Genomic DNA, 144,179 nt, shown 5'->3' on the forward strand with positions numbered 1-144,179 from the left:
TCAATTGTGAGAAAGCAGAAGCTTGAGAATGTATGGACTTGGTGACGTGGCAGGAAACATTATGGAATGCAGTTAAATGAATGTTCCCAGCACAGAGGCTCCCTGTTTTGGGGTTTCTGCATAACACATCTCCTTGAATCAGACAGGGAGAAGCACCTCGTGGAAATTACCACCTTTGCTCTGAATGGACTTTCCTCTGCTTGGCTGTCTTGCACTAGACTGTGGAATGATGCTGATCTCAGATGGCATACATCTCAATAGATAGGAAGAGTATAACCCCGCCTCACCCCTTCTCAAATAACCACATATCAGTTCAGAATAAAACACAATGAAAGGGAATAAACAGGCTCACAGGAAATTGGTAAGATGACAAAAGATGCGCACACAGAGAGACTTTAAATCACGCCGCATGATCCATATCTTCGCCTGACTTCTGCTCTCATCTCTCAGGGAGAAGCCTGGATGCAACACCTGTTCTACCTGTTATTTCTCTAAGGAAATGAGATTTTTGAGGCATAATGGGCTATAAGAAAAGGATGTTTAAGCAAAACTACTTACAACTTTTCAAGTATGTCTAGCTTCTGCTATATAGATAAATGTGGAGGAAATACTAACCAATAAAGGAAAAACATCTTGAAATGAATTGGGGATAAGAGGACTCTCTCTCTTTTTTTTGATCTTCAAAAAGCTTTCTTTGGTTTGTTTATGGTTTGGGAGAAGTAGCCTTAAGAGGAATGAGGCTTCGATTTCTGGAGATGGGAAGAGTGGTTGAACAGATGATTGAGTTTGTATGTTTGTTTTACTGACATCAGTTTGTTTAGTAACTATTGCTATGGTGACATAAACATAAAATTATTCATGAAAGCTTCTATCATGTTTTGCTTCTCAGAAGCCTTCCATGATTCTTTAGTACCAACAGGAAAAATCCTTGAATTTGGATCCCACCACAATTATGTACCAATTTCCTTTTTTGGTTTTGGTCATCTAGACCTATGCCATGAAAATGTTCCATTTTAGCTTAAGGACTCATGTCCAGGGAGGCCTGATGTGTTGTAGTCCATGGGGTTGCAAAGAGTTGGACTTGACATGACTTAGTGATTGAACAACAACAGTTCATGTCTTGCACTAATAATTAAGAGCACTTTTTGTCAAATCTCAGCTCCCCATATAATAGCAACTTCACCATCTTGGATAAGTTCCTCTGCCTCCTGACCATCCATCCCTTCCTCTGGAAACTGAGAATGATAGTAAGGTGGATCTCATAAAGTCATTGTAAGGAATGCATGCAGATTACCAATAGGCCCAGTCTGTCCAGGGAGAAGGCAATGGCAACCCACTCCAGTACTCTTGCCTGGAAAATCCCATGGACTGAGGACCCTGGTAGGCTGCAGTCCATGGGATCGCTAGGAGTCGGACATGACTGAGCGACTTCACTTTCACTTTCCACTTTCATGCATTGGAGAAGGAAATGGCAACCCACTCCTGTGTTCTTGCCTAGAGAATCCCGGGGACAGGGGAGCCTGGTGGGTTGCCGTCTATGCGGTCGCACAGAGTCGGACACGACTGCAGCGACTTAGCAGCAGCAGCAGCAGTCCAGGTCTAAGAGGCATCCTAGTATGCAGGACTCAGGGCTCAGACAGGAAAGAAAAATGCCCCCCACCCCACTAGGATGAGTTGGTCATTTTATACAATGCATTGCATGTGAAACCTTTAGCACCACGTTTGGCACTTAATAAATGTGATGCTAGTGTTAGGTAGGTAGAATAGGGAAAAGGAGTCCAAAATGGCGGTGGCTAAACGACAAGGAAGGTCAAAGGAAGGTCCGAGGACCAGAGTGAAGACTTCAGGCAGAACAAACTGCACTCCTGGCTAAGCCCAATTTGCATAGGGCAGGCCCAGGTGGAGGAAAAGACGTATAAAAGGAGGAGCCAAAGTGCTCTCTCACTCTCTCTCTCCTGCATGCATGGGCTCTATCGCTCTCTCTCTCCCCTGCCCCCCACCCCCCGCCACGTGCATGCGCGAGCTCTCTCTCTCCTCTCTCTCTCTCACTCTCTCTCTCCAACCCTCCCCCCCACCCCACTCTCACTCTCTCTCTCCTCTCTCTCTCTCCCCGCACACTCCTCCACTCTCTTCAAGTCTTTAGGTTGGCATGTCCTCACATTTCGAGGATGGATTCTCCTGCTATCTTCTAAATAAAATAGAGCTGTAACACTGATTTGCCTAAGAGCTATAACACGGTTTGTCCAAGACCCAAGAGCTGTGACGCGCCAAGGGCTTTGATGTCCGTTGCTCCAATTTTTGTTGTGACAAGACAAAGAACCAAGGAACATACACTCCGGTGAGACTAGCAATCATTATTTATATTTACTTCTTCTTTTCTAGGGCTTCCCTTGCGGCTCAGTTGGTAAAGTATCCTCCTGCAATACAGGAAACCCTGGTTCGATCCCTGGGTTAGGAAGATCCCCTGGAGAAGGGAAAGGCTACCCACTCCACAATTCTGCCCTGGAGAATTCCATGGACGGTATGGTCCATGGGGTTGCAAAGAGTCAGATATGACAGAGACTCACTTTCACTTCTAAACATGCCTATATTCCTACTCTCCAAGCCTTTGTCTTATTGACTAAAAAAAGATGTAAAACTTGAGAGTTGTGAGTTAAGTTTTATTTGGGGCAAAATGAGGACTGCAGCCCAGGAGGCAACATCTCAGATAGCTCTCAGAGACTGCTCCAAAGTGGCAGTGGGGGAAAGATAATATATAAGGTTTTGGTGAAGGGGGAGTTCAATACCATGAAGCACTCATTTTACAAAAGGCTTTTTGTTAGTCATGAGGATCTGATATCACCATGAAGGAATTCAGTGCTTCTCTAGATATGAGGAGATGCAAGGATTGAGATCATAAAATCTGTTCCTAGAAACATCGAACTATCTAAAGACCTGTCCCACCAGATTCCCTGGAGCACAAAGAGCCTCACTCCACCCTGAACTCCCTCGGGGGTTGTTGAAGTTCAACAGCTATGGCAGCATGGGGTTCAGAGGCAGATGGCGAATGCCTTTGTTGTTCAGTCATTGGCAATGTTCTTGGTAAGTGTCAATTTGTAGTTGACAGTCCCCTCCTTCCCCCTATAGTCCCATTGTCCTCCACTGGAATCTCTTATTCCCCCTCCTTTTGCTTGTCTAAGTCTTATTCATCTCATTCCCTGATCAGACTGGATACTAGTGAGGGTGGGGCTTGTGTTTCAGACTTGTGTCTCCTGCAGCACTTGGCCGAGTGCCTGTCACCTGGTCGAGGGGTGACTGATACATGTTTGTTGGTTTATTAATTAATGTCCACTTTTCACCTTGGGAAAGAATTTACATAGGTAACTCTATCAAATGATCAGAAAACATACTTTTCCTGCAGGTATTTGTTGCCTAAGAAATAAACTCATGCCATGGTGGCAAGATCTCAAGTCAAAGTATAAAGTACTAAAAATTATACTTGCTGTATAACAATTGTTGTTGAGTTGTTTGAATATTTCCTCAAGGATCACACTTAAAAGGGGCAGGGCGTATCATTCAGAGGAATCAGACTTTCTCTTTAGTTCTTTGTAAAATAGCTCAAGGAGTTTTTGTTGGCATTGCCAGAAGAAATTCTGACACTGCAGGGTCATTCTTTTGTACTCACTGGAATGTTTTAGAATGTTCTTTTTGGAAGAGCTTGTATTTCACTATTTCCTTTGTGTAAATATAACACTTAATTATAAACACAAAGAAACTATTCTCTGAGAACCAAATTGCTTATTAAAAGATTTGAAATGGACTTGAGTTTCGAAAGGAAACAGAAGAAATTGAAGACATGTATCTTTAAACAGTAATTACACAGTTGAAAATCATATACTGGACATAATTTTGCAGATTCAATTTACTTGTCATTAGAGGAAAGATCGAAGCTTAATCTTATAAATTTAAAAGTGTCTGGATGTATTTTTTTTTTCAAAACTTGACTTAAAATGTGATACTTCAAATTGGGGAGTTGTGTTCCTTATTCCATAGCTCAACTGGCAGCTCTTTGGAGAGAGAAGCCCACTTTTATGGTGGCAGTCTCAGAAAAGTTTAAGAGCAAACAATCCTTTTATTTTACTTTTGTCTTGCCATCCATCACAATTGGATCCCTGTGGAATGCCGATTATTCAATTTTCAGAATCATGCTTATTATATTTTTCATCTCATTCCAGAGTTCATTGAATCTGAGACCCAGCCATAATATGCAGAAGCAATTGCTATTGTTTTCTCCCATTAATACAAGCATATGTTATTTTCCTCTGTTCCAATTCTTAAAATAAAATTTGCATTAATAAGATCTCCAAAACTGAATCCAGAATGACTGACAGGGTCTGAATCTGATTTACAGGGCTGATAATTCTTATCAGGTCAGGCTTAGGGGAAGAAGGGTTTAAGGTCATCATGGTCTTTGTCCCTTTAGGGCAAAACAACCAGGTCAAACAGCCTTGCAAGGATGCTTTAATACCAAATCTTTCCTCAAAGGAGGCAGGTAGCCACAGGCTCCCTGGTCCCAGAAATCTTGATTACAGAATCTGTAGTAATCATCAGCCACAGAAGATCTAAATACCAGGGCCTTCTATGATCTGGAAACTCTCCCATCTCCTAGGCCATTCCCATCTCCGTCCGGCCACATACACTTGCATGCATGCTCTATTTCAAGATAAAGAGGTAAAGCAAAGCAAATCAAACAAAAAAACAAAAACAAAAAAAAACCAAGAAAACCCCACATAATAAACAAATTTTTGGTACGCTGAATTAAACACATTTTGTGTAACTGACACATTTTTCAATAACATATGGCAGGACTGAGTATTCGACTGATAGCAAAAAGGTATTACAGATTAGTGGTTAAGAATATAGGCTTTAGCACCATTTACAAGAGCCAGGATAATGGAAGCAACCTAGCTGTCAATCTGTAGACAGATGAATGCATAAAGGAGTTGTGGTACATATACACAATGGAATATTAGTCATAAAAAAGAATGAATTTGAGTTGATTATAGTGAGATGGATGATCCTAGAGCCTGTTATACAGAGTGCAGTAAATCAGAAAAAGAAAAATAAGTATCACATATTAACATATATATATGAAATCCAGAAAACAGTACTGATGAACCTATTTGCAGGGCAGGAATAGAGACACAGACAGAGAAAACAGACTGGACACAGTGGGGGAAGGAGAGGGTGGGACGAATTGAGAGAGCCGCGCTGACATTTATGTCACATATACACATATATGCTACTGACACTTATACACTACCCTGTGTAAAATTAGACAGCTAGTGAGAAGCTTTATATAAAACAGGGAGCTCAGCTGGGTGCTCTGTGATGACCTAGAGATAGGGGTTATGGGAAGGAGGCTCAAGAGAGAAGGGAAATATGCACACTTATAGCTGATTCACATTGCTGTACAGCAGAAACTAACACCATGTAAAGCAATTACCCTTCAATAAAAATTTTTTGAAAGAGAATATGGGCTTTACAATTGGACAAACCTGGTTTTTAGACCAGGGCCTGCCACTAATTAGGTCAGTGGTCTCATGAACTAAGAAGACGTAGTCTCTGCATTTAAAGATTGAAGCTCATTGCACATTTCTGCCATTGCTTTTTAAAAAATCATTATTTTAAAAAGAATTTATAGCTTTTCAAAATTATTTCTTAAAATGGTAACTAATTACCTTTAACGAACTCTATGCAACTATTATTTTCATTTTTGCCTCCTCTTTCAATTTGTATTCATCTACATTGTCATACTGATATGGTTGCAATCACAATTCCCATATTATTTTCTCACTTTATACTTTAGTTTAAACATCTTCCATGTATCCAAATCTTTCTAATTATCATTTCAATGAATGAATTACTTTCATCATGGTTCATACACCATAATTTACTTAACAATTTCCAGAGTGCTGCACATAGACATTGCTTCCAATTTTTTGCTTGCTGGTATTGATAATGCTGTTAATTAACATGCTTATGCATACTGCTTTTTTCCCCCTCTAATGAGTTATTGACTCTTACGGGAGGAAAAGGAGCCATCATATGTTTTGAAACTGACTGCTGGAGTCCATGAAACAATATTTACATCCTTTGAAATATGGCTATGTGTAAGCTGCAGAGTTCTCTCTGGTTTCCAGCTAGAAAGGAAGACTTGGGACCCAGTTCTTATCTGCTGTCCCTTTTGGAGAGACCTGTGAAAACTGTCCAGTGGCACTTGCTGTTCAGTTGCTAAGTCATGCCCGACTCTTCATGACTCCATGAACTGCAGCACCAGGCTTCCTTATCCTTCACTATCTCCCACAGTTTGCTCAAAATGTCCATTGAGTCGGTGATGCCATCCGACCATCTCATCCTCAGTGCACAGTGGCACTTGGGCAAGCCCATATATTAGCGTTCCTCTTTATTTTCTTTTAAACATTGTTACAGGAGTTTGAGGGCAAAGTAGCTAGCTTTTATATAATTAAGTCCTTATAATGCCAGATTCTGGAGGCAAGATAGAGTGACCCCCCCTTTCCCACATCAATCCTTTACAAGCCAGTGTTTTCCTATAATAGTGCTGCTTAAATAACCACCCATTCAATTTAAAACTCAATTGCAAACCAGAGAGCGCCATTTCTGTTTAAATGCAGAACATCAGGCAGCAAATAGGACACCAAATCAGAAAGGACTATGAACAACTTCAACCGCATTTAGAAACATCATTTTTAACACTGTGGCAAGTGTTGCCAATTTCAGGCCCAGGGTAGATAAGTCCTTAAAGTCTGTATTGTTTTAAACTAAACTTCATAAAGGGTTCAATGGTTTTCATCTTTTACGGGAAATGAGAGTTATTACAAATGCAAAAAAATTCAATTTAAATTAAATTTCAGCCACACCTGCAATAATGCTTTAAAAGGGAAGATGGAGTCTGATGCTATTTACCAAAGACATCACCAGGCTTGGGCAACTGAGCAAGTACAGCCTGAAAATGTCTCACGAAACACAATTTAGGTCATTTTTATTCATTGTGCTATGCAGAGTCACAGACTTCAGAAAAACACACTAATAAAACATCATACTCTGCTTAATGGTCTCCCCTCATTCGGCACCATAATGATAAATGAAATGCCATTAGCATAAGGCAAGTCCATTTCTTGTAGTCTGTGGAGCCCAGGACTGTGACAGAATTGGAATGCAGAGAATTGATTGTTCACAGTTCAAAGAAAAAATGTACTGTGTTTCCTAACTCCATGCCGAAGCCTACACTGAAGTCCAAGCTCTGAGAAGGCTCGTGATCCCCAGGCTGTGAACACGGAGCGCTCAGACTGAGGTACGTGGACTGGAATGTTGCTTCAGAAGATTTTTTTCAAAAGTAGCATTTGAGAAAGACCAGAAAAGCAGAAAGCTGGATGCTTCCAATAGCCTCTCCCTTGCTCTGCAAGGATCCCTTATTCAGTTATTCTAAAAACATCTTCAGTTACGTTCCATTCTTACCATGGGCCATGTACTCTGCTGAGCCCTGGCAATACAGATAGATAAAAGATAGACAAGATTCTGCTCTCCTGGAGCTTACATCCTAATGAGAAAGACATTAGGATAAACAAGTTTAAAATGACACTTTTAAAATACTTTTCACTGCCTGGAATTATTTAGCAAGATAAGGGAGAGCGACTTCACTTTGACTTTTCACTTTCATGCATTGGAGAAGGAAATGGCAACCCACTCCAGTGTTCTTGCCTGGAGAATCCCAGGGATGGGGGAGCCTGGTGGGCTGCCGTCTATGGGGTCGCACAGAGTCGGACACAACTGAAGCAACTTAGCAGCAGCAGGTTTATTAGATTTACCAAATAAAAATATAGGATACCAGTCAAATTTGAATTTCAGATAAACAGAAAATTTTTTTCAGTAAAAGTTTATCCCAAATATTGCATGGGATATACTTGCACTAAAAATGATTCATTATCTATCTGAAATTTTAATTTAACTAAGCATCTTATATTTTATCTGGTAACCCACAGAGTGGGTAGTGAGTGAGTGCAACATGAAATAGGATTGTCTGGGAAAGTCTGTCTTCCAAGACCTTTTCAAGTTGGGAGCGACTTGCATTTTAAATGTCTGTGTGATAATAACAAATAACAAACCAGATATAGAACTTGCTTGTGTCAGGCACTGCTCTAGGTATTTACATATTATTACCTTAGCTAATTTTCACACCACCATTTAACAGATAAGAAAACTGAGGAACAGACAGGGTAACCAACTCACCCAAAATCACTTTAGTAAGTCCACCATTGAGAGCATGTCTTTCTTTCTTTTTGTGACAATTTAGCTATAATGCTATTGTCTCTGAAAAATTTTTTAGTATAGTTGATTATAGTATTATGTAAGTTTCCGGTATGCAACATAGTGATTCATGATTTTTAAACTCTATATATACTCATTATAAAGTATTGGCTATAGTGCCTATGCTGTGCAATAATACATCCTTATAACTTGTTTATTTTATACATAATAGATTGCACTTTATCTGCTACCACCAACCTTTCCTCCCCTTGCCCCTGTCCCCACTGGTAACCATTAGTTTGTGAATCTGATTCCTTTCTGCTATATTCACTAGTTTGTTTTATCTTTTAGGTTCCACATATAAGTTATGTCACACAGTATTTGTCTTTCTCTCCCTGACTTATTTCACTAAGCCTAATAGCCTTAAAGTTCATATATAGGTCATTCATATATATGTCATATGTCCATTCATCTGTTGCTGGGCGCTTCTATATATTGGCTATTGTAAATAATGCTCCTATGAACATGGGGTGTGTGGATCTTTAAAAAATTAGTGTTTTCTTTTTCTGTGGCTATATACCCAGGAGTAGTATTGCTATATCTTTTGAGTGTTTTATTTTTAGTTTTTTGAAGAACCTCCATACTGTTTTCCACAGTGGTTGTACCAATTTACATTCCCACCAACAGAAGTCGCCCTTTCTTTCACATTCTCACTGACAATTGTGATCTTTTTGATGATGGCCATCCTGACAAATATAAGATATTATGTGGTTTTGATTTGCATATCTCTGATTTTTTTTTTTTTTTTTTTTGAGTATGTAATCACTCAGTCATATATGACTGTTGGTGATTTTTTGGACTGTAGCCCTTCAAGCTCCTCTGTCCATGGGACCTTTCAGGCAAGAATACTGGAGCAGGTTGCCATTTTCCTCTTCCAGGGCATCTTTCAGACCCAGGGGTTGAGCCCACATCTCCTGTGTCTCCTGCATTGCTGGCAGATTCTTTACAGGCTGAGCCATCAGGGAAGCCCTACTCTCTGATGATTAGTGATGTCAAACTTTTTCATATACTTGTAGGTCATTTGTAAGTCTTCATCACAAAAATGTCTGTGCAGGTCTTCTGCCCATTTTTTAATCTGGTGTTTGTTTTTTGGATGTTGAGTTGTATGAGCTGTTTATGTATTTTTGATATTTATCAGTCATATCATTTGTGAATATTTTTTCCCTTCAGTAAGTAGTCTTTTTGCTTTGTCAATCATTTCCTTGGTTGTGCAAGAGCTTTCAGTTTAATTAGGTCCCTCTTGCTTATTTTTGCTTTTGTTTCTTTTTTGCCTTAGAAGGCAGATCCAAAAAAATAATGCTACAATTCATGTCAAGGAGTGTTCTGCCTATCTTTTCTTTTAAGGTATTTATGTTTTCTGGGCTTATATTTAGGCCTTTAATCCATTTTGAATTTATTTTTATATAGGGTATTAGAAAACATTTTAGGAATTAACCTGCCTAATGAGGTATAATACCTATACTTGGAAAACTATAAGACACTGATGAAAGAAACCAAAGATGACACAAAGAGATGGAAAGATATACTGTACTCTTGCACTGGAAGAATTCATACTGTTAAAATAACCATATTACCCAAGGCATATTACAGATTCAATGCAATCTCTATCATAATACCAATGTTATTTTTCACAGAAGTAGAACAAATAATTTCAAAATTATATGGAAATACGTGTATGCATAAGGCTTTCCATATGGCACTAGTGGTAAAAATCTGCCTGCAATACAGGGACATAGGAGATTCTGGTTTGATCCCTGGATCAGGAAGATCCCCTGGAGGAGGGCATGGCAACACACTCCAGTGTTCTTGCCTGGAGAAGCCCATGGACAGGGGAGCCTGGTGGCCTACAGTCCATAGCATCGTAAAGAATTGAACATTGTGTCACTTCAGTCATGTTTGACTCTTTCCAACCCAATGGACAGTATCCCATCAGGCTCCTCTGTCCATGGGATTCTCCAGGCAAGAATACTGGCATGGGTTGCCATGCCTTCCTCCTGGTGAATCTTCCTTACCCAGGGATTGAACATACAACTCCTGCTTTGCAGGTGGATTCTTTACCACTGAGTCTTCAGGGAAGCCTGTGTAGAAAAACAAATGACTCCAAATAGGCCAAACAATCTTGAGGGAAAAAATAGAGCTGGAAGTATCAGACTCCCTAACTTCAGACTACCCTTCAAAGCTACAGTAAGCAAAGCTATGATACCAGCAAAAAGCAGACATGCAGATCAATGGAACAAAATAGAAAGCCTAGAAATAGAGTAACACATTTATCATCAATTAATCTGTGACAAAGGAGGCAAGAATATACAATGGATAAAAAGACAGTCTCTTTAATCAGCGGTGCTGGGAAAAACTAGACAGCTACATGTAAAAGAATGAAATTGGAAGCATTTAATTTTACTGATATCATGGAGGTTTCTCAAGACACTCTGTCATTCTGGCCAGCTGAGGAAGAGACTGTCTTCTCCCCTATCAATATACTCTTCCAACTCCTGCTGCTGACATATATGGGGTTATTTAACAAACTAATGCATTTTTATTTAAAGTCACTTTCATACACATTTTTCTTGGAACGCCATCTAAATCCTATGAATTAAATGTTATCATTTTCTTCATTTTACAGATGAAGAAGCTAAGGCTTGGAGAAGTTAAGTCACATACATGATCGTGATCCCGTGCTAGTATAATAGGCAACAGAACAAACTCTTGACCACAGATCTGTAAGATCATCCTCCTAGCATCAAGCCTGCATCTAGTAGGTACTCAATAAATACATGTTGAATTGCATTGAATATAGTGTACTTGTGGTGTAAACACCTAATAATTAGCTTTTTCTATTGTAATGTAAGTGCCTGATATCAAGCCTTTGATTGCTAAGCAACCACTCAAAGACATCCATCTGGAAAAAATATATTTGCATCTATACAACTAAATAAAAAGCCAAGCTGCCCCATCTCTGAAGTTCCCCTTTTAGAGACCTACATAAGTGACCTTTTGACCACCTGCTTTTCCCTTCCTGTGCTTCAATTCCCACTCTCACATTTTAAATTCACCAACAGAGTGAACACACAAAATCCTAGGCACCCCACCTTTGACTTCAATAAAAGTAGGACCACAGGTCCACACCTTTTCTCTCTCTACCTACAACCTCCCTGTGTGGCCCTGGGCATGTCATGTACCCTCCAGGCCTAGAAAACCTTATCTTTTCAAAGTTTCCCAATGGTTGTTGCTGAGCTGTATCTTACAATCATAATAAGATCCACAAAGGCTGGTCTAGCCACAATGCTGGCTCTGGCTGGAGAAGGGTCTTTAGGGGCTCCCTCAAGTAGTATGGAGCCCTGGTGAGCACCCACAGGCATTTCTAGCTGATTGCATCACTTATCAATAGGCTGTTACTGTTGTTCAATTGCTAAGTCGTGTCTGACTCTTTGCAACTCCATGAGCTGCAGCACACCAGGCTCCTTTGTCCCCCTCCACTATCTCCCAGAGTTTGATCAAGTTCATGCCATCGAGTTGGTGATGCTACCTAACCATCTCATCCTCTGCCTCCCTCTTCTTTTGCCTTCAATCTTTCCCAACATCAAGTTCTTTTCCAATGAGTCGTCTTTTTGCATCAGGATGAGACTGACATAAAAGAGTGCTTTAACAGCCCTTCACTGGGTGTTTTCTTTGCAGAGAAGCTGGTGTTGGCCCCGTGAAGACCAGTTGCTCAAATGACTTCACAAACTCAGGTGCAGGTGGTCCAGAGGGCTGCATGCCCAGACCTCCCACAGAGGTTTAAACATGTTAGTCAGGGCAGAAGTGTTACTGTTACTAGTTTTATAACTATATGAATAATGTAAGCCCTTGCCCTTTCTCAACCAAATCACTTGAGGACTGTGAAGTATAATGCCAAGAAAATCACCCAGATGCGAGCCTGGATTTATATCCATCATTAGCCCAGCTCCTAAGGCGATGAGATGTGTGATGATGGTGGTCTTCTCCCGTTTGCCTCCACAGACGTCAGCCTTGGTCTCACGTGGGATGGGTTAGCCTTTTGGTCATTGAGAAAAATGCACCTGATTTGTGTGGCCTTTCTGGGTAGACGCGTTTTTTCCTTTTGCAGAAGAGCCATTTTCATTGCTTCCATACTGGATTGATTTCTGGCCTCTGTGATTTCAGCAGCCCAAGGAGGTCTTCTCCCCTGAGGAACAGTACTGTAATTATCCAGATTCCAGATGAATGAAGAGGCTGAGGGACGTTTGTAGAACGGGTGGGGCAGAAGGTAAGGCCCAGGGCCTTTAGAGGATGAGTGATAGAAAGTCATGAACAGTGAGATGGTGTTGAAAATCCAAAGTCCCCATCTTTGCCGGCTCCCCCTCTGCCTACCTGTTCTCTGCATCCTATGGGTTGAATTGCAATGTGTGGTATACTTTAAGAATCACAATAACAATTGGTTTCTCTTGCACAGATCCTGTTCTATCAACCACAAAAGCTCTGGGGTGAGCAGGGTTGGGGTGCTGAGCCCACAACCACATGAGATGAAGATTCCGAAGGACAGGACCTTTCAGCAAGCAAACCGCAGACAAGGCTCAAAGGTAAGTACTCGAACTCCCGGTTCAGTGCTATTCATTTCTACGTCGAAAAGGTGAGTATGGTTTGTATACATGTGCCGATTGTCTCAAGTCACACACTCAGTCTGCACTACAGAGACACCGGGCACTCCTCACAGGCATGTTCATCTCCCCTTCAGGAGTTCTCTGTGCAAAGGGCACCAGGCTCTCACCCCAAATCAGGCCCCCGTTTCTAGCTCCTAGCCCCACTCATGGACTTTGAAGCTGTTTTGGTGCCTCCATTCCAGACAGTTTGGTCAACCAGCCCTGGGTGGCAATCTTCGCTGAATCTTTCTTGGAGAGAAATTCCCCACCCATGTTCTAATCTATAGTGCATCAGACACCACTTTTCTGCAGGGATGGTGGACAGAAATGCCAGATGCTTGATGAGCGATGGGCATCTCTTATAAAAGATAAAGGATGATGGCTGGATCTGCTTTGAATAAGTGTTTCCTATTGATTTAGAAGAGGCTTCTGAGGTGGCTCAGTGGTAAAGAATCCAACTGCCAGTGCAGGAGATGCAGGTTGGATCCCTGGCTCGGGAAGATCCCCTGGAGGAGGAAGTGGGAACCCACTCCAGTATTCTCACCTGGAGAAACCCACGGGCAGAGAAGCCTGGCAGGCTGCAGTCCATGGGGTTGCAAAGTGTTGGACACGCTCAGCGACTAAGCACGCGTAAGTGTTAGTTTAGAAAAGCAGCAGTGAAGGGGGGACTTCCCTGGTGGTCCAGGGGCTGAGACTCTGCACTCCTAATGCAAGATCCAGGGTTCAATCCCTAGTCAGGGAACTAGATCCCACATGCTGCAACTGAGCTCATATGCTGCGACTAAAGATCTCACATGCCGCAACGAAGATCGAGATCCCACGTGCTGCAACAAAGACCCGGCACAGCCTAAATAAATAAATAAATACTTTTTAAAAAAAGGAAAAGGAAATAAAAAAGCAGCAGGGGCTGAAAATGCAAATATTTGGGGTGTGATCAATAAACCTCTGAAGAAAAAAGGAGGCTAAGGCTTGAGGTCATATCCAGGCATTTATCACAAACATGCAATGTCAAGTAAGACTGCATTAACTGCTGAGGGCAGAGGGAGGGAAAAAGCAATGAATCATGACTATGAGGGTAGAAAAAGCATTCGCTTTAGAGTAGCAGAGTCTAAGGTTTGAGTTGAGGCTCTGTGGCACATTGGCTATCATTCAAGTCACTTGAAAAAAACAATCCGGAAGAACTGATGTTGAAGCTGATGCTCCAAAACTTTGGTTGCCTGATGTGAAGAGCTGACTCATTGGAAAAGACCCTGATGCTGGGAAAGATTGAGGGCAGGAGGAGAAGGAGGTGACAGAGGGTGAGATGGTAGGATGGCATCACCGATTCAGTGAACATGAGTTTGAGCAAACTCTGGGAGATAATGAAGGCAAGCCTGGTGTGCTGCAGTCCATGGGGTCACAGAGGGTCAGAAACGACTGAGCAACTGAACAGCAACAACAACAAGTCACCTGACCTTTCTTGGTTTATTCTTGTTTTACAGATAATTGTTATGAATCACTCAACAAATACATTGAGCGTCCATAACGTGCCAAACTCTGCTCCAAGAAGTGAAATACAGAGAAGATACCTCCTTCAGAGAGCTTCTATTCTAGGCAGGAGAGACAGACTAAAGAAACACAGGAAATTATCAGACATTGATGGGATACTAAAGTTAAAAAGCTGATGTGATAGAGAACGGCTGAGAGGAGCTTGGGTTATATTGGTCAAGAAAGGCTTTTCTGAAGAGCTGACATTAAGAAAGCTTCTAGTCATGCTGAGAGCTATGGAGTAGGTGCTAGGCAGAGTCCACAGCTAATGCAAAAGCCCTGAAGCCCTGGGGCTTCAGAAGGGGGTGTGGGGCGGGGGGCGGCATAAGCAGGACGTTGGAACATGAGGTCAGAGCAAGGGGTTTGGACTAGATTCTAAATGTGAGGGGAGCTGTTGGAGTGTCTTGACTAGGAGAGTAACCTGATCTCATTTGTGTTTTTTAAAAGATCTCTTTGACCCCTGTGTGGACAACAGATCAGAAGAAGCAGAGAGCCTGGCTGGGAGGCGACTGCAAGGTGAGTTGGTTGTGATTGTGAAGACAGATGGACAGATCATGTTTTGAAGGTGAAGTCCCCAGGACATGCTGATGGATTGCGTGTGATGGCTGAAGGCAGAGAAATCAAAGATGGAATCTGAGGTTTCTTTTCAGTTTAAACAATCAACAGTTGACAATTTCATGTGTTGAGGAGGAACCAAAATAATGTATGTAAAAGCCGTCCTGAGAATGTGTGACATAGTGCCTCAGTTAATATGGACTGAGTGAGTGGGGTGAGTATTGGGGTAGGGAGGAGACTAGACAAACCTGAAAGGAAAAGGTACCCAGGTGCATGAAAATACATGGAGAGATGCTGCCTTCGGCTAGCTGAAGATGTCCACTTATTTCTGCAGCCTGGCTTGATTCCCTGCAGCACAGGACACTGGGCAAAATTCTATGGGGAATCAGGAGATGCCCTAATCAGTGAAAAGCAGGACAGGCAGGGGGATTTCTGGAGCTAAGGGTGCAGTGGAACATAGCTATGCACATAAATAATGTCAGGTGGAGGTTTTTCCAGTACAAAGCAGACATCTGCCCCTGTACGGCCAACTCCACACCCTTTTAGTGGGGACAGAAAAATGCTGAGTTCCAAATGGAAGAGAGCAGTCACGTGACTCTGGCTCATAGCTCTAGGTCCTTTTTTCATCTTTACCCTGCTTTGAGATGCAATAGAGCTGTCAGTGGGGGCAGATTAGAATCAGGGGCTGGACTCATCTGGAGAGACTGACTTTCCAGTCCCAGCTCAGCTCTGTGCTGGGCAAAAGTAGTAGATGTTTATGTCTTTTCTCACATTTAATCTTCACCACAACACTGTGAGATTGTTATTCCCATTTTATTAATAAATGCTCTAAGCCTCAGAGAGGTCAACTCATTTATCCAAGGTCACACAGCTTGAGTGCATGGTTTCTGCTCTCATGGAGTTTAGAGCAGATCATCCTGTCTCATTCCTTATTGAATCCCCACTGGCTTACACACAGCAGGGGCTCAGTGAACATTTGTTGATTGGATAAATAGTGGCCCCAAAGCTGGTGTTTAATCACAAAGCCACACTGTTCCCTTTGAAGTGTAGATCGAAAAACTGCCTTCACCCCAAGTTTCTCTCTGTGGTAATGAGATAAAATCTGCTCTCTAGAAATCCAGTGCACAAGTCTTAGGAAACTTTGGAAAGAGCCTACCTTGGGGCTCATTCTCACTGGCCCCACCAAGTGAGTCACTCTGGAGTGACGAGGTCTTATGAGAAAGGCAGGCTGGGCTCCCTAGTTCCCCGAACTCACCAGGGGATTGGCACCTACAGTCCTGGTGTTTGTATTTGGATTACATTTGATGGCACACTGAATTGGTGACTAATTACAGCATGCCCAAATAAGGTACTTTAATTATAGCTTCTTTAATTCCAAGGAGAGCTCCGCTTGGAAAACAGAGGGACAAATTGGATGCAGATCTGCTTGTTCTGATACCTAAGCATGGCTTGGAAAATGAATTACCAGGCAAGTCAGTGGTTCATTCCATTAGCTCTTCATAAGACATTGCTTCGTAACTGCCTGCTGGGGAAGCCTCCCAAGGGAGGGGCTTTGCAGTCTTCGCAGTCTGATTACCAGAGTTGGTGGCCTGGCCAACCCTGGGGACATACGTGGGTGTTCCAGGAGGCTGACTTCTGGCCTGGGTTCAGCCTCCTGTTTCTTCTCTCTGGGAACATTTACCCAGCTGTCATGGACATTTTAGGAGGACTTTGCTCAGTCAGCTTAAAAGGCGGACTCTGATGTCTTCTGTTGGAAATCATTTACTTATCTCCGTTACCTCTTGAACTGTATAAATCCAATTCAGAACTTTTTAAAAATTTATTTTCAAAATTTTTAATTGGAAGATAATTGCTTTACAATATTGCATTAGTTTCTGCCCACCACGAATTAGCCATAGGTATACATATGCAGAGAAAGCAATGGCACCCCACTCCAGTACTCTTGCCTGGAAAATCCCATGGATAGAGGAGCCTGGTAGGCTGCAGTCCATGGGGTCGCTAAGAGTTGGACACGACTGAGAGACTTCCCTTTCAGTTTTCATTTTCATGCATTGGAGAAGGAAATGGCAACCCACTGCAGTGTTCTTGCCTGGAGAATCCCAGGGACGGGGGAGCCTGGTGGGCTGCCGTCTATGGGGTCGCACAGAGTCGGACACGACTGAAGCGACTTAGCAGCAGCAGCAGCAGCAGCATACATATGTCTCCTCCCTCTTGAACCTCCCTCCCACCTTCCACCCCATCCCACCCCTCTAGGTTGTCACAGAGCTCTAGGTTTGAGCTTCCTGTATCATATGGCAAATTCCCACTGGTTATCTATTTTACATATGATAGTGTATATATGTAATGTTACTTTTTCAATTTGTCTCTCCCTTTCCTTCCCCCATTGTGTCTAAAAGTCTATTCTCTATGCTAGACTACAAATGCTGTAAGGAAAACTAGGTCAGTTTGATGGTTAAAGGTAAATGTTGGTAAGTATATTATTTAAATCACTTTTAATTCTTCCTACAAGATGAATTTGGAAAGGCCAATATTTTAGTCACTTCTTTTTTCTTTCTCCCACAGTAGCCTTAAGACCTAAAATCGGTTAATTTTAGATTTTCATTGAAGACAAAAAGTCATTCCATAGCCCCAGCTCCTTCTTGTCCCATGCTCTTTCCTCCAAAGCAGAATTATTTGGAGTTCTCTTGGGTCTTTTCTACCTGTCACTATGACTGTGATACCAATGATGAGAAAACCTTGGTATGTACCACGACTACAGTGTCAGACAGGTTCATGTAAGTGATCTCACTGACTCCTTATAGCCAGCTCTGAAAGGCACACAAGGCAGCTATTGATACTCTTCTATTGCAGCTGAGCTCAGAGAGGTGAAATCACAGCCATATCAACTAGTTTAAGACAGGGTTTGCAAGATCAGATGCCATCCCCAGATTTTTTTACTGCTATACCAGTCAACACCTTGGTTTGAAAACAGCGCGTTGTTTCGTAGCAGCCCACAGTGTGTGTGCCTCAAGCCAATATTCATAGAAGGCCTCCAGCTAATTCTTCGTGTTTAGATTAGGTTAGAAACCTAGGCCAATTTAAATGAACAAATATCTAAGTGCCTTATGTGTGTCTAGCCTGGCTATATGGTGGCATTCAGGGTTCAGAGAGTAGAATGCATATCACCTATGGATTTAGATTCTGGATGGACCTGACTCAAATCACAGCTCTTCTGGGGACTTTGAACAAGCTACTTAAACATTCAAAACCTTACTATTAAATGAGATAATGTAAAGTGGCCTGAACCTTGAAAGTGCTTAATTTATGGTAGCAATGTTTTATGTACATCATCTCTGTCATCCTTACAGCACTCTTTATGCGGTTAATACTATTCTCATCCCCACTTTATAGACTGATAAGCTGAATTGATTGGCCAATGGATATACCACTGCATTTTGCCTCCAAACACAGCTGGGGCTGTTGAGGCTTCTTGTGATTAAGACAGGGGCTGTCCTCCTGTGCTTTTTATAGGTGTACAACTCTGTGGCGTGATTTGGGCTAGAGAGAGGGATCTTCGACATTGAGACTCATTCCTGCCCAATTAAAGTATACTGGTTGGGAATAGAGGGTGAAGGAAAAGAGCAATATTTGCCACATTCACTTACTCCTATTTACCAAAAGCATGCTGATGCTGGTACAATTGGTCCGTCGTATCTGCAGGGTTCTGAATCCACGGATTCAATGAACCGTGGATTGGAAATATTAAAAAACAAAAGTCCAGAAAGTTCCAAAAAGCTGAACTTGAATTTACTGCACTTTGGCAACTATTTACATAGTATTTACATTATATTTACAATTATTTACATAGCATTTACATTGTATTAGGTATTATAAGTAATCAAGGGATAAAGTATATTGTAGGTTATATGCAAATGCTAGACTTTTTATATAAGAGACTTGAACATCAGCAGATTTTGGTGTCTGGGCTGGGTCCTGGGCCCTGTCTCCCATGGCTGTGGAGGGAAGACTGTATAATGATTAAAATACAGATTCACTTGAAAACAGGCCTGAATTCAGAGTTCCTTTTGTTGTTATGTGTTTTTCAAGTAATAGACTCTGAAACCCCAACTATCTCATGAGGGGATGGTTGAAAATTTTGACATTAAAACCTAAAAAAGGCTGAGAACCACTGCCCCAGGGCACTTCTTTTTCAGGTGAAGGATCTAGCCGGGGAGCTGTTACCTTCTGGGAGAATCACAGGGGCCTTTGAGAAGCTGAGGAAATATAGTTATTCTCTCCACACACAAAAAGGCTATATGCACACACCCACGCACAGCTTTGTATACGATTTCAGTAAATTCACAGATATCCTCTCTCCTCACATTCCCCAGGCCATTTCCAGATCAGGATTTGGACACAGGCATGTGGTTGACTCTGAGTTATCGCCTGCTTAACTTGTCTGAGGTGCAGCAACCTCTTCTATCAACCTGGGTAGAAGGAGGTGACCCCCGAGAAGATGTGCCTAGCTGCTCAGTGTGCACCAGCCCAGCACCAGGACAGCCAGACAGGAAAACAACCGAAGAACTAAGCCAAGGGGAGTGAGACGCCCATGCCCAAATGAGCTCCCAGGCCCTGAGTAAGTGCCATTTAACTGCTCATTTTATAGGCTTTTTCATTACCCTCAATAACACACACTTTGTGGTGCCCTTGAGTGAGTGTGGGAAGGGCTATTGGAGCGACTTGTAAATGTTAATGGCTCCTCAGACCAGCTTGCCTCTGGCTAATTGCTGGTGGGGATGGATGAGCCAGCAGGTTCCCCACCCTCCTATTAGGACAGAGCTGAAGCTCCCAGCTGAAGCTGGGCTTTCAACCCTATGCGGTCTTGCCCATTTCCCCTCAGGCAGGGAGGCTGCCCACCCTGTTGCGTGGACCACACCTTGATTTAGAGCCTAAGAGGGCACTTTGCATGGGAGGATGGGGGATAGACTCACCCCCCACCCCCAGCCGTGAGCTCTGAGAGCTCTAATACCTTGCTAGAAAAACTGTGGTCTGTGAGTTAGCAGGGCTTCACTTGTGGCTCAGCTGATAAAGAATTGCCTGCAATGCAGGGGACCTGGCTTTGATTCCTGGGGGGTGCTTATTAAAAATGCAGAATCTTGGGTCCCCCTCCAGACTTAGAATTTGCATTTAAGAAGATCCCTGGGGTGATTCCTGTGTGCGGGAAAGCTTGGGAAGGGTGGAGAAGCAATGTTCTAATAATGGAAGTCCCCCACACGCTTGCCCGTGGAATTCAGAGAACTTCAAATGTCCCTTGGGGAAGATTTGACTCTAAAAATAATGCAGTAGGAATAATGAGGACCAACGCATTTCGCGTATTAATGCTTCGCTATCCACAAAGTGCTCGGGCGGAAGCAGGACAGAGTCTGTTACATGATTCTATTGCAGCTCCATCCTCCTTGCTAAAATCCATCCCACCTCTATTTTCCTGGATGACATCTGTTTTAAGAAGAAAACAGTTGTGGGTTTGAATCCCAGCTCTATCATTCACCAATTTCATAACCTTTTGTAAGCTCCTTATCCCGCTAAGTTTCCAGATTCTTATCTATAATGGGAATGATGATAACTATCTTCTTTCTCTTGGAACTATTGTTAGGATGAAATTGGATAATGCATATCAAGAAAATTAGAGATACCAAGGGAACATTTCATGCAAAGATGGGCTCGATAAAGGACAGAAATGGTATGGACCTAACAGAAGCAGAAGATATTAAGAAGAGGTGGCAAGAATACACAGAAGAACTGTGCAAAAAAAGAGCTTCATGACCCAGATAATCAGAATGGTGTGATTACTCACCTAGAGCCAGACATTCTGGAATGTGAAGTCAAGTGGGCCTTAGAAAGCATCACTACGAACAAAGCTAGTGGAGGTGATGGAATTCCAGCTGAGCTATTTCAAATCCTGAAAGATGATGCTGTGAAAGTGCTGCATTCAATATGCCAGCAAATTTGGAAAATGCAGCAGTGGCCACAGGACTGGAAAAGGTCAGTTTTCTTCCAATCCCAAAGAAAGACAATGCCAAAGAATGCTCAAACTACCACACAATTGCACTCATGTCACACGCTAGTAAAGTAATGCTCAAAATTCTCCAAGCCAGGCTTCAGCAATACGTGAACCGTGAACTTCCTGATGTTCAAGCTGGTTTTAAAGGCAGAGGAACCAGAGATCAAATTGCCAACATCTGCTGGATCATCGAAAAAGCAAGAGAGTTCCAGAAAAACATGTATTTCTGCTTTATTGACTATGCCAAACCTTTGACTGTGTGGATCACAATAAACTGTGGAAAATTCTGAAAGAGATGGGAATATCAGACCATCTGACCTGCCTCTTGAGAAACCTGTATGCAGGTCAGGAAGCAACAGTTAGAACTGGACATGGAACAACAGACTGGTTCCAAATAGGAAAAGGAGTACATCAAGGCTGTATATTGTCACCCTGCTTATTTAACTTCTATGCAGAGTATATAATGAGAAATACTGGGCTGGAAGAAGCACAAGCTGGAATCAGGATTGCCAGGAGAAATATCAATAACCTCAGATATGCAGATGACACCATCCTTATGGCAAAAAGTGAAGAGGAACTAAAAAGCCTCTTGATGAAACTGGAAGAGGAGAGTGAAAAAGTTGGCTTAAAGCTCAACATTCAGAAAACGAAGATCGTGGCATCTGGTCCCATCACTTCATGGGAAATAGATGGGGAAACAGTGTCAGACTTTATTTTTCTGGGCTTGAAAATCACTGCAGATGGTGACTGCAGCCGTGAAATTAAAAGATACTTACTCCTTGGAAGGAAAGTTATGACCAACCTAGATAGCATATTGAAAAGCAGAGACATTACTTTGCCAACAAAGATCTATCTAGTCAAGGCTATGGTTTTTCCAGTGGTCATGTAGGGATGTGAGAGCTGGACTATGAAGAAAGCTGAGTGCCGAAGAATTGATGCTTTTGAACTGTGGTGTTGGAGAAGACTCTTGAGAGTCCCTTGGACTGCAAGGAGATCCAACCAGTCCATTCTAAAGGAGATTAGTCCTGGGTGTTCATTGGAAGGACTGATGCTAAAGCTGAAACTCCAATACTTTGGCCACCTCATTCGAAGAGTTGACTCATTGGAAAAAACCCTGATGCTGGGAGGGATTGGGGACAGGAGGAGAAGGGGATGACAGAGAATGAGATGGCTGGATGGCGTTACTGACTCGATGGACGTGAGTCTGAGTGAACTCCAGGAGTTGGTGATGGACAGGGAGGCCTGGCGTGCTGCAATTCATGGGGTCGCAAAGAGTTGGACATGACTGAGCCACTGAACTGAACTGAACTGAACACTTAGCTCAACACCTGGCCTTGGGTGAATCCTTGATAAATGGCAGTTCCATGATTTTGTTTCTCTTGCTATTTTTTGTGTAAATTCTCACAAGACCAAACTCTGCAAGGGTGAAAGCTGAGGTTTTCTTCTAACTGCCCACCAGTTTCTTACCAGCAGTAGTAGATTTCTTAAAACAGAATGAAAGTTTGATCTTCACAACACCTAGGAAGGTAAGCCAAGCACTATTTTCCCCAGGATATGCCTTAATAATCACAAGAACTCTGAGAGCCAAGTTTTTTTTCTCCTAGCTTGTGGATGATGGAGACTGGGATGGAAGGAAATTTGCCCGCGGTCACACAGCTAGTTACCATCTTAGGCCACTTGTTCCCCTGAATTCTTTAAGGAAAGTGAAAGTCACTCAGTTGTGTCTGACTCTGCGACTCCATGAACTGTAACCCACCAGACTCCTCTCACAGACTGTATCCCGCCAGGCTCCTTGTCCATGGAATTCTCCAGCCAAGAATACTGGAGTGAGTTGCCATTTTTTTTCTCCAGGGGATCTTCCTGATCCAGGGATCAAATCCAGATCTCCCACATTGTGGGCAGATTCTATACTGGCTGAGCTACCAGGGAAACCCCAGTTCTTTAAGAAAAATAATTTATCATCAATCCATGTCCCACTTGCTACCTTGAAAACTTATCTGCATAGACTATTGTTTCCCAAATTCTAGTCTTTGACCCACTGCTTGCACCCATTTGAATACCACCCAGGCTATTTTCTATTTTACCACATCAACTCACTTTTTTACTTGAATGTATTTTAAAAATAAAACAATGGAAATCTAGCATTACTTTGACTATGTAGTCTGTGCAATTCTCCAGGGCAGAATACTGGAGTGGGTAGCCTTTCCCTTCTCCAGGGGATCTTCTCAACCCAGGGATCAAACTCAGGTCTCCCACATTGCAGGTGGATTCTTTACCAGCTGATCCATAAAGGAAGCCCAAGAATACTGAAGTGTGTAGCCTATCCCTTCTCCAGCAATCTTCCCGACTCAGGAATTGAACCAGGGTCTTCTGCATTGCAGGCAGATTCTTTACCAACTGACCTATCAGGTAAGCCTTTTCAATCATAGAAAATAACAATAATACATACAAGGCAAACAAAACAGGGTTCTTTAAATTCTAGGCAGATGCTGTTGCTCGCAGAAGACTGTGCCCAAGGGAGACCTTTGCTGTTTGCCTCCAAAGTGAGATTAACAAGTGATGGTTGGTGCCAGCATGTCCTCGACATCTGAGTCTGCTTTTTGACATAATTAGGAGGACTGGGAAACAAAGAACAAAGCCATGAAAGAGAAATGCACTTATAACCATGTGATTCAGTGCATTTTAATGCTCTCAGTGCATGAGTGAAGTCGCTCAGTCGTGTCCCACTCTTTGCGACCCCATGGACTGTAGCCTACTAGGCTCCTCTGTCCATGGGATTTTCCAGGCAATAGTACTGAAGTGGATTGCCATTTCCTTCTCCAGGGGATCTTCCCAACCCAGGGATCGAACCCTGGTCTCCCGCATTGTAGACAGACGCTTTACCGTCTGAGCCACCAGGGAAGTCCCTTAATGCTCTCAAGGTATCAGTAAATCATTTCATATGCCCCCAGGAGTTCCATTACCTGGGAACACCATTTTATTACATGTTATGCCATTAGATGCTATGGTTACTCAATAGCAAGGGACATCCAGATGGCTCGGTGGTAAAGAATTTGCTGCCAATACGGGGGATGCGGGTTTGATCCCTGGGTCAGGAAGATCCCCTGGAGGAGGAAATGACAACCCATTCCAGTATTCTTGCCTGAAAAATCCCATGGACAGAGGAGCCTGCTGGGCTACAGCCCATGGAGTTGCAAAGAGTCGGACACAACTGTGTGACGACAGAGACCCAACAGCATCTCTTGTTATCCAGTAGCATCCAATGGGATCTAGAGAGGAATGTCTTGATTCCCCAGTCAGTTAGTCTAGATACAAGTAAAGGACCATGGACTCTGGAGCAAACTGCCTGGTTTTGCATCCCTCGGACTTCCCTAGTACCTCAGATGGTATAGCATCTGCCTGCAATGCGGGAGACCCAGGTTCAATCCCTGGGTCGGGAAGTTCTCCTGGAGAAGGAAACAGCAACCCACTCCAGCATTCTTGCTTGGAGAATTCCACGGACAGAGGAGCTGGGTGGGGTAAAATCCACGGGGTCATAAGAGTTGAACGTGACTGAGTGACTGACACACAACCACCACTGACCTTGGGGATGTGACTTTACCACTTTAGCCACAGTTTTCTCATCATAAAAAAAAAGGACATTCAAAGTGTACCTTAAATAACTGTTGTGAGGATTAAATACGTCATGAAGCCCTTTCAACAGTACCTGGCCCTTAGTAAATGTCATGTAAGTAAACACTAGTTCCCCTGCAGCTACTTCTTCAGCCACGGCTGATGTTTGATGTACTGGGGCCAGAATGTAGCAAGCCAGTCCTTGCCCATGATTCATGTTATACTTCTTCACCTGTTTGAGGACTACTGTTCAGGTTTATTCCCCTCCTGAGTCCCCAGGCTAAACAGTCTCCAGTGCTGGAGTCTTCTGGAAAGGAAAGAACAATGGAGCTGGGAGGGAAGGACTTCAAAAGAAGGTGACATTTCTCTGGGGGGAGCTGGCATATGCAAGGCTTCTGCTATGTACCAAGCACTTGGACATGCCGGCTATGGGCTCCCTTCCAGAAACCTGTAGTTGGTGCTATTCTCCAGATAGTTCTTTGTCCCTGCCTTCCATGAACAAGGTAAGAAATTAGGTGTATCCATAAGAAATCAGGTGGAGCCATGTGAATGTGATTTTCTGTGGCCAATGAAATGTAAGTAGAAGTAATGAGTGTCAGAGCAGGAAGAAACTTTCAGAGCTAGTGAGTGAGTCACCATATCCCCCTTTTCCTGCTTCAACGATCTTGGGAGTTCTAGAGTAAGTATGACATGAGTGAGCTCCCAGCCAATACATGATGTAAAGTGTGGCAGAGGAAAAAAAACCAAACAAACAACTTTGTTGTTTTAAGTCATGACAATTTTAATACTCCAGCAAAACTTACCTTATCCTGATTGAGACAAATCTCTAGGTGCTGACACATAGAGCAAGAATTTTCTGTCCTTCAGTCCAAACTAGAGACTGAGTCCAGGTTTCAGTTGGCAGAGAGGGAAGGCATGCAGTACCTATAACCACACTGACTTTTTCCTCTGTCTCACTTCTCCCCTGATCAGGGTGTAATAAAGTAAGTGAGGAACTTGTGCTTAGAACCCTTCCTCAGCTGCCATCTCCTTGCAGAAACCTGAGAAACCATTTTCCCTCTGAGCATATTTCTTGCTAAACCTCTGATTCTTGCTGAATTTCAGGCAAAGAAAGAACCCCTTAATCATTATCTTAGGCTCCTGCTTGCCCTCTGAATCTCCTTTACCTCATCTCCTTATCCGGCTTGTGCCTGAAAAGTTTTAGAGACAAGAAATTTACCAGCCTCATCATTAGTGATAATCATAAATCTGGGCTATATGAGACTTCCTGTGTTATTGGACTGAGTGCTTGGCTTACCTGAAAGGTGACCTTTTAGGTCACCATTTTAAAGATCCTTATTTTGTTGACCATATAATTTATCATCCTAACCAGGAAATGTTAAGAGTGAAAGGGAGAAATAGTAACAATTATGCTGGACAATAGTTTTAAAAGCAACTCTTGGACAGACCAGGATGGATGGTCTCTCTTGGCTTCTATGATTCAGAAAATGGTGCACATTAAATTCCATGGGTAAGACTGGATCCTATCTTTGGTGACTAACCTTGACTTTTGGTCTACCCCTCTCCAAAACTGTTGACTATCAATCTCTTTGGAATAATCTCTAGTTCTCTAATCAACTCTCCTGTGAGAATTTTAGTCCCAGAGTCATTTCAGAGGGAAAGCATGTACATATGGCCATCATTTCCAGCAATTTCCCCCACAGGCACTTCATATTCCTAACTACTGTCTTGATCAGATGCATATTTAATGCCTTGTGATGGAGACACAGATGCAAACTGCTCAAGCCTTCCTGGAGCTTTCGAATGCTGCCAGGTCCCAGTACAGTTGCTGTGAGAACTACCGGACTGCCTGAAGCTACACTCTCCATGTCCCCATAAGACCCGGACTCTCAGGAAACTTACTCACAAGGTAATAGAGGGAGAGGCAGGGCTTATTAAGTTTCCTTCCGCAGGCTGTTTGATTGCAATTCTGCCCTGGGCATAGGCTCATTTGCATAGTTGATTTATAGCTTTCATTTGAATATTACAGTTACTTCACATAAACCATTACTTTGGTCTCTCTGGATTTTTATTTTAACAACCCACTCAGTACCACATGGAACTCATCGAGGCCAGGAGCCTCTGATATGAGAAAATTTACCTTCCTCTTTCCCCTGGAACAGAGGGATATGGAAGGTGGAGAATGAGCAACCCAATAAGTTTCAGAAAGGCTTGATTCCTGCTCCAGGGCAGTCTGACAGTGACACACAAGTCAAGCACATTCAGCTTCCAGAATCTTTGATAATTGTGGTTTGTTTTTTGCTGTTGCTTCTCTACGGGGTGCTTTCTCTAAAAGGTGCCTCTTCTCTTCTTTCCTTTGTTTCCAAAAAACTAGCTAAAATTTGCTGAATGCCTACTCTATGCTAAGCACTTAACTATTAATATTTAAGCAGATTACGGTAGTGCAAAAGGCAACCTTGTCCCAGCCCTCAGGGAGGTTATATTATTGTCAGACAAATTGATAGCAAGAAAGAATCACACATTTAATTCATTGTGCTAATGTGCTGTGTTCTAAGTGGCTTCAGTAATGTCCGGCTCAGTGTGACCCCATGAAGTGTAGCTCTCTAGGCTCCTCTGTCCCTGGGATTCTCCAGGCAAACATACCGGAGTGGGTTGCCATTTCCTCCTCCAGGGGATCTTCCCAACCCAGGGATAGAACCCCTTTCTCTTATGTCTCCTGCATTGGCAGGTGGGTTCTTTACCACTAGCGCCACTTGGGAAGCCCTTTATGCTAAACATCTACTTTTCTGACCATCAGAAATCAGAGCCTCAGGATATAGTGTGAACCATTTCGCTGTGCCATACAGCCTGTGGGACGTGCCCTGAGCCCTCCGCAGTGAAAGTGAGGAGTCTTAACCACTGGACCACCAGGGAATTCCCAGAGAGGTTTTGATATTACATCTCTTCTGTGCGGTGCACATGAAAGTTGTTGTTCTTTTTAACATAAGAAATTGTGCTTGGTTTCTCCCATGTCTGTTGTGTGACCCTGAGGATGAGATGGCTGGATGGCATCACTGACTCGATGGATGTGAGTCTGTGTGAACTCCGGGAGTTGGTGATGGACAGGGAGGCCTGGTGTGCTGCGATTCATGGGGTCGTAAAGAGTTGGACATGACTGAGTGACTGAACTGAACTGAACTTAGAACTTTGGAGAAATACCTCCTCAATAGGAGGCTATGCCCTCTTCAAATGTACTGGAGACCACAGTATCCTTTAGCTTTGTTGCTCAGTCTTTTAAATCTTCTAGTTTACATAGGTATGGAATTTTTACTGAAGATTTTGCTGAACATCTACTTTTTAGATGATTTAAAAAATGTGGTATGATGGCTATTTATATGACTTGTGACAGATCAATACTCTCACCAAGAATGGTGGGGAAAGTTGTATAATATTTTAAAATATAATCTATTTGAAAGCACTGGGGATATTCTAAGGTTATAAGAACTTGAGAGGTCAAGATGTAGGAATGTGAATCTGACATAGTTTTTCCCCTGAGGCACTTCCCTTTTTGTTTTTTTAAAGCTGGAGAGAGAGTGCTTTAGGGACACAGCGCAGTGCAGTTGAAAAGTGAAGTGGCACTTTCAACAATCTAACACTACAAAAGAGATTTTAAAAAATGAAGTTCAGGACCCTCTAAAGGTGAGGCATCATGCAAAGTACCCAAGGTCTTTAGGTAGGACTCTTCAAGAACTGCAAGATAAAAGTAGCACTTAATTAAAGCTAGACCAAGCCTTACAAAGTCTAAAACAGCCTTACAGAAGTGTTAATAAATTCCCCTCACTGGATTGAGGTTTTATGCCACCGCTCCAGTTACCTGCCAAGAGGAAAGGGTGAATATATTAGTAATTAGTGAACTGGAAGGAATTTTAATAGAAAGCATCCTTTCAGGCCATAGAAAAATAAAACATAGAGCATAAAAATGGAATAAGAGACATCAAGGGCATGGCATATAGTCTAACACTCATGTAACTCAAGGCACCAAAAGGCAGAAAGGAGGAAATGGGGGCAGAAGCCTTATTTAAAGAGAGAATGAAGGATAATTGATCAAAGTTGATGACAGACAGCAAGCCATAGTTTCAAGAATCTCTACTAACCCCAAGCAGGATAAAATTAAGTGAAACCACATGTTATAGATAAAAGACAGTGAAAAACCACTGAAGACTAAAGGAAACAGAAAATATTAAATGTGATCAGGAAAAAGTCACCGTTTAGGATCAACAAAGCATGACAGCAAATGTGTCTACTGAAACAATGAAAGTCCCCCCAAAACAGAATAATATTTTCATCTTGATCATTCTTCTGAAACATATTCTTCTGCTGTGTTATCTTTTTTCTAATTTATGTATTTTTATGTACATAGAAGGTTATTTATGTTTCTTGACCCTGGAGAACTGGCTCTCTGTGGGGGATGACCTATGTGTCCCAGCTGTACACTCCCCAGGAAGGTTCTGGTCTGCTTTTGTAGACTCAGTTCATTGGGCTGCCCAGATTGTAATTTCCTTCCTGCTGATGTAGGCCCCCTGGTTGGGAAGGCTGGTCTAGAGGCTTGTGTGGGCTTCCCGGTGGGAGTGACCAATACCACTCATTGGTGGGTGGAGCGGTGTCTTGGCTATCTGGTGAGCAGGGCCAGCCAGGTCAAGGGGCATTTCTAGAGGGCTATCTCAGAGAGTCTTTGGGCAAGCTGTCTGCTGCTGGGTGAGGCTGTATTCCTGTCTTGTTTGTTGTTTGGCCCAAGGTGTCCCAGCACTGGAGCCTCCTGGAAAGCTAAAGCTGATGACTATCACCCAGGACCTCTGCTGCCAGTGTCACTGTCCCCACAGTGAGCCACAGCCACCCTGCCTTCCAGAAGACGCTCCAAGACCAGCAGGTAGGTCTGGCCCAGGCTTTCCTGAGGTCAGTGCTTTTGCTGTGGGTCTCAGTGCACCCAAGACCTGGCATACACCCTCCAAGAGTAGAGTCTGTTTCCCCCAGTCCAGTGGAGCTCCTGTGCTCAAGCCCCATTGGCTTCAGAGCCACATGTTCTGGGGGTTCCTCTTCCTGATATCAGACCCTCCAGGTTGGGGAACCTGCTGTGAGGTTCAGAACTCTCTTGTGGGAGAACTTCTGTGATGTAATTGTTTTCCAGTATGTGGGTTGCCCACCTGGGGAGCATAAGGTTTGATTATATCCTGCGTGCATTCCTCTTACCATTTCATTGGGTTTCTTCTTTATGTCTTTGGATGTAGAATATATTTTTGGTAGGTTCTGGTCTTTTTATTGATGGTTGTTCGGCAATTAGTTGTACTTTTGGTGTGCTCACGAGGATTGAGCTCAATCCTTCTACTTTGCCATCTTGTCCCTATGGAGGAACCCGAGGTTAAGGTACGGGACAGGCAGAGTGCAGGTGAAACTGCCTAACTCAGGTTGGGACTTGAACTCACTGTCTTTTAATTGAAATCACACACCTGAATCCAGGACTTAATGAAGCTCAGGTTCTGTATGTCTTGTTGCAGAAAGAAGTCTGTAAGAAAAAAAGTAATGGGTAAGAAGTGGATTTATTTAGAGTGGTATACTCTCCAGAGACAGAATGCAGTCTGTCTCAAAAGACAAGAGGGCTTGGAGAGGAACACACTCCACAGACAGAGTGTGGGCTATCTCAAAATGTGAGAGTCCTCAAAATACAGGGCGGATAGTTTTTGTGGGCTGGGTAATTTCATAGGTTAATGAGGGGGAGGATTATTCCAACTACCTTGGGGAAGGGATGGGGATTTCCAGGAATTGGGCTACTGCCTGCTTCTTGGCCTTTTTTGGTTAGCCTTGAAGCTATCATGGCCCCTGTGAGTGTGTTGTTTAGCATGCTAATCTATTACAATGTGTGTATAATGAGGCTTGGACTTCCCAGGTGGTAAAGAACCTGCCTGCCAATACAGGAGATGCAAGAGAGGCAGGTTTGAGCCCTGGGTAAGGAAGATTCCCTGGAATAGGAAATGGAACCCCATTCCAGTATTTTTGCCTGGAAAATTCCATGGGCAGTGGAGTCTTGCGGGCTACAGTCCATGGAACCACAAAGAGTTAGACATGACTGAGCGACTGAGTACAGAGCATAATGAGGCTTAAATTAAGGTCTACTGGAAGATGAATCTTTCACCATTTTGAGCCTAATTCATTCTAACCCGTTATGTCATATCCTCAATGCTATGCCACTCTTTTAAAGGTTGTGCCCTCCCCCTTCTGTCCTGTTTCACAGGTAATCTGGATATCGCTTGATACTCTACAGACTGTTCTCAATGGATTGCCCTTCTTTGCTGGGCTGCAAAGCTTCCAGGATCTTGGCAGCTGGGAAATGAAAGGCAGAGGATGAGAGCAAGGGGCAGGAACAACACATGGGTGTGTGCCCATGGTGGGGGTAGTGGGGGAGCCTGCTTGAGGGACCTAGTGATGCTGGGCAGGCTAAATCTAAATTAAAGGTCAAAGTTCTTGCTCTACACAAAGGAGTAAGATACAGAGAGGAAGGCATAGAGAGAAACAAGCAGTTTATTAAAAGGCCAAAACTTCTCAAAGAATGCACTCAGAGAAGAGTGAGGATCTTTCTCAGTGAGACACATCCTTATGTGTTTTCTGAGCCCCTTTTTATTTCAATTCCTTGATTGGGTGGGGGTTTCTTAGATTAGGGGTAGAATATTCCTTAATTGGAAAGTGGAGGCAAGACTATGATTTCACCTGTTTATATCAGCCTTCTTTCTTGAGCATTGGGCTCCTGAAACCATAGTACATGTGCTCTAAAAGCCATTTTCCCTTCAGTTTTCCTCTCCTAGTCAAGTACCAGGTACGGAAGTTGTTCAGCAGGCATCCGCAGCCTGGTTGCTTCTACTGCCGTGCTCTGCCGTGCTCAGCAGTGCTATGCGGGGGTTTAATGGGTAGGGTTCCCCTTTTCAGGTGTCACAAAGTTTAACCAGAGTTTAATTTATGTTCTTGTTGCTGATGCCTTTTCTCCGCGTTCACGATCTCATTAAGTGCAAAACAGGAAGGTGCCTTTTGCATAATGTCTATGTATGAGGAAGTGGTCTTTGGGTCTGCGCTGTGTTTCCTGCCTCATTGAGACCAGAATAATATTTTCATAGTGCTAAGGGATAATAACTGCCAACCTAAAATTCAACAACCAGAAAAAATATCCCTAAAAATGGTTGGTGACATGAAGTGAAATTTGCTCAGTTGTATCCGACTCTTTGTGACCCCATGGATTATACTGTCCATGGAATTCTCCAGGCCAGAATACTGGAGTGGGTAGCCTTTCCCTTCTCCAGGGGATCTTCCCAACCCAGGGATCAAACCCAAGTCTCCAGCATTGCAGGCAGATTCTTTACCAACTGAGCTATCAGGAAAGTAGTAAATCTAAATGAGTGCTAACTACAATACAATAATAATGTATTGTGGAGATTTTACACACACACACACACCATATATATATACATCATCACCTAGAAAGTGATAAAAAGAACAACTTGGAATGTAAGAAGCCAAGGATAATTAGAATATCTGGACAGAATAACCACTCAAAATTGACAAAAGAAGGCACAACTAAGAAGCTAATAAAGAAGGGAAACAGAATTGTGAATAAACACTTGGTTAATCCTAAACAATGTAAGATAGGAAAGGAAAAGAGACTTGAAATAGGTGGGAAAAGTAAATATAAATCCAGAAATATCAGTAATTATATACTTACTGTATCATGTAACTTTTTTTTTTTTTTAGAGTTGACATATAAGTGAGATCATACAGTGTTTGGCTTCCTGTGTCTGACTTATTTCACTTAGCATAATGCTGTCAAGGTCCATATTGTCTCAAATGGCAGAATTCCTTTTCTTTTTAATGGCTCAGTAATATTCAATTGTATATGAATGCCAAATTGTCTTTATCCATTCATCTGTTGATGGACATTTATGTTGTTTTCACGTCAGTATTGTAAACAAGGCCGCAGTGATCATGGTGGTGCAGGTATCTGTTCACGATAGAGTTTTTGTTTTTTCCGATAGCTAGAAGTAGAATTGCTGGGTGACATAATAGTTCTATTTTAATTTTTTGAGGTACTTCCATACTATTTTCTATAGTGACTGTGCTAATTTATATTCTCGCTGTATCTGCTGAGTTCTTAATTTCAGTTATTGTATTTTCCAGTTTCAGAATTTCCATCTGATTCTTTAAAAATTTTCTAGTTCTTTATAGATTAGAAATTATAAAATTTTATCTTTTCATCTAAGTTTTGAACATATTAATCAGGATTGTTCAAATACTATGATAATTCTAATATTTGGATCTCATGGTAAACTTATATTATTTTTTTTCTCTTAGGTTTTGGTCATTTGGGCTTTTTTTTTTTTTTTTTTTTTGGTCATTTGGTTTAGTCTCTTGGTGTTAGTAATTTTTTTTGTCAGACATTTTGTGTGAAAAATTGTAGGGATGTTCTGCGACTCTAGATATCTTCCTCCAGAAAGAATTTGATTTCCCTCAGACTGATAGTTAACATCAGAGCAGATCATCTTAATTCAGTCAGAAATTAGGTTGATTCGAAGCTGGATTTTGTGACTGCCGTTCTGTTTTCAGTTTTGATAATAGATTTTCCTGGCTTGTTGATGGCTACCTTCTTGCTGTGTCCTCACAGGGTGGAGAGAGAACTTGGCTATCTCTTGCTCTTCATATAATGGCACCAGTTCTATCAGAACACATCTTATAAACTCACTTAACCTTAATTAGCTCTTTAATGGCTGCATCTTCAGTACAGTAGCTTCAACACATGAATTTGAGGGGCACGCATTTTAGTTCACAGCATCTGCCTATTTCATGATTTAGCAATTCCACTGCTCAAACGTACTCCGTGTAAATGTGGCACCAAAAGACACAGTTAAGTGTGTTCATGGCAGTAATTTGCATATTAACTACAAGCTGGAAGCAACCAAAAAAAAAAAATCTATGGTAGTAGAAGTCAGGATTATTATCATCATGTTTCAGAACTTTAAACATATTATTCAATTGAATCATGATTTCCATAGTTGCCATTACATAGGCAGCTGTAAAATTTAATACTCCTTTGGAGGTAATGCTTTTTTCTCTTTCTACGTTCAAGATTTTCTCTTTGTCTTTCACTTTTGTCAATCTGACTTTGAGGTTCCTCACATGTCCACTATGCTTGGTATTTGTCCTGTTTTTTTCTTTCTTCCAGTTAAATGAGTCTATCTTCTCTGGATCCAGTATTCTGTTAAATCTATTCCTCAAGTTTCCAATTTTATGTACACTTGGTTCTTTTTTTAATTGATTCCTATTCTCTGATGAAATTATATTCCTTTTCTGTTCTTTTTTTCTTTATACTTTTGAACATATTAATGATAGTTATTTTGAAGTCTTTGCTCACACCCAGAAAGTACATCTCATTATTTGTGGATTTCTTCTGTGAACCTGCTTACTTTCTAAACTTTATTTGTAACCCACCAATCAATACTCACAGCACTTTCATAGTCATTTGTGGATATGTGCAGAGGGGTGAAATGTTTGAGTCATTTGGTGCACATACTCCCAGATAAAGTAGAAAAAGGTAGTGCTCTGACTTTTTGTTTTATCTCTCATACTGTAAGCAAGTGTACTTTTTGTGATTTACTTGCTACATTTATTTTTGTGCTTTTGTGCTTTATTTGGTGACTTAGCAGTTTCAAATGATCCCCAAGCATAATGCTAAGGTGCTGTCCTGTGTTTCTAAGTGAAAAAAGGCTGTGATGTACCTCATGGAAAAAATAGGTGTGTGGTACAAACTTTGGGCATAATATGTGTAGTACATGATGGAAAAGCAGCTAAAATTGTGTATTCAAAAGTGTAGTGAAAAAGTATAGCACTATTGTGATGCTAGATACCAATGAAATTTACCATCATGTTACTCAGGGTGTAACAATTAGCTAGATATGAAACACTTGGCTGCTCCTGGTGGCTCACACCTTTCAAAAGGCAATGTGGCATGAAAAATGTCAAATTTGTAGGCGAAGAAGTTCTGTAGATAATGAGGCTGTGAAAGAATTTTAAGACACTTGCTAAATCTTATACAGGAAAAGAGTTCCATGGAAGAGCAAGTTTTCAATGCCCCTGAGGCTGGCTCTTTTTATAGGACTATTGTCCATCAAACCAAATAATGTAAAAGGCATTTTTGATTGAAAAAAATTACCAGAGGCTGGAAAAGAACCTATCTGCATGTTTTCACTTGGAGAAACAGTTTAGTATTCAGCACTCAGTGTTCATGGCAGATTTATAGAACAGAACTATGACAAATAATGAGGATTGAGTGATTCTGAATCATCTATGGATCTACTTTTATAATTTATTTTTCCCCTTTGCTATTGGTTACATGATTCTATTTCTACATCCACAGTAAATTTTAATTAAATATCTTAAAATACTGTATAATTCTAGATGACATTGTCTTTGACAGGTAAATTTACCCTTTCCTTTGATAGGCAAATAGCGGGGTGCTAATCTACTTAATTTAGCCACAGGTCACAGAGTTCAAGCTGGGTTAGTTTTGTTAAGTCTAAGCCTCAGTCTGATTTCTTCCTATCAGGAATTTCAATCAAGAGCCTAACTTTTCTTCAACTCATTAATGGCAGAAAATTTTACTCCACTCTCTGGAGATTTGTGTCTTGGCATTTTGATTCCCCACCTTTGAAGCTTCAGACTTGGCATGTCTACTAACAAGTAGACTGGTAGTAGTTTGAGGCTCCTTGAGTCTTAGACTTTGTCACTTTGGCCTAATAATAACCTCCAAGACTTATTCTACTAGTTTATCTGTCCCACAGAAGTGTCCCTCTGCCAGATACCAAGGCTGGATTTGCAGACTGTAGAGGTGTCCAGATAAGTAAGTACTCTGGGAAAAGCAGTTGCAGATAATCAGTGTTGCCTTGCCAAGGCTGCCATAATAGAGTACCGCAGACTGGGTGACTTAAATAAGAAATCACTTTTTTGGTCACAATTCTGGAGTCTGTGAGTCTCAGATGAATGTGTTAGCAGTGTTGGTTTCTTCTGAGGCCACTCTCCTTGGCACATAAATGGCTGCTTTCTCACTGTTTCTTCACATGGTCTTCCCTCTGAATATGTCTGTCTCCTAATTTCCTCTACTTATAAAAACACCAGTTACAGGACTTTCCTGGTAGCCCAGTGGTTAAGATTCCACACTTCCAATGCAGGGGGCATGGGTTCGATCCCTGGTTGGGGAATGAAGATCCCCCTTGCTTCAAGGCATGGCAAAAAAAAGAAAAAAAAATTAAACACCAGTCACATTCAATTAGGGCTCCCCAAATGACCTTATTTTAACTTAATTACCTATTCAAAGACCCCATATCCAAATACAGTTGCATTCTATGGTACTAGAGGCTACAACTTGAACATATGAATTTTAGGAGGGTGTAATTCAGCCCATGGGGTTTTCCAGATTACACTGGTGGTAGAGAATCTACCTGCCAATACAGGAGATGAAAGAGACTCATGTTCGATCACTGGGTCAGGAAGATCCCCTGGAGCAGGAGGTGGCAACCCAGTCCACTCTATCATTGATGACAGAGGAACCTGACGGGCTATAGGCCATGGGATTGCAAAGAGTCAGACATGACTGAACGGCTGAGAGTAATTCAGCCCATAACAAGGACTTTCTACTCCTGTCCATATTTCTCAGGACCCTTCCCCAGAGTGACTTTTTGTCTCCCAGGCAGTGACAGGCTACGGCGAATTCCACTGTGCTTTTCTGATTTGAGGTTCAGGTCTTTCTATCCCTGCTTTATTCATCTTCAAAATTCAGTAGATATTTCAGTAGAAAAATGTCATGTGTTTGAAGCCCCTCGGTGTTCCATTTCTGTCACTCCCTCCTTGTATGTCTGCCCCAGGCTCTGTCCCACCAGTTTTCCTGCACTTGTCTCAGCATCAGCCCTCTTCCTGGGTCAAATCCAAGTTACCAGCCTCTGGCCAACACCCAGAATTTGCCAGTGTCCTCAGGGGCAGCTGCAAAACCTAGCTCAACTCTGCCATGTATGACCCCTTTGAATTTCACTCCTTCCAGTCTTCATGGTTTCTGCAGTTCTTGAATGCCTTTAAATGTATGACTTTTGCAACAAGCCTGTCAAGTTTTTCTTATTTTCCATGGGATTGAGGGCTTGTATGAATTCTTCTATGCTTTCAGGAGGCCAGATCAGTGGTTACTTTCAAGGGGAGGGATGGGTTGTGACTGATAGGTGATATGGGAAGAGTGTCTGACTTTAACACGGGAGTTGGAGTTACAGAGGTATATTCATTGTAATAAAATTAATTGTGTTGTATAATTAGGGAAATATGTTCTGGCATGTATATTTCCAATAAAATATGTATTTAAAACAAAACAAAAACAATACACAGAAGGAAAAAAATAAGTTATGTGCTGAATAGGTTTTCAAAACTCCAATGAAAAGTAGCTTTAAAGGCAAGTGAAGTGAAAGTGTTAGTCACTCAGTCATGTCCAACTCTTTGTGACCCCATGGACCACCAGGCTCCTCTGTCCAAGGAATTCTCCAGGCAAGAATACTGGAGTGGGTCACTATTTCCTCCTCCAGGGGATCTTCCTGATCCAGGGATTGAAACAAGTCTCCTGCATTGCAGGTGGATTCTTTACTGTCTGAGCCACTAGGGAAGCCCCTTCCTAAAGGGGTTCCAGTTCTTCCCTCTGTTTCTCTGCTCTTGGATTCCTACTCTTTCTCTATCTTTTCCTATGAGGAACTCCACTCCTCTTAATGTTAGGTGATTGGCAACTTAGTTGCCTCTGTCTTATGGTAGAATTTCCAAAGCCTGAGTCCTTGTATCAGGAATGGTTTGCTAGAAACTTGGTGGGACAAATGGAGATACCTGCTGGCATTCCAGGATGGAATGGGAAGGGAAGGAAACTAGAGGCTCTTGGACTCACAGGCTTGGGTGGGGACAGATGATATCTTCCTTCATGCTTTTCCTGGCAGGATGGTTTGCAAATACATCTGCTTAATTAACTTCATAGGTGTGGATCCACATGCATACCTCCATCTCTGAGGACATTATTTGTTCTCAAGGACTGTACATTCTCAAGTTATGAAAGGAAAAAAGTAACTTCTAAAGTACCTGTAAGCTGCACAGTCCTTCCTTTCCTGCAGTTAGTAAATCCAATTATGATTCTTTCCTCCTTTCAGATGGAAACCTTTGGGGCCTGCTGGAATAAGGAAAATAACAAATGCCTCTGCATAAAGGCTTTCTCAGTTGCACAAAGAAACACTGTGAAATGTCTAGTCCAGAAGGGGATCCTCCACCCCAGTCTCCATTTGGGGACGGTTTAGTTATGACTGTGGTAAGTGCAGCACAGGCGACATATGAAGTGTCATGGGAGTGGATTAAAAGGGCTACACTGGAACTTCCCTGGTTGTCCACTGGTTAGAACTCCGTGCTTCCGCTGCAGGGGGCATGGCTTCCATCCCTGGCTGGGGAGCTAAGACCCTGCATGCTGATGCCAATCCTGCATACCCCAGCCAAAGAAAAAGTTACAAAAAAGGGATGCCTTAGTGGGAGACTCTCATGTTGGGCCCATGTGTGACCTCTACCTCTGCTCTCAAGGCCACTCTGTTCATGTGCCCATCATCCCAGGTCTGGGGTGGTTGGAGTGGAGGTCTGGCTGATGTCAATGGCTGAGTCATTTGTCTACTTGGATGCTCGGTGCCTCTTCCATGGTGAATGCTTTCTATTTGGCTTCAATGTGACATGCAGGTTTCTTTGGTTCCACACCAAGAGGTCCATCCACATATCTCTACTATGGATATCCTTATTATCAATCTTTCCAATTTTTTCCCTTCTGTGTTTCTGAGCAGCCATCCAAGAAATATGTCCTAATCTTGAGCTGCTTTTTCCACACAAAGTGGATAACCAAGTACATTGATCACAGTTTCACCCAATGAGAAAATTTTCACTCTTTTCTGTCTGTCAAGGCCACTCCTGTAGTGTAGCAATTGCCCGTTGTTAGCACGCACCCACATACCAAGTTGACCCACTTAGAATCTAAGCTTGGGTTTTTGCTGGCTATATAGGACCTTCTCTGTGGCCATATGTGCAACTAGAGGTGCCACTTATCCAATTGTGGTAGGTAACGTGGGACTTTGGACTACCTGCCTATGCAGATTATTTGTGCTGCTTGTCCTGCTCTGTCTGATTTAGTCCAAGACGTATCACTCCTGTATTATGGATGGGCTGCTGCTGCATCTATCTGACTCTATGACTTATTGGACTAGCATAATAAGCTCATAGTGGGCAGTTATGGACACATGGTCATTTGGTGCCCCATGGTCAAACATTCCATCTCTACCAGGACCCAGTAATGTGAGAATAGTTTATCCTAATGTGTATGTTTCCCTGTGGATGTCATGTTCCCAAACCCCAGGGCCTGGATTGTGGTTTTCCCACTGATACCTTCTATAAAATCCACACAGCATGTTTCCCTCTACATAGATACATCTGATTCCCTCAGGGTCCATGGGGCCATATGGTTCAATTTACAGGGATGTTTTTATTGCAGCCTAGATGTGCTGCAGGGCTCTTTCCTGTTTTGGCTGTACTTAAAGTTGGCATCTTTCCATGTCATCCAGTCTACAGGTGGAGCAATATGCTTGGTGTGGAATGTACTTTCTCTAGAAATCAAAGAGGTCTACCAGATGCTGTGCTTCTTTGTGGTCGGGGATGCAAGATGAAGCCATTTGTCTTTTACTTTGAGGGGAAATCCAAAAGTATACTTTCGATCATTAGACACCTAGAAACCTTTCTGAAAAGGAAGACCTTTGAAATTCATAGGGTTTATCTCCCATCATCCCTAGCAATATATCTTGCCACCACCTCTAGCACTGCTATCACTTCTTGCTTGTACTGCTCAGTCAATGTGATGACATCAATGTAATGGATCAGCGTAACATTCAGTAGGATATCCCCAGAGTCCAGCTCTCCTTAGACTGTATTATTACAGAGGGAAAGAGTTAATATAGGCTTAGGGCAAAACTCTGAGTATCATTGTCCGTTTTTCCTCTGCATATAGTCCCTCTGACTCTCACACTCAACTTTAGCTATTTGTTGGCCGCTTTTAGTTTCTCTTCATCCCCAGCAGGATATCAGTACAACTTGTTGGTATCTAGCCAACTCTGCTGTCCTTGTAGGTATTGGTTCCCCCATATCTTTGAAGTGCCTGGATTATTACACTAGCAAGGGCATCCTTCTCCATCAAGACATTTTCTCAGGTTACCACGTTGAATCTTCAACAGTTGGGCCACCAGCTTCTGCCAGGGACTATTCACATCTCATGTCCCACTCAGGATGAGATTCCCATTATCAGCTAGGTAGTGATTGTGCCCATCCCCAGCTTTCTCAGATCACTTCCGGCACCACCTGGGTCAGTTCAGGTTCTCTGAGAATAAGACACCAAGATGGGATTAGATGTACACAAGAGATTTGTTGGAAGAAACAACTGGGAAGGATAAAGAAGGAAGGAGCAGCAGAGAGCAGATTGAGACCTCAGACCTCAATACAGGGCTGACACCTGAGAAAGAAGAGGGTAGAAAAGAGGATTAAGGCTAAAGAGTACCAACAGTGAAGTTCTGGCCAGACCATTAAGGAGTCCCTGAGCAAGGTTACCCATTGGAAGAATCCTTGCCTAAGGCCATGCAGCCAATGACCTTGAAGTTGAGATTTGAACTTGGAGTATCCAGAGTGCATGCTGTTCTCATTCCACCATAGCTGCTGTAAGTTTTCTTCCACTAGTTAGAACCGGCAGTCCCCTGCCATTTGGGGCTTCTCTCTGTGGTTTCCATAGAACTAGACTCAAGGTTGTATTTTTTTTCAAGTTCACAACTCCTGGATCTTGTGTCTTAACCAACTCTCATCACATATTCAGCTCTTCTGTTCCCCTGCTGTCAGGAGACTCTAGAAAACTTGGATAAAAAAGACTGAGGAGCATGTTGTTTAGTTGCTAAGTCCTAGCCAACACTTTGTGACCCCATGGATTGCAGGATGCCAGCCTCCCCGGTCCTGCACTATCTCCCTGAGTTTGCTCAAATTCATGTCCATTGAGTCGGTGATGGTATCTAATCACTTCATCCTCTGCTGCCCTCTTCTTCTGACTTCAATCTTCCACAACATCAGGTTCTTTTCCAATGAGTTATTTCTTCTTACCAGGTGGCTGACGTATTGGAGCTTCAGCATCAGCCCCTCCAATGAATATTGAGGGTTGATTTCCTTTAGGATTGACTGATTTGATCTCCTTGCTGTCCAAGGGATTCTCAAGGGTCTTCCCAGCACCACAGTTCAAAAGCATCAGTTCTTTGGTGCTTGGCCTTCTTTATGGTCCAACTCTCATGTCCATACAAAACTGCCAGAAAAACCATAGCTTTGACTATATGGACCTTTGTAAGTGGGGTGGTGTCTTTGCTTTTTAATATGCTTTCTAGGTTTGTCATAGCTTTCCTTCCAAGGAACAAGCGTCTTTTAATTTCATGGCTGCAGTCAGCATCTGCAGTGACTTTGGAGCCCAAGAAAATAAAATCTGTCACTGCTTCCACTGGTTTAACTCAGATTAGTGATGAGGACTGAGTTGACACTAAGGAGAGGAAGTAATATAGAACTTGAGTTTTATACTGTCTGTTCCAACACACACATATCCATCCTATAGACATCTCTGCTCATTCTTGACTCAGTGAAGGTAAGATCTGGCAGCATCATGGATAAAGATAGGTGGTTCTATAGGGTCTATTGGTTCTAAATCTCTCAGCAACCCTGTAGGATGGAAATGATGTTTTCAGAATCACAAAAATAGTTACAGATGGAGAAACTGAAGTACACATTAGACACATTAAGTAACTTGCCATTCACTGAACTACTCAATCAGTGGTGGTTCTAAAATTTAGCACAATTGAAATAACATTAAAAAAGTCACCCTAGCACCTACTGTCATAAGCCTACCTCCCTTCACATCCCCTTCACTTCACGGAATGCAGTCTTATAGAGAGGAAAAAGCATAAGCTCTGGAGTTAGGCAGACTTGGGTTCTAAATGTCAATTTCCACACATGTGTCCTTAGGCAAGTTAAGCTCTCTGAATATCAGTAAAGAGAGTTAATTATACCTAATCTATAAAATTGACAAAATATTTAAATTTGTGCATGCAAAGGGAGCTAGTACAGGCTGAATGGGTGTTAGGGGCTTAGAAATATTCATTCCCATCTTTGGGAGAGTTTGTTATGATGGACAGATCTACCTCCTCCATCTCCCAAGGCAGTGAGCAGCTTATCAACAGAGGCCTTCCATGACAAAGTGCTTCTGTGAATCTGAGAAATTGAGGCCTCACCGTGTGTCAGCTTTGAGGTTGCCACTTGGAAGGCAGTTGTATCAATGTGTGTGAGTTGGTTAATCGTGTCTGACTCTTTGCAGCCCCATGGACTGTAGCCCACAAGGCTTCACTGTCCATGGCATTCTCCAGCCAAGGATATTGGAGTGGGTTGCCATTCCCTTCTCTGGGGGATCTTCCCAACCCACGGATCAAATCCAGGTCTCTTGCATTGTAGGCAGATTCTTTACCAGTTTAGCCACCAGGGAAGGAAGCCTCAGTTGTATCAACAGCAATTAATTTCCTCAGTCCTGGCTTTCCTGTTAATTATTCTGAAAATGTACTCACATTCTGTCAACAAGACTGTTTTCAAAATCGCAGCCATTTTTCATCCTTAATAAAGTCTCCTTCCTGTCTTCTCCCTTCTGTTTCACAGTTGCTAACATCTTAATCCTGGAGAATTGAAAGAATATGGAAAAATAGAAAGTAGAGAGCTCCTTTCTCCACATTCTCTAATCAAAATTACTTCCTAAATGAGGAACTGACCTCTCCTTTATCCTCAGATGCAGCAACTTCACATTCTCTGCCTTGTTCCATCTTCACACCAAGGTTCCAAGTCAGCTGTGATGAGGGTATTCCCACTTTAGATGTGAAGAAGTTGGTGCTGAGAGAGGTTACTTACTTTGGCCAAGATCACACAGTAAATTTTACCAGAGTTAATCTTTGAGTCCAGTCTGTCTGATATAAAAATCCAGCCTAAAATCACACACACACACAGGTCTGAACCCAAAATTTACTACATCCTGTGTCTGATCTATTGTGTGGAGAAGAAAGAACCTCTTTTCTCTGTCAGCTCACGTCCTCCATGTCCACCATCTCCCACTAATTCTAGTAAATGCTCAGGAAGAGGTAGTTGTGAATTAATTATATTTCTTTGTAGACAAGAAAGGTTTTGTGTTCAACACAGTCTAAAGAGATCAGGTCAGTGGCCTATCTCAAAAACAGTAATGACATTAATTTAGTATGATTAGAAGAATCAAAAGCTATTTCTATTTGTGAATGGGGACCATGCCATTTACTTTCTCTGGATCCCCAAAGAGCTGTGCCCTCACAAATTAATGAGATAAAATGCAACGAATTAGGGAGCACACTGGTGCTGAGAAGGTTCTTCGCAGCAGGTTAGGGACTCATCTCAGCACTACCATTGAGTACTTATGTGACTTAGCTTTACTGAGCCCCAGTTTCCTCACCTCTAGAATGAGAAGTTGACCAGGACAGCCCTCCAGGTCTTGCAGTCTCTGGGTCTATGGCCTTCAGCCATGCCTTTGAGACTATGGTATCTTCTAGCATGTCTCCATGCTTGGGGACAGGCTCTTGGCATTAGTATGCCTCTCTCATTAGACATCCCCATTGCAGGGCAAAAGCACCTTTTCTTTTCTGCCATTTCTGATAGTGCAGATTTTAAAATCTAAAGGAGTCTCTTCTCCCGGAGTCTCTTCTCCCATTTATTCTTTTTGCAAAGAAATAGGTTCTTCTATACAAAGAAGATGAAGTCTCCTTGCCGGGGTCCAGCCCCGGTGGATCCAGGGAATTCGAAGCGGGGACGGCGTTGGTGAGGATCAGGAAACAACTGCTTAATTAAACGTTAATTAAGGATATAAAGAGTAATAGAATAAGGATAGCTCAGTGAGGAAATTCAGTGGAAAAAAGAGGCTGAAATAAGGATAGCTCAGTGAGGAAATTCAGTGGAAAAAAGAGGCTGAATAATTCAGCCAGAAGGTGAGAGAAAGAACAACATGGGGAGACCAAGTTTCCGTTAACAAGGCCCGCACTTTATTTTTCAAAGTAGTTTTTATACCTTAAGTTATGCATAGAGGATAATGGGGGAAGGGGTAGAGTCATGCAGTAAGCCAGGCTTTCTTCCTGCAAACTTATCATATGCAAAAGTTTAGGTGATTTGCATCATCTTCTGGCCCAGAGGCCTGTTAACATTTTAAGACCCTTTCTTCAGAAAACTTATTTTTCTCTAAAGGTGATTAGGCAGGCGCCACCCTCCGAAAGCATTAAAGTTGATTTCCTATAGGGCAAAGGTGTGGTGGGCTACAATAAAAAAGAATTAACTCAAGGGTCCAAGGTTACAAACATTAATGCTACTACTTACACCAATTATATTAATCAATACACTGCCAGGGACACAGTAGGTAAGGGATATGGAGACTTAGCAGCAAACATTGGCCCAACAAGTGAAAAACCTTTCACCAATACAATTTCTAATCAATCTTTTAACTACTCAAAGAAATCTGTGTTTAGACAGTTTAGAACATCTCCTGCCTCTCACAGTTGGGAGGCTCTGAACAATCACATGTGGCTGGAAAAACCTATTCAGGCAGGCTAGAGGATTTCCAAAGGAGTTTGTAGGTTGAAGCACTGTCACACCCAGGAATTATTAACTGGAGCTGTAAGCTAACTCTTTTTTCAGAGAGAGGTAGTGGGGGACAGCGCCCCCCTAAAGTCAGAGGTGTAGGTGAAAGCACAAAGCAGAAAGTAGGCAGACTCTGGTTTTGGGGGTAGATGCTCAAGAATTTCCAGGGGGACTCCTGAGGCTTGATCCCGCCTTTGCGTATGCCGAGCCTCCTTCCTCATGACCTTTGCCATCTTCCCCAAAGATAGTAATACATATTACTTTTCCTAAATTTTTCAGAATCCTATTTCTGAGTGAGATTCTGAAGGTTACTGCCAAGTAACCCTTCCTTCAAAGAACTCTAATGGGCAAGATGGAGCCAATACTACTTCAGTCAGAATGAAGTCTGTTCTGGGGTTCAACTGTGATGGAAATGATGTTCAGAGGCAACCTTTAGTTTTCCTCTAAAGGAAAGGTAAAGGATTTTATTTTATTTCTGAGGGTGAAGGAAGTTATTGTTGGTATCTTGAAGCCATCTTTGTCCCAGATGAGAGTCAACTCCCTGACCAGTTAAATGAGCTTTAATTACTAGGAATGTATGCAAACATTTCTTAAGTGCATCTGTTTCAAGAGCTTTTGATCAGAGATGGAGCCAAACTCTGGAAAAGACTAATATATTAAATGCCTCTTTTTCCTGAAGGGAGAGAATAACTGATGATTCCTGATGCACATCATGAAGGTTGTTCTCTAAATGGTAATGAGGCATCACTAGGTAAATGTTGGCTGGGAATCATTGGGAAATAAAACATTTCCATGCAGTCCAATCCAAGGGCGTGGGTGACTTCAGGGAAGAGAGACTCATCTGAAGAAAAGGGAGGAACCAGACATAGCAGTAGAGACAAAGTGCTGGGGAAGAAATTCCAGACTTGGTCAGATCTGGTGAGCCTCAGGCTGGGTAGAGGCCAAGGATATCATGCACTTCCCAGAACAAGCAGAGAAAGATGCTCGACTCTCCTGCTTTACTGGTCTTGTCCCAATCTTTTGCCAGCATATCATGGAGAAGAGTAACAGTGGAAGAATCTGGCATGCCGTTTCTGTCAATATAGGAGACAAACACAGGAGGCTCACTGTGAGAAAGAAAGGTCCTTGCTCCAGGGTGGCTCTGGGACCTGGTGTCCTGTGCAGAATGCAACCTGCACAACCACGCATGGCAGTCCTGGCTCCTCACATCCCCTCAGGGATGCTATTTCTTTGCTTATTTATTTGACTGTGTTAGGTCTTAGTTTTAGCACTTGGGATCTAGTTCCCTGACCAGGGATTGAACTGGGGCGCCCTGCTTTGGGAATACAGAATCTTAGGCCCTGGACCACCAGGGAAGTCCCTGACATGTTTCTCTTGAATCAGGAACTTATCCTAGCCTGGAGCGCTCTCCACCCCCCCCCCCCCCCCCGCCCCCACTCCTGCACTTTGCTACCCTGCTGCACATTCACCTCCCTAATGTCTGCTCAGACATTAAGGAAATGGCAACTCACTCCAGTACTCTTGCCTGGAAAATCCCATGGACGGAGGAGCATGGTAGGCTATAACCCACAGGGTTGCAGAGTCAGACACGACTGAGCGACTTCACTTTCACTTCAATGTCTGCTCAGACACCACTTTCTTAAGTTGCAGCCTGGATAGGTGCCTGGTTTAGGTGTCCCTGCCTTACCACTTATAACTGAACACATTTGCCTATTCTTTGGATCTTCCCTGTGAGCTGGGAGCTTTTAGAGACCCCTGATGGTGTGGTTGCATCACTTCAGGGCTATCCACAGGGCTGCTCACAGAGGGAGCACCTGGTAAATGTTTGCTGAAAATTGAAGGGAAAGGGAAGGGGGGGAGAGACAAGAAGAGAGAAGTAAAAAGAGAAGAGGGCAAAGGAAAGGGGGAGAAAGAGAAGGGAGAAGTGGAGAGACAGAAAGACTCAACAGAGCTGGGTTGCCCAGGAAGTGGATCAGGGCAGCCCCGCTGGCTGCCTGTCTCAATGTCCTTCTCTTCCTTCACCCCTTCTTCCCCCCATCACGACACGACACCCCGTTTAATTAAATTCTGTCTCCAACAGAACTAGCTTGGGCCAAACCTCCTCATCTACAAGAAATGTGCCAAGCCTGGGCCCTGCTTCTCTCCTCTCGCAGAACTGTGACCTAGGATTTCCAGCAACAGTGTCAACGTCCAGACTGATGGCAGTGGGTTTAAACCAGCTAAGACCCCAGGTCGTGGGGGGGGGCTCCTTATTTGAGTTTCGCAAGATCCTTTTAATCCACGGAGAGCTAGGAGACTCCTGCAGGCTGTGTGGGCTGCAAAGTAAATTGTTTTTCAAGCTTATTGAAGGCACCTCCTTGGGGAAATATCCTCTTTCTGCCTAAGTTGAGCCTCACAGTTTTGCTCTGGGGCCTCCTATTTAGTGGAAAAGGGAGGGGTTTTTGGAAAAGGGTTTGGGGTCAGGGGTCTCCTTTCAGGCTGATAAGAGAGAAATTCACTTGGTTGCTGGGAGGGTTGAGAATTTCATTTAAGTTTTCATTTAAACTTGTGACTATTAACTGGCAACAGCATTACCTGGGGAGCTGGTTTAAAAATGAGCAGGTCAAGGTCCTGGCTCCATGGACTCTGATTCACTGGGTTTGGAGGGGTCTCTGCGATTCTGCCTATTGAACAGCCCTCTTCCTCCTGCTTAATTCTCCTTCAGAGCCTCAGGGAGGGCCTGGCCTGGGGAAGGCTGTGGGCTGGCAGCTCTCAGTGCAGGGAAAACTTGGTGGCTGACTTGGATCCTGTAGGAGCAGGAAAAGGGTTGGTGGAATCTCCAGCCACATAGCTTCTGGGGAGTGGGGGGACACTGACCATTTTTCACTTAGTGGGTTAAAATTCTGTTTGCACCTGAGTTTTCTTTTCCCTGGGACTCTTCCTTCTTGCTGGAAACACTGACACTGGCCACACCACATCCCCCTTACATTTTTTTTTTTTTTTTCATATCATCTATTTACTCATTGGCTGTGCTGAGTCTTTGTTGCTGTGAGCGAGCTTTCTCTAGTTGTGGTGCACAGCATTTTCATTTTGTTGGCTTCTGTTGCTGCAAACATGGGCTCTAGAGTGTGTGGGCTCCACTGGTTGTAACACATAGGCTTAGTTGCCCTGAGCCATTTGGGGTCTTCCTGGACCAGGGGCCAAGCCCATGTCCCCTGTATTGGCAGGGGGATTCTTCACCACTGGACCACCAGGGAAGTTTCCCCTTATGTCCTAAGGTGGCTCCACGGTGGGGTCAGATGCAGCTGTCTCCTGTACAGACACATGGAGGTGTGTGAAGTAACAACTCCACACTAAGCCGGTTTCTCCCAAGGACTCGTAGCTACTTAGATGCTTTATTGGAGAAGAGGGTGGAGGTAAGAGGCTGAAGACCCCTCTGGTGGTTCCTAAATGTGCACCAGCCAGGACAGACTGAGAGGAAGGGGAGTGGCAAGCAAGGACAGAGGAGGAAAGCAGGATCTGGGACCCCGTGTCCTTATCTCTCTCAGCTCTTAATCAGCTGTGGGACTTGGGACCACGGCTGTCATTTACTCCTGCAAATGAAGAACCTGCTGCTGGTGAGTGCTCACTGTTGAGTTCCTTTATTCCCCACACTTGTCTTCTCTGAAGCAATGCTTTTTGTGTGTGTGTGGTTGTTTTCTCCCATCCCACATTCCCTACCTCTCCAGCTTTGTTTCCTATTTTCCTAAAAACTGCAGGAGAATTAGTGAGTTCTTTTTAAAAAAGACTTTTTAAAAGTTGTGTGCCCTTCTGTAAGCAGAATATTCAATCAGTTATTTATTGCTTTGCCTCTCTACAAAACCCAAGCGAGATGACAGATAAACCAGATCAACCGTAAGACCTTGACTCTGGGAAAGTGAACAGAACATTCTTTCCAGGCACTGCCTGCATGGTCTGGACCATTCCTGCAATGTGTCTTCCTCCACATCTGCTCCTGCCACTACAGCCTCCTCCCTGCCTCTGGCCTCAAGAGTCTTTTCACTTGCTTCCCTCTCCTGTTTAAATGGCACCAAGGTTCAGGGGCTTTTCTTGATTCAGTTGGGTCTTAGCTCGGTTTCCTCTTTAGAGAGAGTCTTTCCTCAGTGTCTACATCTTAACCATTCTCTCACTGCTCTAGGTTCCTCTTGTCATTCATTCACTAAGTCGTGTCTGGCTCTTTGAGACCCCATGAACTGCCGCACACCAGGCTTCCCTGTCCTTCACTATCTCCCAGAGATCACTCAAATTCATGTGCATTGAGTCGGTGATGCCGTCCAACCATCTTATCCTCTGTCAGCCCCTTCTCTTCCTGCCCTCAATCTTTCCCAGCATCAGAGTCTTTTCCAATGATTTGGCACTGCACATCAGGTGACCAAAGTATTGGAGCTTCAGCTTTAGCATCAGTCCTCCCAATGAATATTCAGTGTTGATTTCCTTTGGGATTGGCTGGTTTGATCTTCTTGCAGTCCAAGGGACTCTGAAGAGTCTTCTCCAGCACCACAGTTTGAAAGCATCAATTCTTCAGTGCTCAGCCTTCTTTATAGTCTAACTCTCATTTGGGAAGCTGGCTAATCATGTGGAATCCCAAGTTTTAATCCTTGACTTAATGGGTCTATGCTGGAGGGTCTGGTAGTTTTTTGAAAAGCTCTCCAGGTAATTCTTATGTGGAGACAGCATTGAGAACTTCTAAGCACTGTGGGTTCTTGTTATTATTATTTTTAGATATAGTTGACAGCTTCAGGTGTACAACATAATGTTTTGATATTTGTATATATTGTGAAATGACCACAGAGTGTCTATTATGATGAGCATTGTTATATATTGTCTCACCCATTCCAGTACCCAGTAGATTGCAATAAAATGGCCACACATTCTTCCTCAAACTGTATCCACGCCATTGTATCTTTGAAGCATCTTCCATCCAGAGATGGAGTAATCCTTATCTCTGGGCTGGCCTTGTGACTGACTTCGATCCACAGATGTTACAGACACCACACTGTGGACCTTCAAAGGCTAGTCTAGTGGAGGAAGAGTGGACAGGTAGAACAGACAGAAGTCATTCCCACTGAAGCCCTCTAGACAAAGCAGCTGGTAACTAGCACCACCTTCCAGATGGGAGTCAAGCCAGCTTAGTCCTAATTGAGGTCCCTAATGATTACAGTTGTATGAGTGACCCCAGATGAGAAAGGCAGAACAGGCCAAGTGAGCCCTACCCAAATTGCTAACCTGCAGAATTTAGGGAAAATGGTTATTGCTTTAAGCCATGAAGTTTTGGTGCCACTTGTTATGAAGCAATAAACAACACAGAATGTAAAGCTTCATAAGGGCAGAGACTTTGTGGTCTTATTGTTGTTCTGGTCATTTTTTCAGTACCCTCTCCCTGTTACCTAGTTCAGAGCCTGTCCAGGCTTGTGGTAGGTGCTCAATAAATATTTTCTAAATGGGTCAGTGATATGTGATAGGACTTTACAAAGAGCTGTTTTGCACTTTACTTAGAGTCCAGCTGGCAGCTTGGGACACTTTCCTCAGTATTTAGAGTCAGCTAATGAGACAGAATATGACTCTTCTCTCCTCCCTCAAGAAACCTCTTAAAGTGCTACAGGGAGACTCCTTTCTTGGTAGGTCATTTCATAAAAAGGTTGTTTAGCATAAATCTTTGCTGATTCAGGAAATCCATTTTCTTTTCACATCCTCAGATTAAACATTCCTTAGTTCAGAGTTATTAGAGAAATTGACTGCTTCCTTCAGTCTTCTGCTGAGAAGAGCATCCAGGTAACTGAGGGTGTGAGGACACCGACCTGAGCAGGTGGTCAGGTTGATGGTGGAGCTGGGACCAGTGGAGAACAAGGTGATGCTGAAAAACCAGTGAACTGGCTGGTGATGCTGATGTAGCTCCAGTCCCTGTTATCAGCAGACTGGGGGTTTGAGTAACAAGCTGCTCAGTTGCTAAGTCATGTCTGATTCTTTGTAACTCTGTGGACTGCAGCATGCCAGGCTTCCCTGTCCTTCACCATCTCCTGGAGTTTGCTCCAAGTCACGTCCATTGAATCACTGATGCGATCCAACCATCTCATCCTCTGTGCCCCCTTCTCCTCCTGCCCTCAATCTTTCCCATCATCAGGGTCTTTTCCAACAATTCCACTCTTCGCATTAGGTGGGCAAAGTGTTGGAGCTTCAGCATCAGTCCTTCCAATGAATATTCAGCATTGAGTTCCTTTAGGATTGACTGGGTTGATCTCCTTGCTGTCCAAGGGACTCTCAAGAGTTCAAAAGTAACAGTTGTTAGCACTCAGCCTAAAAAAAGATAGAAACTAGCATCATGTCAGGTCCTTTAAACATCCAAAGTATTTTGAACCTCACAATGGTGAAGAGGGCAATACCAATTCCACTTTCTAGATGGGGAAATGAAGAAAAAAAAAAAAAAAGTCCCAGGGCTGTCATTATAAGACTAAGAGATGGATAATGTGGTGACCTAACCTAGATATGTGTGCTGAGCTAGTGAGCTGGGTTCCCACTGAAGCAGACCTGGAAACTGGGATTCACGTGATCTCAGGAAGCACAAGTAGGAAAGTGGGGGTGTGAGAGAGGAAAGGGAATAAGGAAGGACATGTTAGCTGATTACCTGTGGGCACCTGGAATTCAGTCCTGCGGAGACCTCTGGTGCATAGTAGAGGCCATCCGTGCTTCAGACCTGCCCTGCTCCAGGAAGCGAGGAAGCTGGAGGCGACATCTACCTGCTTCAGGCTCCTCAGTGTAGGAGCCTCCCCTGCCCCTCCAGCCAGAATAAGCCCTTAGGCAGAGCATGATGGGGCTGAACATGGTGAGCTCGGCTATAAGGACAATTGTTTCTAAGAGTCCATTCTGAGCAGGGAAACCGACAAGCTGGTGGGTGGGATGTGCTGGCCCTGGGAAGTGTTCGTCCAAGCTTTTGCCCCAATCTCCCCCCTGCCCCCAAGGCCACTAAGCCTTCCTTCTCAGGTGCCGCTTTGGCCTCAGGGTTCTAGTCTTCAGGTCTCAGAGCTGTCTTAAGGTGGCAGCGCAGAGGAGAGTACCCTGGCATGAAGGGGGATGCCCTGGCATCATCATATTCAATATCATGGCCAACACTTATGAGTGCCACCTGTGTGCTAAGCAAGGATTAGGTCATTTAATTCTCAAAACATCATGAGACAGATGTTGTCATGAGACATATTAGTGTCTGTGTGTTCCAATAAGACTTTATTTACAGACACAGGTAGTGGGCCAGATTTGGCTGTAGTTTGCTAACCCCCAGTCTACACACTTCAAATCACCCTTCAACCCACTATAATGTGATATTCAACACCTCTTCTCCATTACAAGGGCTCTGGAAATGTTACCAATGGCTTCCGTCAGGAGATATATTTTGTATCTGAGAAAACAGGCATAAGAAGATAAAATAATTTGCACAAATCACACATTTAGATGAACTAAAATCCCAGCTCTGTCTGCAGACCCCTCCACATTCTCAGTGCTACCATATATGGCCTCCTGTAATAGGGAGAATAACAAAAAGTTATAGGTCAGATGCGAACTGGTATCCTGGGGCACTCTCTGAGTATCTGATGACTTTGATCCAGTCATTCAACTTCTCTGAAACTTAGTTTTCTCATCTCTAAAAGGGACTGAAGAAAGTATCCCAATGGGGCATGTGTGTTTTGGTGGCTGGCACTTAGGAGGCACTCCGCAAAAGTATCCTCTCTTCTTCTTGTTATGGCCCAGTCTTCTCTTGAGGAAACAGCTTTCTTAATTTCCTCCGTGATGCTTAGGGCTTCCCTCATAGCTCAGTCAGTAAAGAATCTGCCTGCAATGCAGGAGACCCAGGTTCAATTCCTGGGTCGGGAAGATCCCCTGGATAAGGAAATGGTAACCCACTCCAGTATTCTCACCTGGAGAATCCCATGGACAGAAGAGCCTGGTAGGCTACAGTCCATGGGATTGCAATAGTTGGACATGACTTAGCAACTAAACCCCCGGTGGTGCTTAAAGGGGGACCCAAGGCTCGCCCTGATTCTGTGCTGCTTTGGGATTTTTGACCTAAGAGTTCATATAGATCTCATTTCCTATCTAAGAGGTGAGCATCTTGAAGCAGGAAGCAGAGTTTAGCCTTTTGTTATTGTTGTCCTTGCATTCTCTAGAACATGGGGTTGGTGCTGGCAACTGGTTAGTGTTTGATAATGACTTCTGATGTTTTCTGTTAGTAAGAAAATTAAACGAGAAGCATTTTGAATATAGAGAAATGTACAGACAACCCAATTCTGGTATCTTTAGAGGACATTTTCTATCAGTGCCTGTATAAGCTGAGCTCCGTACAAACCCCCAACCTAAGTGTTTGGGGCTTGTGATCAGCAGGAAGGACCACTGTCACCAAGCTGGACTTTTGTCATAAGTGTTAGCCAGTCTTTGCCATCAAATCAATGAGTTTCCATGATTCTCCTAGAGGCAGTAGCCTCATCAGTAGGGACACAATAAGACTGATAGCAAGCAACATTGGCTCACCATGGTAAATATTTTATAGTATCTTTTTTTTTTTTTAACCACCCTGTCCTCTTAAAAAAAATTTTTTTTTTTTGGCTGCACTGGGTCTTCATTTCTTTGTTGAGGCATGCAGGCTTCTATAGTTGTGATGTGTGGGCTTCGTTGCCCCCTGGTATGTGGGATCTTAGGTCTCCAATGAGGGTTTGAACCTGTGTCCCCAGCATTGGAAGGCAGATTCTTAACCACTGGATCACCAAGGATGTCCCAACAGTGCCTTGCTTAATGCAGACCCAAATTCTAAGATACAGGTGGAATGATTATAGTTGAGGTAGCTGAGGTACAGAGAGGGTAAATACCTGGCCCCAAAATCACACAGCTAGGAGGGGGTAGAACTTGAAATATGTTTCATTTGCAGGTTTCTTTCTTTCTTTCTTTGTTGGCTCTGTTCATATTGGGCTTTTATAACTTTCCATTCTTCTATAGCTCTCCAACCTCCTCCCTTCCTGTTGGATGACACATTACATCCTATAGGTGAAAATGTGAGCTTGTGGAGCTGGTTTATATCCAGTCTTCATAGGATGACCTTGCAGATCTTGGCTCAGAACCACTGGGTCAGCTACTAATTGACTTTATGGTAAATCAGATCAGATCAGATCAGTTGCTCAGTCTTGTCCAACTCTTCGTGACCCCATGAATCACAGCACGCCAAGCCTCCCTGTCCATCACCAACTCCCGGAGTTCACTGAGACTCACGTCCATCGAGTCAGTGATGCCATCCAGCCATCTCATCCTCTGTCGTCCTCTTCTCCTCCTGCCCCCAATCCCTCCCAGCATCAGAGTCTTTTCCAATGAGTCAACTCTTCGCATGAGGTGGACAAAGTACTGGAGTTTCAGCTTTAGCATCATTCCTTCCAAAGAAATCCCAGGGCTGATCTCCTTCAGAATGGACTGGTTGGATCTCCTTGCAGTCCAAGGGACTCTCAAGAGTCTTCTCCAACACCACAGTTCAAAAGTATCAATTCTTTGGTGCTCAGCCTTCTTCACAGTCCAACTCTCACATCCATACATGACCACAGGAAAAACCATAGTCTTGACTAGACGGACCTTTGTTGGCAAAGTAATGTCTCTGCTTTTCAATATGCTATCTAGGTTGGTCATAACTTTCCTTCCAAGGAGTAAACATCTTTTAATTTCATAGCTGCAGTCACCATTTGTAGTGATTTTGGAGCCCCCCAAAATAAAGCCTGACACTGTTTCCACTGTTTCCCCATCTATTTCCCATGAAGTGGTGGGACCGGATTCTATGATCTTCGTTTTCTGAATGTTGAGCTTTAAGCCAACTTTTTCACTCTCCACTTTCACTTTCCTCAAGAGGCTTTTGAGTTCCTCTTCACTTTCTGCCATAAGGGTGGTGTCATCTGCATATCTGAGGTTATTGAGATTTCTCCAAGCAATCTTGATTCCAGCTTGTGCTTCCTCCAGCCCAGGATTTCTCATGATGTACTCTGCATATAATTAAATAAACAGGGTGACAATATACAGCCTTGACCAACTCCTTTTCCTATTTGGAACCAGTCTGTTGTTTCATGTCCAGTTCTAACTGTTGCTTCCTGACCTGCATACAAATTTCTCAAGCTCTCCTTACTAGAATGTATGCTCCAGAAAATGTTTATAGCATTCACTACTATATCCCTTGTGTAGAACAGTTGCTGCTACACAGTAGGTGCTCCATAAATATTTGCTCAATGAATAAATTCACTGTTGATTTCATAGCTTAATTATCAGAGATACCATCTTGTTTCTAAGCTAACTGGAAGCACCTCCCTCCTCCCTCTTCTCTTCCTGCAAATATACATTACTATACTTTATCCTCATGAGATTATTGTGCTTAACTGGTTAGGTCTCATACGTGAAGCCATAAAGCACTTTAGATGTGTAATCCTTATAAAAGTGGAGTCCTTATATGTTCCATGCTCTATGTAGCTGTGATCTGAGAACCCAGTCCAAAGCACTGAGTATTATAAAAGAAAGCTCAATTTTTACTTGTGTCCCTTGAAGAACATTAAATTTGATCCAATTAATAATCTATAACAATGTTTCTGGAAAGTATCTTCTCTTTCTTTAATTCCTTCCCACTTGCTATTTCTCTGGTTATACCAAAGTCTTTCTTAATGTTTAACCCATCTGGCTTTTTTTTTTCTTCCTTATGGTTACAAAGGGTAAAAGGCAGGGGGGATAAATTGAGAGTTTGGGACTAACAGACACACTACTAAATATAAAGTAGATAAACAACAAGGTTCTACTTTATAGCACTGCTGCTGCTGCTGCTAAGTCGCTTCAGTCGTGTCTGACTCCGTGTGACCCCATAGACGGCAGCCCACCAGGCTCCCCTGTCCCTGGGATTCTCCAGGCAAGAACACTGGAGTGGGTTGCCATTTCCTTCTCCAATGCATGAAAGTGAAAAGGGAAAGTGAAGTTGCTCAGTCGTGTCCGACTCCTAGCGACCCCATGGACTGCAGCCTACCAGGCTCCTCCATCCATGGGATTTTCCAGGCAAGAGTACTGGTGTGGGGTGCCATCGCCTTCTCCGACTTTATAGTACAAGGAACTGTATTTGATATCTTGTAATAACCTATAATGGGAAAGAATCTGAGAAGAAAAAATTTATCTAACTATATATATGAATCACTTTGCTGTACACCTGAAACATAGCATCGGAAACCAACTATGCTTCAACAAGATGAGAGACCAAAAAAAAAAACAAAAAAAAACAGTGCGTGGTACACAGTAAACACTCAATATTCTTAGTTGCTTCTGTTGTTATTATGGGCAGCAATAGTAGTAACATCATCTAATTCCTAATTGTATGCAGTAAGTATCTGAGAATCAAGAGACTAGAAAGGAAACTCTAGAGATAGCAAAGGGAAGGAATGAATTTTAGTAGACAAGATCAAGTCTCTCTCTATTTCATAGGCATACAGGAGAGTGATGAACTGGGGGAGGTGGGGAAAGGTAGAAATTTCATTACAGAACCCTGCACCTGTCAATGACACACGAAGTATTATAAACATGTATTTATTAGAGAATTCTCTTCTCTTTGCAATGCAGTCCCGGTACATATTTTCAGTATATTCTTACAATGATGCTGCTTTTTTGGACCAGCCACGTTCAAGTGTTTTAAAATTTCATCTAACACCACCTTGAGACTCCCTGCTTGTACTGTCTGACCTTCTCTTTTGATTTTCTTCTTCCATTTTTATAGCTTTCCCACTGATCAGTGTTAAGTCTCTCAGAGACTCTTCTGAAGGTCTCCTCTTGGCAATTTTCTTGCTACATGGTACCAAAAACATCTTTTTTAAGCCCTCTTTGGCATTGAGGAGAGGCAGGTTGAGGCCAGTTCAGTCTTTTCTTTTTACAAACTCCAGTTTCACAAACTCCAGCAATGACAGGGCATGGGGTAAACTGCGCAGAGATAATTGCTGCTCCTGGGGTAACTGCCCAGGTGCAGTATCCTCCGACCACAGCCGTGAAGCCCACCAGAGAACTGGAGTGAATGCTGTGAGCATGGGGGGACGGGGGTGGGGGCAGGGCTAAGAGACCTAATTTCATCTGAGCCCAGGGTGACTAGATGAATCCTAATTTGGAAAGGACTATAATTGAGTCTGTCTGGACTCTGTTTCCAATGTATAAAATGGAAGCAATTTAATAAAATTTAGCATTTCAGGGATATAAGATACAGTCTGGAGAGGGACTAGGGTTTTTGCATTATAAGCCTGGAATATCCTTTTTCTTTACCTATAGGATCTCTTTTTCCAATTATATTTTTCTCATAACACAAATGTGATCTGATTTCTAAAGGAGTCCCGAGTTAAGAAAATCCAAACTTACAAATAAGATGCAATCAGAAAGTGTTGATTTGCTTCTTCATTTTATTCTCGATTTTTAAAAGTAGCTTTTAAAGTTGTGAATTTTCCTGGGTGCCCTGCGTATCCGTCTCGGAGCATTAACTTTCTGCTCAAGTCTTACAGGAGTTGGGGTGATGTGAACAGAGAAAGAACAGAGAAACTGAAAGCTAAGGCAGTGGGAACCACTGCCAGTAAAGCTCAAGGTGAAATGAAGATGAAAATGTGTCTGCATTTTAACTTAATGCAAAAGGGAAACATAGTGAGCTCCTCGGGAGGAATTTAACATGCATCCTTGTTAATTCTGCAAGGAGAGGCCCAACCTTAAGGCTGGTCTCTGCTAATCTGGTGAACTTAGAGAGGTACATTTTCTAGAGGTCTGGCAAGTAGGTAGGAGCAGATGGAGGGGATGAAGATAGAGAAATAGTTCTTGGTAAAGTGATCTAAGGACACCAAACTAATCCCTATCCAGGGTCCTTAATGTAAAGGGCAATACCATCCATCTTTAACTTGACAATTTCCCAGGGATCTACTGACCCTTTCATGGCAAGAGGCAGTACAAGGATGTGGTTAAAACTCAGGTTATGTAGGCCATCAACCAGGATTTGAGTTCTGCATATAGATTACAGGTCATATCAGCTTGGGTGAGTCGTTGGAAAAATGGAGCTTTTAAATTGTGCACACCATTCTTCTGAGAATATAAAGCACTTAGTATAGAGCCTGGTACTGGGTAACTGCTGCCATTATTATTTTCATTATTATTGTTAATTTTCCCTGGGACACATAAGAGGATTTCTCTTCGAAGAGTGGAAGTTTCCATGACTATTTCTAAGTATGGACTTGGCTTGCATTTCCATTTACCTCAGCTGGTGCTCATGCATCACTGGAAATCTGAGCTGCAAAACCCCAGTGCCTCAGTCTGCATCTGCCTTTTGCAGGAAGAGGATCTCTGCTGAGATAATAGTGCCACCGGATGAGAGGCAGGTGATTCACCACCAAGCATCCGCTACTTACTCACTTTCACTACAGAGGAGCCAGGCATCCCACACACAGTGGGCTCTGAGCACGGAGCCATGGGGCCTCGCTGGGGAGGGAGGTTAGAGTGGGGTTAGAGCTGAACGCTGAAGCCCAGCCTAGGAAGAGCCACTCCCTACCTTCCGGCTGGGTTCTCGGAGTGACGTCCTGCCCCTCCTTGTGTCTACCCTAGAGTCAGACAGTCAGCCAAAGCCAGGAGTCTACTTCCTAGATCTTTGGAAGTCATGAGCTCGTCTGTGAAATGAAGGTAATAATGGCATTTACCTTAATGGCTTGTAATGAATAGCAAATAAGATCTTGGCCCAATGTAAAACTTCAGTTAATAATAATAATTCTTGTGTTGGTCCTTTGACTTAGAACTCCCCCTCGCCTCCCCTCTCCCCATCCTCCTTGCCTGGCTTGTCCTCCCTGGATGGCCCTGGTCACAGTGAACACCTCTCCCCTCACTTCATTCCATTTTCTTTATGTTTCTCATCAGCATGTGCAGACCTTATGGCAAAAGTGCTCTTGTCTACGAACTTTATTATGTCAAACATTATTAAAATTTGCATCGTGAAAATATTCATTAAGTAATGAATTTATTCATTTATTCAAAGATATGTATTTAAATATCAGCTGTATATGAACACTTCCATATATGCTGATGATCTGGCAATAGACAAAAGAGGTAACAGGTAAAACACTGCCTTCATGGTACTTGCTATAGAGGATGAGGTAGATACATGTACACACATAAAAATGTGTGCAAAAATAGGTGTGAAGTTTAAAGAATAAGGCAGACCACTAACTTGAAAAGATACCTGCACCCCCCTGTTCACTGTTCTATTTACAATAGCCAAGATATGGAAGCAACCCACATGTCCATCAACAGACGAACGGGTAAAGATGTGGTATATTTACACAATGGACTATTAGTCATAAAAATGACTGAGATCATGCCTTTTGCAGCAACATGGATAGACCTAGAGAATATTATGTTTTGTGAAATAAGTCAGACAGAGAAATACACATGTGATATCACTTACATGCAGAGTCTAAAACACAGTACAAATTAATGTATATAGCAGAATAGAAACACATTCAGATATAGAAAATGAACTAGTGGTTACCAGAGGTGGAGGGCAGTGTGGAGGGGCAGGATAGGGGTATAGGATTAAGAGATACAAACTGCTAGGCATAGAAGGATCTGTAACAAGAATGTATTATGCAGCAATGGGAATTATATCCGTTACCTGAAACTTTTACTGGAATATACTTTATAAAAATACTGAGTCACTGCTGCACACCTGAAACTAACATAATACTGTAAATCAACTATACTTCAATAAACAGAGAGAGAGAGAATATGACAGACAACTTGGTACCTACCTCTCAAGTGAAGAGAGGTAGAACGTTTTTCCCTTAGAAGGACCTCAGTGTGCCTTCTCAGTCACACCTGCTCCAGTTCCCCCAAGCCCAGAGGGACCAGTCATCCTAGCCAGTATGCTAATCATGTGTCTGCTTTTCCTTACAGTTTTACCATCTACATATTGGACTTGATCCTATTTCAATTCAGTTGTCTATTTCAACACCATACTTTCAATGTAATATGGATGTATTATCTATATATTTTCTCTGACTCCTTGCACTCGACATTATGGCTTCAGAGATGATCTTCACTGATCCCTAGGGTTGTAGTTAACTCAGCTGTCACAGTTGGGTCATGTTACATGTATTGTTTTCTTGCACTGAATGTGTACATTCTATTATTGGTATATTTGGGCTATTTCATTTAAAAACATCACTTTCATGCTCCACTGGCAATTCTTGAAATTGTCTCCTGCTTCCCACATGTAAGAGTTCCTACGGGAGTGGAAATTCTGGGTGTTTTTTCAGCTACTTGAAAACGTCTAGAGGATGTAGCCTCTTCCTTTGGGTCCTTATTGCTGCCTCTCACAGACAGGATGGTCAGAGTTGGCTTAAAGGACATGGATAAGTGGATCCATGTAGTTCAAACCTGGAATTGTTCAAGGGTCAACTAGAATTTGAGTAGCCTGGTGCTGAAGTTTACAGATGAAATTAAGTCCCCAAATATCTCAAAGTCACTGTCGTTGGGAGGAAGCTGTGGGAATCAGCCAAAGAGCTGAAAGAAAATCTTTTTCTCGCTTCCACATCAGTGCAGGCTATCAGGCGCCAGTATATATATTGATACATCAACTGATTCCTTACTGTTGGGCTATTCAAAAAGATCTTCATTTTTCTCTAGGTCAAGAAGGGCAATGCCAGGAATCTCTTTCCCATCCTGGCATGCAGATGGAGAGCCTCAGAGTCTCTCATCCCCTGGGTACTAGACTGAGGCTTCTGGCACCAGTTCTGGAAGCAGACTGCAGGCTTCAGGCAGCTCAGAGGCAACCGAAGCCATCCGTGCAGCCAGGCAACAAGGGAGGGATTACAGGGCTTGATGAGCTGTGCAGAGAAGGCCTCTGGCAGAACAAAGTGGGATCTAGAGGCCTTGCCAGGTCATGCAGAGCATTTCACATCTGTGATCCAGGTCAGACAGGGCTGCCAAGGTTCGCTGTTGTCCTGGCTGTGCCAGCACAGAGGAAATGAGCCTGGCTTGCTGGCTGCCTGCGCCCAGTGGAGTACCCACTCCCAACGTGCGGGGCTGATCAACTCTAAGGTCTTCGTTGCCCTTTCAGGGAGGCCAGTAAATCCTTTCCTCCCTGGAATGAGATTTCTTCAGGGGAATTGTGTCCCTGGTGTCTCACAGAAGGTGATGTTCACTGACCAGGCTAGCAAGAAGGCTGCATATTGGCATGTTGAACAGAGGGATTGTTCCCACTTCAGAGCTTAGAGGATAGGTCAGAAGAGCCCTTCTTGGTCTCAAAGTGTCTTGGGACCAGATGGGACATCTTGGCCCACAGTTGCTGTTTAAGCATTCTCCCCATTTGGAATAAACAATAGAGCAGCTTGGCTTTCAAAGGGCAGCCAGACCTGGTGGAGAGGCTCTCCAGATGGTGGAAAAAAAGCCAGGAGTGCTCCAGGCATGGGACTCTGGTCGTTCAAGAAGCTTGGACACGCCAGATCACAGGGCACCAAGAACCCCAACCTTCTGCTGCCTCTGCTCTCTTGAAAGTCTGGATGAGTTTTCCCTTCAGGATAGAGGAGCTTCTCCTCTGGAGCCTTCTGAGGCTACTACAGAGAGGATGGGGTGATCATGTTCAATGAGAGAGGGAGCACTCCTGCTCAGCTTCAAGGCCTTCTTGGCCTTTGAGTCTACTGTCTGTGGTGTCTGTCTTACCCTCAGAACTCTTCTCAGGACTTGACTCCCTTAGTCCAAATTTTCCATTCCCTAACCTTTCCCACACTATGAGGCACAGGTGAGAACCTCAGCACCCAAACTCTCAAGCCTTCTCACTCTTGGACAAAGCCCTCTCATGATGCCCTGGTCCTGTAAGAGCAGTTAATAATAAAAGAGCTTGTTGACATCCTTAACCATGTGCGTCTGACCTCAGGTGAGAGGGTGGGGCATGATCTTGGTGTTTAGAGAGCATGGTGAGAATCCCTGCTCTGCCACTTCCTAACTGGGTGTCTTGGGCAAATCGCTCAATGATACAATAGAAAAAGAGTCTTGAATTTCCTAGGCTGTTGTGAGGTCAATGAGATTTTTCTAAAGAGAGAGTGGGAGAAAGAATGAACAAACTGAGCACAACACCTGAGTGCCTAATTGATAGTGTTTTTCTAGTGGAAAATGTTCATATGCACAGTTTTTTCAAAAATTTTACATAATTTCATGAAAACTCCAGGTTAAGATGCTTACGTACAGGTCATTATATCCAATGACTTATTATTATTTTTTTTTTTTAGCTTAGGAAAATGGGACTAAGCCCCAAGAGAAGTTACCCCCTTATGGTCACTTAGTCACTTAGGAGCAGAGCCAGAGCTGGGAACTGGGACTCCCATCTCCAGAGCTCTCTGCCTGGCTGTTTGCCTTACAAGGAGCCAAACAGGCCTCACGGTATCACCTACCATCTGCTAAATAAGAGTGGTTGGCAAGAGATTCTCCTTATGCTGCAGGGAACAGAAAATTGCTCAATTCATTTCCTCATAGACAGTGGTGAAAATCTCATTCAGGAGAAAAATGGGAGTGTGTGGGTGATCAATCTGGTGCCACCCTGATGTTAGTCCTCGTAGAGGACAGCCTCAGTGTAATGAGCTTTCAACTCCTTTGGGCTCCATTTGTGCTGGTCATCTTCTCTTTGTCCCTCCAGATCTGGTATCTTTCATCCCCACTCTGCTCTTTGACTTGGAAGCTGAAGTGTAGACCACACCAGTAGGCTTCCTTGCCCTTTGGCTTATGGTTCAGTTCAACCAATCAAGAGCCCCAGGGGGAAATCAGAGAGAAGAAGGAAAAGTGGAAATAGTGAATGGTTTCTCTCTATGTGAGGTCGCCTCCATCTAGCCATGTGGCTCAACACAAGGTGACTGCTCCTCACAAGGTGACCTGTTCTAGATGACTTTGTCCTTTGGAGCCAACACAGCCCTTCCTTCCCTCTCCCCTTTGGACTCTTTTCTTTTTACCTTGGGGTGTTATAACATCCTTTGTGGGTTTCCTAGATCCTGTCCACATCTTTGTAAATACTCCCTTTGTAAATGAACTATCTTTGGAATTATCCTGAGTGTGCCATGTACTTTATTTTGGGACTCTAACTGATACACTGGTCATCACCTTGTGTCAAACCAAGATCTAGCTAGAGGTAAACTGTGTTGATTAGGAAGAAAATCCTGTATAAAGTAACACTGTCTTTCTGAATATGCCTTCTTTCTTGCTGTATCTCCCTTACTTAGGCCTCTTAGTATTCTGGCTAGAGAGATTTGTTGATGATTGGAATGGTGTCTTATTTATCTTCCATGCTGTGGGAAAAGCACATGATATCAGAAATGACAGATGAGGTGAATAGAGTGGGGGATTTGGTTATCTGGTCAACCTCAGTCTCTCTCTCTCTCTCTCTCTCTCTCTCTCTCTCTCTCTCTCTCTTTCTCTTCCTTTTTATCTTGTAAATTTCATGGGGCTTCTTTTCAGTTTCTGACTGAAATTTACAAAAGCAACCTGAAAAGCTATCAAGTACTGTGACTTTATAACCTAACCCTAAACCTAACCTTAGTAGTTAGGAAAACTGAGTCCTTAAGATATGAAGACATGATCAGTTAAAATATAAACTGTCATTATAGTTGGTAGAATTGGTGAGTCAAGCAGCTTAAATTTACAGTCATCTTTTTCTTCTTCTTCTTCTGTATTTTCTTGCTTTTGTTCTCAATAAAAAACTAGATAGTAAGCTTTTTGAGGACAAGAAATATGTTTTAAAAATTAATTCATTTTCATATTTACAAGTATTTATTTGGCAACTGCTGTGTGCCAGGCACTGGAGATGCAATGGTTACATATCATAAAGAAAGATATCACTATAGTTAAAGAATATACAGTTTAACCCAAGGCAAACTTTGACTGTTGGCTGTCTGGCTATTTTGTTAATAAAGTTTTATTGGCACACAGACATGCCCATTTATTTACTATGTCTATGACTGCTTTCAAGCTACAAGACAGAGTTGGGTAGCTGCAAGAGAGATTGTATATCTTGCCAAGCCCATAATATTTACCTGTAGCCTTTTATAGAAAGTTTGCTGACTTCCGGCCTAGTCATGTACCTTCCCAGTACCTGGTGAAGGAAAAGCCATAGTTTTTGCCCCACTCTACAAATACTTTAAGGTTAGAGCAACAGATTATTCACAGCTGAAAAGCATCACCATTGTTATGATAGTAGGAAATAATCCTTAGTGGATTATTTTTAATCTTTGCATTTTAAAGACTTTGCTGAAATTTCTAGATGCTGTTGACATACGAACAATTTTCTTGCCTTTTTTTTGGTGGATCAGTGTGAATTCTATACACCTGTGCAACTGTGCAAGAAGTTTCAAAGACGAAAATATTCTGATGCATGAGGTTGGGGGGAAGGATTGAATAGAACCTTGATTGCTACCATTCCAGAATGTGTCATCTGGTTTTCTGCTGCTCTTAGTCTTCTCTAAACACACTTATGCTGTGAATTTTTTTCAACTTTTTGTTCATAAATACTTGAAGAGAAGCAATGAACTCAGAAGTCCCTTTTAACCATTTCCTTCTCATTTGTATTGAACAACACAAATGTGTGGCTATGGGATTCTCTGGGATTGAGGCACAGTTAGAAGGAAGAGGGTAAAAGCCAGTGTCGTTGGCATGGTCTGGGGTGTCCATCCTCTGTGTAGCATGTCTGAATAACACCCAGAATGACATTTAAATAGGTGCAAGGTGTTCTCTCTGATTCCTTCTGGGTTTAGGATGTTTGTCTTGTTTTTAGAACTGTGTATTGTACTGAGTATTATTAAAATTTGAAAAGAAAAGAAATGCAACTGATTCTCCAAATGAATAGTTGGTTTTTTTAAATTAAAATTAGAATGCTAGTGAAAGAAGCTGTGGCATTCCCTAAAGATGAGGGAAGGACAATGTTGTAGATATTCTAGGGAAAAATAAAGGAAAAAGAAATAAACAAGGATTGGTCTAGGCACATTGTAGGAAAAGTTGACAATTCTGATTTTGAATTACTCAGTGTCTAAAACTGGCTTATACATACTCTTCTGGAGCACAAACACAACATCTTATGAATGGAAATTTACCCAGAACAAGGTAGACTTATGACCACTTATCGTCTCAGTTATTCTTTAGCATGATTAATTCAATTCAGAAGGAATTTATTACTTTGTGTTCTAGGTACTGTGATCATTCTAAAAATATAGTAGTGATGCAGTTAATAATTTAATTGCCATACATAGTTAGAGTGGGCTGTAAAATCCAGTGAAAGGTGGAATTACTAAGAGATGGAAATAATACAGAAAATACTTTGATATTAGATTAGTCATTAGAATGATAAGAGAGGAGGCTACTCCAAAAGATAGGACTTAGTTGAAAAGTTACATGTGGTTGGATCATAGAAAACTAGCTCTTAGTAAGGAGGTGGAAAAGCCACCCAAGATTTTAAAAATTAGTGTGATACTGAAGACAGTGGGGAACCATTAAGGTTCTGAGGAGTGGATTGGGATGCTTGTAGTTTCTGTCTAACATTGAGATGCTAGCTGTGTTTGATGGCTTGGAGAGATGAGAAATTGGAGGTGGAGAGGCCACTTAGATGGGCACTGAAACAATTCAGGTGAGGATAAATGTTATTATAGAAATAAATTTTCTATTGCGATGCCCTAAGCAGGCTGGATGGGTGCCTGTCAGAATATGAATGCGAAGGAGATAAGAGTATGGGACTGAGTGTCTGATTATGTGGAAGTGGTTTACAGAGAGGGCTTCAATATGGAGAGACACGTATATAGTAATGTGTATCCCAGTCAGACTGTAGCCAAGACACACTAATTAAGATAAAAAATCAACACATTTCCAGACCTTTTGTACTGAACTAGGTTGGTTGGGCTCTGTAGGACCTAATTCAAGAATGCCCCTCTTCCAAGAAGAATTTTCTAGCCACAGAAACAGGTCTTATTTGCATTGTTTAAGCAGTTGTAGAAAAAGTTGTAGAAAAAGGGCAATGTCTTTTATGTCTTTGTTATCCACTAAATATTCTAGTGTAGTATCGGGCATACAGTGAGTGATGAGATACGCATGCAGAATGAATCTCCCTGATAGATAACTTGAAACAATAGGTCATGTATACATCAAAGCTAGCTGCCTAGAATGGTGAGATGTGAAGAACAGAGATTCTCCAGAGTCAGGGAGATAACCATCAGGTCTATCCAGACATAGCTTGGAGAGTTCTTTAAAAAATTCAAGAGTCATAACAGTGGTGGAGGAGGGATTCTTTGGAGACTGGGAATGGTGTCCGGAGGGCTCCTGCAATGATGCCATCAGAGTGCTTTAAAGCATTAAGTTGAAGTGCTAACAGATCTGAAATATAGATGGAACAACATATGAGGTCAATTCTGGTGATTTTAATCAAAGGGGAATGATGCTTATTTGTCCATGGGTTCATGGGAAAAGAATTTAGAACATTAAGAAGTGGTAGAATTTGTTAATGAGGGCTGTCTTCACAGAGTGCTGAAAGGATGTGGCTGAAGATTGGGAAACTTTTCAAAATTAATTATTTTCCAATATTGCCTGTGAGACTGAAGTCAAACTTCCTCTTTCCCTCTGCCCCACCCCTCGCCCCCCCCCAGCACCGGGTTGCCTTCCTTTGTGGGACATAAACTACACAAAGACTAGTGTAGTTTAGCACTACATATCACTTAATATACTTAATATTGTGTAAAGTGTACACAATATTAAGTGTACAATATTAAGTGTATCATACACTTAAAGTGTATGTGTACTTTAGCACACATATCACTTAATATTGAAATATTAGAAGCATTCTTATTAAAATCAGAAATAAGAGAAGTTTGGCCATTATGATTGCTACTATTCAACATTATAATGGAAGTTCTAGACAATACAATAAGACATGGAAAATAGGTAATAATTACTAAAAAGAAAGAGATACAACTGATACTATCTGGAATTTATGTGAAAATCTAAGTAGTTGTTAGGTAATTTTGAATCTTCCATTAGAACTCAGGAAAATTTAGCAAGTTCAGTGGATACTGTTCATCTATCATCTATCTATTTCTATACATTGGTAATAGTTATAAAGAATACTTTTCTAATATGAACATGAGGGAAATTATAAAACTTATTGAAGGATGGAAAAGAAGACTTGATGAAAGAGAAATATGCCATGTTTGTGCTTAGGAAGACTAAATAAATTCTTCATAAATTAAACATTTAGTACATTCCCAATCAAATTTCTATAGAACTCAACTAATTAATTCTAACATCTTTGTGGAATAGAAAATGTTTGAGTTATTTTTTTTGAAAAAGGAAAACAGTGACGGGGATATGTCTTGTTAGACATCAAAATATGCTATCAAACTATAATAATGAATAAAATATGATATTGGGATGGAGGTAGACTTTTTAAAAAGTTCAGTGGAATACATAAGGATCCAGAGATAAATTAAACTAGGGATAAAGATATTCTAGAGATAATGCTTCACATAACTGAGAAAAGACTTTGGGGCAACTGGCTAGCCATCTGAGAAAAAAGAAAATTAGATCCATATCTAAAACAGTGTGCAAAATTAATTCCAGATAAATTGAAAATAAAAATTTATAAGCATCATTTAAGAAAATATAGGAAAGAGTTAAAAATAAATATTGGGACATGGAAGATTTTAAGGTAAACACAGAAGTTCATTAATTTGACTTTATGTGGATTAACTAAACAAAATTCAATACCGTATATGTTGCAAACATTTTCTTTCAGGGTTGTGGGTAAATACTTGAAATATATAAAGAATTTCTATTAATAAGAAAAATTGATGAAGAGGCCAAGAAATATGAGCAGGTAGTACATAGAAAAAGAAATTCGATGACCAGAAACATGAAAAGATAGAAAACTTCACTTATCACTAGAAAAATACAAATTACACAGCAATGAAATGTCAATTTTACCTCACCAATTTGGAAAACAAGGAGGAAAAGAAGTAAGATAGGGAGAAAAGAAGACCATGAAGATTTTTGTATACACTGTTGTTGGTGTTGATATTGATTGACATAGCCTCTGTTGGAGATAGAGTTCACAATGTTTTTCAAAACTTAATATGTATTTCCTCTTATTTGGCAATTTTAAATCTAAGGATTTTCCTAGAAATATATTTCCACATGTACACAATGCAAGGTATACATTGCAATATTCCTTATTATAGTGACAAATTGTGTATGATTAACTGTCCCATCAGGTAGGTACAGTAATATATGAAATATAACACATCCATTCTATGAACCATTGTACAGTAATGAAAAAGAATGGGGTATCTATGTATACCGTCATAGAAAGATCTCTTAATACACATAGTCATTTGAAATAAAAAGCAGTTCATAAAACAATTCACAATATAATGCTGTTTATATAAAAAGCAAATGAAAATACCTAATTCTAAGTTGAAGCGTATCTACATATGAATGTGTAGAACAAGGTGTTCATATATATGTGTATATATATGTGGTGATGTTTAGTCTCTAAATAGTGTCTGACTCTTGTAACCCCATGGACTGTAGCCTGCCAAGCTCTTATGTCCATGGAATTTTCCAGGCAAGAATACTGGAGTGGGTTGCAATTTCCTTCTCCTATGTATGTATGTATGTATATATATATGTGTGTATATATGTGTGTGTATATATATATATATACACACACACCAAAGTGCATAAAATTATTTCTGAAGAAGACTGTGAGATTGGAGTAGCAAAGACAATCTTTTGGTAGAATTATTTGTTTGATTTTTGTAAGAAAATTGACCCAGTCTCCCGTATTGAAGGCAGCATCTTTATTGTCGGAGCCACCAGGGAAGCCCACTTGTATGATTAACAATAATAAATTGCTTAAGAAGTAAATAAAAAATCTAAGCACACAAGTATACAAGATTATGGCTCATGCCTACAAAGAGCTTGATCTAAGCATTTTTTTTAACATTATATAATTGTGCATTCCTCCTTTCCAGCAATCTTCTTATTCCCCTTTTAGGATTTATCCTTGGAAATGTCAATGCCAGAGACTGATCTGTTAGTTAATTAGGTACATTTCTGAGTATACAATTACTTGAAAGGATAGCTGATGTTGCATCTCACATCCAGACCTTGGCTAATGTGTAGATCATTAACTCAGGTCTGACTCACATTCATTTTTATGAAGATATAGGAGAGTTCTTCTTATCTTTTTTAAATTAAAAAAAATTTTTTTAATCTTTTAAAAGATTTTTAGGTCTCCTAAAATTACTAAAAAATTTCAGCTCTTCAGAGATTTGAATTTACTATTTCACACTAATTTTTTACCAGATTTTTTACATTATCCTGAGTTCTCTAATATTGATCACATCACTGAATAGAATCTAGCCTTCAGCCAAAATAATTGGACTTTTAATTATACAGTCAAATAAGCCAGAATGACCATACCTAAAAACTGGTTTTGCTCAGCACTTTCTTTGCAAAACAAAAACGTTGTGCAAAATCAATAATGGCAAAACTTATCTGTGGGAAGAGGCACTTTAGTATGGCTGTCTCTTTTAAAGCACCTCCTCACTCCGTTTCTGTGGGCTTCACCAGACCTGCCGAACCAGGCGCAAACTGTCCAGAGAACTTTGCTTTGTAATCTTTGGAAAATCTGGCGTTTGAATTTTAAAAGGAAAAGTAAAGTAGGTAGTCAACTGTCATAGTTTGCCCCATCACATCCTTGAGCTGCCACAAGTTCAGTTTGGTTCAGCAACATCGCTGAGTGCCTGCCAGGTCCCAGGAAGAACAGCAGGAACTCGGGGGTGAATATGAGTCCCATAAGACCTCCCCCTTGGGCTGCTCACACCCTTGTGGTCACAGAAGTGGGTTATAGAGAGAACAACTGAGCTGCATAAACCATTCCACTTAGTCAACACGTATTTCTTAAGCCCTTATGTGTCAGGCAATGTGCTAAGCCCTAGGGGACACATGTACAAGACCCTCATACTCATGAGTTCAGTCTAGAGAGGATGAAGGGCAATGAGAGTGTGAAGATACTGTGTGAAACGTGCTGTCATGGTGCTTTTGACATACAGCATCCTATGGGGGTAGGATCCTAAGGGGGTAACAAGCCTATTCCTGGGGGTCAGAAAAGGCTTCTTTAAGGAAAAGAGAATTAAAACATGCAATCAGATACTTGAAAGATGAGTAAAAGTTTGTAAACCAAGAGACAGGGGAGGGAGACAAGGGATTATGGTGGGGATGACCTTGTGCCCAGCACTGTGATGGGCCCCTGGGAGACCTGCCCTCACAAAGGCGTGCATCCCTGTCTTCATCTGTTCCCCACTCAGACTAGAATTCGTCAGCCTGTTCTCCTTCCTTTGCCTCTGACCATCATCCCTGACTCCTTCTCCTGTTCCCTAGAGGCTCCCTCCCTCGTCCATTACAGCCACAGACCCTGGACTCTGCTGTCTCCCCATTTCTACTCTAAATGACTTGCTCCTCCTTTCACATCCCATCACCATCCAAAGAGAGCGAAATAAGTGACGTCACTCCATATTTAGGTAATTTCTTTTACAGTGGCTGATTCTTGTGTGCCAATCCATGCCCTTGTAACAGCAGGGTGCTTATCTTCCCCAGGCTGCTCTGGGATGCTGAATCATCATAATAGCCCCACTTACTGTCCTTGCTCTCTGTAATGAAGACAGTTAGGAAAACCTTTCCCTACCCCCAGCAACATCTTTTCTCCTGTGGCCTTATAGACACTTTCCAATTTGCAATTGAATTTGGCATAATCTGTACTTCTTAAGGGCTATACTTCACTAGGGAAAGCTTCTGAGCTTATTCTAATAACCTCTTATTATGAATAGCATCTATTATACTAAGGAGTTTTCCAGAACCTTTACTTAGATGATGAGCAGACCTCCCAATCACCCTTCTCACACTCACGCTCTCCCAATTAGAAAAATACGTAATCATATATATATACATAATCTCCTGGCATTTGGCATCTGCTTCATAATTATTTAGGAACGTGACTCAGCAGTTTGGAAAGAGGTTGGAGGAGGGGAGGGGAGGAAATTTGCCCTTGACAGAAGAGAAGAGAGGGAGAGGAGGAGTGAGGAGCACTATGAGTTCTCTGGGCAATCATTTCCCCAGTTTTCTTCCTTTATGTCAACTAAACATTAAGTTCTTCCAGGCTGGTGGCTGCATTATATATCGAACTGTCCTCAAATTGCATCGTCCATAAAACCTTGCAAATAGTAGATTAGCAAACGATTTTTGTTCACAATGATAAGAAGAGTAGAGAAAAAAAAAATCCTAAGTAAAAGAGATAAAAGTATGTGTGGGAGGAAAAGGCAAGTGCTGATGCTGGCAACTTAGGTCAGAATATATATATTTTAAATAAATAGCAATACCCAGAAGTGGGGTTGCGGGTTGATATGGTTGTTCTATTTTTAATTATTTGTATAATCTCGATAACTTTTTTCCCCTCAGTGGCTGCACCAATTTACATTCCCACCAACAGTGCACAAACATTGCCTCTTCACATCTTCACTTGCTATCTTTTTTTTAAAAGTTTATTTATTTTTTAATTGAAGGATAATTGCTTTACTGAATTGTGTTGATTTCTGCCAAACATCAACATGAATCAGTCACTGGAATCTTTTGTTTTTAATAGTGATGGGGTTCGGGACACACTACCCCAACACATGGTACCTTGGCAGAGTCAGTATTTCAGGCTGAAAGAAATTGAGAAATGGCATGGACAGAAAGGATTTTCTGACCTTCCCCTGAAGCAGGTGGTAAAGTCCTCATGTGACAGCTGCCCTCCTATATTCAGAGAAGCAGCATCCTTATCTTCCAAGATAAAGGGACACAGAGAGGAATCTGAGTGAATGGTCTTTGCTAAATTTTCCTGAGTTTACTATACTGAGCTCACCTTTATCCTTTATCATCTGTTTCCATAGCTCTTCACCAAACCTAAGCAGAAAAACACTCACCTTTAACCATTTCTTTAGGTCTTCATTTCTTTATGAAATTTCCCATGTCACATAAAGCTTACTATAAAGTGGTACAGTTTTCTCTTGTTAATCTGTCTTTTTTTACAGGGGTCCCAGTCAAGAATTTAGAAGGGTAGAGGAAAAAGATATTTCCTCCCCTATAATAGCCATCCTAACAAGTATGAGGTGTATCTCACTGTAGTCTCTTTTTCCTTTTTTTGGCCGCACTGGGTCTTCCTTGCTGCGCACAGACTTTCTCTAGTTGGTGCAGCAGAGGCTACTCTTTGCTGCTGTGTGCAGCTTTCTTATTGTGGTGGCTTCTCTCTCGTTGCAGAGTTCAGGCTCGAGGCATCAGGGCTCAGCAATTATGGCACATGGGCTTAGTTGCCCCATAACATGCGGAATTTTCCTGATCCTTGTCTCCTGCATTGGCAGGCAGATTCTTGACCACTGGACCACTAGGGAAGTCCTCCTTGTGGTTTTGATTTGTACTCCCCTGATAATTTGTAATGTTGAGCACCTTTTTATAGGTTTGTTGGACATTTGTGTGTCTTTAGAGAAAAGTCTCTTCAAGTCCTTTGCCCATTGTAAGATAAAGTTGTTTGATTTTTTTTTTTTTTTTTTTTTGCTATTGAGTTGTAGAACTTCCTTATATATTTTGGAAATTAACCACTTATCAGAATATGATTTGCAGTTATTTTCTCCCATTGCACAGGTTGCCTTTTAAGTCTATTGATTGTTTCCTTTGCTGTGCAGAAAGTTTTTAGCTTGATGTGGTCCTACTTATCTATTTTCGTTTGGGTTGCCTGTGTTTTTGGTGTCATTTTCATGAAATTATTACCAAGACTCATGTCATGTAGATATTCCCCTAGGTTCTCTTCTAGGAATTTTATATGTTGGGATCTTGTGTTTAAGTCTTTAATCCATTTTGAGTTGATTTTTGTGTGTGGTTTAAGATACAGGGTCTCATTTTATTGTCTTTCATGTGATTGTCTTCTGGATATATAGTCAAAAGTGTCAAAATCAGGATCTCAAAGAGATACTTGCCCTTCAAGGTTCATTATAACATTATTCACAATAGTCAAAGATACAGAAACAATCCAAGAAATATTCTAGTGTATGTATATGTCACATTCTCTTCCTCCGTTGACAAGTTAATAGATAAAATATGGTATATTCACACAATGGAACATTATTCAACCTTAAACAAAGATGGAAATCTCCCATTTGCAATAATGTGACCAAACCTGGGAGATATGCTAAGTGAAATAATCCATCACAGAAGGACAAACACTGCATGATTCCACTATATGCAGTTCAAATAGTCAAACAAATGGAATCAAAAAATCTAATGGTGGTTGCCAGGCGATGGAGGGAGCAAGAAATGGAGAACTGTTGTTCTGTGGGTATAAAATTATAGTTTTACAAGATGAATAAAGTTCTAGAGATTTGCTGTCCAACATCATGCCTCTAGTTAACAGTATGGCATTTAAAAATTTAAGGGAGTAGATCTTAGGGTAAGTATTCTTGAAAGTGAAAGTCACTCAGTTGTGTCCGACTCTGTGACCCTATGGACTGTACAGTCCATGGAATTCTCCAGGCCAGAATATTGGAGTGGGTAGCCTTTCTCTTCTCCAGGGGATCTTCCCAACCCAGGGATCGAAGCCAGGTCTCCTGCATTGCAGGTGGATTCTTTACCAGGTGAGCCACAAGGGAAGTATTCTTACAACCCACAAAAAGCAAAAGTATGCAGGGACATTTTTGGAGGTAATGTATAGGTTTATTACTTTGATTTTAGTGAGGGTATCATGGGGATTATGTGTATGTCCAATTTATAAAACTGCATACCTAAAATATGTGCATATTTTGTATATCAGTTATTCCTCATTGTTGTTCAATCACTAAGTCATGTCTGACTCTTCGTGATCCCATGGACTGCAGCATGCCAGGCTTCCCTGTCCTTCACTGTCTCCTGGACTTTGCTCAGACTCATGTCCATTGAGGCGATGATGCTATTTAATCATGTCACCCTCTGCAGCTCTCTTCTCCTTTTGCTTTCAATCTTTCCCAGCATTACGATCTTATCCAGTGAGTTGACTCTCCACTGTAAAAAAATAAATAAATAAAGTTACTTTTTTTTCAACCAGTAATTTAACAGATGGGAAAAAGTAATGAAATATTAACCTAAACTCTGATGTAGACACACATTCTGTGAAATGGGCATTCTGATTCTTAGCTGGCAATATAAATGGGTATTATTTTAACGCTTCGGAAGCAAATGGCAAATCACATTATATTTTTTATGTCTTTAATCTCCATAGAATTCTATTTCTATGATTTATCCTATGGAAATGCTTGGTTAGTATTCATATTGAGAAAATATTCAGTTCAGTTCAGTTTAGTTCAGTTCAGTTGCTCAGCCGTGTCCAACTCTTCGAGACCCCATGAATCACAGCACGCCAGGCCTCCCTGTCCCTCACCAACTCCCGGAGTTCACTCAGACTCACGTCCATTGAGTCAGTGATGCCATTCAGCTATCTCATCCTCTGTTGTCCCCTTCTCCTCCTGCCCCCAATCCCTCCAGCATCAGAGTCTTTTCCAATGAGTCAACTCTTCGCATGAGGTGGCCAAAGTACTGGAGTTTCAGCTTCAGCATCATTCCCTCCAAAGAAATCCCAGGGCTGATCTCCTTCAGAATGGACTGGTTGGATCTCCTTGCAGTCCAAGGGACTCTCAAGGGTCTTCTCCAACACCACAGTTCAAAAGCATCAATTCTTCAGCACTCAGCCTTCTTCACAGTCCAACTCTCACATCCATACATGACCACTGGAAAAACCATGGCCTTGACTAGGCGGACATTTGTTGGCAAAGTAATATCTCTGCTTTTGAATATGCTATCTAGGTTGGTCATAACTTTCCTTCCAAGGAGTAAGCGTCTTTTAATTTCATGGCTGCAGTCACCATCTGCAGTGATTTTGGAGCCCCAAAAAATAAAGTCTGACACTGTTTCCACTGTTTCCCCATCTATTTCCCATGGAGTGATGGGACCGGATGCCCTGATCTTTGTTTTCTGAATATTGACCTTTAAGCCAACTTTTCACTCTCCACTTTCACTTTCATCAAGAGGCTTTTGAGTTCCTCTTCACTTTCTGCCATAAGGGTGGTATCATCTGTATATATGAGGTTATTGAGATTTCTCCCGGCAATCTTGATTCCAGCTTGTGTTTCTTCCAGTCCAACGTTTCTCATGATGTACCCTGCATATAAGTTAAATAAGCAGGGTGATAATATACAGCCTTGATGTACTCCTTTTCCTATTTGGAACCAGTCTGTTGTTCCATGTCCAGTTCTAACTGTTGCTTCCTGACCTGCATGCAGATTTCTCAAGAGGCAGGTCAGGTGGTCTGGTATTCCCATCTCTTTCAGAATTTTCCACAGTTTAGTGTGATCCACACAGTCAAAGGCTTTGGCATAGTCAATAAAGCAGAAATAGATGTTTTTCTGGAACTCTCTTGCTTTTTCCATGATCCAGCGGATGTTGGCAATTTGATCTCTGGTTCCTCTGCCTTTTCTAAAACCAGCTTGAACATCAGGAAGTTCACGGTTCACGTATTGCTGAAGCCTGGCTTGGAGAATTTTGAGCATTACTTTACTAGCATGTGAGATGAGTGCAATTGTGCGGTAGTTTGAGCATTCTTTGGCATTGCCTTTCTTTGGGATTGGAAGGAAAACTGACCTTTTCCAGTCCTGTGGCCACTGCTGAGTTTTCCAAATTTGCTGGCATATTGAGTGCAGCACTTTCATAGCATCATGTTTCAGGATTTGAAATAGCTCAACTGGAATTCCATCACCTCCACTAGCTTTGTTCGTAGTGATGCTTTCAAAGGCCCACTTCTCTTCACATTCCAGGATGTCTGGCTCTAGGTCAGTGATCACACCATTGTGATTATCTTTTTTATGTTGTGAAGATCTTTTTTATACAGTTCTTCTGTGTATTCTTTCCACCTCTTCTTACAGCTCCTGGTCTTGTTTTTGTTGACTGTATAGAGCTTCTCCATCTTTAGCTGCAAAGAATATAATCAATCTGATTTCGGTGTTGACCATCTGGTGATGTCCATGTGTAGAGTCTTCTCTTGTGTTGTTGGAAGAGGGTGTTTGCTATTACCAGTGCATTTTCTTGGCAAAACTCTATTAGCTTTTGCCCTGCTTCATTCCATATTCCAAGGTCAAATTTGTCTGTTACTCCAGGTGTTTCTTGACTTCCTACTTTTGCATTCCAGTCCCCTATAATGAAAAGGACATCTTTTTTGGGTGTTAGTTCTAAAAGGTCTTATAGGTCTTCATAGAACCGTTCAACTTCAGCTTCTTCAGCTTTACTGAGAAAATATTACCAGTCCTAAAATATTTATTTCACTATCATTTATAATAAGTAATATTAGAAACAATCTGAATGTTAAACTCTGTGGGAATGTTTGAATAGACCAGAGAATATCCTCATGATTCTATATTATGTAGGAGAGTGAGGTTAGCAAAACCCTGGAGGATGAATTCTACAACACCTCTCCTTCAGGGAGGTGACTGTCTTATTTCTTTAATGGGACAACTCTTGCCTAATTAGGTCATTGTAGTTTCTATCTGTGGCTATAGCATTGTGCCTGGAATATGGTGGACATTTCAAAAATGAGTGCTAGTAAGGTGCCATTAATATTTGTGAAATCTGTATAAAAGCAAGGAGAAGTGTGTATGCTATGGTAAAAGTGAAACAATATTGTATTTCACTTTTGTTGTTGTTGTTAAGTTGCTAAGTTGTGTCTGATTCTTTGCAACCCCATGGACTGTAACCCTCCAGGCTCCTCTGTCCATGGAATTCTCCAGGCAAGAATACCGGATTGGGTTGTCATTTCCTTCTCCAGGGCATCTTCCCGACCCAGAGATCGAACCCAGGTCTCTTGCATTGGCAGGTAGATTCTTCACAACACTTAGCCACCTGGGAAGCCCAGGATTTCACTTAAAAAAAAAAAATAGTTATAAATAGAAAAATGGACTGAAGGATATGTGAAAAATGCAAAGTGAAAATGTATTATTAAAAGAACTCTAGTGGTTTGTATTGGAGAAGGCAATGGCACCCCACTCCAGTACTCTTGCCTGGAGAATCCCATGGACGGAGGAGCCTGGTAGGCTGCAGTCCATGGGGTCTCTAGGAGTCGGACACGACTGAGCGACTTCCCTTTCACTTTTCACTTTCATGCATTGGAGAAGGAAATGGCAATTCACTCCAGTGTTCTTGCCTGGAGAATCCCGGGGATGGGGGAGTCTGGTGGGCTGCTGTCTCTGGGGTCGCACAGAGTCGGACATGACTGAAGCGACTTAGTAGTAGTAGTAGTACTGATTTGTATTTGTCTCTCATATTATCTAATAATTTTACAATTTTATTGAGCTATAGTTGATTTACAGTGCTGTTTAATTTCTACTGTACAAAAAAATGACTCAGATATACATATATATACATATATATATATATATATGTATTTTTTCCTATTCTTTTCCATTATGGTTTATTACAGGATATTGAATATAGTTCCCTGTGCTGTACAATGGGCTTCCCTGATGACTATGCAGTAAGACTTTATTGTTTATCCATCCTGTGTGTAATAGTTTGCATCTGCCAATCCCAAACTCCCAATCCTTCCCTCTGCCATCCTCAGCGCCCTTGGTAGTCCCAAGTCTGTCCTCTGTATCTGTGAGTTGTTTTTGTTTTATAGATATGCTCATTTGTGTCATATTTTAGATTCCACATATAAATGATGTCATATGGTATTTGTCTTTGACTTATTTTGGTTAGTGTGATAATCTCTAGGTCCATCCATATTGCTGCAAATGGCATTATTTTATTCTTTTTAATGGCTGAGTAATATTCTCTTGTATAGATGTACCACATCTTCTTTATCCATCTTCTTTATTCAGTGAATTGACAGATTAAATTGCTTTCATGTCTTGGTTTTTTTTTAAAATATTACTGCTATGAACATACGGGTGCAAGTATCTTTTTGAATTACAGTTTTGTCTGGGTGTGTGCCTAGGAATGAGATTGCTGGATTGTATGGCAACTCTAGTTATTTGAGGAACTTTCATACCGTTTTCCCTAGTCACTGAATCAATTTACGTTTCCACTAACAGTGTAGGAAGATCCCCTTTTCTCCACACCCTGTCCAGCATGTATCATTTGTAGACATTTTAGTGATGGCCATCCTGAAAGGCATAGGTGGTACATTATTGCACTTTGATTTGGACTTCTCTGATAATTAGTGATGATAAGCATCTTTTCATAGAGAAATGTCTTCATTTCTTTCTTTCAATAAATGTCTATTCAGGTCTTATGTCCATTTTTTGATTGGGTTATCTGTTTTTGGTTATTGAATTGTAGGAACTCTTCCTGTATTTTGGAAATTAGGCCCTTGTTGGTCACATCATTTGCAGATATTTTCTCTCAGCCCATTAATATTTCTTTAATAAGTATAAAAAATTTTAACGATAAAGACAAACCATTTAGTTTATTGAAAATGATTATTCCTACATTTTCTCATCCTTTTTACAGGTTACCTCTCTGGGTATTCATTAAATTAGTCCCACTGGTAGAATAAAAACTGTACAAATCTGTTATGGGTGGTAGAAAAGGCACAGAACTGAGAGTTGGGGGATTTGGGTCTCCTCCTTCCCTGTGACCTTGGAAAACTCACTCAACTTCTTTGATCTCTTGTTTCTTCCTGGAAATGGCAAGAGCAATAGTTGACAGATCACCTCATTAACTAATAAGTACATCATGTAAGATTGAATAAAGACTTTGAAAATGATAAAGTGATTTACAAACATACATTACCTTTCTGTTTCAAGTTTTTACCTTTTTAAAGCTTAAACTGTCCCTTTTAACTCCTTCTTGAAGATGAAGCCAATTGAGTTGGACACTGATTCATTATGAACTATAACCCTTTTCATCCTTATTTCTTATTTGTCTCTACTCTTTACAAAGAAAATCAATATATAGATCTCCCATAGCATTTATTTTCTCCTTTTTTTTTCTTTCTAAATGAATTTCAACTGGGAACATCTGCTGTCATGTTAGGAGTGACTAAGTTTGATATGACTTTTCTCAATTTAGATATTTAGGCTGATCAGTTCTCGCTTTTTTATCATTTGCTGTCAACTGGTCTTACAAACCAAAGCAAAGAGGCAGGAAAGGAGACAAATTTCTAATACTCTAATGGCCAAAGGATGACATTACCCATGAACTCAGAGCTGTCCAGGCAGGAAACTGCATTTATGTCATGGGTAAAGCAGTAAATAGCACCCTTGATGATTGGTTGATCATTTCCAGATGTTATGTTAGTTTGCCCACACTTATTAGTCATTTTGGAGTGATGGTCATCTCCATAAGCTGGCACGTAACTTTGTTCATAAATAAAACATATGTCTTTATTCTTTTAAAGGAATTCTCATTACCACCTCAAAGCTACTGCAGTTTGGGGGACTTTGAGTATTATACTTTTATTTCCTCTGCCTGGTACAACTGCCTCCCCTTAATATCTCTGCCTATATGAATCCTAATGCTTTATCCAGGTGAATTTACTGATGTCAGATTCTTTTAACTGAAATCATACTTGCCTCCATCTTTGAATCCTCAACTGAGGCACTCTGACTTTTTCTTTTTTTTTAATATAAATTTATTTATTTTAATTGGAGATTAATTACTTTACAATCTTGCATTGGTTTTGCCATATATCAACATGAATCCGCCACAGCTATACACGTGTTCCCCATCCCAAACCCCCCTCCCTCCACCCTCCCCATACCATCCCTCTGGGTCGTCCCAGTGCACCAGCCCCAAGAAACCAGTATCATGCACCGAACTTGGACTGGCGATTCGTTTCATATATGATATTATACATGTTTCAATGCCATTCTCCCAAATCATCCCACCCTCTCCCTCTCCCACAGAGTCCAAAAACTGTTCTATACATCTGTGTCTCTTTTGCCGTCTCGCATACAGGGTTATCGTTACCATCTTTCTAAATTCCATATATATGCGTTAGTATACTGTATTGGTGTTTTTCTTTCTGGCTTATTCACTCTGTATAATAGGCTCCAGTTTCATCCACCTCATTAGAACTGATTCAAATGTATTCTTTTTAATGGCTGAGTAATATTCCATTGTGTATATGTACCACAGCTTTCTTATCCACTCGTCTGCTGATGGACATCTAGGTTGCTTCCATGTCCTGGCTATTATAAACAGTGCTGCAATGCACATTGGGGTTCACGTGTCTCTTTCCCTTCTGGTTTCCTCGGTGTGTATGCCCAGCAGTGGGATTGCTGGGTCATAAGGCAGTTCTATTTCCAGTTTTTTGAGGAATCTCCACACTGTTCTCCATAGTGGCTGTACTAGTTTGCATTCCCACCAACAGTGTAAGAGGGTTCCCTTTTCTCCACACCCTCTCCAGCATTTATTGCTTGTAGACTTTTGGATCGCAGCCATTCTGACTGGTGTGAAATGGTACCTCATAGTGGTTTTGCTTTGCATTTCTCTGATAATGAGTGATGTTGAGCATCTTTTCATTGTTTGTTAGCCATCTGTATGTCTTCTTTGGAGAAATGTCTATTTAGTTCTTTGGCCCATTTTTTGATTGGGTCGTTTATTTTTCTGGAATTGAGCTGCAGGAGTTGCTTGTATATTTTTGAGATTAGTTGTTTGTCAGTTGCTTCATTTGCTATTATTTTCTCCTATTCTGAAGGCTGCCTTTTCACCTTGCTAATAGTTTCCTTTGTCGTGCAGAAGCTTTTAAGTTTAATTAGGTCCCATTTGTTTATTTTTGCTTTTATTTCCAATATTCTGGGAGGTGGGTCATAACGTAAGACCAGAAACTATAAAACTCCTAGAGGAGAACATAGGCAAAACACTCTCTGACATAAATCACAGCAGGATCCTCTATGACCCACCTCCCAGTCTGACTTTTTCTGAATTTTATTTAGAAAATGTGTAACTTTTAAAATATTAAAATTTTACTATATTAAAAAATAATTTCTGTGTATATATATACACATATATAAAAACATTGTACCTAAGTATTGTGTATACTGTGAAGGTATAATATATACATGTATATGCATAATATATTTATATGTCTCTATATATTATACATATTTGTCTTTATGTGACATATTTCTTTGAATTATCACTTAGAAAAGAGATGGCTATTTCCTATTTGAGTCCTCATGAAGTCTCATGTTAGAATGTTTGTCCTTCTCCCAGTTATTTTATTTTGAATAACAAAGGATTGTTTGGGGAAGACAAGGCATCTCAACCTTGGCTGCATATTCAGATCACTCAGAGGACTTAAAAATTGCAGTGTCCAGGCTGCATCGCAAGCTATTGAATCAGAATCTATGGAAGTGGGTCCTGGCATTAGTGGGTTTTGTTGTTGTTGTTTTTAAATTTTTATAGGCATATAGTGTTATGTTTGTTTCTGCTAACATAAAGTGCATCAGCCATGCATATTCATATATCCCCTCTGTTTTGGATTCTCTTCCCATTTAGATCACCACAGAGCACTGAGTAGAGTCCTGTGTGCTATATATAACAGATTGTCATTAGCAATCTATTTTATACAGAGTATCAATAGTGTATATATGTCGATCCTAATCTCCCAATTCATCCCACCTCCCTCTTCTTGGTATTCAAACATTTGTTCTTTATATCTGTGTCTCTATTTTTGCTTTGTAGATATCATCTACACTATTTTTTTTTTCAGATTCCACATATATGCATTAATATATGGTATTTGTTTTTCCCTTTGACTTTCTTCACTCTGTATAACAATCTTAGATCCATTCAGGTCTCTACAAATGACCGAATTTCATTTCTTTTTATGGCTGAGTAATATTCCATTGTATGTATATGCACCACATCTTCTTCATCCATCCTTCTATTGATGGCCGTTTAGGTTATTTCCATGTCCAGGCTATTGGAAATAGTGCTACAATGAACACTGGGGTGCATGTGTCTTTTTGAATTATTTTCTCTGGGTATATGTCCCGTAGTGGGATTGCTGGGTCATGTGGTAGTTCTATTTTTAGATTTTTAAGGAGCCCCCATACTGTTCTCTGTAGCGGCTGTACCAATTTATACTCCCACCATCAGAGCAAGAGGGTTCCCTTTTCTCCCTACCCTCTCCAGCATTTATCGTTTGTAGATTTTGTGATGCTGGCCATTCTGACTGGTGTGAGGAGATTGTAGCTTTGATTTGGACGTTTATAATAATTAGTGATATTGAGTATCCTTTCCTCTGTTTGCTTTGTTTTGCCATCTCTATGTCTTCTTTGAAGAAATGTCTATTTAGGTCTTCTGCCCATTTTTTGATTGTTGTTTTTTTTTGTTTGTTTGTTTTTAATAGAGCTGCATGAGCTATTTGTATATTTTGGAGATTAATCCTTTGTCAGTTGCTCCATTTTCTCCCATTTTGAGGGTTGTCTTTTCATCTGCAGAGCATGTAAAAAACACTAATGCCGGGGCTACAGTAATTAAGACAGCATGGTACTGGCATCGTTGTTTTTTATTCACTAAGTTGTGTCCGGCTCTTTTGTGACTCCATGGATGATAGCCCTCCAGGCTCCTCTGTCCATGTGATTTTCCAGGCAAGAATACTGGAGCGGGTTGCCATTTCCTTCTCCAGGGATATCTTCTTGACCCAGGGGTCAAACGCACGTCTCCTGCATTGGCAGGTGGGTACTTTACCACTGTGCTACCTGGGAAGCCTGGGGCTGGTATTAGTGTTTTTTAAATGCTCTGCAGGTGATTCAGTAGCAGTAATTCTGAAAATTACTGTTAACCTGAAACAAACTTAGTGCTGGAGCTTGATGTTTATAAAGGTCATCGGATGGAAGCAGGGATTCAACACAGGTTTAGTGAGTATTCCTGAGGAGAAAGTCTACATCATTGCCAATGGTGGCTATCATTACTTATTTCTTTAAAAAAAAAAAGCTTAAAAAAAATCAGTTTGATAAGAAATATCATTATTATAAGTTGTACAAAGCTCAAACATACATCCACAGGATAAATGAAAAGTACATTCTTATATTATGCTAGATGGTTTTGGTAGCATAGGATAAATCTCCAGTGGCAGAATTATGCATGGAATCAGAAAGTGCCATAGTTGGAACAACTTAGGCAGCAGTGAGTATGACATGCGAGAAAACTTCATTATGTGATTCAAAAGGGATACTAGTGATGATTAGGACAGTGATGTCAAAGGTGCATATGAAAAGTTTGAATAGAATTGTTCCATGAAGTTTGAGCATAGAAAAAGTACTATTTCTGTATCACTGTATTAGGTAACATGAATTTAAATATCTATTGTAAGTAAAATTAGAAATGAAATATTGATCATTTCAACCACCCTCTAAGCATTTAAAGATTAAAATTCATCAAACACTGTCAGTGGGAAAATGGAAGCATTGCCTTATACTTGGGGTCCCCTTATTTTGTTGCATTCATGTTTTTATTTTTCACTTGCTAAAAGTAAAAAGTCTCCTTAAGAATGGAGACTACTTCTTATTGATTTGATTTTACACATACCTAATCATAGACACAGGTTTTGTGGGAACAGAAACACATTTGTGGATAGCCTTATTTTAGAGAGAAAATTACATAGTGACCTTGAGATATTATTAGGACTTCTGCCAAGACTACTCAAGTGAGGGCTGCTGAGGTGTAAACCTCATGAGCTTCATGGGAAATTCATGCCCTCATCCACTCTGGTGCCTAGCACTGGTGTCTGGCTAACCAGCCACAGGCATTACACAGCCATTTAAGTTGCATTGCTTTCCTTATTCAAAGAACCTATGAAATCCTAAGATGGTTTCAGAGCATGCCATGTTGGTCTCTATATTTTCTAAGAAAGCAGAAGCAATTTTCTGCTCTGGAGCAGAGTGGTCGGGTAGCACAACATTGGCTGAGTATTAGATGACAAAGATGAGTGCAATTTCACTCTGGAAAACTGAGATAGGGCAAATGTAGCATATCAAATTTGAACCTAGAAGCTCTTAGGATGGAGGCGGGAGGCATGAGGCATCTGACAGTATAAAAATAATGTGATCCAGCAGAGGGCTTTTCTTTCTGCAGATTCCTATCTCTTGTACACTCAAACAGACTTAATGAAAAGTTTTAGAACTTATTTATTGTCAAACAGGGAATGGGTGAGTTATGTGTGGACACTCTACAGGCAAGGACTCCATCCCATTCATCTTGGTGTCCCTAGCACCAGCATCACACTGGCTGGCTGGTGCTAGAATGTTTATTGAAATTGCACCAGAAACTTGAATGCAGTCAGTGAAGTTATCATCAGTATGAATAATCAGGTTCTGCATTTTAACATGGCACATAAAATTCGTACTTAGGCATTCATTTCCTTATTCTCTTTTCAGCCTGGAATTCTACAGATGAGGATGAGGTAGGAGAAAAAAATAGCCCCTGATAATGGGCTAGCCAGAATGGATGCTAGCCAGAATGGATGCTATCCAGAATCCAAACCCAGGAATACAGAATCTGGGTACATTCTCTGGGCAGGAGAATTGGGTGAAATTTCAGAAAAGTTTTTTTCTTTTTTTTTCATATCATTGTTTGACACTTGGAGCCTCTTGGTCTTTGGTTAGAAATTTAAATTTCCAACTCAATAAACTGAAAGTATAAAGATAGAAAACTTTCCCGTCTTTCATACACATTAGACGTTTACCTGAAGGCAGTATCTGAAGCTGCTTAAAGATGACTAAGGGGATTCATGCTGAAGATAGAAGTGACCATGAGGACCAGCTGGTGAGGACCCTGACGTCCCAGAGAGGAAGCAGAGAAGCAGCAGCACAAGAAGAACGATCAAAACACATGGCATGGAGAGTGGCAGGAAACAGAATATCCAGATCCTAGCAGCCCTCTTGATATTTCATGGTAGTTCTGAAGCCAATTCAAGCATCGTCTTGGGAACAATCCTTTTGACAACATCAACATGAAAAGGACACAAACATTCTCTATTCTGGTGAAAGAGACTTTAGGGAGGTCTGGGATATATAACATAAATCCCATGATTGTCATTTGGGTGCAGGCAGAGAGCAGTAGCTGCACAAAGGGAATGGCTGAAGTTTGGGTTCTATTTCAGTCTCAAGTGATACAAAGTCTTAGAATTTCTGTTTGTGTCTTTTTCTAGTAAGGGTGATGTTAGGGGGTACTTTCATGGTCTCCTTCTTGGAGATGAAGTAATAATAAAATCAACACTGGAGATTTCACATATATGCATCTCATCTGATCAGGCAGGGAATCCTTGAATTCTAGAATCTTGCTCTTGTAAAACTGCAATGACAGTGACAGCTGTTTCAAAACCCTTAGTGACATTTCCTGGAACACAGACTACACTGCGTTGAAATCTCATTTGACACATTTTAGGCCTGGTGGTTTTAAATGGGGGAGAAACACACACACACACACACACACACACACACACACACACACACACACTGTTAAATATTACTGCAAAATTTCACTTTGCTTAATGGGCAATAAAATAATACAGTGTGTTCAGGTGGCTCAACCTTCCGCTTTGACCATCTGGCCTGATGAAGATACTCAGTGAGTCTTGTCTTTTGCTGGCTTTCGCTCCACCGTCTATTGATGAGTAGGTGACTGTCAGCATAATTAGCTCCTACTTGAAACCTGCTTAAATGTCCTGATATCTATCCAATGATACCGTGATCAAAACAAAACACCACAAGAGAAAGGACTCCAATTAGTCAAGAATGTTGTCCTTATTCTTATTGTTTGAAGAGATACCTCAAGAATATTGTTTTTTGTTTTTTTTTTTTTTTATTCAAACAAAATGCTCAAAAGAAATAGCCACTCATTCCTTTTCCTACAACATTCTGGATAAGGTTTAGGAAGGAGCACTGACATCTCGAGGAAGAGAGCCCTGAACTATCAAAAAGGGAAAATGCTACTGAAAATCTAAAAGAAACTACAAAAGCAGTAAATCTGTCCTGCTTAGACCAATAGACTCTTAGAATTTCTAGAGAAAACTGACAACCAAAAATTTAAAAAATGAGTCACTGTATGGAAAACTTACACATTCTTTTTCTGCAGAGGATGGAAATACATATAGAAACATAGTCATTTTGAGGGTATAAGCTAAAAACATTTCTTGGTTTTCCTTTTCTCTTCTCGTGATAAGAACACTTTGGCCATCTTATCTTATACTTTTGAGTTTACATGAAGATGATTTGAAGAACTAGATAGCAAATGAATAAAGATTTTTATTTGGGACCTCTTCTCTAGGCAGTTTGATTTAAAACCACACACACACATACACACAGAGAGAAACTTAACACTTGGCTATGATGGACTAATTTGATACCAAATTAGTCCGCATAAACAACCAGCACACACACACACACACACACACACACACACACAGATACACACAAAAAATCTGAATAACATATACAAGGCAATTGTTTTTAAGCATTGGATGCCAGGCATGGAAAACCACAATCCCTGAGAAAACTGAAACTGCTAAGGTGAGAATTCAGGGCAGCTAAAAGAGCCGTATTCTCCAGGGCATTCACCATAGAGAAGAAAGCTGCACCTTGGTGGGTGTGTGGGCTGGGGGTGAAAGTTTGTTTGCATAGGCATTCCTTATGAATCCTCGATTGAAGACAGGGTGAGATTACATGGTGGGGCATATGTAAAACTGGATGTTAATGGCATTGAGAAAAGAATAGAGATTCTAGATATCAAGCAGTGCTGGGTAACATTGGAGTTTCAGCCCAGTTAGAGTGCAGAAGTCTTGTTAACACTCTAGCATCTGGTTAAGACATCAGAAAAGTCTTCCCTTACAAGTAAGGGTTGTATTTTAAAATAAGGTTCACTCTAGATCTGCCTTCGCAGAATCTAAAAGGATAGACTAAAACAAAATTAATAGAACATTAGGAACTTTTGGAATAATATTAGACACTTTTTCAAACATGTAATTAACACCTCAGCAGCACAGAAACTTTGAAAATTAATGGCCAAAGATTTTCTATATTTGTTGAAAAACACTGGTTACAGATCTATGATGTTTGATGGACTCACAACAAGAGAAATAGAAAGTGACACGTAAGCACTCAGACTCAAACAGCTGAAATTAAAAGTAAAGAACCAAAATATCTTGAGAGGAGACAAAGCAAAATACATACAGGAGAATGATAAGAATAAATGAAAGCTGATAACGTTAGAAAAATAGAAGTAGAAGATGAATCACATTTTAAAGGTGAAAATAGAAAAATCTGACATCACATATTCTATATATGGAGAAAATGTCCTTCATAAATAAGAGTGAACTATAGATATTTTCACAAAAATAAAGGCTGTGAGAATTGATCATCATCAAACCTGAAAGATACTCTTCAGGCTGTCATTCCACTATCTTCCTAAATAACCTAAAAAAAAAAAAAAAAAATAAGCTATGTGAATGAAGGAATTCAATGACACCACAGGACATAAAGTCATAATACAAAAATGAACTGTATTTCTATATATTCACAATAAACAAAATAACAATTTTTTTAATTTAAAAATTGTATCATAAAAATATCCCAATATGTATAAAAACCCTATAGTAAAAAAATATAATAGATTGCTGAAAGAAATTAAAGAAGAGTAAATAAATGGAGGATTATATCATATTCATGGATTGGACAATACAAATTATTGTCAATTTTCCTTCAAAACTGTCAATCATCCTTCAAAATTAAAGGAGAAGTAGATATTTTCTTTTTTTTAACAAAGTGACATGTAGATTCAACAAAATCACAATCATGATTCTATCAGCTTTTTTAAAATTGACAAGTTAATTTACATAGCAATGCAAAAGATCTAGAATAGCTAAAATGACCTTGAGAAGTAAGTTGGAGTGCCTATGTTATCTGATTTTAAGATGCCTGGAGAATCCCAGGGATGGGGGAGCCTGGTGGGCTGCCGTCTATGGGGTCGCACAGAGTCGGACACAACTGAAGCGACTTAGCAGCAGCAGCAGCAGCAGAGATCTATTGGAGAAGGAAATGGCAACCAACTCCAGTATGCTTGCCTGGAAAATCTCACGGATGGAGGAGACTGGTAGGCTAGTCCATGGGGTGGCAAAGAGTCATACATGATTGACTGACTTCGTTTTCACTTTTCACTTTCATGCATTGGAGAAGGAAATGGCAACCCACTCCACTGTTCTTGCCTGGAGAATCCCAGGGACGGGGGAGCCTGGTGGGCTGCTGTCTGTGGGGTGGCACAGAGTCAGACATGACTGAAATGACTTAGCAGCAGCAGCAGCAGAGATCTATAGTAATCAAGGCAGTGTGATATTCTGTAAATATACATATTTAGTTTAAAAAATTGTATAAAATAGATAATCAAGCAACTCATGAGACATAAGTAGAAATCTAGAAAATCCTCTAATATGTCATGAACATATTTAGAATTTGTGAATTCTAACAATGTATGGTTTGCATTCCATATGTTAAATCATTGGAATAAAAGATTGCTCTTTTTGGGTTGAGATGAAGCAAAGCCAAGTTAGAAGAGTGACCAATGGGTAGGGAAGAAGGAAAAAAAGTTCCACTGTGATTTTAGCACTTTAAAAGCAGAACAAAATATAAAAGAATGATTTGTATTATAAAAGTCAATAAAACCATTATTGCAATGATCTACAAAAAAAATACACATTTATATCAGTGGAACATAGTAGATATTCCAGAAATAGACCCACACATGTAGTTAATGGATTTTCAGCAAAGGTAGTAACATAATTCTACACAGAAGGAAAATGTTATTTATTCCTATGGGAAGAAAATGAACCTTAACCATGCCCTCACACCATATAAAAAGATTAATTCAGAATAGAACACGGACTTAAAGTCAAAGCTAAGCAACAATATCAAGCATCATGGTGAGTCATGATATAAGACAGTATATATTATATTATTTCATTTATATAAAATGGGCCACAGGCAAAACAACAGGCTAAATATTCAATGGAGACAGAATTTAGAGTAGCAGTTGCCTTTGGGGGTAGACATTGACTGGAAAAGGACATCGGGATTTTCTGAGATGATAGGAAATATTTTTATCCTGATTTTGCTGGTGGTTGCTTAGATTTACATATTTTTCAAAGCTCACTAAATTGAATATTTCAAATATAGGCTTTTTATTGTTTGTCAATTGCATCTCAATAGTGTTAATTGGTGGCATAGATGGTAAAAAATCTGCTTTCAATTCAGGAGACCTGGGTTTGATCCCTGGGTTGGAAAGATCCCCTGGAGAAGGGATTGGCTACCACTCCTATATTTTTGTCTGGAGAATTCCATGGACAGAGAAGCCTAGTGGACTACAGTGCACGGGGTTGCTAAGAGTTAGGACAGAGTGACTTAACACTTTCAATGTTGATTTCAAAATATGATTTAGAATGTTTCCTGTGGAGGAATATTAGAGGACTTTCTTTCCACAAAGCTTTTTTGACAATTCTAAGTCCATTCTGAAGGAGATCAGCCCTGGGATTTCTTTGGAAGGAATGATGCTAAAGCTGAAACTCCAGTACTTTGGCCACCTCATGTGAAGAGTTGACTCATTGGAAAAGAGTCTGATGCTGGGAGGGATTGGGGGCAGGAGGAGAAGGGGACGACAGAGGATGAGATGGCTGGATGGCATCACTGACTCGATGGACATGAGTTTGAGTGAACTCCGGGAGTTGATGATGGACAGGGAGGCCTGGCGTGCTGCGATTCATGGGGTCGCAAAGAGTCGGACACAACTGAGCGACTGAACTGAACTGAAGTCCATCCTATATTGACAGCAGAATTCATTGAGATCATTGAGCTGAATTCTGTGTTCAGTGTAGTTTTCCCAATATACTGTCAATGACTGTTAACAAAATGATAGATAGGAAGATACATAGACTGATTCACAGTGGTTTGCTGTTAGAAAAAAACATTGTGAAGAAACCAGCGGCATTGGATTTATTTGCTAGAAATTATTGATAGACATTTCTGTTGACCCAGTTCTATGAAATGCAGTTCAATACTTTTTATTAGAGGTTTTCTATGGCTCCTCTTTGGTGGAAACATAAAAGAGAGATAATTATGTTTTAGAAATTCCAATAAAAATGTAGCCATAACATAGAGTTATACTGTGATTGTAATTGTTGCACAGCAGTATGAAGAATGGCCATTCAAAGCTAATTTGATACCACAAGAAACTGTGGAGACAAAATGCATTCTAGTTGGTGATATGATATGTAGCAAGGAAGGGGAGCAGACTGGGAGTGGCTTGAGGGAATGATCAATTCCGGATAGTGTCAATATTATCCTCTTTGTTCAGTGACTTCAACTTTACCACTCACCTATTGTTTCCAAATGACTGAAATGAATCTGGACGTGGGATCATGGTGACTGAAATTGTCCTGTGGTCAGCGGCTGGCCTGTTTGCACTTGAATGTCAATTCAATTCCCACCAAGGCTTAGGGAGATGTGGATTTAGTGACAGATGCATCATCTTGGGAACAGACAATGGCAAATGACAGTAACAAATAGCCAATAAATGTTCAGTTTGAAAGGTGTCCATTCACAGAGGAAAAGGGAGAAAAAAGCAGGTTGTTTTTGTTTATTATTTGACGTGTGGTCGGGTCTCCCAAGTATAAGACAGTGCAGAGTTCTGTAGCTATAAATGACTGGTGCTGAGTGAATCTCAGAAAGCACGGATTCAGGTTGGCTTCAGTAAGGGAGAATGTCAGATGTTGACTTTGCAGATTATTTGCCTCATCTCAAACTCTGAAGCCCAGAAAGCTGGCCAGGATTGCTTTAGAAGAACGGCTTGCAGCTGAGATTTTTCTGGCAATCAGAATTGCAGTTCATGTCACCATTTGGACTAAAGCTGAATGTGGACAGAGAAGCTGCTCAGATGAAGGAAGATGAAAAAATGCAGTCTTGTAATGAATAATTCTTCAAAGGCACATGCTTGCCCTTCAGTGGGGTATGAATATTTTCATAACTGTTTCTTGGTCAATTTTCAGGGGGATAAAGGTTAGGTGTATGGAGATGTGATCTGAGCTTTGCCCTGGAGCTTGTTTCTCTACATTGTCTCTTGGACCAGATTCCTATGAATATATTATTATGTGTTTTGAGAGGAAGGCTATCAGGGTGAATAAATATGAGAAAGCCAACTTGTGCTCCTCTTTTTTGGCCTGTTGTAGAATAAGTTGGTAAGAAGACTCTCTTTCAAAAGTCCCGCAGTAGAGAAATCTGTTTCCTTAACCCTTATCACCCTTCCTGAAGGCCCCAGTATCTCTGATGCTTGTTCACCTAAACATCTGTGCTCTTTAGTTTCTTAACCGTCCAATCTCTAGTGATCTTTTTTTTCTGTTTGTCCTCATCTTCTTATGTCTAAACTCTTTCATTCCCTATTTCAAGCATGTTGTTCTCTGACCATCACCTCCTAGCCTCCCAACTTGCCTGCTTCAGAGCTTTGACTCCAAAAATTGTGAATGAGGCTGTATTATTAGTAGTACAATGGGGGCTTGAGACCTGGTCTGTTAGGCTTCAAATTCCAGCATTGAATAGCAGTGGTTGTGTATACAAGTTCTTAGTCTCTCTTTCCTTCAGTTTACTCCCTGATAGCTCAGTTGGTAAAGAATCCGCTTGCAATGCAGGATACCCTGGTTTGATTCCTGGGTTGGGAAGATCCATTGGAGAAGGGATAGGCTACCCACTCCAGTATTCTTGGGCTTCCCTGGTGGCTCAGTTGGTAAAGAATGTGCCTGCAGTGTGGGAGATCTGGGTTCAATCCCTGGGTTGGGAAAATGCTCTGGAGAAGGGAAAGGCTACCCACTCCAGTATTCTGGCCTGGAAAATTCCATGGATTGTTTATCCATGAGGTTGCAAAGTGTTGGACCTGACTGAGAGACTTTCACTTTCATTTTCAAGAGGTAAACAATAATAACAACTACCTCTCAGGGTTACTGAAACAATTCAATATGTTAATTCATATAAAATGCTTCAAACAGTGCCAGGCATGTGTCATCTGCTCAGTAAATGCGGAGGCCACCTCAAGTTCTCCAGTTCACGGAGGGAGCTAATACTTCTCACTCTCCACAGCTTCACTCTTGTGTGTCCATAGTTTACTTCTTAAATAGTGTAAATTGCATTGTCCATCTTTATAATTATTTCTTTCCAAACACCTTAATCCCTTCGTTCTATTATCCCCAATATATATGTGTACATATGTAGCAAAGCTCCAAGCTGATTAGAACCAAACACCAGCTTTATGACTTCACGTGAACAAGGAAGACTGCAGGTGGAAACCACCAAGAGTGCTGACTCTATTCAGCTGCAGTTCATGAATCAACATCTCTAACAAATCCATAACACCACTTGGCAATCTAACTGCACTTTCTTGTTTCCAAATTATCTGTTTCATGCATGCTCTTTTCTTCTCTTACCCTCCACTGCCATCATGGACTATTCCTTAGCTGATGACTTCACTTCATGGATCACTGAGAAAGCAGAATCAACAAGGAGGAATTTTATCTTCTTTTCCACCACCAAATCCCCTGCTTCACTTGCCTCTGTGCTTACACTGACTCTTTTCTGTTCTCAAGATTCAGAGGCCAATTAGGCGTGTCAGCCTGATTGAACCCCTTCTAGTCTCCTTAGGCACTTGGGACCATAATAGTTCCCTGTCTTTCCTATATCATCAATTTCTCTTTCTCCCTCTCAGATCATTGTCATCATGGAAATAGTCTAGTGTTTCTTCTGTAATGAACAATTAAAAAAAACTTCTTTCAAAGCCCCAGATGGATTTCCTGGTGACTTCTACTAAATATTAAAGGAAGAAATTATGCTTATTCTCTTTCAGAAGATAGTAGGACAGGGAACACAGGGAACACTTCCTAACTCATTCTAAGAGGCCAGCATTACACTAATATTAAAACTGGAAAAAGACATTAAAAGAAAATAAACTACAGTCTAATATCTCTCAATAACATAGATGCAAAGATCCTCAACAAAATATTAGCAAATCCTATCCAACAATGTGTAAAAAGAATTATACACCACAACCAAGTAGAATTTATCCCAGGGATACAAGACTTTCAACTTTGGAAAAATCAGTTAATGTATCCAATCATATCAACAGACTAATGACAAAGAATCACATGGCCATATCAATAGATGCAGAAAAAGTATTTAATTAAAATCCAGACCTATTCATGATAAACACTTTCAGATCAACTATACTTGAATAAAATTAAAATATTAAAAAAGGCGTTCAGTAAATTAGGAATAGGGATGAACTTCAAACTGATAAAGAGTATCTACAAAAAAATCTACAGCTAACAACATACTTAATGGTGAAAATCTTGAAGATTTCCCATTAAGATCTGGTACAAAGCAAGCTTGTCCCCTAAATCATATTGGAAGCCCTTGCTAATGCAATCAGACAAGACAAAAAAGCAAAGGAAGAAAAGAAACAACAATGATATATCATTACATACCTATTAGAATGGCCAAAATCCAAATACCAACACCAGCAAATGCTGACAAGGTAGGGATTAGCATGAACTCTCATTCACAGCTGGTGGAAATGCAAACTAGTAAAGCCACTGTAGAAGATAGTGTGGGGTTTCTTAGAAAAATAAACATCTACCATAGGATCCAGCAAATTGTGCTGCTTGTATTTACCTAAAGGGGTTGAAAATGTATGTCCAAACAAGAAACCTACACATAGATATTTATAGTAGCTTTATTCATAATTGGCAAAAAAGTGGAAGCAACCAAGATACCCTTCAGTAGGTGAATGGATAAATAAAAACTGGTACATCAGTTTTTGGTTGTACCAAAAACTGGTACAACTCATTTATCCAGAAATGGGTTTAGCATTAGAAAGAAGTGAGCTTATCAAACCATGAATAGACCTGGAAGGATCTTGTTTCTAAGTGGAAGAAGCCAACCTGAAAAGGCTACATACAATACTATTCCAAAGCAAAACTATGGAGGCAGTAAAAAGATCAGGGGTTTCCATAGTTGGGCAGGGGTGGTGGGGGATGAAGGACAGAGAGCACATAGGACTTTTATGGTAAACTCCGTATGATATGATGATAGACATGTCATATACTTGTCCACACCTACAGAAGGTACAACATCAAAAGTGAACGCTACGGTAAACTATGGACTTTGGGCACTTATGATATGTCATTGTATGCTTATCACTTGTAACAAATGCATTACTCTGGCAGTGGGGGAGGGGGGCGGGTGGAGTGTTGAAGATGGGGGAGGCTATGCATGTGAGGGGATAGGTGTATTTGGAAAACCTCTGTACCTCCTTCTTAATTTTATTGTGAATCAAAAATTTCTCTGTAAAAAAGTCATTTAAAAAAACCCCAAACTTCCTTGACCTACATTTTCTGCTAACTACTGTCTATTTGCTTTCTTTCACAGTACAACTGTTTTGCAACTTGTATTATGAAAACTTTCAGATATATATATAAAAGAACTACAAAATGAACCTGTGTGTACTCTCCATACATATTTAAAAATTTTAAACTTTTGGTCATATTTTCTTCATTATTTTTTGCTTTAACACTTTAAAGCAAATATCAGACCTTATGACATTTCACTTATAAATATTTTAGTGCATCTCTTAAGTGCATTTTCTTACATAACCATACCTAACAGAATGAACAAAAATTCTTTACTGTCAACTAATATCCGGCTTAGATTCATATTTCCTCAATTATTCTCCAAATAGCTTATGTTGGTTTAGTTGAAAAACAACCCAAGCAAGTTTCCTACAATGCATTTGATTTTTATCTTTTAAATAGAATTCAGTCTTAAAAAAGTTCAATCTAAAACATATATTGTTTTTCTATGCTATGGTTGGTTGTCCTGTAAAATGCCCCATGCATGTGTGCATGCTAAGTCTCTTCAGTTGGGTCTGACTCTTTGTGACCCTATGGACCATAACATGCCAGGATCCCCTGTCCTTGGGATTCTCCAGCCCCATGCAGTGTAATTCCTAAGATAACCCCACTTCCTCATCTGCCTTTTTCCCTCCAACTCTCCTGGTTGGGTTTTCTGCTCCCACATCCTGTGACAACAACTCTGTGATATACATGTTACCACTGCCAACCAGCATGTCTCTTTTCTCACTTTTCTTGGTGTCTCAGCATCATTTGACAGCTGACCTTCCCTGCTTCTTAAAATTTTGTCTTCTCTTGGCCTCTGAGATCCATATTCTCCTATATTTCCTCTCCTTTCAGGCCTAGCTCTTCCTCAGTCTCTCTCTCTTTTTTATTTTTGCTATGACTGACCTCCACATATTGGAGTGGCCACTATTTAGAGCTTCAGCTTGGGTCTCTTCTGCTTCCCTGTGTGCTTACCTAATCTCTTGTTGCTGTTCAGTTTCTCAGTCATGTCTGGCTCTTTGTAACCCCATGAACTGTAGCACACCAGGCTTCCCTGTCCTTGCCACCTCTCAGAGCTTGACTCATGTCCATTGAATCAGTGTTACCATCCAACTATCTCATCCTCTGTCATCCCCTTCTCCTCCTACCTTCAATCCTTCCCAGCATCAGGGTCTTTTCAATGAGTCAGCTCTTTGCATCAGGTGGCCAACATATTGGAGCTTCAGCTTCAGCATCAGTTCTTCCAATGAATATTCAGGACTGATATCCTTTAGGATGGACTAGTTGGATCTCCTTGCAGTCCAAGGGACTCTCATGAGTCTTCTCCAACACCATAGTTCAAAAGTGTCAATTCTTCAGTGCTCAGCCTTCTTTATGCTCCAACTTTCACATCCGTACATGACTATGGGAAAAATCATAGCTTTGACTAGACAGAACTTTGTCAGCAAAGTGATGTCTCTGCTTTTTGATACACTGTCTAGGTTTGTCATAACTTTTTCTCCAAGGTGCAAGTTTTAAATATCATGCATACTCAGGGAGATAGTGAAGGACAGGGGAGCCTGGTATGCTGCAGTCCATTGGATCGCAGAGAGTCGGACATGGCTCAGTGACTGAACAACAATGAAAATGCATAGTTAGCTCTCAAATCTATGTCTTCTGGCCTAATTTCTTCAAAGTTAGCAAGTTAAAATTTTACCTTCTTGCCTGAACTTACATTTGAATGTTTAACAAGTATCTCACAATTTAACTTCTCAAAAGCAGAATACATCTTTCCAGCATTCTTTGATCATGAATCCTCCTTTCACCCAGTTCTTTCAAATTTCAGTACTTACTACCATAAACTATCCAATTTCTTAAGCCTTGATTTTAGGAATCATTGTTGGTTTCTCTTTTTTTCCTTAACTCTCACTTTTAATCCTTTAGTAAGATTTATTGACTTCAAAACATACCCCAACCCTGCCCTCCTTTTTCTCTTTCCACAGATACCCCAGCCCTTCTTCTCTAGATTTATCTCTGCATTCTCAATTGGCTTTCCTGCTTCTATTTCTTCTTCCATTCACTCCATCTTTCCAGCAACATCTAGGGTAAAAATCTTAAGGATGTAAATGAGAACATGTTATCTTCTTGCTTATCCTCTCACTCCCCACCCCCATAATGGCTCCTCTGGTGGCTCAGAGGTTAAAGCTCTGCCTGCAATGCGGGAGACCTGGGTTCGATCCCTGGGTCGGGAAGATCCCCTGGAGAAGGAAATGGTAACCCACTCCATATTCTTGCCTGGAGAATCCCATGGACGGAGGAGCCTGGTGGGCTACAGTCCACGGGGTTGCAAAGAGTCAGACACGACTGAGTGACTTCACTTTCACTTTCATTACTCTGACCTACTTTTGTATCCTGTATTCTATCTTTCTCTTCCCCAGCCAAACTAAGCAGGAATCAGAATATTGGAGAACAGGAAAATCAACTGCATTGGCGAGGGTGGTGAGAGAACTTCACAAGGTTACCATGATGCTTCAGCTAAGCCCCTTCTGATACACACTCTTTAAATTGACAGATGTGTGTATTCATGCAGGGGCACAGATCGTCAACTGCAGGTCACCACAGCAACATCAATCTTTCTCTTGATCCTTTCTTAAAGGCATTGTTTCAAACAGCAAAAAAGACAATGCTCTTGTTGTTCTCTCTTGGCTCCCTGCTGCTGCTGCTGCTGCTAAGTCGCTTCTGTCGTGTCCGACTCTGTGCGACCCCACAGATGGCAGCCCACCAGGCTCCGCCGTCCCTGGGATTCTCCAGGCAAGAACACTGGAGTGGGTTGCCATTGCCTTCTCCTTGGCTCCCAGTTCTCTTCTTCTTCTTCTTCTTTTTTTTTTTTTTTACTGAACTCTTGAACCTGTTATTATGTAATTATGTCGTCATTTTGTGTGTTTCTATGTGCGCCTCCTTCTTCTCCACTGGTCTCTAAGCTCTGGGAGGAGAGGGTTCATATCCATTCTGAACACCATATGCTTGCAGTGTGTAACTGTGCCTGATACATAAATATTTTTGAATGAAAAAATGCACGAATATCGTCCTGTGTGACTCAATTGATTTCTTTGCTCTTATTGAGAATCCTGTGCCCATGTGTTCTTTAAGAACATGTACAAATCTGAAGTAGATGAAGGGATGGTATGTGTATGCCATATGAGGATCAGCGGAGATCATTTTGGGAGAAAATCTGAGAAAGACTACATCTGCTTTTCCTTTTCTCCTGAGAAAATATGAAGATGTTCTACAAGTGGATAGAAATGTCTATTCCAAATGGTCATAGGCGGCTAAGAGCCAGGAGTTTTTCTGGTTTAAAAAAGTTTTAAACAGTTGTTGTCACTGTTTAAACAGACCTTGGGTTCATTGGAGTCATCAGAATCTGTGGCTAATGACACCCTCTCATGGTTGGTTCATGCCAGGCTCACTGTAGTCCAAATTTTGTGTTCACCTTTCTTTTGCTTTCCTTTCTGTATCAGTCTATTAAATCCTTAGGCATGCATAAAAGCATGTATTTTATTTGATTGATTTTTAAGTTTATAGAAAGTGTGTCAAACTGCTTCCAATCTTTTGTATTGCCATTCTTTTCAAGGCTGTATTGTATTTCATTGAGTGGTTATAGGATGTTTATTCATCTGTTCTTCTGCTAATGGACATTTGGGTCAATAATATTATACAGCTATCCTTTTGAGCTTGTCCTTGGCCTCCAGAATTCAGTGAAGCCAATTTCTTTTAGGTTTCTAGGTAGTGAGAAATGTGCTAGATTCTATGGGAGATGTCAAGAGGTGTAAGAAATGTGACTGTCCTTTGAGGGTTCACACCCTGGAGATAAGAGTCTGAGAGAGCAGAATTTGCTAAATGCTGCAGAGGCAGCTCACAGTAGAGTCAGACAGAGGGGAATAAGAGAGATTTTATTTAAAGTTCCAGGCAGTTTGAATGATGGATCAAGGTGAATGTGTATGAACTTGTTTGGTGGGAAAAGGGGACAGTTGAAGAGAGAAAGTATTTCATGAGTGGGAATAATGTAGAGTAGAGGTAGGAAAAGCTACAGAGAATCTGCAAGACAGTGATATCCTCAGGGCAGGTAAGGGAGTGGGGTGGTTGAAGCCTGAGTCACAGGATAGACAGAAGGTGCAGTTCAGGAAGGAGAAGTTTATTAAGGAGGAAGACAGGTAGGATTTCAACCTTGAAAACTTTACAGGTTGGGAGGAAGAGTTGAGCTTTTATTCCATTTACAGTTGAGAATCACTATAGGGCACAGAGTTGACCACTTTGGAGGCTCTCCAGGTGCATCTGTGTGGTGCTTGAAGGAGGAGGTCTTGATGGGACCATATCCTCTTTGGGACCTCTTACAGTTATGCTAAGACAAGTGTGTATAGTAGCTGGGAGATGCTGTGGATATTTGTTTTGCTTTTAGTTTCTTTTTTTTTTTTAATTTTTTAACATAAATTTATTTATTTTAATTGGAGGTTAATTACTTTACAATATTGTATGGGTTTTGCCATATATCAACATGAATCTTTTACAGGTATACATGTGTTCCCCATCCCGAACCCCCCTCCCTCCTCCCTCCTCGTACCATCCCTCTGGGTCGTCCCAGTGCACCAGCCCCAAGCAACAAGTATCATGCATTGAACTTGGACTGGCAATTCATTTCATATATGATATTACACATATTTCAATGCCATTCTCCCAAATCATTCCACCCTCTCCCTCTCCCACAGAGTCCAAAAGACTGTTCTATACATCAGTGTCTCTTTTGCTGTCTCGCATACAGGGTTATCGTTACCATCTTTCTAAATTCCATATATATTCGTTAGTATACTGTATTGGTGTTTTTTTCTTTTTTCTGGCTTACTTCACTGTGTATAATAGGCTCCAGTTTCATCCACCTCATTAGAACTGATTCAAATGTATTCTTTTTAATGGCTGAGTAATACTCCATTGTGTATATGTACCACAGCTTTCTTATCCATTCATCTGCTGATGGACATCTAGGTTGCTTCCATGTCCTGGCTATTATAAACTGCTGCGATGAACATTGGGGTACATGTGTCTCTTTCCCTTCTGGTTTCCTCAGTGTGTATGCCCAGCAGTGGGATTGCTGGGTCATAAGGCAATTCTATTTCCAGTTTTTTAAGGAATCTCCACACTGTTCTCCATAGTGGCTGTACTAGTTTGCATTCCCACCAACAGTGTAAGAGGGTTCCCTTTTCTCCACACCCTCTCCAGCATTTATTGCTTGTAGCCTTTTGGATAACAGCCATTCTGACTGGCATGAAATGGTACCTTATTGTGGTTTTGCTTTGCATTTCTCTGATAATGAGTGATGTTGAGCATCTTTTCATGTGTTTGTTAGCCATCTGTATGTCTTCTTTGGAGAAATGTCTATTTAGTTCTTTGGCCCATTTTTTAATTAGGTCATTTATTTTTCTGGAATTGAGCTGCAGGAGTTGCTTGTATATTTTTGAGATTAGTTGTTTGTCAGTTGCTTCATTTGCTATTATTTTCTCCTATTCTGAAGGCTGCCTTTTCACCTTGCTAATAGTTTCCTTTGTCGTGCAGAAGCTTTTAAGTTTAATTAGGTCCCATTTGTTTATTTTTGCTTTTATTTCCAATATCCTGGGAGGTGGGTCATAGAGGATCCTGCTGTGATGTATGTCGGAGAGTGTTTTGCCTATGTTCTCCTCTAGGAGTTTTATAGTTTCTGGTCTTATGTTTAGATCTTTAATCCATTTTGAGTTTATTTTTGTGTATGGTGTTAGAAAGTGTTCTGGTTTCATTCTTTTACAAGTGGTTGACCAGTTTTCCCAGCACCACTTGTTAAAGAGATTGTCTTTAATCCATTGTATATTCTTGCCTCCTTTGTCAAAGATAAGATGTCTATAGGTGCATGGATTTATCTCTGGGCTTTCTATTTTGTTCCATTGATCTATATTTCTGTCTTTGTGCCAGTACCATACTGTCTTGATGACTGTGGCTTTGTAGTAGAGCCTGAAGTCAGGCAGGTTGATTCCTCCAGTTCCATTCTTCTTTCTCAAGATTGCTTTGGCTATTCGAGGTTTTTTGTATTTCCATACAAATTGTGAAATTATTTGTTCTAGCTCTGTGAAAAATACCGTTGGTAGCTTGATAGGGATTGCATTGAATCTATAGATTGCTTTGGGTAGTATACTCATTTTCACTATATTGATTCTTCCGATCCATGAACATGGTATATTTCTCCATGTATTAGTGTCCTCTTTGATTTCTTTCACCAGTGTTTTATAGTTTTCTATATATATACGTCTTTAGTTTCTTTAGGTAGATATATTCCTAAGTATTTTATTCTTTTCGTTGCAATGGTGAATGGAATTGTTTCCTTAATTTCTCTTTCTATTTTCTCATTATTAGTGTATAGGAATGCAAGGAATTTCTGTGTGTTGATTTTTTATCCTCCAACTTTACTATATTCATTGATTAGCTCCAGTAATTTTCTGGTGGAGTCTTCGGGGTTTTCTACGTAGAGGATCATGTCATCTGCAAACAGTGAGAGTTTTATTTCTTCTTTTCCAATTTGGATTCCTTTTATTTTTTTTTTCTGCTCTGACTGCTGTGGCCAAAACTTCCCAAACTATGATGAATAGTAGTGGTGAAAGTGGGCACCCTTGTCTTATTCCTGACTTTAGGGGAAATGCCTTCAATTTTTCACCATTTAGGATAATGTTTGCTGTGGGTTTGTCATCACAGGAATGCAAGGATTCTTCAATATCCGCAAATCAATCAATGTAATACATCACATTAACAAATTTAAAAATAAAATCATATGATTATCTCAATAGTTGCAGAGAAAGTCTTTGACAAAATTCAACATCCATTTATGATAAAAACTCTCCAGAAAGCAGGAATAGAAGGAACATACCTCAACATAATAAATGCTTTTAGTTTCTTTACCCAAGTATCTTCCTTGATACTTTCTATAGAATTTGCTGGTCTGCTAGGTGGCCAGTCTTTGTAGACAGAAACAATGATTTTTGAATGTTCTACATTAAGTCTAACACAAGGTTTTTTTCTCTTAAAATACTGCATGTCTTAGCATGTCTTGTTTTTAAAAAATTTTTATTCATTTATTTTTGGCTGTGCTGGGTTGTCATTGCTGCATGGGGTTTTCTCTAGTTGCAGATGGTAGGGGCTAATCTCGAGTTGCAGTGCTCGGGCTTGTCACTGTGGCTTCTCTTGTTGTGGACCATGGGCTCTAGGGTGAGCAGCATCAGTAGTCATGGGCTCAGTAGGTGCGGCTCCTGGGCTCTAGAAAACAGGCTCATTAGTTGCCGTACTTGGGCTTAGTTGTCCTGCGGCATGTGGCTTCTTCCCAGATCAGGGATTGAACTCATGTCTCCTGCATTGGCAGATGGATTCTTTACCACTGAGCCATCAGGAAAGCCCCTTACAATGTCTTTTATCAAGATATTTTCCCATTTCATTTAGCTTATGCTTTCCAATTTCTCTATCTTTTTATGTTCTTTCTCAAGAGTTTCTCAAGCATAACACAAAAACTTTTATATACACATATTTGGTATGTATAATATATATATTAGAAAATTTGTGAATTTTTGCCTAACTAAAAAAAAAAAAAAAATTTCCCTAAAAAAACATGATGCTGTTAAAGTGGTGCACTCAGTATGCCAGCAAATTTGGAAAACTCAGCAGTGGCCACAGGACTGGAAAAGGTCAGTTCTCATTCCAATCCCAAAGAAAGGCAATGCCAAAGAATGTTCAAACTACTGCACACTTGCACTCATTGCACACGCTAGCAAAGTAATGCTCAAAATTCTCCAAGTCAGGCTTCAACAGTACATGAACCATGAACTTCCACATGTTCAAGCTGGATTTTGAAAAGGCAGAGGAACCAGAGATCAAATTGCCAAAATCCACTGGATCATTGAAAAAGTCAAAGAGTTCCGGAAAAATACCTACTTCTGCTTTATTGACTACGCCAAAGCCTTTGACTGTGTGGATCACAACACACTGTGGAAAATTCTGAAAGAGATGGGAATACTTACTTGCTTCCTGAGAAATCTGTATGCAGGTCAAGAAGCAACAGTTAGAACTGGACATGGAACAACAGACTGGTTCCAAATCAGGAAAGGAGTACGTCAAGGCTGTATACTGTTACCCTGCTTATTTAACATATATGCAGAGTACATCATGAGAAATGCTGGGCTGGATGAAGCACAAGCTGGAATCAAGATTGCCAGGAGAAATAACAATAACCTCAGATATGCAGATGACACCACCCTTATGGCAGAAAGTGAAGAAGAACTAAAGAGCCTCTTGATGAATGTGAAAGAAGAGAGTGAAAAAGTTGGCTTAAAGCTTAACATTCAGAAAATGAAGATCATGGCATCTGGTCCCATCACTTCATGGCAAATAGATGGGGAAACAGTGGAAACAGTGAGAGGCTTTATTTTCTTGAGTTCCAAAATCACTGCAGATGGTGACTGAAGGCATGAAATTAAAAGACACTTGCTCCTTGGAAAATAAGCTATGACCAACCTGACAGCATATTAATAAACAGAGGCATTACTTTGCCAACAAAGTTCCATCTAGGCAAAGCTATGGTTTTTCCAGTGGTCATATATGGATGTGAGAGTTGGACCATAAGGAAAGCTAACTGCTGAAGAATTGATGCTTTTGAACTGTGGTGTTGGAGAAGACTCTTGAGAGTCCCTTGGACTTCAAGGAGATCCAACCAGTCCATCCTAAAGGAGATCAGTCTTGGGTGCTCATTGGAAGGACTGATGCTGAAGCTGAAACTCCAATACTTTGGCCACCTGATGGGAAGAACTGACTCATTGGAAAAGACTCTGACGCTGGGAAGATTGAAGGTGGGAGAAGAAGGGAATGACAGAGGATGAGATGGTTGGCTGGCATCAGTGATACAATCAATGGCCATGAGTTTGAATAGGCTCCAGGAGTTGGTGATGGACAGGGAAGCCTGGCATGCTGCAGTCCATGGGGTCATGAAGAGTCAGACATGACTGATCAACTGAACTGAAGGAGAAGGGTAGATTTGCTCTCTTGTTTATTTTAAAGATCTCTTTTCTGGAAGTTCAGTTTAGTTCAGTCAAATCAAACTCTCATTAAAGATACTTGAGTGGAAAGCTCACTCCCAGGACAGAGCCTGCAAAGGGGAACCCTTGATCCCCTAATTGTCTAGATTTCAACTCTAAAGTGTTTATTTCTGTATTGGACTATGAGCATGTTCCTTTAAGAAGTGGGTCAGGCATAGAACACTGAAAAGCTCAAATAAGTGACTGAACCAGAATCACCATGAAATCAGGTCATTAAGTCACTGTGACACCACAGCAGGCCAGAAGCAGCAATTTTGTAAATTAATACCTGGAGTTGAGCTGAGATGGGTTAAAAGCATTGATGTGATCTGATCTAATGTGGGAAAATGAAGTTGTGTTCAGGACTTCAGGAAGAAGTAAGACCTCTAGACTCAAAATCATCCTAGGGGCAGGCATGGGTCTGACATGTTTCTCACAGGTGTTAGGTGGATGTTGGCTAGTTCTTTTGGCTTATTCCTCCTCATTCATTCATTCATCCTCTCCTTCAAGGGAGAAGGCTAGAAATTTTCTAGTTATGAGAAGGCATGTGTTTAAAAGTACAGAATTGAAAGGCATCTATATCTGGGTGTGCTGTGGATGGTGGATGTCCCTGGGTATTTTATATAAATGCTCCATGACTCAGTCTCCTATCCCCAAGGAAAGGAGAAACATGCTGACCTCGCAAGTCTTAATGCTATAAAGTTTTATTTATTTTCCTCCCCTTGTAAATATAAGCTCCACAAGGACAGGGACTTGGAGTGATTTATGCAGTGTTGTATCACCACAGCCCAGAACAATTTAACATTGCCTATAGTTATGTTGAATGAATAAATAAATGTATAAATAGGGTTATCACAACAAACTGTGGAAAATTCTTAGAGAGATGAGAATGCCAAACCACCTGACCTGCTTCCTGAGAAATCTGTATTCAGGCCAAGAGGCAACAGTTATAACCAGACATGGAACAACAGACTGGTTCCAAATTGGGAAAGTAATATGTCAAGGTTGTGTTTTGTCACCCTGATTATTTAACTTGTATGCAGAGTACATCATGAAAAATGCTGGATGGATGAAGCTCAAGCTGGAATCAAGTTTGCCAGGAGAAAAGCCAGGAGAAATATGAATAATCTCAGATATGCAGATGACACCACCCTTATGGCAGAAAGTGAAGAAGAACTAAAGAACCACTTGATGAAAATGAGAAAAGAAAGTGAAACAGTTGGCTTAAAACTCAACATTCAGAACACTAAGGTCATGGCATCTGGTCCCATCACTTCATGGCAAATAGATGGGGAAACAATGGAAACAGTGACAGACTTTATTTTTTTGGACTCCCAAATCACTGCAGATGGTGACTGCAGCCGTGAAATTAAAAGACGCTTGCTCCTTGGAAGAAAAGCTATGACCAACCTAGACAGCATATTAAAAAGCAGAGACATTACTTTGCCAACAAAGGTCTGTCTAGTCAAAGCAATGGTTTTTCCAATATTCATGTATGGATGTGAGAGTTGGTCTATAAAGAAAGCTGAGCACTGAAGAATTGATGCTTTTGAACTGTGGTGTTGGGAAAGACTCTTGAGAGTCCCTTGGACTGCAAGGAGATCCAACATGTTCATCCTAAAGGAGATCAATCCTGAGTATTCATTGGAAGGACTGATGCTGAAGCTTAAACTCCAATACTTTGGCCCCCTGATGTGAAGAACTGACTCTTTTGAGAAGACCCTGATTCTGGGAAAGATTGAAGGCATGAGGAGTAGGGAATGACAGAGAATGAGATGGTTAGTGGGCATCACCGACTCAATGGACGTGAGTTTGAGTAGGCTCCAGGAGTTGGTGATGGACAGGGAAGCCTGGCGTCACATGGGATTGCAAAGATTGGACCCTACTGAGTGACTGAACTGAACTGATAAATAGGATTGTTCTTTGGGCTCAATGAGCCCACTTTAAAGTGTCTACATACAAAGGTCCAAAAAATTTATTGGACTAAATGTCTGTGCCCACTTCTTTCTTTTCAACTGGGGAAGGGGCACAGATTGTGGCTAAATACTGGAGGAGGAGATCCATATTTGCACTTCTTAATGGTAACTATGAATTCTCTGATCAGAAGTGAGGACAGGGACCCAATATTTTCTAGCATCATTTAGGGAGATACATATTTCTATTTCTCTTGAATCCCATTCACTCATAGCCTGGTCATCTTTTTCTTACATACTCTGTTTAGTCCTGCTCCTTACTTTTGCTCTGACTCTGCATCCAACTAAGAATCATTTACCTTCTATCTGGCCTCCCAGGTCCTACCTAACCCTCTGGCAGGGCCCATTTCAATCTCATCCCCTCTGTGAGGTCCTGCCTGCTACTTCCCACTTCTGGCAGATTTCCTTGACTTATTTTGTTCTCTTGGCATACATTCAGTGCAGACCATACACTTCCTGGATCCTTCAGGGCAGAGCAGCACAGGCCATGAGGACATAGGTCTGATCTACTTGGACTGGAGATTCTTCTATTGACTTTTGTTGTTATTCAGTCACTCAGTCATGTCCAACTCTTTGTGACCCATCAACTGGAGAACACCAGACTTCCCTGTCCTTTACTATCTCCCGGAGTTTGCTCAAACTCATATCCATTGAGTTGGTGATGACATCCAACCATCTCATCCTCTGTCACCCACTTCTCCTCCTGCCCTCAGTCTTTCCCAGCATCAGGGTCTTTTCCAGTGAGTCAGCTCTTTGCGTCAGGTGGCCAAAATATTGGAGCTTCAGCATCAGTCTTTCCAGTGAATGTTCAGGGTTGATTTCCTTTAGGATTGACTGGTCTTTTGACTAATATGTTTCAAATTCCTACCAAATGCCTAGCTCAGTGCAAAGTGCTAGAACAGACACTAACAATGTGTTAGGAACAACTTTGAAAAGACCAAACACAATGAGAACTCTGCTGCTCTAGGTTTTGGCTTAAAAGAAGAGGGGGACCTTCAAGTCCTAGAGATTTAGCCCTTATTATCTGTATCTGTATGCATCTTCCTTTTTCTATTGCAAAAGCTTTAGTAATACAATAGTCCAGACAGGTTGTGAGATTTCCCTGCACACACGCTGAGGAGCTTCTGCCTGCTGGTATGGTCAGAGTACATTGCAGTGTGATGGGAAATGGGGATTTTACTTGAATCTTGTGGACTTCATGAATTTTCTAATAGAATAATCATAGTCAGTTCTTTTCAAAGTAGTGTGAATTTTTCAAAGTAAGAGTTACATAGAACCTTGGTATATAAATGGATAAAGAGTGAGCAGCTCCAGAGAGTGTATGTTCTAGGAAAGGTTGGAGATATCAGAGTCCTGACTCTTCATCCTCCTTTTTCTTTCAGAAATTTGTTAATGTCCTTTCATAAAATTTAGAGGTCATGATCCATAGTGGAAAATGTAAGATTTAAAAAGTCTTCAAGGCCAGGTGGTGGGTTGTTATTATTTTTTTAGATGACTTCTAGTTGAGCTATTTCAAATCCTGGAAGATGATGCTGTGAAAGTGCTGCACTCAATATGCCAGCAAATTTGGAAAACTCAGCAGTGGCCACAGGACTGGAAAAGGTCAGTTTGCATTCCAATCCCAAAGAAAGGCAATGCCAAAGAATGCTCAAACTACTGCACAATTGCACTCATCTCACACACTAGTAAAGTAATGCTTAAAATTCTCCAAGCCAGGCTTCAGCAATACATGAACCGTGAACTTCCAGATGTTCAAGCTGGTTTTAGAAAAGGCAGAGGAACCAGAGATCAAATTACCAACATCTGCTGGATCATCAAAAAAGCAAGAGAGTTCCAGAAAAACATCTATTTCTGCTTTATTGACTATGCCAAAGCCTTGGACTGTGTGGATCACAATAAACTGTGGAAAGTTCTGAAAGAAATGGGAACACCAGACCACCTGATCTGCCTCTTGAGAAACCTATATACAGGTCAGGAAGCAACAGTTAGAACTGGATGTGGAACAACAGACTGGTTCCAAATAGGAAAGGGAGTACATCAAGGCTGTATATTGTCACCCTGCTTATTTACCTTATATGCAGGGTACATCATGAGAAACGCTGGGCTGGAAGATGCACAAGCTGGAATCAAGATTGCCAGGAGAAATATCAATAACCTCAGATATGCAGATGATACCACCCTTATGGCAGAAAGTGAAGAGGAACTAAAAAGCCTCTTGATGAAAGTGGAAGAGGAGAGTGAAAAAGTTGGCTTAAAGCTCAACATTCAGAAAACTAAGATCATGGCATCTGGTCCCATCACTTCATGGGAAATAGATGGGGAAACAGTGGAAACAGTGTCAGACTTTATTTTTTGGGGGGGCTCCAAAATCACTGCAGATGGTGACTGCAGCCATGAAATTAAAAGACACTTACTCCTTGGAAGGAAAGTTATGACCAACCTAGACAGCATATTGAAAAGCAGAGACATTACTTTGCCAACAAAGGTCGGTCTAGTCAAGGCTATGGTTTTTCCATTGGTCATGTATGGATGTGAGAGTTGGACTGTGAAGAAAGCTGAGCACCGAAGAATTGATGCTTTTGAACTGTGGTGTTGGAGAAGACTCTTGCGAGTCCCTTGGACTGCAAGGAGATCCAACCAGTCCATTCTAAAGGAGATCAGCCCTGGATGTTCTTTGGAAGGAATGATGCTAAAGCTGAAACTCCAATACTTTGGCCACCTCATGTGAAGAGTTGACTCATTGGAAAAGAGTCTGATGCTGGGAGGAATTGGGGGCAGGAGGAGAAAGGGACAACAGAGGATGAGATGGCTGGATGGCATCACCGACTCGATGGACATGAGTCTGAGTGAACTCCGGGAGTTGGTGAAGGACAGGGAGGCCTGGCGTGCTGCAAATCATGGTGTCACGAAGAGCTGGACACGACTGAGCGGCTGAACTGAACTGAACTGAACAATCCCTTCAGGGAAAAAAAACTCACACTGAGTGAACTCTTTTCTTATGCCCATTCCTTTGTACACTATTTCATTATGTCTTCATGCTTACTCTAGGAAGTTGGTTTTGATATACCCATTTCACAGATGAAGAAAATGAACCAAGAGAGATTCAGGATTTTGCCCACGATTACCTATGTTTTAATGGTTTGAGCCAAGATTCAAACCCAGTATTTCTATTTAAAAAAAAATATTATTTAATGATTTGGCTGTGCCAGCCTGTAGTTGCAGCATTTGGGATCTAGTTCTCTGACTAGGGATTGAACCTGGACCGTCTACATTGATAGTGCGGAGTCTTACCCACTGGAATAGAATACCAGGGAAGTCCCAAATCCAGGTTTTTCTGACTTCGGCATCAGAGCTTGTCATCACCTCCACCCTAGCACTCTATTTCTCTTAGAATGGTCAGTGGCAAAGCTACTCTCAAGAGCATGGAAGACAGGACATTTTTAAGATCACAACCCTTCCTATTAGTCTCTTTTGTTCCTTGGTCTGTGCCAAAAATGAAGGCCAATATTTTTGGTAAGGAACAAGTCTATTGTCTCTCTCACACACACACACACACACACACACACGGTGAGTAGGACACTGGTTGGGGTGGGGGATGGATGGAACAGGAAAGAGGGGAAGAGAGAAAAGAAGGCTCCAGGACTTGTCTAAGGTTAAAAGATCAGCATCGAAGGATATTAGATTTCCTACTTCAAAAATTTGCTTGTAAGACTGACTTCAGTGAGAGTCCCATGTTTCTGGGGAAAAGTGGATATTTTGGCTGCCCCAGAACCTGATGGTTTATATGTGTCCCAGAGATGGAACCCATGGGAGGTCTGCAAGATGGAGAAGGAAATGACAACCCACTCCAGTATTCTCACCTGGATAATCTCATGGACAGGGGAGCCTGGTGGGCTATAGTCCATGGGGTTTCAGAGGAGTCAGGCACGTCTTTGCAACTGACCAACGGAGATGGAACCCATGGGAGGTCTGGAAAATAACCTCCTGTTAGAGCTCTCTCTACATGCTCAGTCATTTCCGACTCTTTGTGACCCCATGGATTGTAGCCCACCAGACTCCTCTGTCCAAGGAACTTTCCAGGCAAGAATACTGGAGTGGGTGGCATTTCCTCCTCCAGGGCATCTTCCCCACCCAGGGACTGAATCCAGGTCTCCTGCATTGACAGGCAGATTCTTTTGCACTCAGCCGATGGGGAAGCTCCACCTGTTAGAGCTGGTCGTCTACTGAAGACACACAGGGGGTGCAAAGTTCTGCTCTCCAGACTGTCATACCTGCCAAGTACGGAAGCTGTTCTCGGGTGGGAGCCCTGAGGAATGGCATCAGTTGGGGCCTCCAGTAATGCAATTACTTTTAATCAGCCTTTAATGAGGATATAAGCGGCCTCCGCTTACCTCTGTGGCAGAGAGGCAACTACACATAAACCTCAATTACTCAGACATTTAAAAATCAATTTCAAATAAAATGTCCAGGTGATGGAACTAAAGGGATTAGAAGGCTCAGGATGTGTGCACAGGCCTGGCACGGCTTGTCAGTGCAATGGAGGTAGACAGCTCCTGTAACTCAATAAAGCTGGCCGGCTTTGTGCCCCGAGGGGCTTAGGGGAACAGGTCTTATCTCCCAGCTCCTCCCAGAAGCAGAGGAAGATTCCATTGACAAAGAAGAGAGCGCAAAATGACTTCTGCATGCTCAGACTATGGCAAATGTTATCCTCATTTTATTTTATAGTTGGTGAAGAGGAAATGTAGCCTTAGGCTACCACTGAAGCCCCCTCCCTCCTAACCTGGCCTCCAACTGGCCTAGCAGATCAGATATATTACTATTTCTGTGGACAATCTCGACTTTTTTTTTTTGCCAGTCATATCTCCTTATCATCCCCATCAACCTGCTGGTAATTTAGCTCAATAAACTTTTATCGAGCGTGTACCATGTAGCAGGCACTGTGCTGAGAAACACGGGAACACAAAGGTGAGGACATTGAAGTCTCTGCTTCACTTTACAGGGTAGAAGAAATGAGGCCAGCTCCCTGCCTGATCAAGGTTTACAGTCCTCCAAAACCAAGGTGCTTGTCTATTTAGACATGGTAGGCTCTTTCATGTCTGAGCCTCAGTCCCTGTGGACAGGACAGAGCCCTGGGGATCCGCTGCTTAGCTATTCTTTTGATTCTGTGTGTTCAAGATGTTTATTCCAATTACTTTCTTCTCCTTTGATATTTGCCTTAATTTCTCCATGTTGTAAGGTAACATACTTTTTTGGACTGTTGTGTGGATTAAATGAGCTACAATATTGTTATTGTTGTTCAGTTGTTAAGTCATATATGACTCTTTGCTACCCCACCAAGCTTTCCTGTCTTTCACTATCTCCTGGAGCTTGCTCAAACTCATGTCCACTGAGTTGGTCATGCCATTTAACCAACTCATTCTCTGTTGCCCCCTTCTCCTCTTGCCCTCAATCTTTCCCAGCATCAAGGTCTTTCCCAATGAATCAACTCTTTGTATCAGGTGGTCAAAGTATTGGAGCTTCAGCTTATTGTAGTGGGTACAAATAGAGTTGCCTGTGTGGTACTACTATTCCTGTATTGAGAATTATCACCATTCATATTGTATTCAATGGTGTCCCTTGGAGTTGTCAAAGTATAATGTTACAAAAGTTAAAAACATGACTCACACCAAATGGAATGAATATGAATCAAAAATCTATTCAGCTTATTAATTCATGAGGAGATCATTAGGATGGCAAATCTGGTTCAGATGAGAATCAGGAAGGGAATTTATACAGTCACTCAGTCAAGGGGATACTGAAATGAGTTTGTTAATAAGTTATAAAACTGGTTAATGACTTACAGAGCAATAAAACTATAGCCTTCTGGTTTTCTATCTTACAGAAATTGACCAGTCAGTAAACCCAGGTCTCTCGCATTGTAGGCAGACGCTTTACCGTCTGAGCCACCAGGGAAGTCAATCAAATACTAGTAAATAGAAAATTCAAACACAGGCAGATTCTCCCAGGTCACAGATGTAGCAAATATTTTAAAGGTCTAGATAGCAAGTATTTTTGGCTTTCTAGATCATACAACCTCTACTGAAGCTACTACCTCGGATACTGTAGCCCCCAAACTACCTTAGGTAATAACCAAATGGATGTGGTTGTTCCAGTAAAATTTTATGTACACATACATATGGCTGATGTTCATAGCTTGCCAACTGCTACCCAGATGATTAAATAGCCAGGGAAACAATGCCTAAGTGCGACACTGAGGGCACATGAAGTTATCTATTAATAATTTTGGTTCATTTTTCTTAACAGAATCAAATTGAATGGGGCCTCCTGAAATTGCTGCTGCACCCCACCCCTCGATCACCTATGTGGATTCAGCAGAGCATTTATGTTTATTCAGATGGACCACATTCTCTCCCTCCCTGTCCTCATCAGTATTGCCTGGACCATGGTTGGCACCTGACCCAAACTCAAAATCTGAAATGGAAGTAAGTAATTCTTATCCAAGGCTGGTTGCTTTTATTTACTTGGCTGTACTGGTCTTAGTTGCATCATGTGGGATCTTTAACTGGGGTGTGTGGGATCTAATTCCTCAGCCAGGGATGGAACTTGGGCCCCCTGCGTTGGGATTGAGGAGTCTTAGCCACTGGACCACAGGGAAGTCCCTAGTTGCTTTCTTGAGTGAAAGAAGTATATACTCTGGGGATGATGGATGAAGTAATTTTCTGCCACCTAATCCAGAAAGCAAAAGAATTGCGGTCAGAAGAAACCTGCTCACTGCCTCTCTGTGCCTCAGTTTCACTCTCCACACAGTGAGGGTAATAGTGGAAGAAATAGCTGAATAAATCCCTACCTCATGGGATGGTTGTATAGTTTAAGTGTGATAATGTGAGTAAAGCATCCGGCTTAGAGCACAGTGTGTGTGCTGTAAAGTGACTTCTCTTGCCTTTGATCCCTTTCCTAGCCTCTCCCATGGCTCCAATGCTAAATGGCTTTAGTATCAATACAGAAATTTTGCTGATACCACACCTCTGCCTCCTCTCTGCTTGAGTTCTGCCCCTTCCTCTTGACATTGATGTTTTCTTTCACCATTGAGAGCTAACTTTTAACTTTACTCAAACTGCTTCTTGTAACTTCCTGCTTTGTGCTTGAGGAACTATCCTGACTTCTCTCTTTTCTTCTGTGAGTGAGGAGGAGCAGAGAGCACCAAGCAGAGCAAGAGTGTGGCTGAATGCTTTAAATAGGTGATCTCTAAACCTCGTAACTATTCACTTTTAGGGACATATTATCTATTTTTACTTTATTTACATAAAGTCAAATTTATTGAAATGAAACTTACAAAGGCAAAATTCAAAATTTGGGGTGTGCAGTTACATAAGCTCTGACAATCACTTATGTAACTAACATCACCCTGAAATATTTCCATGTGCACCTTTGTGCTCAATCCTGTATCCTCTCCTTCGATTCTGCCCTTGTAATTTTGTCATTTAAAAAATTTCATATAAATGCAATTTTGTATCTGGTTTCTTTCACTTAGAATAATGTTCTTAATGTTCACCCACCCATGTTGGAGCAGGTAAAGTAGCTCATTTCTTTTTATTCTTGAATAGAAATCCACTGTATGGTTGTATAAGTGTTTTTTTTTTTAATGGAAATATAGTTGATCTATAATGTTATGCTAATTTCAGCTGTACAGCAGTGACTCAGTTATACACATATATACATTCTTTCTTAAAATATTCTTTTCTATTATGATTGAATATAATTCCCTGTGCTACACAGTAAGACCATTGTTTACGCATTCTAAATACAACAGTTTGCATCTTCCAACCTCAAACTCCTAATCTATCCCTTACATACCACCCCTCTCCCACTTTACAATCACAAATCTAATCTCTATGTCTGTGAATCTGCTTCTGTTTTGTATAGTTTCATTTGTGCCATATTTTAATTTCATTTTTTATTGAAGTAGTTAATTTACATTGTAGTGCCAATCTCTGCTGTGCAGCAAAGTGAAAGTGACTCAGTTATAAACATATATACATTCTTCTTTAAAAAAATATTCTCTTGTGGTTTATCCCAGGAGATTGGATATAGTTCCTTGTGTTATACAGTAGACCTTGTTGTTTATCCATTCTAAATGCAATAGTTTGCATCTACCAACCCCAAACTCCCAGTCCATTCCTCTCCCTCCCCACTTCGCCTTAATGACAAGTCTGCTATGTTCATGATTCTATTTCTATAAATAGATTCATTTGTGCCATATGTTAGATTCCACATATAAATGAAATCATATGGTATTTGTCTTTTTCTTTCTGACTTACTTCACTTAGTATGATAATCTCTACTTGCATCCATGTTGCTGAAAATGGCATTATTTCATTCTTTTTTTATGGCCATAGTACTATATGGCTGAGTATCCCATTGTATATATGCACCACATCTTCTTTATCCATTCATCTGCCGATGGATATTTCAGTTGTTTCCATGTCTTGGCTTTTGTAAATAGTGCCACTATAAACATAAGGGTGCATGTATCTTTTTCAATTATAGTTTTCTCCACATATTTGCCCAGGAGTGGATTTTCTGGATCACATGGAAACTCTATATGTTTAGTTTTCTGAGGAACCTCCATCCTGCTCTCCACGGGGGCTGCAGCACCTTGCATTCTCACCAACAGTGTAGGAGGGTTTCCTTCTCTTCATACTCGATTTTTTGATGATAACCATTTTGACTTGTGTGAGGTGATTATCTCATTTAGTTTTGATTGCATTTCCCTAATAATTAGTGATGTTAATAATTAGTGATGTTGAGTATCTTTTCATGTTCCTACTGGCCATCTGTATATCTTCTTTGGAGAAATGTCTATTAAGGTCTTCTGCCAGTGTTTTGATTCGATTTTTTGTTGTTGAGTTGTATAGGCTGTTTGTATATTTTGGAGATTAAGCCTTTGTCAGTCATGTCATTCTGGTAAAAAAAGGAAAAAGTAATTACACATGTCAAATAATTCAAATGAGTCATAGGGATTGTTTTAATTAAAACCAAATTTTGTTGCAAAAGAATTATTTTAACAGGTATACAGCATGCCTATCACATTGTGGTTAACAAAAAATGTAATTGGATTAAGTAACTTCTGACTGGTTAAGAGGGTAATAGATGTAGGAACAGACAATCTGGGCTTTTGTGTGGTATTTTTGATACTTTTCTATTTATTTTGCTGCTTGGCAAAAATAAAAGTCCAAATTATTCCTGGGCTGTTTCATAACTGATAGATGAACTTGGCCTAATTGTTGATCCATAGAGAATGGTTGGAAATACCAATACCCTCAAGGTTAAATTTCCCAACTTTTGTTGTGGAAATATTTAGTCAACTAATGATCTCCTCCTGCTGTTAGCTTTGGCAGAAACTGCAACCCTTGTTCTGAAAGGAACACAAAATAATTCTCAAGGGGAACAAATACCTGTGGAAGCGCCCAAAGAACTAAAATGAAGATTGCACAACGTGGAGGAGAGATTTTAAACTTCTTACTGAAAGAAAAATGAAAAAATAATCTGCAAACACAGGGATGTACTTCCATGATTTGAATGAATTAAGCTGAAAAAACCCCTCACATCCAGAGATCCAAAGGACTCGTTGGAAATCTTAATGTCTCTCTTCCAAGTAAACTCTAAGTAGCCTGAAGAAACTTTCATTTGAGGTCAGTCTCATCCACTCATCCATCATCCATCCACCATTCATCCATCATCCCCCTATCCATCTAGCCATCATCCATCATCCATCCATCTCAATATATACTGGACATCTACTGAGGAGAATACAAAGATGTCAAGACAGGCTGTTACCTTCAAGAAGCTTAATGGAAGCACCACAGTCTGGTCTTTGTAGGTTTGTTTTAGCTAATATTTATTGGGATGGCCAAAATGTTCATTTGGATTTTTACATAAGAGGGAACAGAAAAAGCCAAATGGACTTTGTGGCCAACCCAATGCTTAGCATTAACTATGCAACAGGCACTCTTCCCTAGTGGCTCAGTTGGTAAAGAATCCACCTGCAATGCAGGAAACCTAGGTTCAATCCCTAGATTGGGAAGATCTCACAGAGAAGAAAATGGCAACCCACTCCAGTATACTTGTCTGGGAAACCCAAGGACAGAGGAGACTGACGGGTTATAGTCCATGCGGTTGCCAAAAGTATGACATGATTTAGCAACTAAACCACCACCACATGCTTAAACAGCAGGACAAATATCTCATTTAGTTTTTACAACTGTTCTATGAGAACACTGTATCATTTTCCTTTCAGGAAACTAAGGTATGGAAAAATTCTATACTAGTGTGTACATATACAGTAGCTAGCAGCAGATCTAAGCCTCGAATGAAGTCCATGTGACTTTAAGGTCAGTATCATGCTTTTGTCAGGGGCTTCCCTGATAACTCAGTTGGTAAAGAATCTGTGATGCAGGAGACCCTAGACTTCCTGGGTCTGGAAGATCCACTGGAGAAGGGATAGGCTACCCACTTCAGTATTCTTTGGCTTCCCTTGTGCCCAATGTGAGAGACATGGGTTCAGTCCCTGGAGAAGGAAAAAGCTACCCACTCCAGTATTCTGGCCCAGGGAATTCCATGGACTGTATATAGTCCATGGGGTTGCAAAGAGTCAGACACGACTGAGTGACTTTCACATCACGCTTTTAAATTTTAGATTATGAAACTAGTTTACATAAGATACAAATTTAGACCATGACTGTTCTTGTCCTAAAGTCTGGCAAATAGTGATAGTTATATTTTTAGAATGTGAAAATTATAATCATTATGTGTTTGTATGTGTTCCTTGGAGTGTCTTGAGAGTTTATGAAGAAGTGTGCCATATAGGCAGTATTAGTGAAGAATGTGTATCTTGCACCCAAATAGCTCACTTTTGGAGAAGGCAATGGCAACTCACTCTGGTACTCTTGCCTGGAAGGTCCCATGGGTGGAGGAACCTGGTGGGCTGAAGTCCCTGGGGTCGCTGGGAGTCGGACACGACTGGGCGACTTCACTTTTACTTTTCACTTTCATGCATTGGAGAAGGAAATGGCAACCCACTCCAGTGTTCTTGTCTGGAGAATCCCAGGGACAGGGCCTGGTGGGCTGCCGTCTATGGGGTCGCACAGAGTTGGACACAACTGAAGCAGCCTCAGCAGCAACAGCAGCAGCAGCTCACTTTTAGTTGCAAAAAGCTGAGATCCTCCATTTGAAAGCTATTCCATTTGGTCATCAAGGGTTTTTGGTCTTTATGCTATCAACAAGAATGTCCTAGTAAGTGTCTGAAATCTTAGGAGTAGTAACAAATTTATTGAACGAGTTCTTAACCACATGGTTTGTGAGGATTCTGACCAGAGAGTGATAGTATGATGGCACACTCAACTGGGAGTTGTTACAAAGGTGTGAGCAAAGCTAAGAGGAAATGATAAGGGTTGGTTAAGTACCCTGGGCTTAGTAAGAGGGAGGTCTCTTTTCCATGTTCTCCCTTTGCTCCCCTGGAATGAGGAGGGAGGAAACCATGCCTGGATCCCTGAGAGAGTTATAGCTGCAACTCAGGCTGCAGATATGGAAGAGGACTGCCTGCCAGAAGTTGGGAGGCTTTGGGAAGAGGAGCTCAGGCAGCAAAGAAAGAATGACAACAAATACATTCTCTTTCCTCCTGCCCTCCAGTACCCTGATGTCTCCATTGGCCAGAGGTCAAGGTGAAGTAATGCAAAAGTGCCCCTTCCCAGAGCACAGAACCGGACAGGGAAGAGTGGACAGAGGATCTGGAAAGGCAGATGGACTTAGTCAGCAGGAGGGCTGAGTCAGGAGTAATTTGTCGCTAATCACATTTAAAGTAAAGCAGTTTGCAAATTACTTTCTTTTGTAAATTAAAGCAGATTCAACATTACCCCTGCAATAGTTTTCTCTTATTCACTTTCATTTAGATTTTCTTTTATGCTTCTGAGATAAAAGGGAGGACTTACAGCTCCCTAGTGGGCTGGGGATTATGTATAGCCCTTCTTATCCTCAGCAGGATGTGTCTAATCTGGGAATGTCATCACTGGGACCTATGACAGGAAAGGGTACTTGAATAGACCCCTAGTAATAGGGGAAAGGAGAATGAGGATGTGTATGCTCAGAACACTGGAGAAGAGAAAGGAGCAGAAAAAAGGGACAACAATTAAAATGCAATGGCATTAATATTTTGCCTAGAGCTGATGCTCCAATGATTAAGAAGCCTCCCTCTCTCTCACCCAGGAAACTGGACCCAGTTGTAATGGGAGGAAAGGAGTGACATTACAGTTTTTCATTTTGTGCAGAGGCTAGTCACACACACATGCCTCTCAGAGTAGATTATTAAAGTGAGTCCAAGCTGCCATTATCATAAACAGGAGGTAGAGAGAGGACCGCTTGAGGAAGGATGTTTTTCCTTATCCCAGAGTCTGCCTGTTAGTAGAGGGCATGCTGAGTGGGGGACAAAAATCTCCCTCTGGGCTCTGAGAACAAGTTTCCAGGGGATTTGAGAGAAGGAAGTCCCACAGTGCTATAGGTATGTTCATAATTATCTATTTCCCTGTCAAGAAATTGGCTTTCATCCTTCATTTCTGGCTGGATATTAAGCATCTTCTTGAGGCAATTTTGAAACTCTCTCTGCACACACATGCACACACACAGAGCTGACAGGGCACTATGCACGATGGGAGACTTGAAAACTGAACTGAGGCATACTGCAGTAAGTTAAATACAGCAAATATATCCTTGGCAAGACTTGAAAAAATATCCTGGATTTTCCCCAGAAATAATTTCATAATAACAGAAGTGAAAAAGAAGGAAAAAATAAACTAAATAAACTAAAACTTCCAAGTCCATCTCAGTCACAGGGAACGTCCACTTAAGTTTTTCAAGAAGCTATTACCAAAATCCTAAAATCCATGCTGAATTCCAACAAACCTCTTTCCATTCCAAGTCGCTACTTACTGGTAACAGCATTTCTATTATCCATGTTGAGCAATGGCTTATAGAAGAATAAGGGATTTAGAATCCAGTATCTGAATTCAGCAGGCTGTTTCCAGTAAGTAATCTGAAACACCAAGAAATGCCAAAAACATAATTACTAATCCAAATAGCCCTTTGTATTTGCATAAATAGAACTAGAGATCGAACTCTGGTTAAGAGAGATCATTTACTCTTATGTTCATAGTTTTAATGTGACATGAACTGTAATGATTGCTTTTTACATTGCACTGTCACCATCATTTGAAACATCCTGAAAAGAGAGAGATGATTGACTTGAAATGTAGTAGCAAGGTAGGTGCAGGCTTTCTCTGCAAATCCTTGGCTTAAAACTTGGGGAACACACAGGAAATTGTTGAAAGAATTTCAGCTTAGCTTTTCCTGAGGTTTTCATTCAAATGTCAGTGCTTTTATATGAAAGAGGCCTAGTGTTCGTCAGGACTCAAAGGGTTTGGGAGGGAGGGCATGAAATCTTGCTGTATCTCTTGCTTGAATTAACACAGTGATCACTCCCTTGGTGGCTCAGATGGTAAAGAATCTGCCTGCAATACAGGAGACCTGGGATTGGTCCCTAGGTCAGGAAATCCCCTGGATAAGGGAATGACTGTATTGCCTGGAGAATTCCATGGACAGAGGAGATTGGTGGGCTATAGTCCACGGAGTCGCAGAGAGTCAGATGTGACTGAATGACTAACACTTTCACTACCAATTCTGGTCCACACATTTTCTCCAGTTTTTCCAAGGTAGGGATCATTTTGTCCGCTCCAGATGACTTGCAAAGTTCTTGAAAGACCCAGGAAGACTGAATTGTATTACTATTTCAAAATCCTAGGAAACACTGAAAAGGCAGTGGATCAAAGAGGTCAGGTTCTGCAAAGAGTGTTTGCAGAAACAAACCTGGCTCCATAGCTTTCCCACCAGTGTCACCTGTCTCTAATAACTCAAGCTCAAAACTTAGGTCTGCTTTCATTTTTCCTATTTTCTTCAAAGGAACTTAGTTATGAAGCCCTTATCATTGCATTCAGCAGCTTGCAATAGAGAGCTAACCCAGTGAACCACGGTATAACAGGGAAGCGTTACTGGTTGTCCAACTAACACTCATTCCATTCCCCTTCTCTTTTGCTGGAGAAGCCTCTCCCACTGCAGAGACTGAAAGTACCATGACTTGCTAAGGTGTAAGCATGAGACTTAGCCATGGTCTATACAAGCAAGTCTGCTAGGAGGTCTCTGGAAACAGTTTTCTCCTCCTAAGGCAAACAGACACAGGACACACATTTAAGAATGGTTACAATTAGAAGAACTGACAGTACCAAGTATTGGAGAGGATAGAGAACAACTGGACCTCTATTACAATCCTTTTGAAGATAATCAGTTTCACATGTGGAGAAGGCAATGGCACCCCACTCCAGTACTCTTGCCTGGAAAATCCCATGGACAGAGGAGCCTGGTAGGCTGCAGTCCATGGGGTCACTAAGAGTCGGATGTGACTGAGTGACTTCACTTTCACTTTTCACTTTTATGCATTGGAGAAGGAAATGGCAACCCACTCCAGTGTTCTTGCCTGGAGAATCCCAGGAACGGGGGAGCCTGGTAGGCTGCCGTCTATGGGGTCGCACACAGTCAGACATGACTGAAGCGACTTAGCAGCAGCAGCAGCAGTTTCACATGAAAGATGAATATATGTTCATCAGAAGTATTGGCCTGTAATTTTATTTACTTGTGATGTTCCTGTTTGGTTTTGGTATCAGGGTGACATTGGCCTTGTAAAATGAGTTTAGGAGTGTTCCTTCCTGTTCAGAATTCTGGAAGGGTTTAGTAAGTACTGGCATTCATTCTCCATTAAATGTTTAGTAAAATTCACCAGCAAAACCATCTGGTCCTGGGCTTTCTTTGCTGTGAGGTTTTTGATTATCAGTTCAGTCTCTTTACTTGTTGCCAATGTGTTCAGATTTTCTACTTAGTGATTTAGTCATGGTGTATTGTATTTTTTTTTCTTCGAGGAATTTGTCTACTTCTTTTAGGTTATTTAACTTGTTGGTGTATAATCATTTATAACAGTCTTTTACAAACCTTTGTATTTCCATGGTATCAGTTGTAATGCATCCTCTTTGAGTTTTGATTTTATTTGAGTCTTCTCTCTTTATTTCTTAGTCTAGCTAAAGATTTCTGAATTTCATTTATCTTTTCAAATAATCAGCTCTTAGTTTCATTGGCCATTTCTATTTTTTTCCTGGTCTCTATTGCATTTATTTCTGCGCTAATCTTTGTTATTTCCCTCCTTCTACTAACTGGTTCAGTTTGTTCTTCTTTTTCTAGTTTTTTAAAGTGTAAAGTTAAGTTGTTTATTTGAGATCTTTTTCCTTATTTCAGGCATTTACTGCTGTAAACTTCCCTTTTAGAACTGTTCTGTAGCATCCCATAAGTTTTGGTAAGTTGTGCTTTTATTTTCATTTATTTGTTGATTTTCCTTTTGATACTTGGTAGGGTTTCAATCTTAAAGTTGCTAAGACTTGTTTTGTTCCCTTGTGTGATCTATCCTGGAGAATCTTCTGTGTGCACTTGAGAAGAATGTGTATTCTGGTACTATTTAGTGGAATGTTCTATACATGTCTGTTAGGTCCAAAAAATGGTTCAAGTCCAACATTTGCTATAGATTTTCAGTCTGAATGGTCTACTCTTGAAAATAGGGTGTTGAAGTCCTCTACTTGTTCTTAGTCACTTAGTCATGTCTGACTCTTTGTGACCCCATGGACTGTAGCACACCAGGCTCCTCTGTCCATGGGGATTCTCCAGGCAAGAATACTGGAGTGTGTTGCCATGCCCTTTTCCAGGAGATCTTCCCAACCTAGGGATCCAACCCAGGTCTCCCGCATTGCAAGTGGATTCTTTACCATCTGAGCCACCAGGGAAGCCCCAGACTACTGGAGTGGGTTTCCTAGCCCTTCTCCAGAGGAATTTCCTGACCTAGGAATAGGAATTGAACCGGGATCTCCTGCATTGCAGAAGGATTCTTTACCAGTTGAGCTACCAGGGAAGCCTGTTGAAGTCTTCTACTCTTATTTTATTTGTGTATGTCTCCTCCCTCAGATCTATTAGTTTGGCTTAATATATTCACATACTCTGATGTTGGGTGTTTATATATTTATGATTGTTACATCTTCTTGATGAACTGACCCCTTTAATACAACAATGGTTTCTTGTTACCATGTTTGGCTTAAAGCCTTTTTGGTCAGATATAAGTATACCTACTACCACTTTCTTTTGGTCTCCACTTGCATGAAATACCTTTTCCCATTTCTTCATTTTGAGCCTGTGTGTATTTTTAAAGCTGAAGTGAATCTATTATAGGCAGCATTTAGTTGTTTCTTATTTTTTATCCATCTGTTCACTCTGCATCTTTTGATTAGAAATGTTAATTTAGAGTAATTATTGTCAGGTGAAAGAAGGCTGAACGCCGAAGAATTGATGCTTTTGAACTGTGGTGTTGGAGAAGACTCTTGAGAGTCCCTTGGACTGCAAGGAGATCCAACCAGTCCATTCTGAAGGAGATTAGCCCTGGGATTTCTTTGGAAGGAATGATGCTAAAGCTGGAACTCCAGTACTTTGGCCACCTCATGTGAAGAGTTGACTCATTGGAAAAGACTCTGATGCTGAGAGGGATTGGGGGCAGGAGGAGAAGGGGACGACAGAGGATGAGATGGCTGGATGGCATCACTGACTCAATGGATGTGAGTCTGAGTGAACTCCGGGAGTTGGTGATGGACAGGGAGGCCTGGCGTGCTACGATTTATGGGGTCGCAGAGTCAGACATGACTGAGCGACTGAACTGAACTGAACTGAACTGAAGGACTTACTAGTGGCATCTTATGAATTGCTTTCTTGCCAAGAACGCACTGATGCTTATTATACCCATTATCTAATCCTCCGACTACATGAAATAGTAGGTAGCTCTTTGCTATTGGGTTCTTTGAGCTCTTTGACATTGGGCTTAACAATATTTTTTTGGATCTGTCTCCAAAGGCAAGAAAAGCAAAAATAAGCAAACTAGATGACATTAAACTGAAAAGCTTTTACCTAGTAAAGGAAATCATTAACAAAATGAAAAGACAACCTACTGAATGGGAGAATACATTTGCAAATAATATATCTAAAAGAGGCTAATGTCTAAAATATATATAAAGGAGTCATGTAACTTATTATCAAAGGAAACAATTCAATTTAAAAAATGGGCAGAGGACTTGAATAAACATTTTTCCTAGAAAGACATACAGATGGCCAGACACATGAAAAGATGTTCAACATCACTAATCATCAGAGATATGCATTCTAAAACCACGATGAGGTATCATCTCACACCTGTCAGAATTGCTGTCATCAAAATGATCACAAATAATGTATTGGGGAGGATGCAGAGAAAAGGGAACCCTTGTGCAATGTTGGTGGTAATGTAAACTGATAGAGTCACTATGGAAAACAGTATGGAGGCTCCATTTTAAATAAAATTAGCACTAATATATGATCCAGCAATTCCACTTCTGGGTAATTATCCAAATAATACGAAAACACTAATTTAAAAAGTATGCGCACCCTATGTTCTTTGCAGGATTATTTTTAATAGCCAAGATATGGAACCAACCTAAGTATCCATTGGTAGATAAATTGATAAAGAAGATGCAGTATGGGTGTATATATAATATATAATGCATAGTATAATATAGATAATTATATATTATATATATACCCATACCACATCTTTTATATATTATATATACACATACCACATCTTCTTTATCCATATATATATCAGATCAGATCAGATCAGTCGCTCAGTCATGTCCGACTCTTTGCGACCCAATGAATCACAGCACGCCAGGCCTCTCTGTCCATTACCAACTCCTGGAGTTCAGTCAGACTCATATCCATCAAGTCAGTGATGCCATCCAGCCATCTCATCCTCTGTCGTCTCCTTCTCCTCCTGCCCCCAATCCCTCTCAGCATCAGAGTCTTTTCCAGTGAGTCAACTCTTCGCATGAGGTGGCCAAAGTACTGGAGTTTCAGCTTTAGCATCATTCCTTCCAAAGAAATCCCAGGGCTGATCTCCTTCAGGATGGACTGGCTGGAGATATATATATATATATATATACACACACACATATATATATGAAGTGAAGTGAAAGTTGGTCAGTCGTGTCCAACTCTTTGCGACCCCATGGACTATTCAGTCCATGGAATTCTCCAAGCTAGAATACTGAAGTGGGTAGACTTTCCCTTCTCTAGGGGATCTTCCCAACCCATGGATTGAACCTAGGTCTCCTGCATTGGCACCAAATTGGACACAACTGAGTGACTAAGCTCAACACACACACACACACTCTCACACACACACACACATATTTATATTAGAGAGGGTTGCTGTTTCCTTCTCCAGGGGATCTTCCCAATCCAGGGATGGGACTTGCATCTCTTTCTTTGCAGGCAGATTCTTTACCAACTGAGCCACCAAGCACCAAGGAAGCCCTATATATGGAATATTACTCAGCCATAAAAAGAAGAAAATTTTGCCATTTATGACAGCAAGGGATGGACCTAAAGGGTATTACTCTAATTGAAATAAGTCAGAGAAAGAAAAGACCATATGATTTCACCTATATGTGGGATCTAAAAACCAAAACAGAAATAGACGCTTACATGCAGAAAGCAAACTAGTGGTTGCCAGAGGGGAGCGGAGTATGGGGTTGGAAAAAATAGGTGAAGGAGAATAAGAGGTACAAAGTTCTAGTTACAAAATGAATAATTCATGAGGATGTAATAAATAGCATAGGGCATACAGTCAATAATATTGTAATAACTTTGTACGATGACAGATGGTTATCAAACCATGATGATCAATTTGTAATATTTTTAATATATAATATTTGTAATAATTTGTAATAAATGTCAAACCAGTATGTTGTACACCGGAAACTCTATAATATTGTATGGCAACTATACCGCAATTAAAAAAAGTAGGTGCTACCTTTAGACTAGGGTTTCTTAGCCTTAGCCTTGGTACCATTAACATTTGGGGGCTAGATAGTTCTTCATTAGACTGGTTAGCAGCATCCCAGATATGCCAGTAACTTCCCACTACCCTCAGTTATGACAATCAAAAGTGTTTTCAGACACTGTCCCTAGAGTGGATGGGCTTCATTATTGTACCCAGTTGAACACTGTTGCATTAGACAGAATTTACAGATAAGGGGCCCAAGGTTTGAAGAAGTCAATTACTAGCCCAAAGGTACTTTGCTGGTAAAGGACAGTGTGAAGATATCAGCCTAGATTTGCTTGTCTTTAAACTCTTGAATTAATATTCTTTATTGCATATTCAAACTTGACTTCTTCCCTTCCCCACATACATCATTTGGACTAACAGGCTGAGGTCCTCCCATCAGAAGCAGAAGATGTACTGATTTCTCATTCACCTCATTGCACAGTCATTTGTCGGGAATGCCTCTCCCCAACTCAGCCTTTACCTCTCTGCCAATTCACATCTTGTGCTATTCTGGATTAATGCATGGACCAGTTTAGCCAACCCTGCTAGAGAATGGGGGGTCATCCTTAGAAATATTTGATGAGTAGATCCTCAGAAAAAATCTGGATTTCTTACCAGCCTAGCCATGTGAATCTTCAGAGTCTCTGCCATTTTATTTGTAAAGGAAAAATGTTATTTCACTCCCCACTCTCCCCAAAGATGAATAGTAACTCACACCAGTTACAGAATCATAAGTAGTTAGGGCTCCAGGAGCTTAAAAAACTGTCACACTGAACCATCTCAGTCTACAGATGTAAAGGTTGAGGCCCATTAAACAAAATGAGAAACTCAAAATCATACACCTTGAAACCCCAAATCCAGGGTCTTTTGTATTATATTCTTCTCTTTCTAGAAATGACAAAACTCAGAAGCATGAAACTATTTCAGAGGTGATTTGAATTATTGGTGAATTATACATAGAATTATATTTAATGGTTCTATTTCCGAATAATATTTTATAGATGAAATCCATTATTTTTAAAATTACTCTTCTAAAGTGACAAATTTCATTAATGGCTCTGCAGTTTCTTTTAGCATTTTCTGTGTTTTAAGCACTTATATGCTGAGCGCTCTCTCTCTCATTTAACTCTTACAATGTAAAGTAGGTACAATGAACATTATATCAGCTAGGAAACAGGAACCACTGTAAGATTCTGAGCAGAAGGAATTTGACTGGGGAAATTGGTTCTATCAGAGTGGGAGAGCTAAGAAAGTAATAAGGGGGCAGGAAGTCAACTCAAGAGATTATCAACAACAGGAAGCTGCTTCTCTACTCCCTGTGGGGCTGGAGGCACAAGAGAAGGTGGTGTCACTGAGTTCAAAAGTGGGGCCCTCTGAGAGGAAGGGGCCCTCTATGAACTGACACTGGAAGAGATACTGCTATTTCCAGAGATCTGACAGGAAGTGGAGAGACAGAAGGGGGAGAATACCTTGATATCTCTCCAGCCCCCACCATCCAGCCTCCCACCAGTGCATCTCATTAACTGGACCTACCTAGGAGCCAGGGAGCAAGGGACCCTGGGAAATAAGATTCCCTGAAACACAGGGCAGATGAAGCATAGAGAATGGATTTAAGGACAGACAGGCACTGACCTATACAATTATCTTTACCAACTTCCTTGGTTTTGTGCCTCTCAACTCAACAGGTCCCTAACAAACAGAGGCAACTGGCAGGAAGACTCTCTGAGGGGAGTGATATACCACATTGCTGTTTCCAGTGTTTTCTCTGTCCCTTCTCTTTATCCTAAAGAGAAAAGGAGGTTTGAGTCAAAGCAATAGAAACAAGCTGGTGCTTATCTTTTGATGATTTAATTGAGGGGGAATCTATCAACCAACTCATCCAGGAGTCCACAAGCCAACAAGTTCAGAAGTTTGGGAAACAATAGGCAGTAGACAGTTATTTTCCAAAAGGAAACACTAACCAGTCATATGAGTGACGAGGGCATGAACAGAATCATATTGTGTACTGAGTTGTGTCTCCAGAATTTATATATTGAAACCGCAGCCCTTTATGTGAGGTCATAAGTGTGAAGGCCTCATCCAATATGTCTGGTGTTTTTATAAGAGAAGGAAGAGGTGCCTGGGATGCCTGTACACAGAGAAAAGGCCATGTGAGGACACAGAAGGGGGCCATCTGCAAGCCAAGGAGCAATGCCTCGAGAGAAACAAACTTGCCCACACCTTGGTCTTGGACTTTGAGCCTCCAGAACTGTGAGAAAATAAGCTGCTGTTGTTTAAGCCACCTGGTCTGTGGCATTTTGTTATGGCAGCCTGAGAACACTACTCCAAGGCACCAACACAATATATCAAATAAGAATCAATGCTCATTGCTGCTTTCAAAGACAGGGCCAAGAGGTCACCTGCTATGAGCTGCCTACTCCCTGAAATTATTTGCTAAGCAACCAAGTCCTTTTCAAAACAAACTTTTTTTTGTTTTATATTGGAGTATGGCCTATTAACAGTGTTGTGATTGTTTCAGGTGGACAGCAAAAGGACTCAGCCATACATACACAAATATCCATTCTCCCCTAAACTCCACACCTCCCCCCATCCCCAGCATTGAGAAGAGTTCCCTGTACTACATAGTAGGTCCTTGTTATCCATTTTAAATACCCATCCCAGACTCCCTAACTGTCCCTTTCCCCCAGTCTCCCCCCCTGGAGCCATAAGTTTGTTCTCTAAGTCTGTAAGTCTAATTCTGATTTGTAAATAAGTTCATTTATATCATTTCTTTTTAGATTCTGCAGATAAGGAGTATCATACAATATTTCTCCTTCTTTGTCTGATTTCACTCAGTATGATAATCTCTGGGAATCATGTCCTTTCTATAGTCAGAGGTGAGGTTTAAACACACACCCGCAGGAGAAAAACAAAGAGCAATAGTTCAAATTCATATGCAGGTATAAATGATTTTCTTGAGAGCAAGCTGTAAGCAATGGGAAAAAGAATGAGGAACTGAGTGTTGGTAACAGAAGAGGTTCTGAAGAGGTGTATGGTCGGGGGAGGGACCTGGGGCACTGAAGGTGATGTTTTCCAAATTTTAAGACTTGGTTGGCTGAAGTCCTGCTGAAAGATTTATTTCCTCTTAAAATCTGATTTTCAGAAAATATCCAATGCCATATATAGAAGCTGGAAAATCTAATTTTTGGATGTTTCTCCAGACCACTGTGCTTAGGAAATTATTAAAACTGTCTAATTTGGATGCATTTCCTTAAAATCCCTGACTCATCAAGACCTAAGAATTCTGTGTCAGTTTAATTATGGGTGTATTGTTTCATTGAAGACATTAAAATGAAGTTCAAATAAGCCCCACGTGCTCAGGTATGCCATTCCAGTGTGGGATCCCAAGAGCTGCTGTGTGATTGGTTTTGGGCAAAACACTTTGAAGATATTCTGGGATTGGCATTGCCCTTGGGTCCTTCTGGAGCCTGGGCAGCAATCTGGGATCAGCTTGGGATTAACTGTTTTCACGTTTTTTCCCAGAGTCCTGCCCAAATCCTATGAGTCATAATTGAATTCCAAAAATATGCTCTTCCCTGGAGAATGAGACAGGGAGGCGGAGAAAGGGTCAGGGGCTATCTAGGGAAGAGAATTTGGGTTTGCAGGTGAAGGTCATCTTAAGAGTAAGCAAAGGAGAGAACAGTAGCAAGGCTTGCAGGGAAGAGAAATCTATGCGCACAATTATCAGGCCACTTCCAGCTCCAGAAACCAATCTAGGGAGAGTCTGTGCGGCGATTTGTTAACATCTTTGGAAGCCCTGCCACTCAGAGTGGGGTCTCAGACCAGCAGCATCAGCAAACCTGGGAGCTCATCAGACATCCAGACTCAATGAATCAGAAGCTACATCTTAACAAGACCCCAGGTAATTTCCATGCCCAAGAAATTTTGAGATGTGCTTCACAAAAACATTGCTTAAGCCAGATGGATGTTTAAGGAGGATGAAAACATTGTGCCAGGGCTTGAGTCTACACTTGGGGCTTCATTTCCCTCATGAATAACAAAGCCAAGGGGAAAGGATACAGAGAACAGAAAGAGGTTTGGGCTTGTCACAGACCTCACCCTCACCCTTCACTAGCAACAGTAGACAGTACCCACTGTGGTTGTAAACTGTGTCTGGACTGCAGGTGGAAAAGGTTGCCAGGGCTGCCACTGCTGCTATTGTCAGAAATATGCCACTCTGGGGCAGGCTCCATTGAAGTTCCCTGTTCTCCCTTCCAACGCTGTTCGTCCGACTTCTCTGGCCTGTAAGAGGTGGGCTCCAACCCACAGCTGCAGGGCAACCATTCCTGGTGCTGGGGAACCTGAAGCCAGAAGCTAACACTGCCACATAAACTCACAGGCTGCAGACTTGATGTGATCACCACTTAGAAATATGGTAGCGTTTTGCTGTATGTTGAAGCCCTACTCACCCCCATGTAACTGTATTTGGAGATCAGATCTTTAAGGAGATAATTAAGGTTAAATAAAGTCATAAGGATGGGGTCTTAATCTGATAGGATTGGTGGCTTTATAAGAAGAGGAAGAGAGAGATGGATCTCTCTACACATGTGTGGAGAAGGCAACAGCAACGGAGAAGGCAATGGCACGCCACTCCAGTACTCTTGCCTGGAGAATCCCATGGACAGAGGAGCCTGGTAGGCTGCAGTCCATGGGGTCGCTAAGAGTCAGGGCACAACTGAACGATTTCACTTTCACTTTTCACTTTCATGCATTGGAGAAGAAAATGGCAACCCACTCCAGTGTTCTTGCCTGGAGAATCCCAGGGACAGAGGAGCCTAGTGGGTTGCCGTCTATGGGGTCTCAGAGAGTCGAACATGACTGAAGCGACTTAGCAGCAGCACACATGTGCACTGAGCAAAGGCAGGTGAGGACTCAGTGAGAAGGCAGCTATCTGCAAGCCAGGAATAGAGTGCTCACTAGAACCTGATCCCACTGAACCTTGATCTTGGACTTCCAGCCTCCAAAACACTAAGGAAATTAATTTTTGTTGCTTAAATCACAAAATCTATGATATTTTGTTATAGCAGTCTAAGCAGACTAAGACATATTTGTCCAAGGAGAATGGACTATTGGAAACTAGAATCTTGATAAGAAAGGGGACGTTTTTGAATTCAAAGCTTGTCTGCTGACACTGGACGTGTTGATTATCTGTCAATGATCAGTTGCTAGTTATGGCTCTCAAGGACATATCCATCTCAGTCAATTTGAGCACATGTGTCTTAGGCTTTTTATTATCCTACTTGTAGTAACACATACACCTGGGAGAAGGGAGGATATATCAACACACACCCTGGCCTCTTTAGGGTGGCCAAGCATGTAATTTGCCCAAGACTCAGGGTTGTCCTGAAACATAGAGCTAAAACCAGGAAAGCTCTGGGCAACTGGTACAAGCAGATCACCCTAAATGGGCCACGTTTCACCTATTGAAAGACCAAAGGTGACGTGTAGTAAGGAAAAAGATATGTTATTGAAAGGTAAGTAGAGCCTGATCTAGTTTCATCATTGTGACATCACCTCTTGATGCCTAAATTTCTCTCCCTCTGAGGTGAGGGACCTGATTACTCTAAGGGATGTTCTAGTGCTAATATAATTTCTGATTTGTGGGTTGTTCTGTCTTGGAGAGTTGGAGAGATCAAATTGTATCACTCCACAAAATAAACAAAGGAGAGGAACAAGGCTCTGAGCTTGGTGCAAGGATATACGTGTATATAAGGCACTGTCTTCATGGAGCTTACTGTCTGCTGGGAGTGAGAGATGATGAATTAACAGATGCAATGAGAGCTGGGATGGAAATAAGACAGTGTTGTGATAGGTAATGATCAGGCATCTTCTCAGAAGCAGCAATGTTGTTTCAGCTGAGATTGAAAGAGAGAGATAGGAGAATAAACGAAAGACTAGGGAACGGTAAGGGCTTCCCTAGTGGCTTAGACAGTAAACAATCTGCCTGCAATGCAGGAGATCCAGGTTTGATCTCTGCATTGGAAAGATCTCCTGGAGGAGGGCACAGCAACCTACTCCAGTATTCTTGCCTGGAGAATCCCACAGACAGAGGAGCCTGGCAGGCTACAGTCCAAGGAATCGCAAAGAGTCGGACATAATAAGCAACTGAGAACACAGGGAACAGTAAACACACAAGGATCTGAGATGGGAAAGAGATTACAAAATTAAAGAAACAGAAAGGGATTGCAGTATGAATAAACCAAGTGAGTCAGAGGTAGTGGAAAGAACTGACGTTGGAGAGCCAGGCAGGGGCTAGGTCCCACGGACTTGTCAGCCATGACAGAGAGTTCATTCAGATTTTATTCTAAGTGTCAAGAGAGATGAGCAAAGAGCCTGAAATTGTTTGAGTTACACGAAATGGCTAATCTTACAGAATAATTATTCTATAATTCTGAATTACACATATAATTACATGCAAAAAGAATATAATAAAACAGGAAGCACATAACATTTCTGTTCTGTATGTCTGGTTCTAATTAATGGAAAGAGCCTTCAATGGATTGACATAAGCTCAGGATCCATACATTTGCCTCATCACTTTGAATGTTAGAATCCATTTCAGCATGACTTTCATGGAAAATGACAAAATGAATCTGAGGTTTAAATTACCCAAATCTTGTCCTTTGGGAGCAGAAGGTTTCTTGGCACATATCTTTACAGTTAAGATCTAATTGTTATTGATGCACAAATGGTTTTATTGGCTGCATCTCCAAGAAAGTAAAACACAGTTTACTTTTCCCCAATGCCAAATAGTGTTTGAGTAAGCACTCAAGGAGATATTACCCCTGATGTTGGATCTTTACAGAAGCTTGAATTAATGCAAGAAGGATCAGAAATTATATCTGTTTTGGTTTAAAGTTTATCCCCCACATATTACAGAGGCATTTGAGACCACTTCAAAAATTAAATACTGCACAAAATAAAGCAATAAAGGGAAGGGAAAAGAGGGTACAAATCTCTTTATCCCTCAGAAGGAAATGACTTTACAATAGACAAATTCATTGACTGAATTCTGTCCCTGAATTTCCTGGGAACTGAGGAAAGAAGGGGAGTGGTGTGATGCTTATTATCTGATAACAAGAAAATATCAGAATCACTCTGTAGAGACAAACCTTTTGCTTTGAACCCCACTGAAAGAGGAATTTATACTGTAGATTTTTGTATAAGAGACATTGGTTATCTAATGGACAATGCGATCTGTAAAAATATTAAAGGAAAGACAGAAATGTAGTTTAAGAAATGTTTCTTGGGCCTGCTATCTGCAGAAGTTAAGAGCTGTATAAATCCACAATGCCATTTTTGTAGGAAGCCGAGGTATTGTGGTCCCCGTACTTTGCTTTATGATAGGGAATCCACTTAAAGGACTTGGAAGAAAGAAGACATTTCTTATGCCCATTAGATCCTTTCTAGCAAATTACAACTCCTTAAAGCGAGCTTTTGGTAGGCATTGACTTGCAGTCAATTTCAGAAAGTACAAATCTCAGAGAACGCAGAGAGTGGAGACTATTAGTCAAAATGTACTCTGAATGGCCAGTCATGAAAGAGGCTGGGTTGGCCCTCTAGGGTAGGAGGTTAAGATGTGGAATTGTTGTCTTGTCCAGAGACCGTCTTATTTCAGCACAGACTTGCTGGAAAAAAGTGTATCTTTTTCTTGGAAAAGAGCTGTGATTATTCTCAAGTATTTGAACATATTCTTTGTGGTGAGTCCAAATTTTGATCCTCTGGCCCATGAAGAAATACAGTGTGGGTAGATGTAAAGGAGAGTGTGACTTTCTGCTAGGTGGAGCAGGGGCGGGGTGGCGGGGAGTTGGGGGGAGGGGGTGGTGGTGGTGGTGGTGGTGGTGGTGGAACATTCCCTGGGGATATCTGCCTGATTGTACAACTCCTACCACAGCTATTTAAGTCAAGCCTACATAGTAGAGCCACAGTGTTGCCTTTTTATACGTTCTTATCCATTGACTTCTAATTTGTCTCTGTGGCTTCTTTAACTCAAGGGCTATTTCCTCTTTTCATTAGAATTTTTACTATTAAAATTTAGATTCATTAAGTATTAATTTATTTTTTCAGATTATAATCTGATATGTATATGTGTGTGTATATATACATATATATATATGTGTATGTATGTGCACAACCATCTTATACCTTTACTTCATTAATGCTGTGCTTCTGCTAAGTCGCTTCAGTCGTGTCCGACCCTGTGCGACCCCATAGACGGCAGCCCACCAGGCTCCCCTGTCCCTAGGATTCTCCAGGCAAGAACACTGGAGTGGGTTGCCATTTCCTTCTCCAATGCATCAAAGTGAAAAGTGAAAGTGAAGTCGCTCAGTCATGTCCGACCCTCAGCAACTCCATGGACTGCAGCCTTCCAGGCTCCTCTGTCCATGGGATTTTCCAGGCAAGAGTACTGGAGTGGGGTGCCATTGCCTTCTCCAAATGCTGTGCTAATTCCTGACAAATAGATTAGCTATTTGGTTAATCAATGAATGAAGCTTAACACAAGCTCAGTGCTGAGGTGCTGTCTAGTTGTACTTTGTGTATGAAGGCCGTGATGTGCCTATGCGGCCTAGCTCTCTCCCCACCTCAGAAGCCCGGGCTGAGAAAGAAGACAGTCTCTCCATCTTCTAGTCTCATGGACTGCCTGATTTCCTGGCCCTAAATTATTAGCTTTTTAGTATAGTTGATCTCTGTTTCCTTCAGGGAGAAAATGCCATCTCTCCCTATTTTTCTGGTCTTACCCTCAGGGACTCATCAGTTGGAAAATCACAGACCAGCCAGGATTAGCTGGTTTTTTAATGTCTAGATAGTTTGGTATAATCCTTGTAGAGTACATCATGAGAAATGCCAGGCCAGATGAAGCGCAAGCTGGAATCAAGATTGCCGGGAGAAATATCAATAACCTCAGATATGCAGATGACACCACCCTTATAGTAGAAAGTTAAAGAGGAGAGTGAAAAAACTGGTTTAAAACTCAACATTCAAAAAAGGAAGATCATGGCATCTGGTCCCATCACTTCATGGCAAATAGATGGGGAAACAATAGAAACAGTGACAGACTTTTATTTTCTTGGGCTCCAAAATCACTGCAGATGGTGACTGCAGCCATAAAATTAAAAAGACACTTGCTCCTTGGAAGAAAAGCTATGACAAACCTAGACAGCATATTAAAAAGCAGAGACATGACTTTGTCAATAAAAGTCCATCTAATCAAAGCTATGGTTTTTTTTAATAGTCACCTATGGATGTGAGAGTTGGACCAAAGGCTGAGAACTGAAGAACTGATGCTTTTGAACTGTGGTGTTGGAGAAGACTCTTGAGAGTCCCTTGGACTGCACGGAGATCAAACAAGTCAATCCTGGAAATCAATCAATCAAGGAATTCAATCCTGAACATTCATCGGAAGGGCTGATGCTGAAGCTGAAGATCCAATACTTTGGCCACCTGATGGAAAGAGCTGAACTCATTAGAAAAGACCCTGATGCTGGGAAAGATTGAGGGCAGGAGGAGAAGGGAATGACAGAGGATGAAATGGTTGGCTGACATCACTGGCTCAATGGAGATGAGTTTGAGCAAGCTCCGGGAGATGGTGAGGGACAGGGAAGCTTGGCATGCTGTAGTTCATGGGGTCGCAAAAAGTCTGATATGACTGAGCAACTGAACAATAACAAACAGCCACTTGGTTAAAGTTCTGTGGGTCTCTGCTGGATACCAGTAATCTGTAAGTTGATCTGAATGATCTGGTGGACCTATGCATACCATTATGCCCTGAGAACCCTAGATAGTAAGATGGTACCCTTAGTTCCTTCCAACCTTGCCAGGGGCATCTATCCTGTAGCTCTGCCCTGTGCTCCTGGAAGTGACCTGACAAAGAAGAAATGTCAGCATCAGTTACTGGGGTTGGGGGATCAGTGTCTGTTCAGTCTCCTCACTCAGCTGTCTTAAGTGAAAAGGGGAAACGCTTCAGCAGGGTTGAATGAATGAATGCTGGGCTAGGTCCCCAAGGTCCCATGTAAATTTCTTAGCTTCACAGTATCGAAAAGAAAAGAAAAAGGCATTTGCAGAAGTCTCTCTCAAAATGATCATTTTTCCTTTCATTACTTGCTTTCCTTCCTTGGAAATGCCCTCAATGTCTTTCCAAAGCATAGATAGAGAAAAATAATTTTCTCTTCTTTCTGATATATTATAACTGATTTGAGGGTTCTCCTAGGACTCACAGAGGTGAATTTCTCTAGGTGGCATAAAAGGAGCCTTTCAGAAAAGGCACTTATAGATGTTCCAGTGAAATCAGACACCTTTGCAACTGATTTATCAAAACCCTTGAGGAGCCATTTCAAGGCAGGTGGCAGAGGCAATAATGCTGAACAAAGGGAGTACATCTAGAGGTAGAACTGTATTGCATGTTCTAAAAAAAAAGAAAAGTAGGAAGCCCATGAGGAACCGTTTTGTTCCTTTTGGTTCTGAGCATGAACCAATACAATTTTTATAGAGCCCATTCAAAGCCAGATGGAGATAAATAAAGGCACTCACTTTTTTCAGTTTTTCATAAGGTAGAATTCTCTTCTGAATTTGAAGGTAATTATGGAGAGTGGCTTTTCTGTACCTTTAAGTAGGCACAGTCAAAAAATCACCTTCTATAACATCACGGTTTTGCAACCGTTAACCAAAGGAAGTATCGTCTTGGAATAAATGCACGCATCAGTGAAAGCATAAACAGCACGCATTATACTTTATATTAAAATCTCTCCTGGTGAAAAGAGAGAAAGGGGGGCTTGTAGCCCAAGAGAACAAAGATACCTTCCACTAGGACATCCAGTCCCAGGGAAGGACTGAGCTGTGGCAGCCTGTTTAATCAATGCAGTGAGTCAGCACCTGGGAAGGAAATACCAGTGAGAACAGAGGGCTCAGAAAGGCTGCCTGCCTTGGTGGAAATAGACGGCTTTCTAGGGAGACAGGGCACTGCCAACTCTGCAGGAGATATACCAAGAAAAAATGGAGTCATTGAATCCTAGAGTGTTCAAAGTGGGCGGGACACCCAGAGCTCTTGTAGTCCAACTTTCTCATATATGGTCCAGGAAACTGAAGTGATGAGACCGGAATAATAGAAGCTAAAATGAAGGGCTCATTATATTCTGGGCCCTATTCATACCATTCTGCATATAATCATACATCATTTAATATTGATACTTCAGTTCCTACAATAACTCATTTAATCTTCACAATATCCTAGCAGTTGGTGCTATGATTTCACTGTCTCCATTTTACAGATGAGGACTTTGAGACAAAAGGAAATTAAAGTCTTAGTCTATTACTTCAATGGGTTGGATGGGGCTCACTCACGATAGGGAGGGAAATCTGTTTTACTCAATCTACTGATTCAAATGTGAACCTCACCCAGAAACACCCTCATTGGCACAGCCAGAATAATATTTCACCAAATGTCCAGGTATCCAAGTTAACAGGTAAAATTAACTGTCACAGAGCCCTCATTCAAAGTTTCTCCATTCATCAAAAATTTACTGATTACTTACTATGTGCCAAGCATTGTTTAATTATGGAGGATATATCAGTGAATAAAATCTGAAAAGATGTTTGTGCTGTTGGTATTTACCTTCTAGTGGGGCAGGAAAGAAAAAAGACATTTTAAATATACCAATTATATTACATGTTAGAAGGCAATAAAAGTAATAGGAAAAAATAGAGTTGGGAGAACAAAAATTAGAGCTTGAAAATGCTGATAAGGGGAGGAGAAAGGCTCACCATTTTAAATAGGACAGTCAGGGAGAAGGTGAAATTTGATCAAAGACTTGAATAAAGAAAGGGAGGGAGCTATATGGATGTGTGAGGAAGAGCATTCCAGGCAGAAGTAACAGCATAAACCCAGAAGCAGTTTTACATGAAGAGTTAAGAATGTTTCCTAATGTCTCAGAAGGTAAACAATCTGCCTGCAATGCAGGAGACCCAGGTTTGCTCCCTGGGTCTGGAAGATCCCCTGGAGAGGGGAATGGCTACTCACTCCAGTATTCTTGCCTGGGAAATCTCATAGACAGAGGAGCCTGGCGGGCCACAGTCCATGGAGCCATAAGAGTCGGACAGGAGTGAGCACACTTTCACTTTTTTCACTTAAGGAGGTGAGTGTGCCTGGAACAGAGGGAGTGAGGGGAGAATAATAGAAGAGAGACCAGAGTCCATCATACCTATTCTGTCCACAGATTCAAGATATTCATAAGTTGTGACAGTCTGGGAAGCTTCTATGCTGCTTGACTTGGTCTAGACTTGGAGTTGAATGGTAAACTCATGGCAGTTGTCACAAGGGCCTCCCCACTGTTCAAGAATTGTGATCAACAACTAGAAATCACTTTACCTGTTAATCCTATTAAGCCCCCTCCATGCATAGAATTCTGTTATGGTATGGTAAGTGTAAGACAATCTCAGCCTCATTTCCAAGGCAAATCATTCAATATCACAGTAATCCAAGTCTATGCCCCAACCAGTAAAGCTGAAGAAGCTGAAGTTGAATGGTTCTATGAAGACCTACAAGACCTTTTGGAACTAACACCCAAAAAAGATGTCCTTTTCATTATAGGGGACTGGAATGCAAAAGTAGGAAGTCAAGAAATACCTGGGGTAACAGGCAAATTTGGCCTTGGAATACAGAATGAAGCAGGGCAAAAGCTAATAGAGTTTTGCCAAGAGAATGCACTGGTCATAGCAAACACTCTCTTCCAACAACACAAGAGAAGACTCTACACATGGACATCACCAGATGGTCAACACCGAAATCAGATTGATTCTATTCTTTGCAGCCAAAGATGGAGAAGCTCTATACAGTCAGCAAAAACAAGACTGGGAGCTGACTGTGGCTCAGATCATTAACTTATTGCCAAATTCAGACTTAAATTGAAGAAAGTAGGGGAAACCACTAGACCATTCAAGTATACCTAAATCAAATCCCTTTTGATTATACAGTTGAAATGAGAAATAGATTTAAGAGACTAGATCTGATAGATAGAGTGCCTGATGAACTATGGACTGAGGTTCATGACATTATACAGGAGACAGGGATCAGGACTATCCCCATGGAAAGGAAATGCAAAAAAGCAAAATGGCTGTCTGGGGAGGCTTTACAAATAGCTGTGAAAAGAAGAGAAGTGAAAAGCAAAGGAGAAAAGGAAAAATATAAGCATCTGAATGCAGAGTTCCAAAGAATAGCAAGGAGCGATAAGAAAGCCTTCTTCAGTGATCGGTGCAAAGAAATAGAGGAAAACAACAGAATGGGAAAGACTAGAGATCTCTTCAAGAAAATTAGAGATACCAAGGGAACATTTCATGCAAAGATGGGCTTGATAAAGGACAGAAATTGTATGGACCTAACAGAAGCAGAAGATATTAAGAGAGGTGGCAAGAATACATAGAACTGTACAAAATAGATCTTCATGACCAACATAATCATGATGGTGTGATCACTGACCTAGAGCCAGACATCCTGGAATGTGAAGTCAAGTGGGCCTTAGAAAGCATCACTACGAACAAAGCTAGTGGAGGTGATGGAATTCCAGTTGAGCTATTCCAAATTCTGAAAGATAATGCTGTGAAAGTGCTGCACTCAATATGCCAGCAAATTTGGAAAACTCAGCAGTGGCCACAGGACTGGAAGAGGTCAGTTTTCATTCCAATCCCAAAGAAAGGCAATGCCAAAGAATGCTCAAAATACCTCACAATTGCACTTATCTCACACGCTAGTAAAGTAATGCTCAAAATTCTCCAAGCCAGGCTACAGCAATATGTGAACCATGAACACCCAGATGTTCAAGCTGGTTTTAGAAAAGGCAGAGGAACCAGAGATCAAATTGCAACATCCTCTGTATCATGGAAAAAGCAAGAGAGTTCCAGAAAAACATCTATTTCTGCTTTATTGACTATGCCAAAGCCTTTGACTATGTGGATCACAATCAACTGTGGAAAATTCTGAAAGAGATGGGAATACCAGACCACCTGACCTGCCTCTTTAGAAATTTGTATGCAGGTCAGGAAGCAACAGTTAGAACTGGACATGGAACAACAGACTGGTTCCAAATAGGAAAAGGAGTACGTCAAGGCTGTATATTCTCACCCTGCTTATTTAACTTCTATGCAGAGTACACCATGAGAAACGCTGGGCTGGAAGAAGCACAAGCTGGAATCAAGATTGCCAGGAGAAATAATAACCTCAGATATGCAGATGACACCACCCTTATGGCAGAAAGTGAAGAAGAACTAACCAGCCTCTTGATGAAAGTGAAAGTGGAGAGTGAAAAAGTTGGCTTATAGCTCAAGATTCAGAAAACGAAGATCATGGCATCTGGTCCCACCACTTCATGGGAAATAGATGGGGAAACAGTGTCAGACTTTATTTTTGGGGGCTCCAAAATCACTGTGGATGGTGATTGCAGCCATGAAATTAAAAGATGCTTACTCCTTGGAAGGAAAGTTATGACCAACCTAGATAGCATATTCAAAAGCAGAGACATTACTTTGCCAACAAAGGTCTGTCTGGTCAAGGCTATGGTTTTTCCAGTGGTCGTGTATGGATGTGAGAGTTGGACTGTGAAGAAAGCTGAGCACCGAAGAATTGATGCTTTTGAACTGTGGTGTTGGAGAAGACTCTTGAGAGTCCCTTGGACTGCAAGGAGATCCAACCAGTCCATTCTAAAGGAAATCAGTCCTGGGTGTTCTTTGGAAAGACTGATGCTAAAGCTGAAACTCCAATACTTTGGCCACCTCATGCGAAGAGTTGACTCATTGGAAAAGACTCTGATGCTGAGAGGGATTGGGGGCAAGAGGAGAAGGGGACGACAGAGGATGAGATAGCTGGATGGCATCACTGACTAGATGGACATGAGTTTGAGGGGACTCCAGGAGTTGGTGATGGACAGGGAGGCCTGGCGTGCTGCGATTCACGGGGTCGCAAAAAATCGGACTCGACTGAGCGACTGAACTGACTGACTGACTGACCGTGACAGCAGTGTGTTGACTGAACTGTTAAACGGAAGTGGAGGGGGTGCATGAGGGGTGGGGAGGGCAGGCAGGAAAATGAGAGGTGATAGTTTCATCAACATTTAAAGAATATGAAGTACATGGCATTTCTATAATCATTTTCTCTGAATTTCTGAGAAAAAGGCAGGTTTCTGGATAAGGAAAAGTGAATGATGGATTTTCAATGCCCTCTTAGACCTTGATTGTCAAAGTATTGCTTCAGCCACGTTGTTTTTTATTAAAATGTAAGTTGTTGCCCCCAAAGAAATAATATGGCCTCAGATTGAAATGGAAAACAGGAAAGAAAAAATGGGATCCAAGAACCATATTTTCTGTTAGATCCATGGTCCCAGTAAAATTGCAAAGTGTATACCCAATCAAATTTGTGAAGTAAGTACACTGGTTTCTGTTCCTTTAGCCTCTCTTAAGTTCTTCCAACCACTTTGTTCATCTAGAGTCCCAATTTGTATCTTCTTATAGTTCAGAGATCATTCCCCCAAATCTATTCAGTTTTAAATGCGGCCTTTTAGGGAGGTTTTTATTTCTATATTAGATTGAGGGGAAGATTCAACAATATTTAATCAAAACAAATAGGAACAGATTATTAGGTCCCAGGAATAGACTGTTTTGGGGATAGAACATCATCTATAGTCTCACTTAGGTGATTGCAAAACCATCTATTGTCTCAAATTGTCTCACTTTGGTGATCAAATACATACAGCATTATTCTATAAAGAATAAAAAAAATTGGCTTGGATAGGGAATAGATTATCTCTAATTATATGCAGTTTTATATATCTAGTGAGGCATTTTTTACAATGAAATTAAAGGGTCTAGATTCAACTCTCATCAGGAGTAGGGAGGGAAAAATCTGTTACCAAAATAAAGCCTTGAGAAGCTCTTTTGGAATCTGGCAGAGTAAGGAACTCCAGAAATTGGCTCTTCCACAAAGCAATAGGAACACTGACAAAAATGATGAAGATCAAAATGTTCAAAACTCTGGAAATTAATAAAGGACTTTCAAACATGCAAGGAATGTTCATCTAAGAAAAATGACTGGATCTCATTAAGAACAATGAGCTTTGTGACATTTTACCTTACCCTATTTCCACCTCTCTCTCTCTCTCCCCCCAGTTCCATGTTAGCCTTGAAGACCAATAGCCTTGTAACCATAGGAGGAGGCATATCAGGTTTCAGTTCATTTCAGTTCAGTTCAATTGCTCAGTTGTGTCCGACTCTTTGTGACTCCATGAATCGCAGGATGCCAGGCCTCCCTGTCCATCACCAACTCCCGGAGTTCACCCAGACTCATGTCCATTGAGTCAGTGATGCCATCCAGCCATCTCATCCTCTGTCGTCCCCTTCTCCTCTCGCCCCCAATCCCTCCCAGCATCAGAGTCTTTTCCAATGAGTCAACTCTTCGCATGAGGTGGCCAAAGTACTGGAGTTTCAGCTTTAGCATCAGTCCTTCCAAAGAAATCCCAGGGCTGAATAGGGCCCCTCAACAAAGCCCATCCTCACAGCACTGTCACTACTTGACCTACCTGGCAGCTCTTCAGGAAAGTCCCATGCCACGGGCTAATTTTTATGTGATTTGAATCAGAGGTCATTTAGTGAGGAAAGCTTTTCAATCTCAGGGTGTTTGTCAAAAATGGTCAGCATCAATGGCTTAACACTGGAATCTACATGAGGAGTCAATATCAGCTTGTGATAAACAAGAGGTGGTGAAAAAACTTAAAAGGAAAATTGGAGGAATGAGATGTCCCTAGAGGGATTTGAAAAAGCTCTGAAAAATCTTAGGATCTGGAAGGCTATGCACATGAGCTGGGCTGTCTGCATGCCCAGGAAACAGTGGAGAGAGATGTACCCTCTCTGTCCCAGTGTAAGCAGAAGTGAAGGCTGAGGCAGAGTTGTAAACTGCCAGAGCAGTGAAGACACATCTAAGCACATCACACATCTCTCTCTCTCTCTCTCTCTCACATACACACACACACTCAAAAGAGGATGGAAGATGGCAGACTTATTGGTTAAAGGCATTTAAGGAAATCTCTGTCCAGTCATTAGCAGTCACTAAGCAGAGACTTCAGTGGACACACATGTAAAGAAAACAGACTTCCCAGAATTAGTCCAAGGATGTCACTAAATAAGCACACAAAACAAACATCAGCAAGAACAACAACAATGAAATGGGGGGAAATATAATTTCTAGGGTTGCACATTATTTAAAATGTCAAGTTTTCAACAAAATAATTATGAAATGTGCAAAGAAACAGAAAAATATTTTTAAACACAGGAACAAAAGCAGTCAATAGACATTACCTTGAAGAAAAGCCAGATGCTGGGCTTACATAGACTTTAAATCACCTATTATAAATATGTTCATAGAACAAATTTTTATTATGTCTAACGATCAAAGTATAAGGATGATGTCCAACCAAATAGAGAACATCAATAATGTATTTGTTTCCTACTGCTTCTATAACAAATTATCAAAATCTTAGAGGCTTAAAACAAGAAAAACATCATTTTACAGCGCTAGAAGTCAGAAATCTAAAACAGGTCAACAAAACTTCTAAAGGTGGTAGGGGAGAATCTTTGTCTTTTCCAGCTTCTAGAGGCTGCCCACATTCTTTGGCTCGTGGCCTTGTATCTAGCATCTGACCTTTCTTTCCATAGTCCCATCTCCATCTCTGACTGTGACCTCCTACCTCCTTCTGATAAGGACTCTTGTGACTTCATTGGACCCACTTGGATAATCCAGGATATTCTCCCTATCACAAAATCCTTAATCATACCTGCCAAAGTCTCTTTTGCCATATAAAGTACCATAAAATAGGACATGAACATCATTGGGGGGAAGAGGAATTATTCTGCTAATAGCAAGTAAGTGATGCAAATTTTAGGAAGAAAATAAGTCAAATAGAAATTCTGAAGTTGAAAAGTATAACAATTGAAATTTTAAAAATTGCTAGACAGATTCAACAGCAAATTTGAGCAGGCGTGATTAAAAATTGGCACACTTGAAGATAGGTCCATTGAGATATCTATTCTGAAAAATAAAAAGGGAATTATTTTAAAATATACAAGCAACTCCTACAGCTCAATTCCAGAAAAATAAATAACCCAATCAAAAAATGGGCCAAAGAACTAAATAGACTTTTCTCCAAAGAAGACATACAGATGGCTAACAAACACATGAAAAGATGCTCAACATCACTCATCATCAGAGAAATGCAAATCAAAACCACTATGAGGTACCATTTCACGCCAGTCAGAATGGCTGCGATCCAAAAGTCTACAAGCAATAAATGCTGGAGAGGGTGTGGAGAAAAGGGAATCCTCTTACACTGTTGGTGGGAATGCAAACTAGTACAGCCACTATGGAGACCAGTGTGGAGATTCCTTAAAAAACTGAAAATAGAACTGCCTTATGATCCAGCAATCCCACTGCTGGGCATACACACTGAGGAAACCAGAACTGAAAGAGACACGTGTACCCCAATGTTCATCGCAGCACTGTTTACAATAGCCAGGACATGGAAGCAACCTAGATGTCCATCAGCAGATGAATGGATAAGAAAGCTGTGGTACATATACACAATGGAATATTACTCAGCCATTAAAAAGAATACATTTGAATCAGTTCTAATGAGATGGATGAAACTGGAGCCTATTATACAGTGAAGTAAGCCAGAAAGAAAAACACCAATACAGTATACTAACACATATATATGGAATTTAGAAAGATGATAACAATAACCCTGTATACGAGACAGCAAAAGAGACACTGATGTATAGAACAGTCTTTTGGACTCTGTGGGAGAGGGAGAGGGTGGGAAGATTTGGGAGAATGGCATTAAAATACGTATAATATCATATATGGAACGAGTCGCCAGTCCAGGTTCGATGCACGATACTGGATGCTTGGGGCTGGTGCACTGGGACGACCTAGAGGGATGGTATGGGGAGGGAGGAGGGAGGAGGGTTCTGGATGGGGAACACATGTATACCTGTGGCGGATTCATTTCGGGCAAAACCAATACAATATTGTAAAGTTTAAAAATAAAATAAAATTTAAAAAAAAAGGGGGAGGGGAAGAAAAGTTATTCCAGTAAGGAAAAAAAAAAAAAATTTAACAGATTCTCAGGAATCTTTGGGAAATCCATAAAGTGTATCACCTTATACATAATGGGAGACCCAGAAGAGAGGAGAGAGAAAGGGGCAGAAACAATACTTGATCGTTAACATCTACACATTTCCTCAAATGGAGTCCAAACATCACATAGTCCCCAAGAACTATACTGCCATGTGCCTTGAGAGGTAGAACAACAGAGTGATAAAAATATATATATTGGGCTCAATTCTATTCTGTAAAATGGAATTAATATGGATATACTCTTTAGAATATAGGGTATACCTCACCTTACCTCCTTGGGATATACTATAAGAATACATTAAGTAATGTAAATAAGGAGTTTAGCAGAATGTCAATTACAGTAAATTCTCAATAAGTGTTGACTTTTTAATACCTACCAAGTTATTATTATTTCTTATGTACTGAGCATCATGCCAAGCACTTTATACCATGTCTATTTTCAATTCTCATAACAGTCCAGTGAGTTAGGTATTATTATCCCCACTTTCAGATAAGAAAAGTGGACTTCAAAGATCCTAAATAAAGTCCTCAAAGTCATAAGCCATGATTTGAACCTGAGTCTAATGGGGTTGAAAGAGTTGGCAATGACTGAACATGCATGCTAATGATACAGTTGGTTCCTCAAATCACCGACTCAATTGCTGCTCTGGTAGGACAACATTTCTGTGAATTAAAGATATGTCGGGTCTCTCTGAGTCCTTGTGAAACAAATGTAAAAGACTTA

At 41.1% G+C, this 144,179-nt stretch overlaps 1 long non-coding RNA gene across 2 annotated transcripts; it reads left to right on the forward strand.

Moving 5' to 3' along the window:
• The first annotated feature begins 18,281 nt into the window (after window positions 1–18,281).
• On the forward strand, window positions 18,282–112,154 carry LOC139179984 (uncharacterized). 2 transcript variants are annotated; one of them, XR_011564289.1, is made up of 6 exons: window positions 18,282–19,701; window positions 23,390–23,535; window positions 26,475–26,647; window positions 29,513–29,644; window positions 37,971–38,125; window positions 111,504–112,154. It is a non-coding gene; the product is annotated as an uncharacterized lncRNA (long non-coding RNA). The 2 variants fall into 2 exon arrangements; XR_011564290.1 differs by lacking the exon at window positions 37,971–38,125.
• Window positions 112,155–144,179: the final 32,025 nt, after the last annotated feature.

This window comes from Bos indicus, chromosome 26 (genome assembly GCF_029378745.1).
Source record: "Bos indicus isolate NIAB-ARS_2022 breed Sahiwal x Tharparkar chromosome 26, NIAB-ARS_B.indTharparkar_mat_pri_1.0, whole genome shotgun sequence".
Taxonomy (NCBI): Eukaryota; Metazoa; Chordata; class Mammalia; order Artiodactyla; family Bovidae; genus Bos; species Bos indicus.